At 43.3% G+C, this 139,890-nt stretch overlaps 1 protein-coding gene across 2 annotated transcripts; it reads right to left on the bottom strand.

Moving 5' to 3' along the window:
• Positions 1 to 26,766: 26,766 nt before the first annotated feature.
• On the bottom strand, positions 26,767 to 106,533 carry PTCHD4 (patched domain containing 4). 2 transcript variants are annotated; one of them, XM_042832704.1, is made up of 3 exons: positions 106,108 to 106,533; positions 82,727 to 83,207; positions 26,767 to 28,400 (listed from the first exon to the last, which is right to left on the bottom strand). In XM_042832704.1, exons 1-3 carry the CDS (start codon positions 106,531 to 106,533, stop codon positions 26,767 to 26,769), a joined length of 2,541 nt encoding a protein of 846 aa, XP_042688638.1. The 2 variants fall into 2 exon arrangements, with proteins under 2 accessions (XP_042688638.1, XP_042688637.1); XM_042832703.1 differs by having other exon boundaries at positions 105,934 to 106,482.
• Between the last annotated feature and the right edge of the window lie 33,357 nt (positions 106,534 to 139,890).

The following is a 139,890-nucleotide window of genomic DNA, read 5'->3' as shown; positions in this document are numbered from 1 at the left end:
CAAACCATAGCCCAGGGAGTGTTGCCATCACTGCTCAGTATCAGGAGTCATCGGAGCTGTGTGAAGGTTTTCTATACCAGTGAAAGAAAATAATAGGATTTTTTTTTTGTTTTTAAATTAGGAAAATCTTCCCCAAAATAGTCTGAATTGCTAATTGGGTTTGTTAAAGCTAAGGCATTTGGTCTGCTTATAAGCAGAGTCATGATAAGAGTATGCATAGTAATGAGTGATTTTAGGTAACAGGAGAGAAATCTACAGCACAAGACTAATGAGATCATCAATGAAATCAAGTCGTGGCAAATTTTGCACTCTGAGACAGGTTTTTTTCTTGGATGATTTATGCTCAGTGGAATCCATGCTCTCAGCAGTATTATGTGGACCACAGTGACCTTTGAAGAGAGGCTGAGAGATTTTGAGGATAGCAGGAACAGAGAGAGAGATTCTAAAAATAAGAACAAAAAAAGTCCTTTTTATGAGGTTTTGAATTTTGTTTTTCAGGCATCTAACTCATCTTTAAATATTACGACTCTTCTCTGGTTTTGGTGTTCTGTATTATTTTGTGTTTTATTTTATGCTACCTGCTTCTTGGCAGGATGCACAAACACAGTGAGCAGCCTGGCGCCGTGGGTGGACAGCTCTGAACCTGCTCCAATGTGTTTAGCCCCATCTGGCCTTTCTTTGCCTGCAGGTGAATGGAAAGGGGAATTCAGACCCTCAACAGGAATCAGACGTATTTTGTTGCCATTTCTTGCCCTTTATATGGAAATAAGGTTTCCAAATTTCTAAAAGAGTTTCTACTTCTAAAAGAATAATTGCAACTGAGATCTGATGCTACGTTTTATGACTGTGAGTAACAGCTTGCCTATAATGCATAGCATTGAAATGAGTTATTGACAACGTAAATAACAGTGGGGAATTCAAAGCTATTGCATTCATCATACAAAAAATATATTCTCATTTAATAGACAATGGATATTTATTGTTTCCATTTTGAAGTGGATATGTTGTTGCGTAAGCATTCTAAGGATCCAACGATAAGGCAAAAGTGGAGATGGTGCAGCTGACAAAGGCATTGTGAGGACAGGCTTTGCTCAGGCTGACAGACTCAGAAGGACATTAGATGAACTTACAAGAAGTTGTACTTAAGCCAAAGTTGGCAAAGAGTCAACTTTGATACATAACTCAGTTGCAGTCGGTGCTACGCCACACATTAATGACATTAAACAATAAAATCAGTGTGCTGAAGTCCAGAAAGGAAAGCCTGCTCAAAGTGCTACTGACCTGGAGAGAAAGGCAGGAGACGAGAGAGAAATACATCAGACTGTGAGCAGGCAGATGAGGACAAGAAAGTGGCATGTAGTTGCTCAGCTCAAGTCACAGCATGGCTGTGCTTGGAAGGGGCCTCTGGGTCCATCTGACCCCACACTGCACCACATCAGGGATGGTTCCTAGAGGAGAGACAGTTGTGGAAGATTCACTGATTTCTGGGTTCCGCACAGTTCTCCCCAGAGATGTCATGAACCCAGGGGAAAACTGCTGATGGACAGCAGCACATCAGGATTGCCTCTCTGAAACAAAAGGGACATTGCAAGGTGTTGGCTGAGCGGCCAAGTAGTAGCGTGCCATGGGGACAGATAAAAACAGATTAGCTGAGCTGGGAGCCCATCGGGCAGCATACAGAGATGGCATCTGGTTTTGAGTTCATGAGTAAGAGGACTGTGAGAATAGGGAGCATTTCTCCTCTAGAGCACTTCCAGAAACAGCGAGAGTGTACACAGGAAGGACTCACCACATAAAAAATCATTTTCTTATTTTCTTTCCATGAATATCTGCCCTGGGCCTTATTTTTGGGCAGGTTATGTGGTTAGATGCAACTTTGTTGTAGGTAGGTGCCGCAGTCTCAGGTTCTTCTGGTTTGGCAAGAACATACACAAGAAGGAAGTTGCTTTTTGCATGAGAAAAGACTCCTTTTGTGTCAATTGTTGAACTTATTGGCTTTTGTGGCATTAGAGCAGAGAAGGAAATGTGTGGGTTGAGGCCTGGTTTAATACAGCTCGCAGTACAGAGCTTTCCTTTAATACACAGACACACAAACAGTGCCTTGTCCAAAACCGTAGAGGATTTTTTCTATAGGATTTTTTAGCTAATTGTTTGCATCTTAGAAAGATACTGCACAGTGAGTGGCCTTACTTCCATTCAATAAAAGCAGATAATATTTTCTTACAGGTTCTGATCGATGCGATGGAAGAAATGCAATGTTTGTTACCTTACAGCAGCGATCTCCTAGAGCAGGAATGGCAAGACCATAACAAAAATTGTTTTTCATGTTCAAGTGGGTGGAAAATCTGAGCTTGGAATTTTTGAGAGTTGGGGGAGAAAAGAGAGACTGAGAGTTATAAATGTCATTAAACATTCTGGGCATGTCTCTTGTCTCAGCAAGTGAAAGATCTGCTATTTAATTCCATTAACATATGCAGCTAATGCTTCTCTTTGAAGTGGCCAAGAAAACATGGAAAAAGCCCACTGGCTGCTAATAAGTTAATGCAATAAACTTAAAAGAAATTACACTGCCGTTGATACTCCTTATCATCATACAGTCATATCATAGAATCCCAGCACGGCCTGGGTTGCAAAGGCCCACAGCGCTCCTCCAGCTCCAACCCCTGCTGTGTGCAGGTCGCCAACCAGCAGCCCAGGCTGCCCAGAGCCACATCCAGCCTGGCCTTGAATGCCTGCAGGGATGGGGCATCCACAGCCTCCTTGGGCAACCTGTGCCAGTGCCTCACCACCCTTGGGGGGAAAAACTTCCTCCTCAGATCCAGCCTAAACCTCCCCTGTCTCACTTTAAAACCATTCCCCTTGTCCCATCACCATCCACCCTCACAAACAGCCGTTCCCCTCCTGTTTATCCGCTCCCTTCAAGCACTGGAAGGCCACCATGAGGTCACCCCACAGCCTTCTCTTCTCCAGGTTAAACAAGCCCAGTTCCCTCAACCTTTCCTCACACAGAGCTGCTCCAGCCCTCTGCTCATCTCAGTGCCTCCTCTGGACCCACTCCCAGAGCTCCACATCCTTCCTGTGCTGGGGGCCCCAGGATGCAGCGCTGCAGATGGGGCCTCACAAGAGCTGAGCAGAGGAGATGATCATGTAGAGCAAACATTAAAGGACAGGAACTAAAGGATAGATCCCTTGTCTCTGTAGTCTGTCTGGGCACTCAGTGGAGAGAGAAGCATAGGATAAGCCATCCCATATCTAAACAACCAAAATAAATGCCCTGGGATAGCTGTGCTGCTTTCAGAATCTTGACACACGCATCTAAAAATGGTGAGGTTTCATTTGAAAATAATGCCAGGTTAAGCATTGAGGGAAAGAATGCAGTTTTGTGCTTTCTGTAAACGCACTGATTGCTGCTCTCAGTCCCTGCCGGTTTGGTTGGATCTGCAGAGAACAGTGAAATGCACTGACATGGGACACATCTTGACCATTTTGTCTCACAACAGTCCCCCAGAGACAGAAGATAAATGCACGCTTATTTTGGTTACTTGACAAACCTTTAATTAGAAAATCACTCTTTTATCCATTATAAAATATCACAAGCTTTTAAACCTCCATGGGTTATAGACAGAATATTTTTTTTCTGTGAACCTAATATGAAAGTTAAAATAAACAACAGCATTCATCGGAGTGTCTTTCTCCCGCTACTGTCTTAACTATTATTAAAAAAGCCTGCAGTCATCAACCTCTGTTTAAAAATCACAGATGTCTGTTGCAGCCTTTTACGAACTGAAGGGATGAAGGGGTTGCAGAGCTCCCTTTGCATGGGATGCTTTAACTGAAGGTGTGACACTGACTGGGTGTTCCCACAGAACTGCGCTGAGCAGCATGCACCTACATGCCAGCTGATTTGAGGAAAGCCCCAGGTTTGTTTGCCACCTTTACAAAGTAGTTGCTTCTCTGGAAAGAAGTGTCTAGGCAATGAAATGGAAAAAAAAAGAATATACAGTATCTATATTAGTTTATGTTCCTGGTTAAAGTTAGGAACAGTTTCTCTTTCTTACTGAGTTCATTGGATGGAGCCTAAAATCTGAGGCTTCGTTTTTGCATAGTGCATTTAACACCGGGTAGTTTTTGCTTGCATGATGAGTGCCTAGGAAAAGCAGTTAAATGAATACACAGTCATTACATAATATCACAGTTTATTTAAAGCATTTTGGAGCTGAGATATGAAAAGAGGCCTGGGTAAGTTACTTGTGAACTGCACATGATTTGTTACTGCACCAAGTAAGTATTGCACTGTCTGATATGAAAACTGTTTACCTGCAAGACATCAGCCTGTGTCTGGACACCTCTCTGTGGTTCTGCCCTCCCCCCAAGCTACCAGAGGCTTCACAGTGTTAGTTCTGGGTTTCAGTGGAAGTGCTGCTGACAGTGACCCATTGTTGCCACCCCAAGGTCAGGATCAGCCCTGGATGCTGCAGTGATGCAGTGGTTGCTTTAGGACACTTCACTGCTGATCCCTCTATGCATCCATATGTCTCCTGAGGTGCATTTGTGCTCAGGTTTCCCTCTGGGGAGGATTGTTCCGCAGCCACTGATGCTCATAAAGCTCTCTTCTCTTTGCTAAGCTTCAGGCAGGTCCCTCGTGTGCCTGTAGCTCTCTCATGCTCCCTCGGTGAAAGCTTTTCCAGAAATTTGGCTGTACCCACTGTTCTTGCTGTTGGCTGCTGTCCTCGGAGGAGATCTACTCCGCAGAAATCCCTGCAGAGTCCCAGGGGATGCACTCACCTCGCCTCACCTCTGCAGCACCGACATCTTGTGCCTGAGCCCCTCCCTTCCCCAGCAGCAGAAAGGTGCTTTGGGGACACGAGTCCTCTTCCCTGGTTTTTCCCTTTTTTCATTTCTTTCTTTTCACCTTCATTATGATAGAGTGGATTGTATCGCACTACTTCTCTCCCCTGTTGAGGGCAGCCTAGGAAGGCGTGTTGATGCACAATCCTCCCAGTTCTGAGCAGAGGAATGTGATGCCCTCACGTTGGAGTCTTGGTTTGTATTTCTGTTCTTGTGTTGGAAGTCTTAAAAGCAGTTGCCCGTTACATGTCATCTCAGATCAAGGTCAGAGAGCATCTAACTGCAGAAGCCAGAGGGGTGGTTCAGCTCAAATGTGCAGAAAAACCCAACTTTATCTCCTTCAGGAAGCAGCCACCTTGAAATTGCACGTGAGTTCCTAGCTGCGTGAATTACTGAAGGAGGAATTTGCCCGAACTAAGAAAGCTGAACTAAGATTCCATCAAGTAAATAGATTTATTTCTTTATTTATTGCTAATTTATCATAATCAAAAGAGCCCACTTTGTGCATGCAGGAGATCGGGCTAAACATACGGAGGCATTTCAGACTCTTCCATCTGTTTCAAAATGCTGAACATTTCATGACTGAAAGCACTGTAAACTCAAAAAGAGGAAAAAAAAGAAGGCAAAGCTTTCACATCGGAATATTTGATGTTAATGAGACTGAAGTTTGGGCTTGAAACATTAAATTGAAGAGTTTTGAGTTGAGAATGTAACAATGTGTAATAAATGCAACATAGACTCTCTTCATATTTTGAAAGTCAGAAGATCAAGGAAAGTTCACAATGAAATAGATCTGGAAGTGTTTTCCCATTTGTCCTGAAAACACCATTAATGACTGAAGGGGTGCTGGGAAAGCATAGACTATGTACCACAGAATCACAGAATGCCCGGGTTGGAAGGATCACGAAGCTCCAACCCCCCTGTGCCACGCAGGGCCACCAACCTCCCCATCTCACAGCAGCCCAGGCTGCCCAGGGCCCCATCCAACCTGGCCTTGAACACCTCCAGGGATGGACGGGGCATCACAGCCTCTCTGGGCAGCTGTTCCAGCACCTCACCACTCTCACAGCACACAACTTCCCCCTGACATCCAACCCAAATCTTGCCTCCTTCAACTTAAAACCATTTCCCCTTGTCCTGCTGTTATCTACTCTAGTAAAGAGTTGAAGTATCAATGAACATGAGACTGATGGAGGTTACATTCTCAGGAGGATGGTGTTAGCATTTGTTCCCAATGTATTCTGCTCCATCCATCTCCCTCCTTGCAGTGATACTGCAGCCCCTAACGCCAGCCATGCAGGAAGCAGAACTGCCCCATGGCCATGGCACAACTTGGGGCGGGAGTGCACTGAAGTTCAGGGATTGCGTGACCTCATGCTAAAACCAGTAGCGTGCACCAGAAAGGACTGAGGTCTGAAAAGGTGAGAGGGAACTGCTGCTCTTAATGCAGGCGATGTCTGTACGCTGTGGTGATGCCCGTGGCACTGGGCGTGCACCTCACCAACTGCGTTCAGCACACTCACGGCACACCGACCTCTTCCTAAAGCAGTGGGCACTTCAGTGCTCACTGGTAATTAATAAAAAATGCTGGAGCATGCAGAAAGCTGTGGGCTCCTCCTGTACAGCACGAATTGCATTTGATTTGGGTGGCACACAAGATGTCACACTTCGCAGTGCATGTGCTGAGAGAGCAGAGCCCTTTGCTGACTCACTCTGCCAGTGCCCATCCTCACGGAGCATGAGCTAAACTCCAGGTCAGGAGCTGGTAGGACCTATCATTTAATGCCAAACAGCTGTTTAAATATACATAGATATAAAACAAATGAATCATTTATTTACACTTTGCAATAAAACATGAAGCTGCTCATCCATTATTTATCCCTGCGGTGGAAAATCAAGAATTGGGATGCAGCATTTCACTGAGGCTTTTCTTGCTTGTGCTATGCATCACTATGCTGAAATAGAATCCCCAGTGCCCTTCCTCCCTTAAATCTTGATCCTGAGCAATCAGCAGAACTGCTGCACAGATGGGGAACACATGGTGCTTCCTGCCTGTGCTCTCAGCACTGCAGAAATGGGCTCCCACTCCCATACCTGTGCTCTCTCTTAGTGCTTTTTTCCCCCTTTCTTTCTTTCTGTTCTTGATATCCCGTTGAGGATAGTCTAATTGCACTTGTCAATAGAGAGAACGTTAGAAGGTGGGCTGAATAAACTTAATATGGGGGCTGAATTACTAATATTTGTTGTTTTCTCTTTGTTTTTGCCAATATAATTTCAAAGTAAATCTGTTAACGTATATTTTGTACAGTTATCACACAGAACGGTGTGGGAGATTTCACAGGCAGCTCTCATTATTTCCTTTGCCTCACTCCATGTGTCCTTACCCATCTGCTTTCCCTGGGCTGCAGCTGCCACAGTGCAATCTTTCATTGCTGACTGCATCGAGGCAGTGGAACCCAAAAGCTCTGCTGTGCTTCTGGTGGTAACAGTTCAGCACCAAACATTTTGTACTGTTTGGAAAAAGTTTTGCCAATATTTGCTTTTCTGACAGATCAACACGAAAAGTTTAATTTTACTGTTACTGTTCTAATTTATCATTAAGTAATTCTTACTAATGATTTTATTCTTAAATCCCGGAAAAGATGGATTTAGAAATCCTTGATTTTTCTGGTTTTCAGATGGGATGGAGTATTTCAATCTTAGAATCATAGAACCATAGAACAGCTCAGGTTGAAAAGACCTTAAAGATCACGGAGTCCAACCGCAGCCCAGCCATCCCAGCCCAACTCTACCAGCCCTCCGCTAAATCATGGCCCTGAGCACCACATCCAAACGGTTTGAAACACAGCCAGGGATGGGGACTCCACCACCTCCCTGTCAGCCCATGGCAGTGCTTAGCAGCCCTTTCTGTACAGAAGTGTTTCCTGACATCCAACCTCAACCTCCCCTGGCACCACTTGAGGCCATTTCCCCTTGTCCTGTCACCAGTGAGCAGAGACCAACCCCGCTCTGCTGTAAGCACTTTCAGGTATTGAAAGGTTCAATATTTTAATCTCAAAGTAGCTTTTCCAGTTTGTTGATGTTGTTTCAGGTTGTGCCCTGGGGATCAGACTGTTCTCCTGATGTAGCACAGTGCCTTTTGGACACTACAGTTTGAGCCACCTGGCTGGCTCAGGGCTGGGCTACATCCCCTAGGATGACAAAGTCACTTCCCTGGAATCCCACATTCCTGACCCCTTTATGAGGGGCCACTATGGACACACCTTATCAGCACCCAATGTGGTACCAAAGCTGCTGTACTGAGAACAGCCTTGTCTCAGGCGTAGGCTGTCAGTACTTTACTTACCACTATGCAGAAGTGTTCATGCAGAAACAACACTGAGCAGTGTGCAAACACAGAGATGTTCCCCATGAGACGCACACGAAAATCTTTCAGAGAGACATAATGTCCCAGAGGACAAAATCGTTCAGTGTACTTGCGTGGCACAGCTCCTTACAGCTCCTTGAAGAGCAGCTTGTGAAATGAGCACGCTGCAAATGTCCTCTTACACAGCTGCTATCTGCCCTCCTATTCTGTTGCTATCTGCTGTATTTCTCTCACCTCCTCAACACACTCCTCACTGTTATCTGGCGTTTCACACCTTATCTCTTTGGCTACATCAAAGCGTTGCGTTTCCAGGACTGTCAATCCACCATTTTTGCATCTGCTCAGTTCACATAAAAGAACTTACAAAGAAGTTTCTGATATGCTCAGACCCAAAGCCTCAGATCTGGCTCTTCAAACGCTCCAGAAATTTTTCCTTCTTATGTTTCAATTGATTTTGAAGAAATTGATGGTATGTGGACATCACAGCCTCCGGAGCAATACACCACCATGCGTTTCCTCTCTGCCATTCCTAACAACTCCGTGGATGCATTTATGGTGTGGGCAGATTTCTCACATCCCTGTGGACTGCCCCTCATTCTCCAACTGTGCCAGGTACAATGCTGATTGTGCTGGAGATGCTTCTAGAAATACATCCTTAGTAGTAGCTGTGGATTTGGTGCTCTCATCTGCCTGCTCAGTCTAATTAAAATGTAGGTTCCTGTTCTGCTTGTCACAGAATCATAGAACCACTGAGGTTGGAGGGGACCCACAGATCATCTAGTTCCAACCCCCTGCCATTTCTATCTCTGTTTAAACTGTGTTGACTTTGAAACTGCATGGGAAAACGTTATCTGTTGCCCTGTCTTCATTCAGCTAAAAGGCACACAAGGACTTGACAGTCTTTGCCTGCTCTTGCTGTTATGTACTTCTCAGATTTGCTCACTCAACATTCAGATCTAGGTGTTCCCAAAGTACAAGAAGTCACAAGCACAAGTTGTATGAGGGCACAGTCTGCCATCTAAACCTGAACTCCAGTGACTGAAATCAAATCCCTGCGTTCAGATTAACCCCACTGAGGAATTACCTAAATGACAGTCTGTTTGTGGCTTGTTTATCTGATAAGCAACTCTGTAATGTTAAAGTGAAAGCCAAAGATTGCACCTGCATGTTGAATGCAGTATCAGAGATCTCGGAAACCTGGGATGAGCTGGGGCAGCACGGGGCACCAGCAGAACCAAGGGAGAAGAGCACGTGAATATTGGAAGATGCTGGCGTGAAGGGATGTCCTGCTTTGGCTCACTCAGGAAGGGTTTTTGGAAAGATAGTTCCTTCTGGTCTGTGCACACCCTTTGCCCATAATCCACTCACTTGCATTCCCGAGCATTTCCCAAAGTTATTTCATTCTGAACACTTAAACAGTGTCAGGATTAAATTTTTATGTGGAGTTCTCTTCCAAAGTACAGACCAACAGGTTTGGGATGGCTGCTCACACAATGGGGTCAGCATGGGCAGGGCTGTCCAACAGGTGATGATTTTGGTGTGACTGCCCAGATCTGGGAAGCAGGATGGAGCCCATCCTGCTAAGTGAAGGAGCAGCTGATACGTGAAAGGAATTGTCAGAATTCAAAGAAGCCTTTTCTGGGTGCCTCACCCACACCTCACCTCATAAAAATGAATGCATTTTTAAGAGTCATGCATTTTTAACTGGCTTTGCATCCCCTTTCTTTCTTCAACATGCTCTTCAAAAGCGATGAAATGTACTTGTTCTATTTCAGTTGCATTTCTAGGCAAGCCCCCTTTTTTTGAGCTCTCCCATTAACGCTAGGATGGGCAGGATATTCACACACATCTAAGGATTGTGATGTCTTTGATTTGATCTCTCTTAGGGGTACAAAAACACGAGCTCTGAAAAACTGACCCCGAAGGATGGGGAACTCCAGTAATGAGGCGATCTCAAAGGTGTGCACAGCCAGGCTGGTCATGGACTGCAGGGAGATAAAAGTACTTGGTGTGAGACTCCTTACAGCTCCTAAGCAGCGAGCCTCAGTACAAGCAAGGCATCATCTTTAGTCATCTCTTCAAAAACTTGCTTTATTTCCTCAGTTCTGTAGGTGTTGGCCACCTTGGGTCATCAGTAGAGGCTGCTTTTACTTTTTTTTTCAGTGTTTCAGTGGGTTTTCTGTTACACTGGATCTTCTATTCTGGTTCAGCTCATTTCAGAAAATCAACACAGAGTCCCATTTCCAGGAAGAAGCTGCCAAGGGACGGTGCATTTAATTTCATGAGTGGGAGATCCTGCAGAATGCAGGGCCTTAGGAGGGCTGTTCCTCTGGAGATTCCTCATCAGAACTAGAAATAGCAACGGGACTAATTAAGAACATGAGTGTGAAGTTGTACTGAGCAGATGAGCTATTAATAGCAGAACAGCCAAGATGACATGGAAAAACTGTGCTGCTTACATGTTTTTGCTGTGAAATGTCCCAGTGTGGTTCTAAAAACAGGAGGGTCACTTCTGTTTGCCTATCAGAGTGTGAGTCAAAGGTCTGAAACATGAAAAAAGAATAACATACAGAAGCACACAGCAGCTGTACGCTGCCAAGCTGCCAGTTGCTACCAATTATATTCTATGAGGCTTTTCTGTTATGTCAGAAAAAGCGATGAAGTCATCCTCATTTGTATTCCATTCACACAGACACTGACTTGGGGAAGGGTTTTGATGTTACAGTGCATTATACACCGAAGTAGATACCTTTTCGTTTAGAAAGAGCTCTGTCATCTCTGTGGCTGAATGAGAACAGGAAATGCGTGCCATTGTAATGGCTCTTAATGATCACAGTTATAAATTCTGACTCACGGTGATAACCAAAGTGCCGCCGATAGAAAAGGGTTTTAATGAAAGACTAATTGCTTTGCCTGATGGCTTAAGCGTACTACATCCAAGAAGCCACTCTGATCTGAACTGCCTGTAAATATCAAATCTTGAATTCAGATTCATTCAGAACTCTCAGAGGCTTCTTTCCAATGACCTCAAAGCCAAGGACAACATTGTGGCTGAGCCTATCCATGACTAGCCATGCCATGCATGGTAGAGATGAACTGGTATTCCATCTTTCTTACTCTCAACTTCATTTTTTAAGTGATCCAATAGAATATGCCTTAGGGGAAAAGGAAAGAAAAAGAACGCTGAGTCACTAAGATGGAGAATGCATCTCACCTACTGAGCTGGGGAGCAGGAGCAACTCTTGTACCCATCCCAAGCCTGATATGCTATCAGAAGGAGAAATGTCTGCATGGGAAGGGGTGGCCTCACTGCTTTGGAGTGTTTGAAGATCACTTCCCTGTAGAACAGTGAAGAATAGATAGGTGGAAAATACTGGGAAAGAAGACATTTGAAAATAAGCAGGAGGATGGCTGGAATGGGAACACAGTGCCTGTGCAGAAATGCTGTGGTCTGAAACCAAGGAGAAGTAGGGGCTTCCTCCTCCTGCTTCCCACTGCTCAGCAGACAGTGCCTTTGCTCTCCTTGCGCACAGAGAGGAGAACACTGGAGAAATCCCTGATTATTTTTAATTTCTCCTGCCATCAGAAGTGATGACAACCTCTAAAATGTGGATAACTGCCAGGAAGAAGAAGAAAAAAGTTGAAGCTCTAAAAATAGATCTACTCCTCTCAATTTCTATTAGTCTTCTAATTGGCAGGTCACTGGCATTATGTGTGTAGAAAGGGAGTGAGATTTCCCCTTCTTTATGCACTGCAGTTACTAATGCTCTATGATCTGGAAACTCCTTCAATGGTATTCTCCTTAAGGACAAACCCTGGAAGATGGCTCGGACTGCTACCTGCAGCCATTTGGGGAAATATCTGTGGAGACAGCTTTGAAACAAAATGCTGCACAACTTCGAAAATCTATTCTGAAAATGCTGAAGCCTGGAGTGGTGTTTTAGGATGGGAGTCTTGTATCAGACCAGTAGCACATTACATAGAGCAGTGCTAAGAAAGCAGAAGCTTAGCAGCATTTTTCAGGGATTTGTCCAAATCTACTTCTCTTAACCTCTGCTGTGACCACTCCTTTTCACATACAAGTATTTTTTCCTCGAGTATTGTGGCTTCAGGCCAACATTGGATTGCTTCCCACAATGTGGTATCTTAGAAAAACTGAGCAAGCCAGGTAAAAATTGAGCTGGTGCGCACACACACACTCAGGGGATTCAATTTTGTCAGCCACTGAGAACAGCCTATACTGCACAGCAGAACAGAGGCAGACATACTAGCAATAACTCCCCAGTATGCAGATGGAAGGAATAACAGGCTGAGGTATGTGGTCGATCAGAAGCCATAAGCTTCAAATTTACAGCAGTACTTTCTCAATCATTACTTCTGACATGATTTCCTGGACAAGAAATCCCCCTAGATATGAATTATCAAGACCAACTGAAAATCAGCAGGACCAGGCTCCAGCACTGCATGAGCTGAAGAGAGGGCTCTTCAATAAATTCTGATTGCTCTATTTCCTCCCTTTTATCATCCGTACCCACAGATGTTTACTCTTTTAGCAAGAAGCCAGAAGAAACAGCAGGATGTTTATGATATGCTTTGGTATGTTTCATTTCTAGCTTTGTAGTTTTTTCCCTCAACCAAGAACAAAGCAAATCTCATTTGCAACTGGTCTTTATTACTGCCTTAGTGGGAATTAAGTATCCAGCTACTCGCAGTTCAATAAACTACTCAAATCCTGTGTGAACAAAATGAACAAAGCCCATAAGTGCATGGCACAGACACCAGTGAGATGTGAGCCTGTGCCTGAAAGATAGGAGCAAAACGGGGAATATTGATGCTTGTAAAACCATGCTGGGTTAAAGACACCGGTGTCAGCCAAAGAGGATCTGCACAAAGGTATTGGATCATGTATATAGAATGGTTACAGTGGCCGATTTTACTCCTGTGGTATCTCGGCCTAATTCCTGAGCAGAAGTAGTTAAGCTCCAGCACAGCTCCATGCTGACACAGCGTGGCATCATGCTCCCAAATCTGCCTTGCCTTCTCCTCACTGCAGCACTGCTCAGTGCAGAAATACTTATTCCCCATCAGACGATGAGTTTGCACAGATTTTGAATTCAGTAAGCATCTTCTCTGCACGCTCTAGTTCAAGTCTATCTAAGTTGTGCTTATGTGAGTAGTCACTGATGTTTCTTTTGCTTTATGCGCCCATTTGGCTACTTCCAGCTTTTACAAACCAGCTAAACTGACAAACAGCAAAGTGATATCTGAGCACCTTGGCATAAAGATCTCCCGATCTGGAGCTCTGAGAGCTCCTAGCAGCTCCAGAAAGTCACTGAGAGGGACTGCAGGAGTTATCACAGAGCACAGGGCACTGCTCCACAGCCACAGCTGTGAGCGGCTGCGGCTGCACTGCAGTGAGACTCAGCTCCTCCAATTGCTCTTCCTGCTAAAGGGGACAGAGGCATTCCACACTGCACTGTGGTGAAGTTCTTAAAATGCCATGGGATTAGAAATGGAAGAGCAATACTATGAAGAACATGCAGCCTCGCTTCATTCCTTCCAGCCCCTTGACACCCTGCTACCCAGTTATCCCAGAGAGCACAAAGTCTGGGGAATGAAAGTTAATGAGTTGTACCGTGCATCTTGAACTCGATATTTTTGACTTCCTGTGCCAGTAATCAGCTGGATTTCTGATCTCCTCAGCCAAAGAGTAGAAGATTGCTGTGGTTCTGAGTGCATTTATTTGCAGAAAGCATTGTAGAAGCCTGCTATTGACTCAACTGGAATAGTGGATAACAGCCAGCATGGAAATGACCTTCTTGTCTATCACTCAAAGCTAAAAAGTGTTACGGGACTCCAATTTAATGTGACAGAATATCATCACAAAGATGAAATTCTAAAGCCATCACTCAATGATTATAATTAGCCCACGGCAAGCTCCTCTGAATACCAAAGCGACTATAAAAGGTGAAAATTCTCTTAATTAGCAAAGATGCAGACAACGTACCAGTCTGACTCATGGCTGAAAGTCTCCAATTAACCTGGCCCAGATTGAGATGGTTAGGGCAGCTCTGATTGTGCAAAAGAAATAAAAACGGTGTGGCATTAAGTCTTGTATTTTTCCATCCCTGCTCGTGCTCTTCGGAGTTGCATGCTGGCACATCTCTTGTGAACACGTTTCCTGACCTGCTGCAGGAAATCAATCTCAAATCTAGCAAACCCTGATGACACCCTGGAAATGTTTTTAAATATTGGGAATGATTCGTACAACAAATTCCTAGCTGGGTATCATGCAGCCCTGTTCAAGCTGTCCAGTTCTATAGTTGGTAAAACTACTAACCTGACTAACGAGAGCAAGAAACTATCTCTTTTCATATGGTGGCAGTTTGTCAATGCATCTCACGCTGTTCCTCTGATTGTTGCATCATTGTAGTTGAAAAGTTGCTTCACATGGACTGATCATACATCTAAGATATGCAGTGAGCACATCTCATGTCTTGAAGAAGAGCACAGCAACCCCTTTGCATTCGGACTGCACTGCCCTGCCCTGTTGGCACTGCACAAAATCAAAGTGCTGCAATGTGTGGGAGTTGCAGATTAAACTGGTTTGAACAGCAATAACACAGATAAAAGGGATGACAGAGAGTTTGGGCACTTCCCCAGCTTTTCAGAGGTGTTTGGTTTGCACCCCTAGAAGTAATTCAGGTAGGTCTGCACAAGCTGCACTTGTGTCTCTGCAACACATCTTAGGGAAGAGCGCTATGTAGTTGGATTCATTTAAAGTCTAGATTGAGAAACAGCCTTAAACAGAACTGCAGCATTCCCAAACAAAATTACAGAATCACAGAAACGTATCTTGTGTTGGAGAAGACCTTAAAAATCATCCAGTCCCACCCTCTGCCATAGGCTTTGTCCCCAGCTCAGGCTGCCCAGAGCCCATCCACAGCCTCCACCACCTCCAGGGATGGGGCACCATAGCTCTGGTGAGACCAAGAATAATCTGCTACAAAACACTGGAACATAGACTAGGACACCTTCATTGCAGCAGAGCAGTGAAAGTACCAATGCAGGTTAAAACTGGAAAACCTGAATATCCTTCTGTGACTTCATCACAGAAGAGAAGGCTGCAAGGTGACCTGAGAGCAGTCTGGCAGTATCCAAAGGCGAGCTACAGGAAAGAAGGGGGCAGACTCTTTAGCAGGGTCTGTGGTGACAGAACAAGGGGAAATGTCTGCAAGTTCAAGGAGAATAGATTTGGGTTAGATATAAGGAAAATCCTTCTCAGTGAGGGTGGTAAGGCACTGGAACAGGATGCCCAGTGATGTGGTTGATCCCTGGAGACTGTCAAGGTGAGGCTGCATCTGGTTTCATGGAAAGCTGGAGCCCCTGGGCCAGCAGCTGCTCTGCTGCATTCTGATGGCTTTCGTGAACATGCAGCCCCAAGAGAGGCGGAGTAAATAGCCCTGGTAAAGGAAGATTATGTCTCTGTTTCACCTTCAAAGATGTGCAATAAAATAAGAAGAATGGAGGAATGGGGAACATTGTGTAGCTCAGATCAAAACACTTACATAAAAACTGAAAATGGAAAAAATGACTGATAATGGAGAAAAGTGCTACTGAATGAGTTGGTTAAACTGTGGTATAGCAGCCAGATGTCAGAGAGCAAAACTTGAGGACAAAATCATCAGTAGGCGAGCAAGCAAGCTTCATTTGCTGTTATACCATGCAGGAGGACTGACATCAGCTGAGATTCTTGGCTGTGCATTCAGGAACCTTTCTGGTAAGGTAGTCGATATGCAGAATGGGGAACTCTGCAATTGATTAACAGGAGAATGTTTGACCTGAGGCCCACACAGATATGTTGATGCTGCTGAGGGTCAATCATGTAGGCTAACCATGACCAGAAGATGCAGTTCCTGAATTTCTAGGCAGAATTATGGCAAATTGCTGCAGTCTGATTAGTGAGTTGCACCATGTGCTGTAGAATTTTGGCAACAAATAATATTTCATGACTTCTTGCAATTCGTCTGAAGAACTTCAATGTAGTATTTCTAGCATGCATTTCTTTCACTCAGTATTATCCAGGGTTCTACAGCGTTTGATGACCTCAGGACCCAAAAGTTAGCATTTCACCTCAGGAAATGAGAACTTCCTGCTTTTCTTTCAGCACGGCGAGTGACACCGCAGCAGCCAGCAGAGGTGGCTCTCCAGCAGTGTCACTCTTCAGTGCCTCCTGAGACCTCTGGGATGGAAGAGTTACCTGGGGAAATGGTGACTGAATGGGAAAGAAGTGCCCATGGCAGGACAGGTGGAAGTAGATATCTTTAAGATTCCTTCCAACCCAAGCCATTCTAGCCATTCTGTGTACCTGCAGATAGCAGCCTGACGAGGAGGGACAGGTCTGTGTGCTGGGTCACATGCCCTCTCCAAATATTATTGTGCATTACTATCAAAACAACAGAAGTGATAGCACAGAGGCAGATGGACAGCGTTGATCACCACAGGGTCAGGTTCCCTCGGCTTCCCAGGGCTGATCAGGGGAAAGCTGATCAACTCTGCCTTTAATGTTAAAGAGGCTGAATATTACCAGAGTTGTGGAAGGGAGAAGCAAGGCTCAGAGAAAACTTGGTGAGAAAGGAGACGTTGGCATGAGCAGTGGGGAAGGGAGGAACCGGGTCATGTCCTGTGGAGGCAATTACCTACTCAGCTCTGGGAAATATCCAGCATGGCTTCAGGGCAGCTGTAAATAGATAATCTGCCACGGTGTGTGAGGGCCCATATGCCAGCTCAGGGCTGCCAATCCCATCACCCACACTTCCCAGTCTCTAAGATGCCCAGCGCTCCTTGTGAGGTTTCAATTCCTGGTTCTGCCCACCCTGTGTGTTTACTTTTAGACTAAATGTGAGGAAAGATGTTTCTTGACAAATTGGTCCTGTGATATGCATTAATACTGAATATCTTCCCATTAAAGAAAGGGAAAATTCCAATATTAAAGAGGAATATACTTTATTGAAGAATTCAGTCTTTCAAAGACGTAAGTATTTGGTATAGAGTATCAAGCTCAGTAAAAGTCTGTTATACAAATATGCTCATGGTATAATCTTGAAAAATATTAACAGTTTCCAGCAACAAGGGAGCTTTATGAGGGAGGAAAAAACAATATTGACTCACGGTGTTTATTCGTAGCATAGTAAAGTTGCCCACACCTGAGAAATTTCAGTAATTAAACACCTAATGCCAAATTCATACAAGGAAAGGTTAAGCAAATTTCTACAACTTAAACGGGGATAGAAAAGCTGATCACCATGGGCTTAAAGAAAGAACAAACATGACATTTAATTAGAGTGTAAATGGACATAAATAACGTTTGGAAGAAATGCCCTTCATCTGCCCCTGCAGCTCTGGCCTAATCAGCCAGTTTGGCATCCCTCGCCCTGCACTACACCTGGCTGCTCACAACCACTGACTTGCCATGTTCTGTCCATCCAGCTCCCATCCCAGAGCCCCCACCACCTGGTAAAGAAGCCCTCCCCCAGGCACAGCCAACACTTGAACTGATTGTTGCCCATCGTCTCAGAAGGTTTGTCACCATCTTCACTGCACTTTCTGTGAACGCAGGGATGAACCTGGCACCACAGCAGGTGTGTATCCACCACCCACCCTGGGCTGCTCACCAGGAGCTGCTGCTGGATGTCCACATGGCCTCCTGCTAAAGTAGCCATGCAGTGCCCACTTCTGGCCCTAACAACCAGGCTGTCTGCTCTGAGTGTGCCTGATCTAGGATGGATGCATTCCACTATTTCCCTTTGCTGTGGTTGGACCCTTCCCTAACAGGTTGGCTGCAGACATCTCAGGGAAAGACTCGTTTCCTGAAGACATACCATTTATCATTGGACTCTTATACATTTATGGAGCCTATGCTGCTACTGAGCTTGATATTTTAGGGCACGGTTTTGAAAGCTTTTTCTTTCTTAAGAAACAGCATAGTTACACTGAACCATTTGAGGTGGAAGAAATACCCTTTTAAGATGAGAATATCTGCTTGTCTCTTATCAGCCCGTAAAAGGCTTATATGAATATCTTCGTAGATCCTGATGACTTTACTGAAGCCAGAGGGGTTATTCCCAGTGTTTGTGGCTTGGCAGTAGTATCTGCTTTTGCAGGAATGGGGACCTGGTCTCTCTTCCAGATGTACACAGGTGTCCCTTACCCTATGCAGCCCAAGGGTTTGTATGGTATTACTTTCCACTTCTGTTCCATTCATGTCACCATTCATTTAGTTGAATTAAAAAGCAACAGATGATGCCATGACAAGTTTTACACTGGGCACAAAGCCAGTTTTTCTTTTTACTGGCAAAGCTGGCTTCAACTTCATCAAGCAATTCCTCTCTGATCTGTAATAGAGGCTCATCCGGCACTTCTCCAGAATGTCACTTGAAAGAAATAATGAATGACATTAAATGAAAGTTTCATTTTTTTTCTTTTAAAAATGAGCTTTAACATCATAAAATACCGTATTCTCATTCCGAGTCAAATATCTTCTTGTTATTTTTCCAAGAAAAGTGCTCAGCAAGGCTTTGTTCTTGCCTGCCTTTTATGACTCTAACAAATCACTAAAATGTCCCTGAGATGTCTCACATCAGGGAAATTGGAACCCTGAAAAATATATGTTCTTGGCATAGTCTTCCTATATATTGTGAAACTGATACTGTAATTGTAGGATTTAGTATGTTATGGAAGAAAGGCCTTTTCTTTTAAGGCCTCTTTTTCTACTCAGCTCATATTTAAATGGAAGCAGAGATAAGAGCATCCTTATTTAGCTCGGTACTTAAACACATGCTTAACTCCAAAGATGACTCAGTCCACGAGACTTAAGAATTTGATTAAACGAAGCTATTTAGCTGAGTGCTATGCCAGATTAAGATCTTCATAAGTAAAACTCCAATACTGTATAGGCAGCATCCAGCTCTAAAGCTATAGCTTTGCTACTACACCAAGCATTGGCAGGGGGTGCTCTCAGACCTTGGTGGAGGCTGGCATGTCAGTGTGTGCCAGTGTCGATGCTGCTGGGCTGTCCTATGATCTGAAAAATAGGTAACTGCAAGCAGGCAGTCTGGTGGGAGAGGACTGTGGGACATGGCAGTGCCCAGAGCATCCCTGGAAACTGCCAGGGAAGAGTCAGCTTTCCAGGTCAGACTTCCCTGGAGATTGGATGGGCTTGAAGATGAATTCCTGTGTCATGCCATAGCCTGGAACCACCTCTCAAGGCAATTCCCCTAGCTAAGGGACTGAGCCTTAACTTCTGGGATTCTGTTCCTCCCTCACACCCAGGACTCAGAGGGTGGTGAGGCACTGGCACAGGTTGCCCAAGGAGGCTGTGGATGCCCCATCCCTGCAGGCATTCAAGGCCAGGCTGGATGTGGCTCTGGGCAGCCTGGGCTGCTGGTTGGCGACCTGCACACAGCAGGGGTTGGAGCTGGAGGAGTGCTGTGGGCCTCTGCAACTCAGGCCATTCTATGATTCCACGATGATTCGATGATTCTATGACTGAGGTCAGCAGAGAATTGCTTTATACAGGTGGCTTTCTGAGGAGTCAGAATAGATCCAGCTCTCAGGCAGACCCAGATGCAGTCACTGCTGGGTCCTGCACAGCTGGACAGTCCCTATCTGAAGCTATCCCAAAGGAGCAGGCATCTCTGCTTTTCTATCTCATGATGGAAAGCTGTCTGGTTGCAGAATAGATTTTGAAACATCACTGTTATTCTCTATAGAGATAAAACAAAATCACAAGTCCCACAAATCCCACAGGTTTGATATCTGTGCATACACATCTCTGAATACGAATGTGCCAACCTCTCTGCTGCCAGAAGCAGCAGCAGCTGCAGCACGGAGCTGAAACCAGTGGGGCGTCCCCCAGAGAAAGGCTGCTTCTGGCTGGCAGGACCTGGTGTAGATGTGGGTTTGTCTTCGGTACAATAAGTGTGCAAAGTCTAGTCCTTTCTGATGGAACGAAATAAGATCAAAGATGCATCATGCCAGAACTGCAATAGAAACATATAAAAGTATTACATATTTGGACCAAGATTCCTCAACTCATGGAGACTCTTCATACGCTGACATTCCTGTTCAAACTGTCACATGAAGAAATTGTATCTGTAACTGAGTATAAATGATTCCATGATTTGTTCTCAAGTGGCTTATTGACTCAAAAATGATGCTCTTGTTCCTTAGGAACCCAGTGCAAAATCCCACAGCGCCTGGGCTGCGAAGCAGGTCTGCAGCAAGGGGCTGCCACACTGCCTTCTCCTGGAATACATCCTTCTCCAGCAGAAGCTGTGCTATTGCCTTCAGGATTTTAGTACATAAACGGGGCGGAATCGGATGTGTGCCGAGGAGCATCGCGCTGCTGGCACAGCCAAGGTGCTGCTGCTGCAGGTCATGGTGACACCATTATCAATCTGCGTTAGAAGCACTGCCTGCAGTACCCAGCAGGCTGATGCACTGAGGCTGAAGTTAAGCAGTATACTGTTGAAGTACCATTAATTTTTTCTAGTGTGGCTGTATCAGCATTTCCACTGGAAGGACTTGCTTCCAGAGCCTTGTATAATTCAGCCTGGAAAATGTGCCCTGAACAGAAACTTGGCACAAAATGCTCCCAGCAGGGAGAGTATTTTCTTTTTCAGGGCATGAACAAATATCCATTTAGCTCTGTTTCTGAGACAGAACCAAAGAAAAGCTAGGCCTTTTAAGATAAAGGAGCGCTGAAAACAAAATTCCTTCAGTGAAAAGAAGACAAAGAGTAGAAGTTTATGAGATAAAAAGTGCAGAAAAATGAAAAATTAATCCTAATTATTTTCTGAGCTTTCTTACAGACAATATTCTGTTTGAAGAATGTTTTGAGCTATTTGGGTACTGTTATTAATTAACTAGGTCTGTACCAGACCCAGTGCTTTGATGCATCCGAGCATCCTCCAGTTATTTCAACAGGGTTGCACATTCAGTTTTTTCAAGAAAAAGTTAAAAAGAAAAATTTTGAAGAGGTTAAGAGTGTACATAGATGATTAAAGTACAAAATAAGTTGAGCTGCAAAGGGAAGATAGCCTGAGGGAGTGAGAAGGAAAAACTTTACTTTTTTTAATGAGGAAGCATGAAGAAAATGAGAATAGTGTGAACATGTTGGTATGGCTGATAGGAGACAGGGAAAGCAAGCAAAGATGGAGTTCAAAACTACTTCCTTTATTTCAGCAGGCTTTTGACTGCTGAACGGAGATCAGATCCCTCTGCTTAGTCTGAAAACCCACAGCCCACATCAAGCCATGGTTAAGCAGCAACGTTACACACTGACACAGATGAGCATCCAAATTTCACAACAGATCATTTGCTTTTTAGCAGTGAAGGAGATAGAAAGAAGAAAGCCCTGTGGATTAAGAGGAAAATCTTACCAAGATCTTGCTTCTACCTGACTAATAGGATCAGAAGTTGCATCTCTCCAGTGCCAGGCAGTTGGGATGATGTGTGGGGCTATGGCATGAGAAGTGGGGATCTCTCACAGAACGCCACCGAAGCTTTGAATTTCCTTCCCACAGCTGTGTGAAACCCAAGATGGGATTCCTTCCTTGCTCCGAGAAGAAAACAGGTTTTGGAGTGACTCATATTGAGGTGTGCTTGGTCTGTGGTGTTCTTTTATGCAAGTTTACAGTGCAATGAAGCATTCTGGTTGATAGATGAGCTGCTTTCCATATCCAGTTTCATTCCTCTTCAAATGCCTCCTTGCTTGGGTAAGATGTTGCAAACCATGAATCAAAATCCTGACTATTGCTTGATTACTTCATCCTCCACACCACTTGCTCCACTTAGTTTCCATTTCACTTTAATCTGGAACTTCCACTTTAATCTAGAACATTCTTTGAGACAGCCCTAACATCATTCTGTGTTTGGAGCCTTCGTGGAGGATACGCTGCCCCTTCACGAAGTATCCCTGCTCCATAACACCAACGCATCACTTGTTCCCTAATTGCTTAACTTTGCTTCCTCTTAGTGTTTCCCAGAACATCAAATGAGGGCTTGAAGTACTCAAAAACCTAGTGTTGCAAATAAAAAAGAACTGATTAAAATTTATAATTACCAAAATAAATAAATAAATAAATAAAAACCAAGGAGACTTAGCATGGTGCTTCCATAAAGACAATAAGCCAAGCTCTTGTCACAGTGAAATGTGGAATAACTCTATTGAAATAAATCTTAATTAAGCTAGAGTCATTACTCAGTGTGACTTAATTAAGAGCAGAACAGTGAGAGCCTTTTGGGAAAAAAGGGAATACTGATTATACAATTATTTTACTTCATATTTCTTCTTCCCCCCCAGACTTTCCATCTTGCTGCAGAAAAATTCAAACCTAAAGTTGCTTAAGTTAACTCAGCAAGATATTAGCATGGCAAGTTTCATCCATCCTGCTTAGGAATCTTCTGAAATAAAAAGCTGAGAATGACAGTTTAGAAGACAATCTCTTTAAATTATACATGCAAGGTGCCATGCATTTGTATCTATCCTGATCATAAAAATATGTCGCTTTGTTAGGCAATAAATTTATGAAACTTCGAGTACTGAACTACAGAGGTGAAGCCCTAATTCTTACAAAGAAGACAGAGGCGTAAATTAGTTACAGTTAGAACTACTTGCATGGAAAAGTGTAATGGAAAAAATTACACAGGACACCTCCACTTCAGCTTCCTGAACACAGCATGCAACAATGGCTGTATAGTATAGGCAGATACATACAACAAGCATATCAACAATGAAGACGTCCATTTGTTGTGGTTTCATTTCTTACTGGCTAAAAAGCATGCAGAGCCAAATATATTGTGGCAATAAATCTGTTGACTTCAACAGATTGGGGGAATGAAATCAAACCCAGTAGGAAAATGCACGCAGGGTCCTTACCAGCTTATGTAGACTATGTCTAGAAACAGACGTTAATGGAATATGTGCAATACCCCAGGGACCTACTGTAACTGGTAAGAAGGTTATAATGAAGATCCAATACCTAGTTTGGATCAGAGTGTCATCCTGCTTGGGTATGTGCACTACGTCCTGTCTTCACTGTTGCTTATGCAGCTCCAGTTCAGCTGAACAGGTGCTGTGTGGGTGCAGAAGAGGGTAGAAAATATTCAAAAGCATCGTAAGAAGAACAAAAAGAATGGGAAGACATTAATAAGTATGGTCTCTCCACCCCAAAATTGCTCTCATATGACTGAATTAAAGAAGAAAATGATATCTTTTCTCGCTTGAGAAGTTTTTCTGAGTCCATAGAGAGTGATACAGCTGCATAAGTAGCAGCAGCAATGTTCTTTCCTGCAAAAGGACTGATAGATAAAATAACAAAATGACATCAGTGAAGGGTCTGTTTGTTTTGTGCTCTACTCCTGCGTTACCTTCAAAATCAAAACCTCCTTTTTAAAGGGTGTAATCTGCATGTTTTGTGCCTGCTGTATACAAGTGCTGCTGCACACGCACGGTATTGCGACCACCACGTGTGAGCACGTCCTCAGCATTGACATCTTGGCTCACCAATCTCTGCCAGGGGAATTCCAGCAGCAAATTTATAAGCTCTGTTCTGCATGAGGTCCTCATATCCAATCGCAGACTTCGAGCTGAGTTACACCAGGGAATTATCCCTAAAATAGATGCTTGGGAGACAAGACTCTAAGGCCTTTTTCTGTTCTCTTTCACTTGGTATTTGAACACTTTAAGTGGGGTTAATCTCACCAAACTTGGATGAGCTGGCGTTGCTGATGTGCTTGAAGCAAGCACTCAGAGCTTCCTTTATCACCAGTGGGTAGAAACAGGCATTTTAGAGGTGTGATTCACGCACAGCTGTAAAATGGGTCAGAGCTGCCTGTCTCTCTTTTATGACCACAAAAGAAGCTCAGTTAATAATATCTTCAGCAGTCAACATCCAATGTTAGATGAGATGAATCCCTGCTTTGATGGCTTTGGAAAATGCTACTTCCTTCAATACAATACTCAGCAGAGATTCTCAGGATACATCTGTGTGGAACCAGAGAAGGCCATTGTGATGCACGGGGCAGGTGAGAAAAAGGACATCTCCAGAAGCGATACCCAGGGCTCACAGTTGTGCTATAATAGTCAGATTTTGTATAGACAGTGGAGGAAACCGTAGAAGAGCCACGGAAAACTTGGCATTCAGAACCTAAAAAGGATGGATATTGCACAATGTCTTTGAGATGCAGATCAAAGTCAGTAAGTACTTCCCAACAAGGGACGCCTATGAGCCACACCTCAACATTAAAACATCCCCCGCTCCTAAATCTTACTGAAATATCTAGATCTTAGTTTTGCAGCTGACTCTTTCAATATCTCGGGTCAAACCAATAACCTTGATCTAGATATACCTGAAGTTTAGATCTGGATTCAAACTTTGGAAGCTTTGCCTGTCTAGAAAATGTATCTTTCCCTAAAACTTGTTGCACACAAAAGGTCCCTTGAACAATCAAGAACTCTGACCACTCTTATAACACAGAGGTCATTTTTTTGGCAAATGGAAATGGCAAAATACAGAAAGGACAGAGAAGAGGAAAAACTGCATATCTTAAAAACAGAAACAGCTGACGAGCATTAGATCTGCAATGGCTTTTTGTGCTGCAGGTGAATTTCCTCTGGCTCTCCCCAACAATGAAACAGTAGGAAGAGGTGGGAGATGTCACAGAACAAAGGATCAATTTGCAGAGAGCTTTTTAGAGAAATGCATGTACAAACCCTCATCAGCAAACTCTGCAGACTCAGTTGACCATCCACGAACAAACACGTATACACATTGCGGAAGGCAAATAGCTTCCAGACATCTTTAAATGTACCCACAAGTAATACAAAGCAGACACAAACACTCCATACAGTGATATCTTTACATAGTGTCCTCACGGATACTATATATTCAGGAAGACATTGCTCATGTAGGTGATGCTATACCATACTCCAGAGAGTAGAAAGCAAGCCCTTTTAAAGTACTGGAAGAGAAGATGGAGATGGCAAGCTCCAGTGGAGGACTGGGCCAAGAGCAAACTGAAATGGCTAGATTAGTTTCCATCCCTTCTCTTGGGTTACTAAACTGTATAGTTTACAAAGCAGAGAAAGTCATTCACGGTTCTTTACAGTATAATTTCCATCATCATGTAGTAACTGTGGATTTACCACATTCTTTTGTGAGATTTCAACTGCCAGAACAAAGCTTTGTATTGCAGACAATCGGCACTCAAATATTTAGGAATAATAATAAAGACATTCCTCCCTCCCCTCCCCTTCCCTTGGGGGACTGATCTGTCTTTTTACAACTGGGAGTTTCTTCAGTCCTATGAAAACCCCAAGGATTTTCATAATCGTTGTTATTTAATCTAATATAGCAAATGTTTGACTGATGTTCTGCTTAAAGAAGGGGAAAATCCCACTTCCTGCAGCATATTGCAGGGATCACCAAACATACCCCTTTGTCTGTTGGACCAAATACATAATGATAGTACTGTGTGGGTGCTCCAGAGCTGACTCAGCTGTAACACAGTCACATTGTGTCTGCGATATGCAATCCATCATTACATTTAAAGCACCAACTTGATTAATATTCAGTATCTCATGTCAACACTGATAAATGAGGATTCAAAGTGTTACACGGCAGGAACTGCAAGCATTGCTGCAGTGGTAATGGCCTGGGTTGGTTTCGTGGCATCTGCTAGTTCAAGGGGAATTTTGCAATTCAGAAATACCCAAGTGCAGGTATGGAGGCAACTGCCAGTTGTGACCTCTTGGGATAAATGTCATCTGTCACTTTTAAAGAAACTAAACATTGCATTTCCAAAAGACCTACTGCAATTTCTTCTCCTATATGAACAGGATTTCTCTCCCTTGGCAGTTCAGCTTTGCCATTGAAATTCACATTAACTGTAACTGTGATGTTATAGATATACATGGTATACTGACATTGGGAAGTACTTTGGCTTAGGCTGATTTAAACACCTACTTCCCAAGTGCATAGGTTTTATCTCTACTTGCTCAAGAAAAGGAAAAATACCATGACATTTTTAGGTTTTGTTCCCTTTTCTCGCTTGAAATGCTTTTTGTTTTTCTTTGTTTTGTTCTGTTTTGTTTTGCTCTGGGCAATTTTATCAAAGTATTCTCTTTTTCCCCTACTGTTTACTTAATGGTAACTTTTTTTTTCCACCTTTGCTTCAGTCTTAAATATGACAGATCAAGTAGTTGCCGTTAGAGCTACAGTTTGATACTCAGAAACATTTAATGGCCAATAAACTCTTCCCTGGTGGAGAATGAGAATTCAAAGGAAATATCTGTGGTTGTTTTCACTTTCATTATTTTTGTTAAAAACAGTTTGCACCTTGATGTGTCATGAATACCCCTTCTTGATCTTCCTTTGCCTTGTCAGACCTGGCCAGCACAAGCAGCTGAGATCTTTGCTCTATTTTCCCTGCATCTCTGTGCAACACTTTTTTAAAAAGAGAAAATATTCTTATTTTTTCTGCGCCTTTCAGACCGCTGTCACGTGATCAGGATTCTCCTGAATCTCTATGCATTCGATCTCTTCTCGTTCCTTCCTTTTGGCTCGTTTCTTTTTTTTGTGGTGCTTTTTGGAAGGTGGGAAAAAGGTTAGAAAGACGGGCAAAATAACAAAACAGTGCAGAAGTGTGCAACTGCCGGCAAGCAGCAAGCATTTGAACAGTGTGAAGGTCAAGTTTGAAGGCACAAAGAGAAGGGGGACCAACCCAATAAGAAAAGAAGAAACGTTCTGCAAAATGGCTGTCCCATGCTCTTGGAGGGAGTTCTTTATACATTGAGTTCGGGTGTGCTCAGTAGCTAGTACAAATGTATAAAGCAGGGGTGCACAGTGATCTATGGCAAAATTCAAGGTGTAGATAAGGCACAGTATAGAAATGCAATCCATGTCTACATTCCATAAGGTCATCAAGCCAAGGACGCCCAGCTCTATTGAGGTGACGCTGAGAATTAACCAGAAATTTCCCAGAGGATGGATAACCAGGAAAAAGGTCAGTATTAACACCAGCAGGATGCCAAAACCAGAAATCAGGACAGGCATAGTTACTGATAAACCATAGTGGTCCATGAAAACAAAGGTAGGGTTGAACACTATGAACTTGATGCTCTGTATAAGAGAGAGTGGTCTCAGTTTCTCCAGTAATTCCACTGCCTCCCTCTGTGTGTTTTCACTAGTCCTGGCCACCAGGTACAGACGAGAAGCTATTATGTTATTCTCATCTCCAGCTTTAGAGAATATGATGTCATTTTTGAAGTGCTGGAATTCTGGCTTTTTTAAAAAGGAGCTCTGGAGGATACTGATAAAGTCACTTTTGTTAGTTGCACTGATGTTGCCCACTCGAAGGAACTGGTAATACTGCTCAATCCAGGACACTGTGTTGAACCCTTGGCTCAGTGTTTTTAGGTCTTCTTGCACAGTGCCATTCCAGTACTCCAGAGGTTCGTAAATATAGAATCCTATCACCGGGCTGTAGTTGCTGAAGTACTTTTGCTGAATGAGGGCATAGGAGACGCTTGGAGACTCACTGGCAAGAAGGTTAATAATGTTGGCTCCATCATTAATCTGTAAGCACCCCATAAAGGAGAAAGAGGCATAGATGAGATACAGTATCACCACAAAAGGCTTGACGTAGATGTTGGTAATCCACTCATTGTAATGCTCTCGGAGGAAATGCTGGATAAAGTGATGCTGGTATGGGTTGGTCTCATGATGAGAAGAATGTTGATGACCATCATTCATCATGGTCTGGAACCACACAGGCTTTCGGTCCAGGTATTCTGCTGAAGGGATTTTACAGCAGAAGATACTGTGATAACGGTTCTGCTCCAACTGGCCAGCAAAGACCAGACAGGAGCCAAAGAATGAGAAGATATAGAAGTAGTTCAACAGGATGGAGACACACATGTTCTGGCAGAAGACTTTTACAGCTTCAATGTTAGTGAAAGGGCTTGCGCCCATGCCAAAGGCTATGAAATACAAGGAGCTTGTCATTGTGTAGGACACCATGACATCTGAGTAGGCATCTGCTACTCTGTCCTTGAATGGAAGATTCTCTCTTGTTCGACGCCATCCTGAAAGAAGTTCAAATACTCCTTTGGTTCCATGACCTGAAATGAGAAAACAAAGCATATACATGTGCATAGATAAAAGAGGACCCACATTTTCATCCTCCAGAAGTAAAAAAACGTTGTCAGCTAAGTTATAGTCATAAGTTTAGTTACGATTTTGTCACCTGTTATACAAATTAGAAATTGTGATGTGTCTGTGTAAGGCTGGATACCAGAAATCATATGCAGATACTTAAACAAAGGCCCCATGCTTATCATCCCTGCAGTGAAATTATGAAATATAATTTGAAAGACACTCACTGATCTTCATGAACAGTTCTGAAATGAATAGCCTGTATAGGATTAAGGTAAACATTATGTTCAGAATCAGAATGGCTTGGGTGGGAAGGGACTGCAAGGATCTTCAGATTCCAGCCCCCCGCTGCAGGCAGGGTTGCCAAATTCTAGATCAAGCACCAGATCAGGTTTCCCAGGTCCCATTCATCCTGGCCATGAACGCCTCCAGGGATGGAGCATCCACAGTCTCTCTGGGCAACCGGTTCCAGCACATCACCACCCTCTCAGTAGAAAATTTCCCTCCAACATTTAATCTCGATCTTCCTTCCTTCAGTTTAAAACCTTTACTTCCTCTTGTCCTATCACTATCTATCTGTGTAAAAAGTTGTTTAAGTTGTTTTTCCTCTTGTTTTTAGGCTCTTTTAATATTGGAAGGCTACAATGAGGTCTTACTAGAGCCTACTCAACTCCAGACTGAACAAGCCCACCTCCCTCAGCCTGTCTTCATAGAAGAGGTGCTCCAGCCCACTGAGCATCTTTGTGGCCCTCATCTGGATGCTCTCCAAAAGCCCCACATCTTTCCTGTGTTTGGGGCTCCAGACCTGGACGCAGTGCTGCAGATGGGGCCTCACGAGAGCAGAGCAGAGAGGGACGATCACCTCCCTGTCCCTGCTGGCCACCCCTCTGCTGATGGAGCCCAGGATACCGTTGGTTTTCCAGGCTGCAAACATACACTGCTGGCTCATGTTAAGTTCTTCATCTACCATGACCCCTAAATCCTTCTCAGCAGGGCTGCCCTCAAGCAGCTCTTTTCCCAGTCTGTATATATTCTTGGAATTACCCTCATCCAAGTGCAAAACCTTGCTTTGTTGAACCTCATGATATTCACAAGAGCCCACCTTTTGAATTTATCAAGACGAACCCCTGGGGGTCACCACTCGTGACTGACCACCACCTGGACACAGAGCCATTGACCACAACCTTATGGCTGCAACTTTCCAACTAGTTCCTTATCCATTGATTAGTCCATCCTTCAAATCCGTATCTCTCCAATTTAGAGATAAGGATGTGGGGGACTGTGTCAAAGGCCTTGCAGAAATCTGAGTAGATTACATCAGGTGCCTTCCCTCTGTCCATCAACGTCATCACTTCATCACAGAAGGCCACCAGTTTGGTCAGACACGACCTATCCTTGGTGAGGCAGTGCTGGCTGCCTGTGATCACCCGCTCGTCCCTCATGTGCCTTAACACGTCTTTCAGGAGATCTGTTCTATGATCTTCCCAGGCACAGAGGTGAGGCTCACAAGCCTGTGGTTTCCTGGATCCTCCTTCCTCTCTTTCTTATGAATGGATTCTTCCTCAAAATTCTTTGAGACATCCCACTATATTTTTCAGTGTTTAAGAAATTCATTTTGAAACACTTACTAATGCAAATATCAACATTTAATTCTAGAAATGCTGTAACTTGTGAAAACAATTGTGAAAAAAATGGGTGTGACCAAGAAAGAGACACATTGATTACTAATGCTCTACAAGGGAAAATGTATTCTGCCATTAAGTACAAATAACCAGGATGATTTGTAGGATGGTTCTCCTCCTGCCTGAAATTGGCACTTCTCATGCAAGCAAGCATGCTGCAGAAAAGTTGACATGTTGGTAATGATATTGAGTAGAGGATTTACCAGATCCTTGGTTCACATTAATGGTCTGGAATTTGATCTGTAGAACTAAAGTTTGGGGTTTTCTTTTGACGATTATGTCTCCCCTTCTGTCCCCTCTCCTCTCTCATCAGCTCCTGGTAAGAAGGAATTCTCTTAGCTCACTTGAGTGGGCATTCAAGAAACAGCCTGAGCCAAACAGTGCTCCAAAGGTTCTTATTTTGTGTTGAGTTCTGAGAACTATTTTTAGAAGTACAGCTTTTTACTAGAAATGGAGGCTAAATATGCACTTACTGTCATCTGACTCATCATAGCCACAGTCCAGGAATTCTACAGCAATTAAATTTAAGGGCAGAATGGTAAATTAGAAAGTAAGCTTACAGGAAAATGTTTAACTTCTTAAAAATGTTCATTATGTACATATACAAATTCATATATGGCATATGTGGATACATAGAGATTATAAAATACACACACTATATACATATTCCTCTGTTATACGTGCATATAAAGCATATTATGCTTACATACAGTGTACATATATTATACCTATACTAAGCATTATATATATGTTTTTCTAGTTCCCAGAAGAAATTTTCAGTTTGTGGAGGAAAAAAATAACATCTGCAGCTAAAAGGGTTTGGCTTTCAAACAATTATTTTGTTCCAAAATTTAAAACAAGTATTTAAATTTGAGGTTCTCTGTGCTCTGGGTCAAGCCCTGACAAAATTCTGGACTAGATAAGGAAACACGTTATTGAGTAGGGAAAGAAGTAGAAGATCACAGGTGTTTCTGCCCCTGTTTTTGTCTCTCCACTCTCTGAAGTAGAACTGCATGCAACAAAGCAGGAGGTAATTTTCTTGTAATAAACCAGAAATTATGACAAGGATATTTGTAAATAATGAAGTGCATAATAGAGAACATAAAGTCTGTTGAGTTTGTCTTCTGATTTAAATGGTCTGGATTCATGCAGCTGCCCAAAACAGACTCCTGACTGCCATTCTAGACAAGGGAAATTACAGCATAAACTGCTAAGTTCTGAGAATGTTACCTGTTTTACTGCAGATCAGTGTCCCCAGTGAAAGATAAACATACAGCAGTACAGAAATGTTGCAGTTAGCAAAATGGCTATGCAGAAATACTGCTCTCTTGTGAACTGGCATCCTGGTTCAGGAGGGATTTTGGATTCCCTGGTGAGTTAGGCATGAGTCAGTTCAGAGCCTCAAAGCACAGCTGCCTTGCACACTGTCACATTTGGACTGTCAAGCAGAAAGAATGGCCTCCTTGGGCTGAGCGGAGCTGCAGAATTCAACAGCTCGGCTGTGATTTTATATTATGCTTAAAGCAAGAGTGGATATGCTGTGGGATGTGGACCAGGCTGACTGGGCGTCACGACCAGTGCCCACACCCTGACACGGATTAACTGAATGGTGTATTCTGTTTTGGGTACAGCAGAGCACAGGAGTCTTCCTCAGGTGCCCGCATTCACCCCATCTCTATCTCATGATCAGTTTTGAATGGTCCTTTTTCAAACATTTCTGATTAAAAGCCCTGAAATGTAGGACGTGATGTCATACAATGTGTTCAGATCCCAAGTGGCCGTAACCAGGTTCTTGTCTCTTCTCTTCCAGTTTTAGGGACCACACTTTTCTCTCTCTCTCTCTTTTCCTTCTCTCATGAGGGAAGCTGAGCACTAGATTTCCGCTTCTGCTGCTGCTATCATTCCTCCCACCTTCCTGTCTCACCCACTGGGGCAGAAGAATCACATTCAGCAGTGAAGTTTTTTTCTACCTCGGTTCCCCTTCCTGTCCTTACTCTTCCAGGCAGCCAGCAGGGATCTCAGACAAAGGGAAATCATGAAACTACAGAGCTCACACTGGGAACCCTCATGGAGTGTCTAAATTAGATATCGACAATGTCTTTCCTCTCTAAATTCTCTCTTCTTTCTTCAAAATGACAATAGCCACTCTGTGTCAAGCCGAGCATTGTTCTACCTCTAGATCTGACAAAAAGGACAGATATTTAAAGAAAAAGATGATGGAATAGGGAATGTGTAGAATAATCATTTCCCAATTCAGAGTCCTAAACATTGGTGTTCAGCCAAGAGGCCTGCCAAAACCACAGGCTGTATTTGCAACGTCATGTTTGGAGGCTCTGAAGGACTTTTATCCATTTTTCAAATCCAGTTTTAAATTCCATCATACTTCTGACCACCAAAATCTCCTGCTACGAGAAGCTTCATAACTTCATTACTTGCAGAATAAAAGATAGACTTGCTTTTCTTCGGTTCCAACACTCAGCCAGCAAAATTTCATGGCTGAAGTCAGCAAAATGTAAACCTGTTGTTTCCTGAGCAATGACTCATGACTGACCATCTGATGCATGCGTCCTCTGTTTCCGCTCATACGTGGATGTTCACTGCATCCATCCCACTTCTGACATCTCTCCTTGACCACGTGTACACAGATACCTTTGTGCTCGCTGGCTGGCTGTCCAAGATGCACGTGCTAATTTGCCAGCACAGTACCAAATAGCTGAGTTTTATCATCCACTCTGTGAGAGGAGAAACTGGGATTTTTTCTTCCTTCTAGAAATCAACTTGCTCAAACCTTCTAGGAGCACAATGGTCTGTGAGATTTTCATCCTTCTACCACAGGCCTCTCCGTGGGCCTGCTGCTTGAGGGTACTCAGAGATAACAACTGCAGGAGCCTTCTGCTGCCCATCAGAGCTAAAAGTGATCGGTGAAGTCAAAGAAAGAAAAAGACCCAAACCGTTGGGAATGCTAAAATGGATGTTGCAGATCGTTCTGAAACCTTTAACTGGAAATTTATCAGAAGCCCTTTGGCAGAAATAGTTGAAGTTATGGTGAACTGGCATTTTTCAGTGAAGCTGTAGATGAAGGAATGTTCCAACACCTCTTTCAAAAATTCATGATAAACTTTTCTTCCCATCTACAAGATTATGTCCACAGTTGCACCTTTGCCATATTTTTGCAGTGATTAACTTCTAAATATCAGTGTATCAGGTTAGGATCCTATTTGCCTTCTTGGCCACAGGGGCACATTGCTGATAAAAAGGTATGTGAAAAGAGGAAGCGAGAGTATACACCAGTGCATAAGTCATATTGCACTTAACATTTAGATATTCCAATTAAACTCCAGATATTTTTTTCCTAATAGAGCAAGTAGTATCATAAGGGAACAAAACACTGATATTTGTGACATCTTTGAGGGTGAAAGCTGGCACTAATTCTCTTATGATTATTATTACAGAAATCTAAAATTTAAGGAAAACTTCAACTTCAGCTGTCTCCTACAAACACAGGGCTGGAGAACTCAGTGCAGTAACTCCCCTCCCACCAGTACAAGAAATCTTTTCTGACTGGTTTTCCCACATCACTACTCTGACACCACATTTTACAAATGTCTCTGCTCATCTTCCCAGATAAACATCTTCTACTTCCAATATTTTCCTGACATTTCTGATGTTTTGGACACCACAGTCACTCTGTGAAATTGCATTCACTTCCATCACTGATGTCACTCACAAAACTGACAGTGGAGTTACATTCAGTGCCTGGTTCTAGGAAGGTTTAAAGGTCTTTGGCTTTGGGTCAAAACTGTCAAGTTTCTCTAGCACTAAGATGGCATGAATTGAATACAGCAATACTTTATTTGACAGAAGAGCATCAGCCTATGACTACCTAAAACGAGAGAAGACAAATGACAGTATAAGCCTATCGTTTGTGGAGTTAAGGGGGCAGGTAAGGGAATCTACAGCGAAGGTAGAACTACAGAAGGCTTTTGCTGTCTCAATTTTGAAAACAAAATTACGACATGATATATTAAATGAGTTTGAATGGATAAAACTCACAAAAGAGAAATAACATATTAATAATCATCGATTGCCAAGGTGATCATAGAATCCCAGCATGGCCTGGGTTGCACAGGCCCACAGCGCTCCTCCAGTCCCAACCCCTGCTGTGTGCAGGTTGCCAACCAGCAGCCCAGGCTGCCCAGAGCCACATCCAGCCTGGCCTTGAATGCCTGCAGGGATGGGGCATCCACAGCCTCCTTGGGCAACCTGTGCCAGTGCCTCACCACCCTCTGCATGAAAAACTTCCTCCTCAGATCCAACCCAAACCTCCCCTGTCTCACTTTAAAACCATTTCCCTTGTCCCATCACTACCCACCCTCACAAACAGCCGTTCCCCCTCCTGTTTATATGCCCCAGCAGGAGGGGGAATGGCTGTTATTAAAGATCATTTTAAAATATTAGATTTATTTAAGTTGGAGAAACATGGAGAAATCAATCATTTTCAAGCCAAGTCAAGGCAATCTGTGACCTATTAGCAGTCACCTTAAAGAATAAATTTAGACGAGATGGTCCAAGAATAACAGACAGGGCACATATAACAACCGTTTCTTCAAAAAGGAGAAAGAAAAAGATCTGCAGAACTTAATGTCCATCAGATGAATTACTATCTCAAATGATAAATTAATAAACAATTATTAGTACTGATACAGATTTATCAAAACCAAGTAAGTTCAAGTCAACAATTTCTTACTTTGAAAAGAAACTGGCCACATGAGAAGGAGACCTGATATCTATCTTTGTCAGTCTTTCAGTATCTTCCTCCTGGATTTAGTAAGTTTTTAATACTATTGCACTAAGTACTCTGACAGGAAAATGAAGAAAATATTGCCTAGAGGAAGATAATGGAAAATATCTTCAAATGGTTGAAACTGTACATGTAGAGAGTTGTCTCCAATGATCAGTTCTCAGGAGGATGTTTGAAGTGCGACCGCGTCAAAGATTCACCTTGGGGCCATTTCCTTTTGATGTGAACATCTTGCAGAATTTGCACGTGAGTCTGAATGGGGAGGATTTCAAATCCTCTGCAGAGCAAGATTGGAATTTAAACTTGGAGAAGCGGCCAGAAGTTTCAGGATGTCAGTGTACAAAATGTAATGTAGACAAATGAACAGTCATGAACTTTGTTAGGAAACCAAATGAAAGAAATTCATACCAAGGAATAAGAGGTAACTAAGAAGTAAGAGATAAATAAGTTTGTTTAGTGGCCAGGGGGATCTTCAAGGTGGATAGAGAACAAGTTAATAATATTTTTACATGTAAAAAATTTATTTTTTACTTTATTTAAAGAAATACCAAATAAGATTCATGAGATAATAATTTTGTTTAATGTGATGGAAGTTTTACTGATGTGGGGCATGACATTTAAAAAAATAACTTTGATAATGTGGGGTGAACACCTTGGCAATAAAATAAAATAAATTGAAAAGAAACATGTTTGTAAAACACAGATTGCACGAACAAAAGCTGAATAAATTGTCTTTTTTATTATTATTATTATTATTTTTCTTTTTTTCCCTGTTGAGTAAAAAGTGGATGGGGACTCAATACCACTTAGTGTGAAAAAATTATTAGGAAGAGAACAGAAATTAGTTATTTGTAATTTCCACTGGGATGAGAACAAGAAATCATTGGCTTCATTTGCAGAAAAAAAACATTAGAAAAACAAATCTTTCCTCCTTCAAGGTTCATTAAACACAAGAGCACACCGTCTTAGAAGGTCGTAAAGCCTTCACTGCAAGGCTGAAAAAAAGGTGGGGTTAAGAAATGTCAGAGCAGGTGTTATGTGTGTCCTGTCTAAGTGCTGCGAGGTTGTTCCTGAGGTCTCTTACATCCCTGTTTTGACTCAAGATACCAAAATGCTTTGACTTAAGATACTTCAGAGCACATTACTGTGAAGACGAGCCTAACTTCAGTGTTGTCTTCACCAAAGTATGCCTTTTCACTTTTGATTCTGCTAATGCCTTGGTTTAGGAATCTAATTCAGCACAAATTTGCCAGGACCTCAGAATGAAACCACCAGGCACTGCTGGAAGGAAGGGCTGGGAACCTCCAGTCTTTGTAAGCCCTCTTGGAAGTGGGTCAGCATCACTGCATCTACTCTTTTGTGTTGAGTCATCAGGAAGAGAATTTACATTTCTCAGTGATATCCAATATTGCAGAGAACCCTGCAATGAGTACTGTGATGGGGCTATTAATTGGTCATTGTTATTTGCAGAGTCCCATTTGACGCCGTGTTTTGGTGTCTGATGGACATGGTGGTGATAACACACCGATGTTGTTGCAGAGCAGAGTGCACTGAGCCAAGGAGGACTCAGGTCCTCATGCTGCGCTGCCCGCCAGGGGCTGGAGGTGTGCAGGAGCTGGGAGGGGCAAGGAGTCAGCACAGAGATATCCCAACCCACGTGGTGGTGTGCTCAGTAGTAAGAGATGGGGGGAAGGAGGAAGGGGAGGATGCTCACATGACAGCATTTGTCTTCCCAAGAGGTTGTTATGCATGATAAGCCCTGCTTTCCTGGGACTGGCTGAGCAGCTGCCTGCCAACGGGAAGGAGTGAATGAATTCCTGGCTCTGCTTTGGTTGAGTAAGAAGATTTTGCTGCCTAATAAATTCTCTTATCTCAGCCTACGAGTTGTCCCTCATTTACCTTTCTGGTTCTCTCTCCCATCCCAGCTGGGGAGGTGAGCGAGCAGCTGCAGGGTGCTGGTTTACCTGTGGGGTTAAACCACCACATCATCACAGGAAAAATATCATTGGATTCTTAATCATAGGAAAAGAACTTCAAGAGGAAAATGCCATAGCACAGCTTTGCTCAACGCTACTGCCTCTAAGGAGCTCAAGCATTATCTCCAATTGTTGTGAGCAGCCACACTGTAATCTTCTCATGTATACACAGGAGGCAAGGACTGGTTTCTCTGAAAACATAGATGTGAATAATAACTTGGGTAACTAAGAGGGTCTGATCTGTCAGGTGAGATTCTCAGCCACTCTCAGTGGTGAGGGGTTTCCTTCAGACCAGTACATCAGTGCAAAAGGTGAAGCAGGATCTCATCCTACTTTCAAGATGCCTGAATGATTTAGGTTTTGGAAATAGAGGATGTCACTGTGGTAACAATATGCAGCACTCACTGGGATTTTCCAAGGCAAGGAGATCCCTTGAGCCATAAGGATTGTCAGTGCTACCATCACATCAGTACCTTCTGAATGTACTGAGCTAAAAGCCACGAATACAAAGTCAAGAGCCACTGATGAGTGTCCTGTAGAAATTTCGTTTTATCTAATCATATGATTATCTCATCTGGGACCTGGTCCTTTCTGACATATCAAAAAGCATTTAACAGAGAAATTAAATCATTTCTAGGTACATTCTCCTTGGGATGAAATGGCACACACATTTTTTCTTCTATTTGAGTTAACCAAATTTATGCAGACATGCTGACAGAGGAGTTTACACCCCGCTGTGCCTTTTCATCTTGAAAACCATGAAGGGTAGAATTGTTCTTTTAAGTGACAGATTCCTACCAAAATAAATTGACTAATTTACAGAGTTGGGTTCTATATCAGGATTGTTGAACCAAGTACAATGAAACCTTACCAAGGTCTTCCGTGCATCCTCAGTAACAAGGGCCTCAGGGAAATTTGCAGTGCCTACAAGGCTGTTGCTGTTGCTCAATCTTAACACTTCCAACAGACACAGCAAATGCACTTTGAAGCTATCAGTAATATCATGAGTGAAGACAGTTATGCCCATGACGGTACTTCTCCCAGTGAATGGCACACACACAGTAGTGGCTCCCAGTTCCTACCTGGTGATGGATCCCTATCGTAGTGTGAAACCCATTAAAAATACAGTTGCAATACCGTGATGCACCTTGGGACATTTCTATTAAACGTAGGGACGATGGCTGATGCCTTGATGTGTGCTCCATGTGTCTACACCGCTTTCTTTTCACAGAAGCACTTCTAAAAGCCTTTTAAAAATTCTAGGAATTGCTGATGAGACCAAAATATAAAAGAGTCAGTGTCCCCATGGGTACTGCAGCAGAGTCTGACAGTTATCAACCATGTGAGTGTCTGAAAGCAAAAGGCAATGAGGAAAGAGGAAACCCTTGGTTCTGGCTGTGCTTGCTTTGTATTGGCCTTCCGGGACAATCTAGTGTCAGCCAATCACTGCTCCCATAAAATATTGCACACTTCTTAATCACAGACAGAACTGGGTAATCCCTGTGAAGTGACTATTGCAGGAGGTGGTCACTGCCTTGGTCTAAGATTATATATTGGCACAACTCTCCAAAATCAAATGTCTCTCTTTGTAACTGGTAAAACAGAGTGCTGAGACATCTAATTTAGAATAGGAGCCTGATTTTAGACAGCTAAAATTGTGTGATATTAATCATAATTTATGTCCCCAGCCTGGCTTCTTAAATCCTTCCATTGCAGAAGGAAGTCTCTATAGATACATATTCTGTAGAAGAAAATGGTGGAATGATGGAACAATGGAACAACCTTAGCAATTCCTTCCATTAATTTGCTTTCCACGATACTAATAAGTGGCAATCTGTAAATTATCTTTATACTAATCTTTTGGAAACACAGATGAAAAGAGGTGGTTCACTTTTGGTCTTCTTCTATGTGCCCCCTTCAGCTAACCATCTCTGCAGTCCATGCCAGCCCACTCACTAAACCCTTTCCATCCACAGCAAAATAAAGAGGCCCAGACTTAAACAACAGACAGTGCAACCTGAGCTAGAGCAGATGGTAATAATTTATTCAGATATCAAATCCCTTCTCTGCAACCTCTCCTGTTGGAGACTCCTCAAGGCAATCCCTGTTGGACTAGTTTGCACAGGGACCAGCATAACAGGACCTTGATGTTGATGTGAAGAGTGATTAAAACTAACATGAGTTTGGCAGCACTGATTTTAAATCTTATGCAGTTTTGGATCTTTCATGTTGAAAAGGCCTTTGACACGAGCAGCCCTGGGGAGAAGCCCAGTGTTGAGCACCGGAGACGAGCCAAAGACTTGCTAGTCTGAACTCAAACATGTTTCTAACTGAACCACAGTGACAGCGCTTTATATTCAGGATTTTGTTTTCCACAGTTCATCTTAAGGCAACATTTTACGATTTACAAGAAGCTGTTCTCCTTTTGGGGTGTGAGTGACGTATTTAATAGCAACACCTCCATGCCATGCATTGAAACAGAGCTGAGCACTGGGAAGGTTGCAGTAGATATGATTAGTCATCAGACTGCAAACCTCATTAACTGAGATTTATGTTTAAGCTTATACATACTGCTTACAAATTGTCTATAAGCTTGGAAGCCCACTTAGTTCTCTGCTGTGCTCAGTAATGAATTAAAATACTTCTATCTTTTTGTTGTCTCAGCCTTTTAATGAACACTGTAAACAAGCACTGCGCATATGGAAACAGCCAGTAATTGATGCAGTTATATATGGCATGTAGAAGACAAGGGACTGCATTTAGATCAAGCTACTAATGAATCTATTATATGCTAATTTATGCTAAAAGCATTGGATGGACCTGTGACACTGACCAATAGGAGCTTTGCTGTCAGCTGGATTTTTGACTAGCAACAGCCACCAGGAAATCAGATGAATAATGTACTAGTGAATTTCTAGAACAGAAAGTGCTCTGACCTGGTTTGGTTCTTGCATACAGCAGAAACTATAAACTTGAATAGACACAATGAGTTTGATATTTGCTGATTTCTAGTACCAGAGACTAATTGTACATTTTTCAAACCGTTTGGATGTGGTGCTCAGGGCCATGATTTAGCGGAGGGCTGGTAGAGTTGGGGTGCGATGGTTGGGCTGGGGTTGGACTCCATCATCTTTAGGGTCTTTTCCAACCTGAGCCATTCTACGATTCTGTGATTTGCTTGAACAGCTGGAAGCCATCCAAAGTTTTGTGGGGACAAAGTTTTGTGGGGATTTCTCTCCCTTTTAAAGAACTACAGACTGACCAATGGAGAATGTTTCTCATGCACCCCTGATGCCTGATAGGGCATGACAGCTTTGGGCTGGCTGAAGTCAGTTCCTGTGGTTATCTTGGTTCACGGTTATGCTAAAGAGCACAGGAATGCCCTGCTGGCTGAAATAGCTCATTTTCAGTTGCTACTCCAGGGTCAGATTCTAGGTAACAAAAGCAGGGTAAACTTTTATCTCAATATGTTATGCAGATCAAGTCCATTCCTTGCCTGATAATTTCTGGAAGTTGCTCTGTGCTGCAGCACACAGCATGCCTGCCCTTCATTCAGGCACTTCCATTTTCCATCCAAACTGCTCATCCTGATGTAAAATGCACCTCTTCTGCGATGTAGAGAGACTGAAGCGAATGAGCCCATCTGCTGCCAGAATCATATTTTAAAAACTTCTCTGAGTGCAGGATTTGCTGACATTTGTTTACCTGGGAGAAGGGGTGGGAGGGCAGAGTGGGAGGCACTGCTCACCTTTTGCTTCTGTTTGCTGGGTGTGAAGGGAATGCAGAGGCTGACTCAGCAATTTGAAAAAGAGGAATTAAATCTCCCTTTCTATTCCCTAACAGCCAAGCCCAGATTCTGCATTTCATGAGAATATGGAGGAGTTATTTTGGGGAGGAAGCCCTGCCTATATCCACAGCTTGCCTCGGGATTTACCCTGGACATCACATGCTGCAGATCAAGATCTGTATGTTACGTATATACCAGGAATTAAAGAATGGTGCCAGGGAATGCTGATACAGGAATTTGTTCAGGTGGAATGTAAGATGGTTATGATGGTCTCAGCAAAAGCCCAGCTGTGGATCTAAGGGCTGCTCAACAGAGTGAAAAGCAAAATGAAGCGAAGAAATGGCTCAACCAAATTACTGTGTTTAAACCCTACTCTTTGTGTCTTACCATGTAGTCCTACTGAAATATTAAAGCTGCAATATGTATGCTATGTTAGTTGTTCCATGACTACATAAAAATTAGACACATAAAAATTGTTTAAAACCTGGTGACACTGTGTAGTACCAGACATTCTGGAGGTTAAGTGGACTTGAAAACAGTTGTAGGAACACAGAATGGCTTGGGATGGAAGGGACCTCAAGGATCATGAAGCTGCAAACCCCCTTCTGCATGCAGGGCCACCAACCTCCACATTTAATACTAGACCAGGCTGCCCAGGGCCCCATCCAACCTGGCCTTGAACACCTCCAGGGAGAAAAACTGCACTGAGAGACACAACAGGTCTGGCTTTGCAAGCCAGTGAGCCAGGAAGCAACTGGAGTCTGGGGAGTGTTTGCTCTTGTCCTGCTGATACCCTAATTTTTAAGAACTTACCAACATCAGTGGTAGGATGCAGAGCAGAAAAAACCCTTTGGACTGAGCCACTCTGAATGACTTCATGTCCCTGCATGTGCTCTCGGGCTGACCACATTAAAATCCATATGCACATGAATTACAGCTGTGCAGCTCTTCCTGACCTTAAATCTGGTGCCTTATGTCCTCTCTGTTTTCACTTTCCTAATCTTAACCTTATATTAATAACCTGCTTTTGAGCTAATATAAGAAGTTATCACATTCACTGTATCCCATTCAGGCCTTATTTTCCACCAGATATTACAAATTGATTCAGATCCATGGGTCGATACAGTGATTCATACATAACTGTACATAACATACACGCACTGTGTGTATTTATGCATATTGTGACATCTGTGAGGTTGTTGTAGTTATCATCCCAATTTTGCGACAGGGCAATTGATGCAGAAGGAAAGCCAGATTTAACACAACAAAAGGATCAATCCATGTGCACTAAGAACCACACAGTCACAGAATATCCTGAGTTGGAAGGGCCCCATCAGGATCCCTGAGTCCAGCCCTGGCTCCACACTGCCCAAACCAACCATCATGGGTCCCACCAGCACAAAGGCCTCGGCTGCCCCTTGCATCCTTTGCCCTCCAAGCCCTTCCCCCTCTCTGCAGCCCACTTAGAGTCAAGCAGGCCCTGCTGTTCTCTATGACACACAATATCTATTGCAATTCATGTACTTAAATCCTGACATCAACCAGCGCATGCCATCGTGTAGGGATTCATATATCATCAGAGCCAAACACGGAAAAAGTAACAGGCTTCTGTTAAAATGGGTTGCTTTCTCAATATAGAAGATAGTAGATGATTGCTGCCTCTTCCAAAAGCCATCAATGCCTGCCTTTGGTGCTCTTCAGCTTTTCCAGAAGGAAACGTGGCACACTTCAGCCCCAAATCACCACCCAGAGATCTCACACAGAGCTGGAATTAAAACTGCCAGCTCTCACAGTTCATGGCCTCATCTTCAAGCTGCTTCCCATAAAACCTGGTGAAACAGTTGTAAACAAAGCACAAGATGAGCTTTCGTTTCATGGCAAAGCTCCCACCGACATCTGATCCGCCCAGTGTTGGCATTACAAACATGAGCGTGCTGGCTGTGCAGCACTTAAACAAGCCTTTCTCAGAGGCATTTAGCTGCTCATTAATGCAGCTGGAGCCTGACCTTTAGCAATCTGTCCCAGAGGGCTATAATTAAGCGTTTCACTTAAATATTATCTTGGCGACACTCACTGTAGCCTTAAAGCAATATGTGCTGCTTCTGTCTTGGGGGGCCCTTTCTGCTCAGGATCCCAGCTGCAGTGAGCCTGCTGGTTTTAACCGCCCACCTTTTCCACATGATTAATTTGAATATCCATAACTTCAGATGCCAAAATTCTGAACACTAAATTAATTGGAATATGTACTTTCCTGTAACATCAAGGAGGAACAGAGGGGAAGAAGGGCTGGTAAAGGAATTCGTTCTCTGATGAATTTTTTGTAGTGCATATACCCCTGCAGCAGTCATTGAAGATTCCTAATCTGTACCCATCCTAATAAATCAAACATTTCCAAGGTTAATTCTCTGTCACTGAGGCCAACTCATTCGGTTAAGCATCTCCGTGGTCTTATGCATCTTTAGCTTCCACAATAAGATAGTCACATCCAAATCCTGCTTCGCATCTGGGAATTATTTGGAAAAGTGCCATGGACAGGGCAAAGTCATGCCAGAGAGCTAACAATTTAATACAGAATAGATAATTGCTGCCCTGGTTCTCCTCAATTTTCTAGTAAAAGCTTTACTGAAAAGGTGATACAGTTCTGTCAGCTGTGCACACTGAATTCCCTGGCCATTTAAATATACCCAACTATCAAATCTATACCTACAACCATCAATGAGGTGTTGTGGACATGGGAAAAAGCATAGTATGCTAATGTATGTAGTTTACTATTATTTCATAGGGATGGTGGGAAGTACTTGAGAAGCTGAAAGCACTGGAGGGAGGTGGAGGGACTGCCTCACTTTGTAGAATAATGCACATAGAAGTACACCACCTGTGCTGGCTTTAGGAACAGACACTGCATCACCGGTCCTACCTCACTTGTTACTGTGTGTATTCATTAGCTTCTCTGACAAATAAGAAGCAGTTAATTGAGATCCTTCACTGAAATCCAGGCTGGAAAGGGCTTTGTACAACCTGATCGAGAGGGATGTGTCCCTGCCTATGGCAGGGGGGTTGGAGCTTGATGATCATTGAGGCCCTTCCAATCCAAACCATTCCATGATTCCTTGAGATGATAAATGTCTGGCAGATAGGCTATGGCCCCTTGTAAGGATCCCAGTGGTGTGAAGGGAGGATGACACTGCGAGGTCCAACTCCTCCTGCCCTCACTGCTTTCGACGTATCTAAAAGTGCTGCAGTGCCAGTCATTACAAGGGGCTTAAGACAGATAGCCTGAACCCAGACGACAGATTTAACTGAGTGATCACTGTAACTGAGGGGCTAAAATTCTGTAAAGTATCAGCTTCTTATTGTGTTAGCAAGAAGCTGCTTACTAAGCTCAGAAGAAAGAAGATAATCCATACAAGAAGCAGCGTGCTGAGTGCTCTCAGTGAATCACCCACCTTACGGCGTTCCCCTCACATTACCTCTATGTCAGCAAAGCTTTGTGAGCAGCACTGTGCAGTGTGCTCTCAGCACACTGAATTTGCTTAGGCGAATAACAATAAATATAAAATGAACAAACTATTTATATAAATCATCATAATTTAAATGTGGAATAGAATGCAAAATTGTGCTTTGTTTTAAAAAGACATTTCAAGATTGTTTGCCTCCCCCAGGAACCTATATATCAGTTGATTTTAGGTGATTGCTTCTGAGAACGCTGCCCATTCATTCCAACTATGACATCGCAAATTGCTGTTTCCCTTCGGTTTTAAAGAACTAAAAGTGATTTCTGATATTGCCACGACTTATCACTGCAGGACTGAGCCAGAAATGTGTACCGTTTTAGTCTATATCTGATAAATGATTGTTAGAATGATGCTTTCATTCACAAGGCTCCAGTTGCACTGTACGAGCTTAGAGGATTACTGAACAGAAAGCAGAGCACTTGGGCAAAAGCTAAAGAGGTAACAGTGTGGGGTATTAAAGTTCATTTTCGTCCAACACCATCAGCTGGGATCTGTAAAATGTGCCCTGTATCTTCCACAGTATATTTTCCAAGAGAAGCAGTAAGAAATTAAAACAAACATTTACCCTTCAAATATATACTACATAATCTGCATCCTCAACCTCTTTTTAGATATACAGAGGGTGGTGAGGCACTGGCACAGGTTGCCCAAGGAGGCTGTGGATGCCCCATCCCTGCAGGCATTCAAGGCCAGGCTGGATGTGGCTCTGGGCAGCCTGGGCTGCTGGTTGGCGACCTGCACACAGCAGGGGGTTGGAGCTGGAGGAGCATTTTCAACCCAGGCCATTCTGTGATTCTATGATATGGCATTATTCTTACGTATATAACGTTAATATTAAATAAATAGGTGTATATTTCAAACAGGAAGGTGAGGGCTTCCTGTGCCTGTGCTCTCACTGCTCTCAGAGAATGCTCTTTTTTTTCTGGCAGTTCAGCTGATTTGGGAGCACTCCTCGTGCTCCTGGAAGAACTCCAGTGAACCTGAATTATCACCTTTCTAATTACAGACTCCACTGTCTTAAAGTTTATCTATGAAATGTAAAAGGTCTCTGTCCTTTAATGTGCCTATTTTCTTCCTTGAATGTTGGTTAAGCAGTAAACCGCTTCACCTCAGCTATGATTTCCACCAGTAACAGCTCACAGGATCCACATAAAGAATTTATTAGTTTTACAGGAAATTAATCTCAACAGTAAGGACTCACATCAATATTCCTCTTTTTTTTTTTTTTCCAACTCTCTCAGTTCTTGTTTTCAAAATTACCTCCAGAAGAGATGCCAAGTTTCCATGGATCTTTCAAGGTCCAGAAGCCGAGCGGAGGCCATAGGTTCCCTCTGTGCCTCCTTGCAGAGCTGGCCAGACAAGTTTTCCTCTTATTGCCCTTATTCCACAAGGGCTGCATTCCAGCCATCAAGCCTACACTAACCTGAAAGTCACAAGTGCATCTCTGCATGAGCCACATGTGAAGTGACACCTCACACCATGGGAGGAGAGAGGGACCTGTGGGCTGAAGATGAGCTTTGGAACAGCACATTTGGGTGTTATTCTGTGGGTGAACAGTAGAATAAAATGCATATTCAACCATATTCACTGCTAATTTTTGTTCTGTAGCCATTCCTGTATTGCCAGTGGTGTGGGAAAACAGCTCCTGCTGGATCTGACCTTGCCTGGGAAGAGCTGCTATCAGCCCAAAGGGTGATGTTGGACCAGACTGCAGTGGGATAGGTCACCTCCCTGAGCATGGGCTGTCGGAGCTGGCTGGCTCTCCTCATGAAGATTCCTTACTTCTGCTCCCCTCTTTTCTCTGGGGATGAGAAGAGACTTCCAGGATGCATGGAGAGGGAACAAAATCATTGCATTTCTGGAGGAATGAATATATGAGAAATAAAAGCATGGCTGAAAATGATGGTATGGAGAAATATGAAAAAGATAAGGACAAGTGCTGGGGTAGTTCTAATATGAAGGCATTAGGAACCTGGGAAGACTTCGAAAGGAGAAGGTGGAATATAAAAAGTACTTGGAGAGGGTGGGATGTGGGAAGGGCTAGGAGTATGAATATCCATGAATATCCTTGAAACATTCCAAACCAGGCTGTGAGGAATCTGATCCAGCTGCAGATGTCCCTGTTTGTCATAAGGGCACTGGACCAGTGGCCTTCAAATTTGCAAAGTTCCTTCCAACAGAAAAGATTCTATGATGGTATGGTGAGAAGGTGTGGAGCTGACCTGGCAATATGGAGGTAGGCAGAAATGTGTTAGGGACATAAAGAGGGATGCAGTTCTATGCTAGTTAGACACGGGGGAGAGACAAGTGCAAATCTGTGGAGAAACAGACCTTACAAATGCTCATGGAAGTGTAGGATGCATCAGGGCAGGGTTCTGGTCCTCCTCTTATGTTCACTGTTCTGATTTGAGGCTGTCCCATGGTGCAGGAAGGGAGGTCAGAGGTGGCACCTTATGCAGACAGCTCCTGCTCACTGCTGCCTGGCTTGGTGGGCTGTCTTCTTCTTGTCTGCAAGGGGCTGCAGCCACAGTAATAAACATCTGATTTTTTACAGTCTTGCCTTCTTCACACTTCCAGGCTGTCTCCGTTGTTCAATCCATGCAATATGACCACATCTCTACCGTAAAGAGGTGAAGACAGGGACTGTGCCATGTTCTGGGGCCAACATCAGGCTCCAGTCACGGCTTCAATACTGTGTTCTTCTCAAAATGTTTTGCTAGCTCTGAAAGATTTCCAACTTTTGATCTACTGAGAATCAGTTAGGAAAATGTGACTGTGCTGGGCATCCTGTTATTGCACAGAGAAAGGGCCCCCTCTGTCACCTGGCACTAATATATGCTGCATTAGTATAGTATGCTGTACCAGTATGCTCATATGGACTATCATAGAGCCATAGAATCACAGAATCAGAATGTTTTGGGTTGGAAGGGACCATGAGGCTCACCAAACTCCAACCCATCAGCTGCAGACCAACAACCTGCACATTTACTACTAGACTGCACTAGTACAGATACAGCCTGAAGGTCATCTCAAGGGTATCCATTCCACTCAGACACTCAGCAGCTCACTCGCTCTGTTTTGATCTATCTTTCTTTCCTGGGTAAACGTAGGAGTTTACTGAGGTCTGTAGTCACCCTATGTTCCTACTGTAACCAGAGGGACAGAGAGCACAACAGCATGGCTCTCTGGAGAGCTGTAGAGGTCTGACTGCTTCCATTGGCTGATACGAAGCTCAGAAAGACAGATCTTCAACATGGATCACTCAGTTCTGTTAGGTGGAATGTGTCCAGGTCTGTGTAACTAAAGACTGAGACTGTTTGTAAGGAATTGGCTTCTCTGGTGAGGTATGAATTTGTACTACAGCCAAGGGGGGGGGCTTGCAAAGCTGGATTTCCACAAAATGGAAGACAGGCAGACCATCCCATCTTGGTGCTGTGCTGAGTTTGTTTCTGGGGAGTGTTCTGAGGCCTTACAAAATATGTGCTATACAAAATGAAAGCTGTTGTGGCCTTAAGTTACTACCGTATGGAGGGCTGCCATATCAGTACCAACAACAGCTAGAAGAGACACTCGTGTGCAGTAAAGACAGCAATATCTGGTTAGCAGGGAATAAAAGCACAGTGTCAGCACATCGTACAACTGTTACGGTTGCAAACTGCCAAGAAGCCTCTCCTCAATTAATTTTTCTGCAACAAATTCTGCAGAAATCTCCTCTTTGCCTTGGCACTAGCTGGATGATGATGGCAGATTTTATTACTTCTGGAAGAGCAAAACGGGCAGACTTGCCAGCAGCCCAGATGAAGGCAGGATGTGCACTTGTGCCTCCTCTCTGTCTGCTTCCTGGGCTTTCAGCAATGAGCTGAGCAGAACAGAAAAGAAAATGCACCACCATTCTCACCATTGGCCATTTTTTTTCTTTTTTCTTTCTTTCCTCACATGTAACTGGGGATGGGGCCCTGGGCAGCCTGGTTTAGCATTAAACATGGAGGTTGGTGACCCTGCATGTGGCAAGGGGGTTGGAGCTTCGTGATCCTTGAGGTCCCTTCCAACCCTGCCCATTCTGTGATTCTGTGATTCTGTGAACTTTTGCAATTGCATTTGACATACATTTTTTTCATCCAGGTCAAATTGTTTCTTCTCCAGAGTCTACTCACTGATAGAAGGGAACTCAGTGATGCCTGCCCATTACCTCTGCATCATGGCAGGACACCCAATTGCAGCCCTGCAGTGGATGACAGCGCTTCCTTGGTGACCCTTATTTTTGCTTACAATTGCAAAATGATTCTGTGCTGTTCAGTTGGCCCTGAAATTGTCTTAAAGAGATGATAAACTTCTGATGCAAGTTTTTGTCCAGAGGATGCAAAAGCTTTCAGTTCTTAGACTGATAGAATGACAGAATGGCTAGGTTGGATGGGACTTCACAGCCCAGTTCCCCCAGTCAGGCTGCTCAGGCCCATCCATGGCCTCGGGCTCCTCCAGGGATGGGAACCACAGCTCTGGGCAGTGCCAGAACCTCACTGCCCTCTGAGTGAAGGATTTCTGCTTTACAAACATATAAAAATGATTCCAGGAGGACCCTAAAGGGAGGAAGAAGACATGAACAACATGAACACCCCGTTCTCAGTGGAGTAGTCTCAATGTTTACAACCTACTGCAATGTCCCAGCCACCAACATGAGACTGAGATCACCGACCTCAGGACCCAGAGGAGCAGAAGGATGAGCTCAGCACCAGGAGAGGCATAGGAACAAAAAAGTGTGCGCACAATAATTTAAACTGCATTCTTATTGAATCACATTTAGTAATTGCACTTTAATTAGACAAGATTTCAGCTACAACAATTGTTCTTGGACTTACATGAGCAAGACTATATGTAATGGGTGCGACGTTCTTTCATCCCTTCACTTCGTATGCTATGAGGGAGACTAAGGAGATTCGTTCATTCAACAAATGCTGTCTAGAAGTTAAGAGCTCCCAGTTGCCTTCCTTTAAAGAAAGTGTCTACAAGTTGCTCAGCTGTCCCTTGGAGGTGCTTGCACTCTGCCCTTCCTTTGGCTGCAGTGGCAGGTTGGGTGCTAGTTCGGGTATGTGCCTGCTTTGCAAATCATAGAACCACAGAAACACAGAATTGTTCAGGTTGGAAAAGACCTTGAAGATCATCAAATCCAACCACAACCTGACCATCCTAACCTAACTCTAACTTCATCCTGACTCAACAGATGGCGTTAGGGCAGAGTAATGGGGCACAGACAGCCACTGCTTATGCCCTCCTGTTGTCTGATGATGGGCTGTGAAAGGAGGGAACACTGGTACTATCAGCGAATTAACCTGGATCTGGCAGATAAATGGCAGGTGCTCTCTCCATTTTTCCTCTTTTTCTTTTTTCCCCTCCCAAGGGTCTGAAGAAGTGCTTTGATTCTGACTTAACTGAACAGTAAGTGCCAAAGTAATTGTGGTTTTTTTCCATCAGTTTGTTAAGAAATGTATGGAGAGTAACATGTAAGACTTTCAGATTGATTCTCTCCACCTTAAACCTGAATTTTACAAATCCATTAAGAAATTGTTCTATAGAAATTCCTTCAAAGAATTTCAAGGACTGTAAAGAGAACCTTGACAATTCTTTATTACCTCAGTAAACACTAACTTGCACATGATATTTAGAGACATTAATACCTGTGTTTCTAGCCTAGCTTCTCCTATGCTGAGCCTGTTCATATTCATTCCTCAGCCCATAATTCATAAAAAACCATAACAACCAACCCAATATTACTCCATCTCACACCCCCAACCGTTTTCTCTGCAAGACTGCACATGGTACAGTAGTATTTCTCATTTGCTTCTCAAAGACACCAAGTTTTTAGGCACCCAGGATTCCTTTGGAGAGAAAATAAATGATTAATTGAATCTTAAACTAGATGGGATGGATTGTGCTCCGGGGACACCCGCCCCACATCACCAGCTATTCTGGGAGTCTAGAAATCTAATTTACAAACTTTTTCAAACCGATAACTTCAGGTGCAGTAACAAGGAGAATTTAGGCATTCATTACATTAAAAATGCAATTGAAAATGTAGAATTCTAAACTGACTGACATGTATGCCATTTTTCCATCTATGTCAAATGCATTTTTGAAAATCCCATTATGAGCATGTCACTATAAACCTCACAGTCTCACCACCCTCACAGTAAGGAATTTCTTCCTAATCTAAAGTCTAAATCTGCCCTCTAAATTCCTAGTCTAAATCTGCCCTCTTCCAGCTTAAAGACATTTCCCCTTGTCACCTGCCCTTATAAACAGTCCCTCCCCAGCTTTCCTGTAGGCCCCTGGAGTTTTCTCTTCTTGAGGCTGAAAAGCCCCCGATCTCTCAGCCTGTCCTCACAGGGAGGTGCTCTGCTGTAGTTTCCATGGAAATAAATAGCAAACATTACTTTTGGAGCAAACTATGGATCTAATGAGAAGGATGTGTGCATGAGCTCTGGGCCATTATTTAGTGCTTATATATCTTTCCAGATGCTGAAGTCATTACTGGAAACTTACTTGTAATTCAGTACATTTGTCATGTAAGAAAAACTATTATGATTAAAGATCGATGCTTAAAAGTTCATTGTGAGAGTTATGGGCATAAAATAATAAAAGTTGAACACTGTAGATAATTAGATTATAACATCTTAAGCAGAAAAGAATAAAGAGAGACGCCTTGGGCTTTCACAAATACTAGTCAATAATTTTCATATTAAATCTTAAGGACTTTGGACTTTCATAGATCATTTTGCCGAGGGCCCTTCTTTTTGCTATGAAAGGATTTTTGTGTTTATGTTGTTTCTGTAACTCAGAAAGCCTGATCCATATCTCTTATACACCAGTGTGATTTGATGATTGCTGCGTTTAAGTCAGTGGTGCTCTGAGTACCTGTGTAAGTGCTGGGGAAACCAGGCTGATAGCATCCGTGCAGAATGGGGTTAATGGAGAAATATCGATCATCATAGATGCAGAAGTAGAACTGCAGTTCAGTGGGGCATCCCTTGAGGATGTCATTACTTTCTGATGATGGCACTACTTCTGTCACAGATTCAGGACCATTTGCACCACACTGCCCTAGCCAAGGTAAGACAATTGCTGCAGACTGCCAACAAATGATGACGTTTTCTTAGAAAATGCACTGCACAACAAAGAGGAAGATGCCACGAATGGGACAAAGGAAAACATGAAGAGAGATAAATGATCTCATATCCATTATTTACAGGAAGATGAAAATAAATGCAATAATCACTAAAATAAATCACTTCATTTTCCTTTTTCACATTATGCTTTATATTCCTACCACCATTCTTGTGGAAACCATTCTTGTGTAGCGGCCTGAAACAAGGATTATTCCCAATTCATTTCTTACATAAACTCTTTTTCCCTGTGATACGTTCTAGTGGGAGCCTGACTGAACTGAAAGCCAGGCTTGCTCTCCCACCTAACTTGCCATCAACACATTGCATGTAGGCCCATGAGGAAAATCATTAATGAAGATACTGCTCTCAGAGTGATTCTCCTGGGGCTTCACCTCAGACATCCTCTTACCACTCTCACCTTCGTTTTCCAGCTGCTGTTTGTCCAACCCATCACATCCAATATTTAAACCTAGTCCACAACTCCCTAGTTTACCCATGTGAACATTATTTGGGAAAGTGTGGGGAACCTTGGAAAATCAATGCATATTGCCTGTACTGCTTTCTTTTTTTATTTACTCTGTCCAGGAAGGATATCAGATTGGTCAGACGTGCCCCATTCCTGACAAACAGGTTAGCTGTTTCTTATCACCTTATTATCCTGCCAGTGTTTGCAGGATGATTGCTCAGCTATCTTCTCCTCTATCTTTGTGACTGTCACTGTTAGATTGTCAGGACTGTAACTTTCTGGATTCTCTTTCTTTGCTGCTATTTAAAGATAAATATTATGTCTGCACTTCTCCCATCCTCTGGTGCCTCTCCTGGCCTCCACAAGTTCTAAGGGAATAATTGCTATATTTAACAAGATCATGTCAGCTGGTTCCTTGAAACTTTGGAGAATAAATCTCATCAGGTTCTGCTGACTTGGAGATAATTATTTTACTTGGCAATATACAGTTACCCAAAATCACTGGGGGCTCAATTCAGTTACATAAACATGGTTGTCCAAAGCTTGAATATATAAAAGCTTGAGATATAAAAGCACAACTGACAGGATTCTTAGAAAATGGAATAGAATCTTGAAAGTGGGGTTTATTTGCTGATTCAGACATCACAGGAAGAGAAGGGATTCAGATCCAGCTTCTAGTAATATTTAGGTATTGCTACAGGAGTGAACCAGTGAAGAAAATATTAATGAATTCCTCACGATCAGTGGAGACCTTTTTAATGATCAAGGCAATTTAGAAAAAAAAGCACTCAGCACATTTTGGAGCAGAAAACCTCATTAAATTAGCTGGAAACCTCTATTGGCCATGCTTTGCTTACGAGGGATGAGATCCATTTGCCAAACACAGAGGTCCAATGCCATTTCAGGTAGGGCAGAGGACTCCAGCCAGCGTGTGTCCTTTTGTTGTGACTGGAGGTCAGACAGAACATACCCTCAGCCATGTTAAATAGCACTGAATACCTGTATTTGTGCAGCTGAATCTCACCTCTGGTGGCTGCTGTTATAATGGGAACCAAGAAAGCTTTAGTTTTGTGCAAGTGCCCATGGGATAGGAATCTCATGCCATTAAGGATGCCCTAGGGGGATTTCTATCCACAATTCCTGAAAAGCGTGAGCTTCCCACAGACCTCTGAAGTAATGTCCCCTAGCGTGACTCAAGCAGAAGCAGATGTTGGTGTTTAGGGAACTGAATGAGTGTACATATCTTGTGCAACCAGGGATAGCAAACTACTTACCACTGCTAAGTAATGCTCTTTTCTCCTAGGACTTTTTATTACAAAGCACTGTATTTATAGCAATACCGTTCCTCTGTAGGTTATCGTTACAGTAGTCCTGCTGTGTCACTTCAACTCGTTCCCCTTTTATCAGCACAAGCTGTCATTCATTTTCATTTTATTATCACTCCTGTCATAGCTTCCATACATTTTATTGAAAGCAGAGGCAAGATAGCTGGGCAGGATTGCATGGAGCTATTTCATGCAGTTGTCTCTACCCAAGTGTGGTCCAAGTACTGAAACTCAAGTTCTTAAAACTGTGTTATAAATGTAAATGAGTACAGAATGAAGCAACGCCCTTTAATGGACACAGCAAATCCATTTGCTGCATTGCTGGTTGTCAGACCCGTGACCCACTGGGTTCTCACACTTTGGTGTGCAGCGTGTGCCAGGATCCATCCTCACCAGGTCATTTGGAGATGGTCACTGTGTTGGAAGGCTCAGAGAGCTAAAATACGTAGATGTTGTCACCCAGTGCCAGCTGGCCTCCAGGCCAAAGAACAGTGGCACAGGGCTGCTAACAGCGGTGGGCACAAACATTGCTTCCAGCAGTTATTAGGTGCATAAATGCTTACAGGAACAGCAGTCTAAGCTACAAATTATCATGTGATAGTCCATGACTGTGAGAGCACAGTTCATTTTAGTCTAGGAGGACTTCTAAGGCAGGACAGATGAATTATGACCCAACTGCGTATGTGGCTCCTCTGATTCCAAGGAGGACCTACAATAAGCAGCTAAGGTTATGAGAGATTAAGTTGAACTTTTATTTCTTTCTATCATTTCACTAAAGACATGAGCTTCACACCATTAATTATACCTGTTTTTACTTTTTTTTTTTTTTTCCATCCAGAAAGACTTAATTGGCACTAAACCAATTAAACCAATTGAACCAAGTTCAGGATCGGTTTTTTTTTTTTCAATCGTTCTTTTTTTCTTTTTCTTTTTTTTTTTCTATTTTTTTCTCCTCTGGCTCTCTGTGATAACAATCATTTTATCCTGTACAGTTCTTTTCAGTTCTTTTTTAGTCTCATTTTTTTTAAGGTCTTCATTGAGTTACACTATTTCTTTCCTGTTTGTCTACTTTACACTTTGCACAAGAATGTTCATCTTTGCACATCTTATTATTCTCTTATCTATTATTCTCTTATCTATTCTCCTTCAGGACTTGAACTTTTCACTGTCTTCATAACTCAGTGTTTGAGATTACGCTAAAAAAGTTCTAAAGCCTTTCCAAATTATTATTTTCTGTAGATGAAGACGATGACCAATAACATGCTAATAAACTCTCCCTGCTGTGGTAAATTCACTCACATATTGACAATCACTCCTGCTATTGACAATCACTCCTGGCCTTAAAGCTCTTTAATATTTCCCACTTATTAGTCAACAAAAACTCCCAAACTGCCTCAATTCAGTTGCTGGATCAGTAATTCTGTGCTGCTTTTTCTTCTCATAAGTTGTTGGTGGAGATGTCTTAAGACTTAGAAAGCCTCTCGTCTTCCCTAAATCCTCAAAGGTGCTCAGGAACTTAATCCTGACTGATACCAGTGGGATAAGATATCCAAATTCCTTGAAGTGGCTTTGGAGGAAGGAGGTGGCACTTCGTGTCCATCAGAAAGCACTGACTGAAACAGAAGTCTTCCTCCTGGAAGATTCCATTTGGAACATTAGCTTTCTTATCAGGGCTACCATGAGAGATCCAACAATGCTGAGGGACTTACACGGTCTCCATGAGTAAATTCAATAAATAGGAAGAGAGAAATATATGGCAATGACTGTTGGAAATGCCAAGTGCTGAAGTAGATAATGTAAGTTAACAATAATAACATGAATGGCAATTAAGTAGATAGTGCAGGCAATTGTGGTTGCTTTTTGTGTTGTCGTGCCCTGTTGTGTACCACATTAAACAACTGGAAAGGAAAAACTTTATCATTCATTTCCAGAAGTCTGAAATGGCTCATCGGTTTCTGAGGACTAGCTGATTGCCTTTGGAAGTCACTCTCGATAGCATTAGTAGGTACCAAATGTCATGAGTGATATTTCTTTGGCCCTTTTTTTCATAGGAAGTGTTCCCTACTGCTGCCTGATTTCTTCTACTGTTGCAGCTCTTCAGAACTAATAGGATAACACGGAAATCAATACACTGTCCTTTTTCTTAGCCAAGAAAATATTCTCCCTCCAGGTTTTTTTTTTTTTTTAATTGGATCTTCTTCTTTACCTTAATTTTCTTACTGCAGTACATTTTGAGGAAAATTAAAAAAAAAACAACAAAACAACACCACCACCACGAAATAACAGAATAAAGATAAGCTCTTAGTCAAGATCTCAATGCAATGTAACAATCTCCCAAGGTGATGATTTATTTTAAGGAACTGTATACCCTACAACAAAAACAGTGTCTATCCTAGCTGAAAGGTCTGAAAATCAGGCTTCCCAATCACTGTTCACCAAGAGTCTTCTGTGAGGTCAGATGTAGCCGGCAGGGGCTCGTACACAGCAGCAAGAACAAAAAGAATAAAAATAATTGGAAATGATTAATTTAGAAAACTCAGACTTTGATTTGTAACCATGGAAAGGAAGAGATGAAAGAAAGTTATTTTTTTCCCTCATTCATATAATTCCAAAGATGAGATAAGAGATATCAAAGAACTCAATTTTTACACAACTTTGGCAAGCATTTCCTTTAATCTAATCCTGTACCTCAGCTCAGAGACAAATTTACAACATCTCCTACTGTTTGTGTGCTTTAACATGAGTCAAAATCACAAAAGTCCACAACTTTACCAGGGGGGTGGAATCTGAGAGACGGAGAGGTGACAAAGGATGTGCTGCCCAGATGGAGGTGCAACCTGCTGGATGCAATGCATCACAAAGGCGGGCAAAACCAATGCTTTTGCAAAAGAAGGGACACAAAGTCCCAAAGAAATCCTCTTTCAGATATAATCTCTTCAAAACACGCTGCAAGATTTAATGTGCTTTCAAGATACTTCTTAGGTTTAAGCATCTTTTTATTTTACTTCAAGTTTCTCTTGCAAAATAGAGAAGCTGTAATATAAAAACTAAATCCAGATATCACTCATATCAGCTCATTCTTCTGTCTGATGAGGTCATGCAGCCGCAGTGAGGTGTCCTGCATTCAGAAGAAGCTCAAATTACCATGAGATAGCTTAACAATGGACCATTAACTTTGAAACGCCATTTGGCAATGGTGTATTTTAGTAAAATATCCTCCAGAGACATCCATCAGGACTAGAAAGGCAATAGCATAGGTCCTTGGTAGCCTGAAGAATACAATTTATGCTATTTGAAGATAGATGAAGAAATTGTCTCCCATGACTCTAATCTAAACAACAAATCTAGTTGCCAAAATAGCCATGAGTACTCAGCTGTGGTGTGGTGGTGATGGCAGCAGCAACACAGAAGTGTGAAGGGGCAGAGAGCAAGGAAACCTGAAGCACTGAGAAGCAGCAGCCCACTTTCTTTTCTTATGCAAGATATCCAAACAGATGGAGCGGAACACAGTAGATGTATTTCCACAAGATTAGCTACACACCCTCATCGGATCTCATTCAGAATAAATTTGCACAGTATTTCAAGTAACTGTGAATATAAAGAGCAGTTCAGAATACTAGTCAGTGAAAAAAGCAAGTCATTTGTTAACAGGAAGCTCATTTTATTGGTTAAATTTTTCAGTAGATATCTACATTTTTGTGCTGTCTCTAGTTTCAGATAACTGGAACTTGCAACCAGTTTCAAACAACTGGAAATCATTCAATGACTAGCAGACAAAATATGTTAAAAATATGCCTAAAGACAAGTGTTTGCTGAAATGCAGTCATCCTGGAAGTGGATGGGGAGAAGATTGTGCTTTTCACTAAGAAATTTGTTAGCTGAGAATGATTTTAACAAGCCTTTTTGCAATCAGCTATGTTTCAGAAAGAAGAAGTGAGGAAATATAAATGCAAATCCTCACAACTTGCTTACATAAATGCAATAATGAAGCATGACTTTATGCCCCTCTTTTTCACCTAAAGCTCTGTGCTCTGAGGGCATCTAAAAGCGTCAGGAAACGGAGATGGCTCTGCTGCAGTGCACAGCCCAGGTGGGGTGGCTGGGAGCATTGCCCCTAACTTCAGCTGCCCACATGAGCACCCCTGCTCCCTCTGTGGTCACTGGGTCACTGGAAACAGAAAGCAGAAGCTCTAGGGTCCTAGGATAGGTGCCTCAATGTCCCTGCTGAGTAACGCTACGTGATTTGATGATCATCACTGCGTCCTGTTAAAATAAATATACATTGCTGGACCATCTGTAAGTACAAAGACAATTTTTATCTCGAATCCCCCGTATTGACTGATCTTCTTCAGGAGATTAATCTGTCCAAGGAGTCCAAAACATTACGCTATGATAACCGAAGATGCCCACAAAAAATAAAAGTTGAAATTCCTTTTTGAGTAAAAAAAAGTTTTAAATGGCCTTAAGTGCAGAACCGCATTGCAGCTCCACACGATAAACACTAAGGTTGTTCTAAAACATCACTACCAGTTTAAGCTTCCCATTCTTATTGTTTGTGATGGGTGGCATTACCTAAATGCACTGCACATCATTAACTGTGAACACCATTGCAGACTTCAGGCTGTGGTTCAGGAAAACAGCACATTTAGGAAAATACTTAAGCATGTGCTTAAGTGATTGGATTAAACACATCTTTAAAGCTGAACACGGGCAGAGATGAAGTTACATCTGTGCTCAACTACTTGACTCATCTTAATTATGCTGTCTTAAACCCACACACAGCAGTACATCTGCTAACGTTTCTTAAATGAGTTTGGAATCAATCCTGTATAAACGAGCTCCATAGGTTTTACTGCATACCTGAGAATTTACACCAAGGGTGAGGCTGTCTTGGTTGAGCTCATGAGACCAGGGATTCCTTATTTATTCATTCATTTATTTGTTTTTGCTGAGAGCCTTCGAGGATATATAAATATACTGTCACCTTTAGTGATTCTCTATGGAATCCTTCAAGACTGCCGATGGAGGAAACCAAACATGAAACACTGATGAGAAACATCCTAGGGGAGACCAAATGTTTTTCAATCACACGTAAGACAACAGGGCTCTAAAAAGTAAAAGAAATCAGTAGATAGGTTGGCTATTAAGAAATTTTTTTTTTCTTTTTAACTGGATTTAGCTTGCTTATGAAATGTTCATTATGTTTCTTGTTCTTCCTTTGAGCCCACAGGGATTTTTCGAGCTCGTTAAAATGTGCCATCTGCTAGAGACTTCCATTATGAGATTACAATGGCTTCAATTTACGCGCCTGCTCTTTTCTTAGAGAAGCACTGGCACCTTGAAGTTTAAAGAAACTATTACACAGTTTATATGCACGTAAGAAAGCAGTTCCCATTGTGAGGAATACTTGGATTATGCGATTACTTCCAACTTTATTTCCCAATTTTTTTCTTGACTCCTCAAATCATCCAGTACGGCATAAAGGGAAAAAATAACAACAACCTAAACCAAACCAAAGCCAAAGCCAACAAAAAAATTAGACCGATGTTCTGGACTGCATGAAAGACCATTTTCACTACTGTTCTTTTTTGATTATTTGATAGAGGATGTCTTGTACCACTTTGCATCAAAGAAAACAATGTGCAGAAACACGTCGTTTACAGGATGACAGATGTAACAGGGTGCACTTTATCCCACTGCACTTACATGTTCTTTCAGGAGAGGGAAGTAGCACCATGATGTGTTAGGGAACTGCATCCTGCACTGACCTGGAAGTATTCCTGCTCTCATTGGTCAAAAAGCTTATCCATAGACTTATTCCTTTTGGCACAAACTGGCAACAAAGAAATAGATTAAAGTAATAAATCATGGAAGTTTCCCTAGTGGTGGCCAATGATGCTGGATGTAATTATCACAGAAGCCTATTGCTAAGCTTAAATGAGATTTTGTTCTCCTATTTGAGCCTCCCAGGCCTCAGCTTCATTGCTCATATTTGCACACGTGATTCAGTAATTCAAAAACAGGGGAAATGAAGTTTTGGTGAGACTGAAGAATGAGGTATCGAGTTCAGCTTACCAGAAGTGATGGTGGCTCTGTGTATTCTAGAGGAGATAACCCTTTTCAGCCTTTTTTCTCTTCAGCAGCCCTGACAGACTCTCAAAAATTACATCAGTGAAGCTCCACAGAATTATTCCCAGCTATGCTGTCTATTGTCTGTTTTTTTGTGCCTGGCCCCATGCAGTGGACTTGGGGAACAAGAATGCAGACTACACTGTCAGAAGTTTTCCCCCGCTTTGGGGTACCATCCCAACACAGCTCCATCTGTGATTTTCACAAGGCGCTTAAACTAAGGCTCACACCAAGTTCACTGGAGTTAAAATGAGTAACAGCAGAAGGAAGAAATGGGCTTTACTCCATTGGCTCAATAAACACAAGTTCTATTGCTGGTCCTAGGCGGTATGTGACACCAGACAATGACATTGTGTTCTGTCATTCCATCCTACAGAGAGTTTTGCTTGAAAAGTTCCAGTGTCAGCTGCTTTTCCTCATGCATAAGTGCCTCTTAGCACAGACACCAAAACAATGTGGCAATAAAACCTTCACAAAAACCTCAATCCTCAGCAACCTTAAAATCATAGAATCGTAGAATCACCAAGGTTGGAAATGGCCTCTAAGATCATCCAGTCCAACTGTCTACCTAAGACAAAGCTCTCCCATGTCTTTGAGTAGTGCGTGCATCATCATTGCGGCAGGTAATCAGGTACTTCAACATGACCTGCCCAGATTGTCACATTCTATTGCTTTTATCAGCTCAGAGGGTATGCTTCTACTTTACTGGATCTCAGATTCAGCTGCAGAAAATATAGAAACATAGAATCCTTAGAGTTGGAAGGGAGCTCTGAGGGCCATCCAGTCCAACTCTCTGCAATGCACAGGAACACCACAGCTACATCAGGTTGCCCAGGGCCAGATCCAGCCCTGCCTTGACAGTCTGCAGGGACAGGGCGTCAAAAAAGCAAGGCTCTCACAAACACCAAAAGGCATTTTAATTCTATCCTCAGAAATACAAACATATATTTATATATTTCTATTTCAAGATCATTTTCCTATCTTGTTGGAAAGAGTCTGTAAATACCATCAGAGAGTTTGAGTTTTTGACATCTATTTGCATTACATGAACTAACTTTATGGTAATCAGAGAGGAATTGCATTTTACTCCCAAGGAGAGTTTAGGACAAGGAAAATCTGAACTATTACTCCCAGAGGTGAATTTTGCAGTGGTTTCAAGATGCCAGAGAAAGATATTTGTACCAAAAAATAGACAGAGGAGAGGAGCGGAAGAGTTTATTGAATGAAAGGCTCTTAATTCACCAGTACATTTCTTATTAAATTCTGAAATGGGCATTTTTTTCTACTACCTGTGTTTTCTGCACAACTTTCCAGCACTGCAGTAGCAAATGAAACTCACCAATCTTAATTAGTAATGCTGCCCTGATTCCAATAAAGGACACGGGGCTGACATATATGCTGTGTGAAGCAATGGGGTCCATCAACACATCGACACCCAGGGCCAAAAGTGATGAGCAGTGAAAAACGCTTGGATAAAACAGCAGAGCTCAATTCCTTGTGAGCTTCATCAGGCTGAGAGCGATTTATTTGTATACTACTTTAAGATGGAAATTTCATCCTAATCAAACTGGTTATTTTAATAACATTCCTCAAGAGCATCAGAAATTAAAACAGGAAGTAGAATACAGAAGCTTGCTGCAGACTTCTTGCTGCAGGTTTCGAGCTTAGTATTATTTTTTCTAGGTTATGATAATTTTGATAAGGATAATACTGAAATCTGTTGGATTAGGTTTTGTCACGATCTATCCCTATTTCATTATTTTTCTGACAAAAAAGAGCAATTCAGATTGAAATCTTGAAAGTGCCCACAATTTTTGGCGTAAGGCATTTAGAAAAGAATGAAAGTTGGTGATTGACTTTGCAGTTGAGTTGACTCTTCTATCATCTTGTTTTCTTTGCTGTTATCAGATGACATTTGCCTTCCTTCACACTATGCCAGGGAAACCAAGGTGGTTGGCACAATGAAGCCTAGTACTTTTCAAGCCTGTATTTGGAAATGTCTTATGAATGATTAGTAACCTGGTCTACTTGGCATGGCATGAGAGGGTCATCTCATGAGCATGAGTGCTACATAGATCTCACATTACACTCAGAGAAGTGGAAGATAACTGCAGACTGGTAGGTACCTGGCTATTTAGCTCATGCTCTGCCAGTAGATGCCAAAGTAAAAACCCAGCAAAGAAGCACGGGTAAAAAATAGTGAGGAAGATCTCACTCAAATAAGAAAGTGTGATCAGATGGGTGTGACATATGGATATTATTCCAAGCACTGGAGCTGGTGCTCCTCTGCCCTCACGTCTGGGGGAGATTTCCAAGCTTAGGACAGTCTTGTGCTTTGTAACGAAGGGGTAGCAGGTGACCCATGTCCTCCCAGGAACACATGAGGGCCACTTGCTCCTCTTGGAGCTGCCTCTTTCTCCCCATGGACTGTAAGAGCAAGATGGGATGGGTAGTTCAGGCATGTCCTTAGAATGCTGTAAGACCTTTTCTGTTCTCTAGTGTAGTCGCAAAGGCCTCAAACCAGAACAGCAATTAAGAAAGAGTTGAGCACCTTCTTCAGGAGTGTTTTGTCCTGTTTAACATCAGTAATACTTTCATAAACAGACGTATTTCCCTAAGTAACTGCTATATTGACACAAATACTCACTAAAGTAAAAGGGTTTTCTACTGGCTTCTATCAGTATTGAAATATGGCTTTTATAAGCACTTTCAGATTGACATTGTTTTCTAATTGCATTTATTTTTCACGTCCAACGAACTAGAAATGTGAATGTCTTGGAAACTTATTTCCTCATAATTCCCCTTCAACATTAGCTCAAACAGATCATCCCTGGCTTTGAATGGAGTGCAGTAGAGTATCAGGAGGAAGAATATTCCCCTCAACTGGCATTGATGCTTTTAAATTTAAGAGCACACAGAAGTTAATCACTGCAAAGGTGGGATTCATCTCACTAACTTTAGCAATCTGAAAGTTATGATCATGTCTGAGCAAGCTGCCAAGCTCCATTTACAACCAACAGAGAAAGACGGGCGCTAGACCACACCATGAAGTAGAATGGACGGAATTTATCACTTTCTGGGATAGCTGCTTGTTTCCAGCAATTATCAAAAGAGTCTGGAAAACTAATTGAAGATATATGCCTAACTCCTGAATAGCTGTGATACACATATGAACTTTTTGTAGGCATCCAGCTCTCTCTGCTGGGCCCAAATTGTCTTTCTGTCCTGGCTAATATGGAGCTTGAATTGCTCTTTGAACTTCAGTGTCATGTTAGTGTTTTAAACTCATCTTAGATACAAAAATATATCATCTGAATAAATTTCAAGTGTATAAACAAAAAAGTATATTAAAATCACACAGAATCTCAGAACTGTAGCTTTGGAAGGGACCTCTAGAGATCACTGAGTCCAACCTCTGCTTAAGCAGGTTCCCTACAGAACGCAAATCAAGCATAATTGTGATGATTACATCAAAATCTAGTGTGATTTTATTTCTCTTATTCCCAGTGTTGGCTTCAGAAACAGAAATCTCAGACTTCATGATTTTGTTTTACAGCAGAAACCTTTTCCTCGGTGCTGTTGGTGACTCAGCACTCAAATTACCATATTTCGATATACGACCCAGCGTAATTAGGACAATATTTTTGTAGCCGGTTGTTACTTTCATGCTGTAGCTGAGTCTCCAGGACACGTAATTTATCTCTAGTGATGAGTCTGCCCTTTTTTCAATATTAAATATCTCTTCTGTTATAGCTGTTACTTGAAGCAGCAGACACTGGGAGACTATGGACTGCTCTTCAGAGAGCTCTTTCCTGCCTAATCCCCACATTTCTACAATGGCAGAAGTCTGTATTTTAAGACCCAGTTTGTATCATGAGTTTCTGTACTTAACAACACTACTTCTATGCTTGCACAGAGCTTGCAGGAGTTTTTTCAGAAAACCATAGGACGAAGTTAATGTCTTCTCAATTTAGCCACGTACAGCTTTGTGTATAATCTAAATTGGCTTCCTTGGCTCTCTCTCTTATCAGAACAGAGGGAGGAAACATCAGAGAGGGATTTCCAAAGCTATTTCCAACTCCCACCTGAGGGCAGAAGGAAGCACTCCCTGGGCTGAGAGGCTCAGCCTGGGGAAGTGCCTCAGCCTGGGTGCCTCACTTTTACACAGCTTGTGCTAGGAAAAATGCATTCCTGCACAGACCATATTGGTACAGTAAATCCGACCCTCTGCTGCACAGAACTTGGAAGTATTCATGTAAAATTGCATAGGTCTTTCTTTCCTAGAGAGGGTTATGTCTTAACTCTCTTGTAATAGAGACACGAGGTGCAGACATGAATCACAAGGGGATTAGTGGGCTGAGAAAAGGCACCCAGTGTGAGGGGCAGAGGGAAGAAGCACCATGGAGCACAGAAAATGCCATGCAAAAAGGAGGGAAATGCATCTACAGACAGGGTTATTACTGGCCAGGCTTTGACTGGCGATTCTGTGATCTGCATCCTGGCTCAGAGCAGTGCTGCAGTGGAGAAGGGAGGGAAAAAGGTGAGAGATGAGAAGCTACAGGCTGCAAAGTCTTTGCTGCCTCCACTGATGGCCATGGGATAATAATTTGAGGCCTCAAGTGCAGTACCAGAGCACAGCTCTGGTAAGGTCCAGAACACAGAGTCATAGAATCATTATGGTTGAAAAACACCTCCAAGATCCCCAATCCCACCCCACCTGCCACTGCCCACATCCCCCAGTGCCACATCTCTGCTGTCCTGGGACCCTCTGGGGACGGTGCCACCAGCACTGCCTGTGCAGCTGTGCCACTGCCCCACTGCTCCTTCTGAGGACAAATTACTCCTGATATCCAACAGAACCTCAAGTCCCTGCAGGACCTTGGCAGGGAGGGCTCAAGGAAATGCCTTCCTCAGCCCACAGGCTTGTTGATCTCTACCTTGATTTTCAAATTCTAAGTCCAGCAGAAGTAGAGCACTTGAACTTGTCATCTGCAGCCAGCCTAGGTGATTTCACTGCCTTATTAAAAATGGATTGATGCAAAACCTCTCACTACTCACACCAGCTTCTATATGGATGCAAAAAATCATGCAAATTAGGTAATTAACCAGGTTTTGCTTCATTAATAGATAAACCAATGCAATAAGAGTCTTCCTTAATACTTGCTATGCACTTCCCTAAAAATGGGACATCCAAAGCAATTATTTTCATTAGATCTTTTGAATGTGATCACAGAGCATAAAAAGGAATTAAGACTTCCATGTTTACTACTATTAAAGACTCCCCCTGGCCTCTTTATTTCATCCAGCTCAAAATAGAGAGCAGTGCTGCCATAGCAGTTCGTTAATTAGACTAACATTTGAATTCATACGCCAATTTGTTCTTACCTCTGGTTTGTTCCCATTAAATTGGAGTTAAGAGTATGTTGCAAGGACAGAAAATGAAGGATGAAATTATATTAAACATATATATATATATACTGATCTGTGTTTTTAACTGTTCTATTTCATAGAATCAATCATAGAATCACAGAATGGCCTGGGTTGCAAAGGAGCACAACGCTCATCAGTTCCAACCCCCTGCTGTGTGCAGGTCGCCAACCAGCAGCCCAGGCTGCCCAGAGCCACATCCAGCCTGGCCTTGAATGCCTGCAGGGATGGGGCATCCACAGCCTCCTTGGGCAAATGCATGAACTGCAATGAAAAGAGCACTGGGGGCAGAACGAGTCTATTCCTCAACAGCAGTTTTCAGTACCCAATTCCATCCAGCGAATTGCAGCTTTGGAGTGTGCAACTTCCACAGCCCTGACATGTCAATGGGAGGGAAAGCTGCGGCTGTCTTTAACTCTCCTTTATTCCATCCCTGCAAGGCCTGGCCCATGTAGCACGGAATCCCTTCAAACCAATAGCACATGTAGTTCTGTGCTGCGTTGTGTGATTACTGCTTGTAGAGGGTAACAGTATTTCAATTATGCTGCAATTGTCAAGTTGCTTCTGTATAATTACATTTCAGGCTAAAATGCTGTTTTACCACTTCTATGACACGAACTGCTTATTAGGTGCAAAAGTAATGGAGGAAAAAACAATAATTACGTCACGTTGATGAACTGTCAGTTATGCAGAAAATGGGCACGAAAAGTATCTCAAACTGAACAGCAGTGCAGCCGTGCTGCATTCTCATCACAGCTACAGTGGAATCATGGCAGCTATTTCTGAGAATATCTCACACCTTTTCTCCCTTTAAAGTAGAAATTAATCGTGTAGGAATATATTGAAAATATTTTAACTAACACGAAGAAGAAACTTCAGTCATTAAAACTTCATTGGAATACGTAACAGATTCAGAATGCTGATGTTTCTTTCATAGAATCACAGAACGGCCTAGGTTGCAAAGGCCCACAGCGCTCCTCCAGTCCCAACCCCTGCTGTGTGCAGGTCGCCAACCAGCAGCCCAGGCTGCCCAGAGCCACATCCAGCCTGGCCTTGAATGCCTGCAGGGATGGGGCATCCACAGCCTCCTTGGGCAACCTGTGCCAGTGCCTCACCACCCTCTGCATGAAAAACTTCCTCCTTCTCTGCAGGGCTGCTCTCAAGGAGATCTTCTCTCAGTCTGTATAAAGACCTGGGATTGTCCCAGCAATCTTCTTTCTGGGTGTTGTTTTGTTGTTTTTTTTTTTGTAATATTCTCCTCCCCTCAGCCTCATGAATTTCTCCTCCAGCAGAGCTTTCCTATCCACTGATGCCCTCTCACCTAAATTATTTATCCCCACACTTTCTGCATTTCATACAGATCTTCCATTGCTGTGTATAAAGATGTTCTTGATGGAAGGTACCTAAGCTTGTTCTATTCCAGACTTTGTTCTCAGATTAAAAAAACTCACATTTAGGAATTTTCTGAAGTTAACCTTCTTAGCTGCTCAGTCAAATACATTTAAAAGAGAAAATGTGGTTTTAATTAATCCATATTTAATAGTAAGTGCAGAGCTTTTGCTTACCTAAGTACACTGCAGTGCTGCAGGGCCACAGGAGATAACGCCTTATCAACAGCCCCACAGGCACGGCTGCTCAGTGCCTGTCCTGGACCGGCTGGCAGCCACTGAGACAAAGAATATGGGCTGCTTTGTGAAATAGCTGTGCCACCCAGAAGCAGCCATGCAAACCGCCTGCTGGGGTCTTTCGGTAGGCAGTGTCTGCCTTTCTGATATGAAAGCAAGGACACCTGAACTGCACGATAAGGGCGAGTATGTCAAATCAGTATGTCTGGGGTAACCATGGCAGCGTGCTGTTGAGCCTCATCTTGCCTATGGCTGTGGATGGACGTCCTTCTGAGATGCAAAAACCATTCTCTTACAGGCTGGGGCTTAGGCCTTACATCTCACTTCTAACAGATTCTATTCCTATAACACAACGCTCCTGGTAAGATTTTCCCACTCTCAGGTGTAACAGTGTGTATCCTTTCAGTGTGAATCTCCTCAGGACACTGCTGATCTCATACTCCAGTCAAGGTTAATTATGCTGTGACTTCAGCTAGATACTTGAACAGAAGAATGCTGATATCAGCTGGGGATTACTGCTATTATTTGCTGTTGCTGCTGCTATATCTCGTAAAGCTGGTGCCCACAGCAGTGCTGCTGGCACCCTGACTGACACACGGCTTTTTCATTGATCTTTTCATTGGGAAATAGAGATTTTCTCCTTGAAGATGAATTACCAGTAAGCCTCTGGTCTTCCCAACATCATGATGGTTCTTCTAAAGGGATATGGCAACTCCTTGCTGCCTGCACATCCTGCTGTCTGACGTGTTTGGGTGCAGATCAGCAGCTGAGCAAGCCCTTCCCTTCTCTACTCTCCTGCATCTTAAATACTAAGTACTTAAATACTGACTGGAGGTGCCAGAAGCAGAGGATAGACATAAATAGCATTACAGAGACTGCTCCAGCCCACTTGGCAGAGTCTTGGTGAGGGCTCATGGTCACGGCAAACAGCAATACCTGAGTGATACAATGCACCTTCACCTCTGCAGCAAGAACCTCTTTAACCAAGCAGCTGGCAGCCTGACCCCTACCCTCTTCAGGTGCTCCTATCAGAAATAAGTGCTCTCTAGTGAGCCAAAATATTTCACCCATAAGCCTCAGATAAGAAAACAGTCTGAGTGGTTTGTTGTCCTTTATTTCTCCGCGGTGATGGCAAGCCTTGGGCACCTAAACAAAGAGGCATCTGGCCTCTTCCCACTGTTGTTTTATAGCAGAAGAATGGCATGCTCCAAAAGTAGAATATGCAAGGAAGATACAGGAGGCCACACAACCTTCCAGAACCAGATCTGCTCTGTCACGCTGGTCAAATCTTTCTGCTTCAACTTCTCAGTCTCTGGAGTACATTTGTATTGCAGAGTCCAGGGTTTGGAATGGATCTCACACACTGGGGCTGTGCTATGAGCTCAGAAGTAATAAAAGCAGAAGCCAAAAGCACAGCTGTTGCAAGTTATCCCAGACAAATTAATTTGTGAGGCAATTCCAGCAACTTGATAAACTGGTATGATGAATTCATGGTAAGAAGGCTTGGACAGAAGAGCTTGATATACTTGCTGCTTGGGTCCCCTGCTGCTCTTTACAAAGATGAGGACTCAGCTGTTGTCAGAAGATTATTGTGTCTGACTATTGAAAGAACAGTTCTCAAACATGAAGAGGCAGCAAGGATTATATACAGATTATAGTTTGACAAAGTCACTTCTTCTGGGGATTATCAGCACATGCATCACTTCCATACAAGCATGGTGGCACAGAGGGGTTTGCAAGGATGCTACCTCTGAGGTAGTGGTGAAAGATGTTTATATTGGGTTTTTTAGGAACCAAAATAGAGATAGATATGCAAAGTTGTTAGATGTAGCTCATGTCACAAGTCATGCACTTAATGCAAACAGGAATCAAACAGACCAGAGCTGGATGCTGAACAGGCAAGGGCATGAAAGATCATCCAAAAGAAGAACGCTTGATGAACTACGTGGACCATGGGAAGCACAGAGGAGGAGGCAAAAAACAGCTTGGAAGAAAAGTGTATGATTAGATGAATCTGAGTAAGGGAAGAAATTATACGGTAAAACCTCAGCTGCGACTTAAACTGCATATTTTGTGCAAAGCAGAACTTTCTGATGCCCAGAAGGTGCTAGGCTCCAAACGATTCGGGTACAGATTTAGCCTGTAAAGTTGGAAATGAAGTATCCAGCAATGATTTGAGGAAGGCAAGCTACCAAGCTACCAAGAGAAATGCACAATTGAACTACTGTGAAAAGGGAAAGTTTCAAGTTCAAAGAGGATAGAATTGAGTTAGATATAATGAAAACATCTTTTACAGTGAGGGTGACAAGGCACTGGAACAGGTTGTCCAGATGTGATGTGGTAGAAGCCCCATGGCTGGAACCTCCAAGGCCAGGCTGGATCAGGCCCTGGGCAACCTGATGTAGCTGTGGTGTCCTTGTGCAGTGCAGGGAGTTGGGCTGATGGCCATCAGAGCTCCCTTCCAACTCTAAGGATTCTATGATTCTCTGAATTATGGTTGTGACCAGCTTCATGTAATTGCTGTCAGTTTTCATTGCAAAGACACAAAAAATGTTGACCAAAGACCAAGGGAGTGAAAAACTAATCATGATGTTCATCTGAAGAAACACAGTGCAGCAATTACCACTGAAACTAGCCCTCACGTCTAGACAAGAAGAAAGATAAGTATTAAGCAAGAATATCGTTAACGAGATACCAGATAAAGGTACTAGGTGAAATCAGTCTCTGTGCTGAGAGGCAACACATGATTTAATGGATTTATGAACACTTCATGGGCTCTTTGCTGGGACTTCACCCAAAGCACAAGGTAGTAACCACTGGATGGGTTCGTGAAAGAGAAACAGTGGGACCAGTGTGCAGCTGGAAGTAACTGGGAAATAGGTGATAATGAAAGAGGTTGTTAAGACTTGATTTGAAAGAGTCCCTGTGAGGTGCCACCTCATGCACTCCTGCCTTTGTATGAACTCAAGCAAAGTGTGAGCCGTGTGAATACTAATATGCTTCCCATACTTCTGGGGGTGCTGGACAGAAGTGAGTACAAATACATGTAGGCTTAGAAGAACTCTCCAGATCAGAGTCACAGCTGTGCTGAAAAGATTAGAAACTGAAGAAATGCCACACCAGGACAACAATAAAATAAAGAGCTTAGAAACCTCTGTCCATATCCAGTTGGAGCTTGGGCTAACCAATATGGCTGCATTAAGAAGAAATGTTTTATGAGTGATTTTGGAGTTTTGTTAAGTAGGTTGTAAGGGAGAGTCTTTAAAAATACTGCTAAATAACAGAATGTTTTCCTTATAAAAGCCTTGCAAAATAAAAAGTGCCTAACACAGCAATACAAACATAAGGACACTGCAGGAATACTTGCAGCAGTCTGGTGAGTCAAGACAATTATCCAAAGTTCCCCAAAGGACGCCATAAAGTAGGAACATTTAAGAAGATGGAAATTTAGGATGAATGTAGGCAAGGCGGTGATTCATTACACACATGGGAGACAAAATTGCTGCCCCTCTATAACTGAAACTTCATAGGTTCTAAGACTAGATAAAAGTATTACAGCAAAGATCTGCAGCCTATCGTTTTTGTATCAAGATCAGTGGTTGAGACATTGCTTGCTCCTAAAAGAATGCTGTAGGATACGAAAACAGCCTTGTTATAACAACAGAAACCTTGAAAAGCGGCTGTGTAGGACACGGAGTGGAGGAGCACTGCCACAGGGCAATAGGATGTGGGGCACTGCAGATGTTGGACTGCAAAGATCTCCCAGCTGCAAGTAAAAGGAATGCAGACCTGGGGCCAGAGGGAACTGTGCTTGGGGTAACCACAAGAAGGCAGAAATAGTGTCTTAGACATGGAAGGGCAACATATCAGGTAAAGTGGGGTGCAATGGGAACTGCAGATCACTGGAGAAAGCACAGAGTTGTACAAGTGTGTTAGCAAACACATAAAAACAAGACCAGTGGGATCACAGAAGTAGGAGGAAGACATAAGAATCACCTCAGCCAGTGACAAACCCCAGCGTCCCTGTCTGGTTTTGGTACGTAATCGAGGAAGTGATAAACAGTGCCATATGGATTTCACATTCTCACCACCTGCTTGCAGGAGATTGTGGAGATCAGCTCAGCAACAGATACTGCACACAACACAAATCTACGTGTGATCAAGTGAGTCAAAACCAGAATGCCAATTAGCATCTTGCTAACACTGCTCACTGAACCGCTGCCCCTTTCCTCTGCCTCCTCCAACAGGTTTGCAATGTCACCCTCCGTGCAGCACTCTGGGAGTTCCCTCTCAGGGCACTCTGCCACGATGCCTTTGGTTTTGCTTTCGGGGATGCAATTCCTCATCTCTCAAATGTGAATGCCATCTCTGTTTCTCCGTGCGGCACCCAGCACTCAGCTGTGATGGAGCACATGTCAGCACAAAGAGACGTGCCTGATGATGCTCCGGCGGTGTGTTCGCGTTATTTGTCTCTGCCAAAACTCGCCTTATCGGGGAATGCTGCTGCTATTGATTTCCTTTGCACTGCAGATCGTGGGGAAGGTATTGAATAGCATAAAAGAAATGCCTTTTGGCCTGATTAATAATGTCCTCACAGGAGCTAGAGTGCACAATTATAAATTAATATTTCACGATTACATTTAATAGAAGCTAAGATGATTGAATGTCATACAAACACACAAATGTACCAAAAAGCTGTGCAGAATGAATCAAATTGCCATTAATTGAAAATACCACAGTAGTGCTGCACAGTTTCTTTTCATATGTAGAGTTTTAGATCCGTTTTTGAGAAACATAAGGTTTATCTGATAAGGCCTGTTGTCAGTAATATCACAGGGGTGATATCTGCACCATTTACAAACCCATTTCATGTCATAACAATTACTGATTTTTCCAGATGTATCTTAGATCAAAGGGTTAAAACTTACCATTCCTGTTGTTTTATTTAATATTAAGATTTTAGGACACAAAATTGTTGGATTCTTTTAAATTAAATCCTTCATATATTAAATGTGTCACCTTCTTTCCTGTAATTTTGCAGTTTAGAAAGCGAAAACAACTCTTGGAAGAGTTTAATTCTTCATTTCCTCATACACTGTTGATATTGTCTTCCACTTTGTCATTATTTCCTTTTTCTCCCAGTTTAGGAGAAAGAAAATTTTAAAAAAATCTTGGCACTGTGGCTTTGAGCAGATTCACCTTTCTCTAAGCAGTTAAGTCTTCAAGAGAGTACTTCTTCTTTATGAACTTCATATTCCTAAAAATCTTTGGGTTTGACTTCTCAAGGAGTTTGCAGAGAACATGGATTCTATTTTCATTAAAAGTTCAAACCCACATGCAGTGTTCTCACATGGCACATTTAAGCTGAGTGTACTTCACCACTCGTATGGGGGAGAGGGTTATAAAATTGTGACTTCTGTGGGGAAGATCCCTATGGAAGAACTGTTTCCTACATCCTCCAGTGCAAGAACTCAGCTCATCAGTGACAATAACCATTGAAATGACAAGCTCAAAGACACAATGCTTTACAGAGCTAAGTTGAACTTGTGGATGTTACAAGTTTATGTGGCAAAAAAAAGCGGCAAAATCCTAGGATGAAAATCTGCTGGGAGCTGTCAGCAGCAGAGTTATTATCTGTGGCTCCTTGAAGCAGAGGAGCACTATAGGAACTGTGTGCTTGCCCTGTCTTGCTGTTTTGTTCAGAGTTACTAGCCATCTCCAGAAGTAAGATGTTCAGCTAGGGGAGTCTGTGGCCTGGCCTGACAGTCATTCTTAGATTCTATGTATGTCCTTACTACAGGAGAAATTACCCTTGAGTTTAGAGCAGATACCCAAATTTTAGAATGGGACGATAATAATTCTCTGAGCATTAGATCTAAGAAGACGTTGTAAGATGAAGATTTTCCAATCACAAGAAGCTGGATTCAGTGAGCTAGAGCTGCCTTTGAATTTCACTCATTATGCCATCTATCAAATTCAGTAGACAAAAATTTATCAGCTTGAGACGTGTCTTATTTGTTTTGTCATGTAAGGTTAAAACAAGTGATCTCCATGGGAGAATCATGAGATCATCCCTAACAAATTCAGAGTAACTTTGTTGATTGATAAGAAACTTCCAATTTATTTAAGTAGTCAATGCACTACTGAGCCAGATACCATGAAGACAAATCCATGGAAGAATGTGACATGTAAGTGAAAAATCTCTCTGTTTTTCAACTGTTTTTGAGATGTATTCATTTTCTGTGTTAATGCCAGGCCAAGCAATGATATCTAAGAATGAAAAAAACTTGCAGTGTGTTATTGTAAAAATGCAATAAAGGCCTTAGTTGTGTTAGTGACTAATGAAACTAAAGATACTCCTTTATTTCCAAATAAACTTTGAATAAGGTCAAAGAAATGTTGATTAGTAGCTAAAATAAAAAGTATTGTAGAAAATGTATTTTTTGTTGTGTGTTTAGTGACAACATCAGGTCCCAGGGAGGTGGAATGCAAACATGACAGAATTGGTGAAAGAGGCCACAAAAGCCAAGCTAAGGTCTCCCAAAACATCAAAAATACTCTCAAAGCTGACAAAACTTGTAAGCAAAAGTCTCAGGTGGATGAAGTTTTACTGGTTTTAATGTGAAAGCTGAATCATGACTGTTTGTGGAATATACGATTACATTTTGGTGGTGGCGGTACTTTGATACCGCAAGTCTGGAAAGGGGATGAATATTTTTGCCTTTTTCTTTTTGTCTGATGTTTTCTGTGAGTGTATGGATGGTGTCTGGATGAGGTGCTGCGAGGAATGGCTTAGTAGCTTAGTGGGTAGTAATGGTGATTTGGAGGATGGTTGGACTGGAGGATCTTGTAGGTCCTCCCCACTCTGTGATTCTATGATTCGATGATTTTGTGCATCTGAGTTCAGTTGTCTCAGTTGTCTCTCCATGACCATCCATTACTTTTGTACCTCCCAACAATTTCAAAAATTGTGACAGAGGATAAGATATTAATCATAATAAGTTTCTACTTTTTTAAGTAGTCTGAAAAGAGATCCTATTACTTTCCCCTCAGGGAAGGAATAAGTAGATTAGAGGCCAAAACCCAATCAGGAGAGATCTTTTGAGACTTCCTCCATTGGTCACGTTGTTCAGAGTTTGAATTCAAATAACCTAAGGAAGAGGTAGCACATGCAGCTACGATTAGGAAAGCCTTCTCTCCCTCAGTATCCCACCATGGTTATTCATTTAAAAGCTGGCTAATGGCTCTGGTGGGAGAGACCCTGAAAGCTCAGAGAAGGGACGGCAGAAGGCACAGAGAAAAGGACTAGGTCAGCCCAGCAGTTCTTGATCCTCAAAGCTGTACCTCGAGGCTGCCTGGCAGCACCAGGAGCAATCAGTTTTTGTCTGATATAATCTCACTAGTGCCAGCACCACGCTTTCTGGCTGTGCTTTCATCTAGCAGCTCTCCTCTGGGATCTTCTTTCAGCTGCTCCCACAAGAAGGCTGTGCGCTGGAATGGTTTTGGTTTTGCTCTTTCTGTAGTTGCATTTTTCACTGTGGTATCTACTCTAAGCACACAAAGCCTTTTTGCCCCCAGGGCTCTGAGACCACTTTAAGAAAGTTTAAACTGCCTCAGCTGAAAACTCCATGCCAGCTTGTTTTAAATGTTACTGTGGCAGGACGGAAAGTTTCAGTGGTTTGCACTCAGTATGCACAACACCCCTCTGCATTCTTCTCCTTTAACACCGCATCCTCCCTCCAGGATAATAGTTTCTCCAAAGTAATAATAAATCTATCAACAAGACATGTAAAGAAACAGAGAAAAATTCACCTGTCGGGGTTTGGCAGGGCGTGCAGCAATCTGCTCCTTGGTGCTCCTCAAGCAATGCAAGTGCTCCCTCTAGTAGGTTATGCCTACGGTTCCCAAATTTATGTGAAGTTCATCAAATGATACAGTGCTAATTGTGCCATGCCAGCAAAATCATTTTCTCCATACACAGCAACTGAGTTCAAATGCAAGATGAGATGCAGCACTTAAAATCTCAGTGTTTAAATGTGAGTTGGGAAGTGTAGGTTGGGTTTGTCCAAATGCATATCAGGCTGTAAGGTAAAGCTTCTGTGCACTGGGCTTTAGGAGCAGAGTATAAGCAAAAGATTCCCAGCTGCTGAAATACTGCAGCTGACTGCAGGACAGCGCGATGTCCACGTGCCAGGATGCAGTTACCTGCTCTCAGGGAAGACTGATTTAGGTACTGCCAAGCCATAAAATATTCTCATTGCATTCTCCAGTGAAATACAGCCATGTCTGAATGAATGTGGCAGCCGCTGGCAGTGCTGCACGGAGCACCACCTGCATGGTGTCGTGAGCCTGGTGGTGTTCACCACTACTGGACCCAGCCTCACAGCAGGGGGAATCTAAATGCAATTATTCACCCTGAAATTTGGCCAAGACACTGATGACAGTATGCCCATTCTAGTAGAACAACAATTAAAGGGCATTTCTAGTGATCCAAAACTGCAAAACCTGAGGTTTTTGTCTCATCCACTTGGTACTACAAGCATTCCCGTGCTGACAGCCATCTCTGGTACCACACTCAGGATCATGTTGAGCATCTGAAGCACATCCCTCCTCTGAGCATTTAGCCATGTGTATGGAGCACTGCCTGCTTCAGCACATCTAGCAAGGTGAGCAATGTGGAGCATCCCATCTTCTCCATATGCCTCTGTCTGAAGGCCAGTGACACCGAATCATGCCAGTGTTACAGCAGGTAGCTGCTGTACATCGTCTGCTCTGTTATTTGCTTAGGGTCACAGAAGAATGAACCTGGAGTAGCCTGGCTTCATCCTGCTCTGTGTCCTGTACCTGACTCTTCAGGGGAAGACGATCAGGCAGAAGAGAGCAACTATGGGAAAATTTTGCACAAGTGATGTTTCCCTGTGACTGGTTTTGAACTGTGCTTCTCAACTTGGTTGTTAATTCGTATTGTTCTTCCTTAGCAGCGACTTTGAGTGCTGCATTACTATTCGAAATAACAAAGATGCTGCAGCCAGCTGTGTAATATTCCAATCCTTTCTGAGTTAGGCTGAATTTGGGCCACAGCCGTGCCTTGCAGCAGTGAGTTCCAGGGGCTGATTGTGCACAAAAGATATTTCTGGAGAAGGTCAGTGCTCTTGCTGCCCTTCGTTTTCACTTAAAAACTGGAGGCACAACTTCATGCTTCCCTGTGTGCCTATGGAGAGCAGACAGTGTGCTTGATAGAGCACAGGATCGTTGTTTGCTCCTTCGGGCAGCATAGCCCATCCTTCCTGCCCAGCAGGGAAGAAAGGACAATGTAAGGTTTCATCTTTCCTCTACACACCAAAGAGCACAGGATATATCCTTCTGAAGCTCATCCTGTCCCACTTCTGCTCTTTTCTGCAGACCCACTATGCTCCAGCAGAGATCAGAAACCATCACAGAGTTCACAAGAAAACAGGAGCTACTGTAAGATACCCAGGAAATAAAAATCTGGTATGAAATTATATCCATGCTGAAGTAAGAATGGCCCCGCATATAAAATACCCTCTATGAAAAATTACACTGCATGGTTTGGCTGGACAGACTCTGAAATTATAGGCATAAACTACAGCAAGGAAAATATTAAGAAATACCTTTACAAATGTATAGCTATTTAAGCACTGGAACAAGCTGTCGAGGCCAGTTATGGAATTGCTACCAGTGATGCTATTCAAGGCTGTATCTGACACTGCCCTATTAGGGATGATACACGTAGAGCTAAATCATTTCTGCCATGATGCAGCTCCTTTCCAGCCCAAATGAACCAAATGTAAATGCGTTGTGCATCGATACATGCTAAGTACAAGGAATGAAACTCCTGCTAAATGAGATCAACGGGCAGAAAAGGTCCATCCAATAGAGAACCTTAAAGAACCCATTTGCAGGAATGAGCATTGCCACGAAAAGGTAGAAAAATGAAAGCAAGAGGTGTTCAGACAAATGTGGGAGGCATCTGAAAAGGAAGCATCCCTTACAATCTGAACAGAGTTTGTATATTAAGATTACTAAACATACATTTTCAACTGTAATAGAAAAACATTCCCTTCAGCCTTTGACACTGTAACTCAAAACATGCGCTCTTCCTTTACCAAACTACTTTTTCAAAGAACTTGCAGAAATGCTTGCCACAAATTGGAAGCAATTCCATTTTGGTAGATTGTTACCAGGCTGTCAGCTGTGGACAGAGAGCTGTGGATGTTGTTTTGATGTAAGATATTTCTTTTTTAAAGAGAAAGACAACAGCGTTTGGAGTCTGCATCTTAGACAAGTCGGGTTAGTGCAGTTCACACTGGCATCAATAGGAAGAAGAGTTTAGCTGTCTGTTCTCAAGGAAAAAACCCATACAGAGGATCCAGTAGCAATGCACTGTGGTTGGGCCATGTCCAAGGTCAAATGTTTTAACTTGAGCTGAGCCTCAGAGGATCTGACCAGCAGACCTGCTGGACTGGGGCGATTCTCCTAAGGGGTGATGAGTTTTTGAATTGATAAGAGGAAAAGAGACTCTTCCCTAAGTTTCTATAGAAAAAAAAAAAAGAGAGTCTGCCATCTGTAATGAACTGAAGTCCATTGATACATGCATGCTATGTGTCTGTACGTGATAATATACACACAGCTTGTATCTTATACAATCACAGAATCATAAAATGATGGAATGGCTCAGGTTGGAGGGGTTCTGACAACCCCCATCACCCTCCCCCTGCCATGGGCTGGGTGCCCCCAGCCAGTCAGGCTGCCCAAGGGCCCATCCATGGCCCCAGGGATGGACACCACAGCTCTGGGCATTGCCAGCGCCTCACTGCCCTCTGAGTGAAGGATTTCCTCTGAATATCTGACATAAATCTCACCTTTTGGTGTAAAACCATTCTCCCTTGTCCAATAATTATCTTCCCATGTAAGTAACATGAGGGGTTGAAGTATAAGCATTCAATCTGGCTTTTATAAATGGACCACTCAAAAAAATAACTCAGCTCACCCCAAATATCTCCTAAAGGATAAACCAAATAACTTTCGAATCACCAATTTCTCTCCACTGACTAGGAAAGAAATTGAGAATGTGTCACTTCAGTTAAGGGAGGAATGTATGGGACATCCAAAAAGGTGATTTAAAACTTTGTTTTATCCTCCTCTTTTTTTTATTTCTGCTTTCCCATGCTGTTGTTCTTCCTCTCATTTCCAACTTTAGGAATCAAGAATGGACATTTTCTAATTAAGGATAAGGTAATTGAAATCCTTGATTGATTTGCTAAGTGGGTGGGGACATGCACTTCTGTAAGACAAAATTTGCTGGTTTATAAGACGTGGAGTGGTGAGATTAAACTATAGTGCTCTCTGCTCTAAGGAGTCATTATCCTGCTCCTTACACAGGCAGGAGATGATCAGACGATGACATGAAATTCACATGCAGTTTGTTTTACTGCTGAATCAAAAGACAAAACCAGATTCACTCCTGAAATATTATTTCTAAGTTGCAGCTGTAATCAGAAAATCCAATGATTAAAGCAAGGGTTAGAAATGCTGTGGTCCTTCCATAGAGATAACATGTACTTTGGCCCTCACACTTGTCCCATCACATCTCAAAAAGCACTTTCCTCATTTGTGCTACACCCACTTTTGCTGTCATTCCCCATGAATTACCCCTGAGGGTTATACCATCACATCTCACATTTACTCAAAGGTGATCATCAGCCCTGACTGTAACAACTGCTATAGTCATTCTCTGAAAGAGGCTAGATGACTCCTGCCTGAAATATTGGTGACTGCCTGGAGCCCTGCCTTCTGCTGCCTTGTTCCCTCCTTCCATGTGAGTTTCTCAGTCAGGGGAGGGAATCCCTGGGAATTATAGCAGAGAATATTTGCTCAGGGCCACGATTTAGCAGAGGGTGGTGAGAGTTAGGGTAGGATGGTTGGGTTGTGTTGGGACTTGATGATCTTTCAGGTCTTTTCCTACCTGAGCTATTCTATCATTCTATGAAGTCTGCATCATAGCTACAATCTATGTTTGTCATTTTGAGTTCTCACATTGGGAATAATGTTATGGCTGGAGACAGGTAATCTACTGCTTTCTGTAGAGTTTGTTCCTCTTTACTACCCTGCCAGTGTATTAGCAGTACAGTCAATTGCTATTAGTTGTAGAAACAGTGTTACAAGGCGTTGTAAGGTTGTTCAGCTTAATGCCTTCTACAGATTCAATGAAAAACTCTTCCTGTGAAGATCTTAAAGCCTTCACAGTCTGGATTACAAAGGGCAGGAGATATTTCTTATATTCAATCACCATGAATTCAGCCAAGAAATGTATTAACTTTTTAAAGAAAAAAATGTATTTACACTCTATTGCATCATAGCTACATTTTTTTTAGGTAAGATTTCCACTAAGATATATGGTGAGGCACTTAACTGAGTGGCCAAACATAATTATGTGTAAAATGAAATAACTGATATACCTGCATTTAAAAACATACAGTGAGATCCTCAGCTGAGTTTAATCATTATCTCCATGATGGTATCAGTGTGGGTTTCTGTGCATTTAAAAGAAAATCATGGGTGCAATAATATCTCAATTATGTAGTTAACCTTCTGGTTATATTAATTAGTGATGATTAGACAAGGGGAACCATAATTATTTCATGCACATAACAACCCTGTGAAATTGTATTGTGCATCTGAACACAAAAGGCAACGTGAGCGCCTCACCTGGTGCATTTCTCAGGTCTCTCCAAAGAGCCGTGACTCAACCAGCAGTGTAGGCACTGTGCTGGAGAGGCTGGTTTTCCTGAGGCATCTGAGGAAATGGTATCAGGAAGGAGGACTCAGAGCCAGTAGAGCTCCCTAACACTGTCCTCTTGTCTTATTTAAGGCTTAAGTTTCTCACCAGGAAGAACAAAGTAAAGCCAATCTCAGCTTCTATCCCAGTATCTCTGAGATAAGTCTGAGATACCTCACAAGTAAAACCTCAATGGGTAGTTAATGGCATGAGGAAAGAGTCCCCAGTTCCACAGTGGGAGGTTTAGATTGGGTGTTAAGAATTTCTTTGTAAAGTGAATGGTCAAGAATAAGAAAGAGCTTCCTGGGGATCTATTGGAGTTACCATCCCTGGAGGCAGTTAGGAGATGTGTGGAAGTGGCATTAAGGGATGCCATTTAATGATGGGACTTGTAGGTCAGGTTAATGGTTGCATTTGTTGGTATTGAAGGTCTTTCCAACCCACATGATCCTATGGTTCTATTCCTGCCATCCAGATGGCAGCATCTTGCTCTGCTTTAGAAGAACAAGTGTAGATGAACAACACAGAATTTCCATTATAATTTGTCCCTTAAGGGTGAATGTCAAAAACATTTTAAAGGAAAAAAATAAAAACTTCAATTGAACATTTTACAAATGTCAGATTGAGTCTTTCTAAAGCTGCCAGCACTCAGGTATGTGTGTATTCTGGTTTGCACTGCCAGCTGCTTAGTGGCTGTATTCCAGGTTGTTATTATTATCATTATCAGTATCATAAGTAGCTTGGCTTTGAAAGCCTGACTTGTAAATCCAACATTCGTAAGTCTGGGAAAGTTTACAAACTTTTTCATCTAAATTCACAGATTAATTATTTGATGTATTCTTTTAATTCTATGGTTCTATCAGCATTGGACTCTGGTACAACATGGACTATAGTTATGTATTGTTCTGTAGAATTTATAGCTCTGGAGTCTTCAATGGATCTACTCTAAGCTATCAGATCACTTCACAGTAAAGCAGGTTAGTAGAAAACTCTGTCTCATAGGGAACCAATTTCTGTGAGGCCTTGGGCACGCCATGGCCTGTGCAAGATGTCACTACCTGGCATTGATTCACAGGACCACAGGCACATGTATCTTTGCAGGATGTAATGCTGTAGGACTTTGATAAGCCGTACATCCCATTTTTTAGTTGATCAAACTCTTCCCTAATATTTTCTAACAGCAGTTGGTAAGCAGCTCCTTCCTAATACATCTCCAATTCAGTCTGGCTTTCAGAATGAAATTTCTGTAGAAAGTTTCTTAAGTGTATTCTTTTTCAACTTGAAGTTTGTTCAATATAATGCTACAGAAGCAATTCTTGCAAATAATTCATTTCAAGAGACTTGTTTTTCTTTTGCTCCTGGCAGTGGTTTTGACAAGAGTGACAGCACAAAACACAACAGAAAGTTGTAAACATTTTTTTTCTTTAGACAGAGAGCTCCTAAATTTCCACCTAAATGGGGAACCTAGCCACTCTGCTTTCATAAGCTCTGGTCCTTGCCTAATCCCAGGGTTGCAGCGCATGCACGAATTAAGCATAATGCTGCTGCTATTCCAGCCAGTGCACTTGGGTGTAGGGATGCTGATGCTTTTCAGGTATGTCAGTAGGATGGGGCTGGGTTGTTTCCTGTTGTGCTGGGCATGTGATCCTAGACAGTGTGCTCCAGGTGACCCAGCTTGAAGCACAGGACTTGGACTGGATGATCCCAAATGATGCCTTCCAACCTTAACCATTCCATGGTTCTGGCATCCTGTGAGGTCAAGAGCTTTGCCTGCAGGCTCTGCTTGGTGCTACACAGGAGTGACAACCTGGGGGCCTGTCAAGCAAAGATCCCCAGATTATGCGTCCTGATCACCACAGCCATCTGAAGAGCCACCAGCAGAAGAATAAATACCTGAAGGAAGGTGCTTTTCATTACCTCACAATTCTTTTTTGGCCTTCAGTTCTATTTACAGCACGAGCAAGGCATCGCCAACTGACACACAACTCCTGACACCAACAAAAAGCTTGCCATGTTCTGATAATGAGCACGAGTCTTCCCTTTGCCACCGTCCACCTTTTCCCTTTCCTGGCACATTAATCTCTTTTTTCTAACTTCACTCAGGTCAGAAACTGGGAACAGACAGAGCAGAATCAGGCCCCTTCTCCAGTCTTGAAGACAGTAAACATGATCCAGATCAATTCATACTCCATAAACTCCATTTTCCCCAAAACCCCAAGTTGCATTCAAGTCACACCATCTCAGCAAACCACCAAAATTTGCTTTTTTCTTCCCTTTTGCAGCTGGGCTACTGGTCATCCACTGCCTTCTGCTCCCTCCTGCCTTAGCCGGCTGCATCTACGTTGGGTGCAGCACAGTGCAGCACAGAAGGCAGCAGCCTGTGCTGCTGGTGGGGACAGGGATGCGTTAAATAACAAAGGAAGTGGCAGAAGGTGAGGGATGCACATACCTGCAGGGCTTTTCTTTAGAGAAAGAGCAAGAGTAGGTTTTTTTAGCTAGTGAGCATTTTAAGAAAAATATAGGACACTCCAAACCTTGACTCCATCTTTGCATGCTTAGTTACCTCTCAGTGCAGCAGAGGGCTGTTCTTGGGTGCTACAGGTATGAACTGACTTTCAAAATGAACTGAAAAGAAGCAGAGTTAATTCCCACAGATAAGATTCTCTAACACCCAAAAGCCAGCAGGAAGCTCAGAGTTATTGCTGTCTCTGCTGGGACTCAGCACAGAGCCATAAGGCAGCTTCAGCCTCGCGGTGTGAAGCACCCCTTGCACACATGGCTGTGATTGCACTGAGCTCTGCTGCCTCAGTGAGCCATCTGCTACACGCTGCTCTGCTTGCCAGCGTCCCTTCCTTGCAAACTCATTAACCACACAGATGCGCTCAATGTGCTGGAACAGAAATGAGAATGGGAGTAATGAGAACAATTCTCCTGCTAAAAGAACTGCTTTCTACATCTGTTCTTTGACTGCACCTTCCCCTGCCCGGGTGCAGCACAGAGGAAATCTCTGCAACTGATCTCCAACTTCACAAATGGAGGGATTATGCACTACAGATACTGACAGCTTTGCTCACAGTCTGGCAAACACCACAGCTTTCATCTTCTCTCCGCAATAAAGTCCATCAATCTTATTCACACACCAGCCCATTCCCCTCTGCCCCTCAGACAGAGCTGGAAGAGAAACCTTCCTTGGGAAGGATGCTGAAATCTTTCCTCCTCCTTGTCCTCCCATTTTAACCGACCCTTTTGGCCAGCCTCCCATCAAAGCCAGGTCAACACGCATCCGCTTGCTGTGCTGAGCTGACCAGTTTTCAATAACAATTTCTCCTTTGTTTTGTAACTGAGATCAATAAAACTGCCCCTCTCTCATATTGGCCAAGATTCCAGCAACGTCATTCGCTCCTTATTGTTGCTACTGCTTCATTCTATTTCCCTCCCCCCCCCTTTTTTTTTTTTTGGCAAGGCACAGATCAATTTAACAAGATGAAAACAACTTAGAGTTTCACTCAAGGTAAAATCTGCACTTTATAACCCAGGATGTAATTTACAATCCTGTCATTAAGCTCGGTTAATCCTATTATTATGAAGATAAATAATTACCCATAGCGAAGAAAGGGATTCCCAACAGAGTAGAATTATATTTTCCATCAGTAATGAAAAATATCCCTGCCGCAGTGACACTGGAAATACAGATAGTGAGTACTCCCAAGAGTCCCAGGAAAGGTTTGCTACGCAGGCAGTCCTTCATGGAGCTCGAGAGGGTAGCAGTCAGGAGGATCAGCATCAGGCTCACCAAAATCTTGCCCCTGGCCAAGAGACTGGTCTGGTGGAAGTCCTTCCAGAGGCTGAAGGACGCCAGCGAGTAGAGCTGCAGATCTTGGTGATCCAGCTGCATCTTGTGCATCAGTTTACAGAATTCACTCTCCCACTTCTCCCCAATGAGGTCCTGGGTGACAGAGCCATACGTTTGGAGGTAGTAAGTGATTTGGATGGCTCTGGCTGATTTGACTCTCTGGTCCTTGCTGTTGGGCACTTCCATGACCCCTCCAAGCTGGTGGCCAATAAAACTGCTCCTTCCATCCTGGGAGGGAAAGTAAAAAGATGAGCATGTGGTTATCCTGAGCAAGAGGTATCACAGCGATACTTGATTGGCTCTGCCTTTCTGTCACAGATAGGCTGAGAGCTTGACACAAAGGCCACTGCATTCAATAGGAGCCATGCCTTTCACTTCAGTGGGCTTTTGGTCACGTCCCTGCGCCTGCCACATCTCTCTCTTTGTTTCTCACTCATTACATTCTCACTTGCAATTCTGTGCTGCAGTTCAGGGACTGCCCAGATATTCACTGCAGTCCCAGACGCTCGGGGACCAAAATGTTGCATGCAAGCTCCTCACCCCAAGGGAGAAAATCATTTTTCCACATTTTAACTGTGACAGAAAACAACAGAAGTTTGCTGTAAGGATCAGTTTCTGGAAGACTCGCTATTTCCTGACACTCAGAAAACTGTCTCAGCAAGTTGGAAATGTACAGAAAATGAGGCCGTAGGTCTTCAGTACAGATGAAAATGTAGGTGGATCTGCAAAGTTTGATGGTTACTCTGTCTCTAAAACAACATCATTAAAATCAGACTTTGAACTGCTTGTTTGAGATTTCACGGATTTCTACTGGAGATACAGAAGTAGAAAGGACCTTAATCCTTGATTTAGCTATAATTATATACATACATCTTTCAAGAATATAAAACATAGCTGGTCTTACTTATTTCATTGCATGCTAGGACATAAAGACTCCATGACAATCAATGAAGGACATGTGTGGTGTACACAGAATCAGCCCCCATCTATTTGCCAGATCAGACCATTCTTTTGTTGACTTGTCTGATCCCATTTAATTTTTTTTTCTGTCTCTTTGTTTGCTTTTTTTTTTGTTTTTTGTTTTGGTAAGGTTTTTTTTTTTTTTTTTTTTTTTTTTTTTTTTTGGTTTGGCTTTGAAACAATAAGATTTGTTAGCCACTGGTTATTCTAGTTCCGTAGAATAACTGTGATCTGCCCCTTTCAATCAGGGGAAACTCATGTGGATTTAAACTATCAAACCTCATTGCAAACTGAGGAAGAGAACCCAGTAGATTGGATAAAAATGTCCTAACACAAGTAGTCTTTTTGAGCAAAATAACCCAAAAGCCAGGGATTAAATGCCTGCTGCTCACCAAATAACAACATTTCATGGTTTTTCCCCCTCCTAATTGGATTAAAAGTTCTCAGTTTACTTTTGTGCTTAATGCAAATATGTCTAAAATTCTCAAAATATGCCAAACATTATGCAGCAGTGAGGTCATGTGAGACAATACTCTGCAAAAAATGGCAATGAGCTTCAGCTTGGGAAATGCTCCACCCTACACACACATGGAAGGAACCACCTGCAACCCCAGAAGCGCCTGGGGAAGGTGTCAAACATCGACCAAGCCCTACATTAACCATTTCTAGAGACAGCTTCCTCTCAATGCTGCGTTTTCCATCCCAAGGAAGAAGCAAAGAAGCACGGTACCAGGTTTCATGAAACACAGTTGTGGTACATCTGCTCACAGAGCCCATAAATATCAGAAACTGAGAGACACTGCTCAAAATGCACAACAAACCCACCTCGTCTTGTCTCTGGTACACAAGGAGGCAGTTCTCCCCCTGAATTTCCTGACTACGCCTGCTTGAAGGCAGGAGCTTATGCTGCTTCCAGCATGTGCCCAGGGGACACGACAAAGTGCTTTTCAGAAGTCCATTTTTTTCCTATTCCCAGTTGTTATTTCCTATTGAAATAATGGCTTCTGGCGAGGTATTCTGGCACCAGCCAACAGACAAGGTGATTTGCAGTCTGATGCCAGCTTCTCAAATCACCTGAAGCCTCATTAAAATCATCATCTAGGCAGAAGCTGCTGGTTGGAGGGGCAGCTGGTGCTCTTCAGGATCAAAAAATCCTCCTCTCTGCCTTTATCGTACTAGAAACCTATTTTAATTCATTATTCCTACTTCTTTCTTTTTTCCTAAGGAGAGTCACACCAACACTCTCACTCACAAAGGGTTTCTTTCCGAGCTGGCAGTTCAGGCTTGAGCAATGCAGTCCCTGCTACCATCGCATGCAGCTCCACAGCTGAAAATCCCCTTTGGCACAGCTTAGAAATTTTAGGAAGAAATGCCATATTTCCTCAGCATATATGCAGTGTCGACATTCAGGTGATTTCAGCCACTGCAGGATACCTCAGCAGCACAGTTCCCACCTCAGACAACGGGCTGCAAGTCAGATCTCATTGATTGGCTATGCAGCATGCACCACAAGGTTATGGGAAACTTAGTGCTGACCATCTGCCTTCCTCTGTGCAAAAAGCACTCAATGACGGCAGTGCTTCGAAAGAGGCATCAGAGCAGGCACCAATAAATCACATTCTGCTGTATCTCCCACGAGGCAGAAGCTAACGGCTATTTGTTACACTGATGTGCAGTAGGGCACCTGGCTCCTGTGGCAGCAAAATAGAGAGTTTCAGAGGGAGCTGAGGAAATCACAGATGCTGAGTTGCTTTGAGGTCATTTTGCCCATCTCCTTCCCTCCGAAGGTGTCCTACGTGAGTGTTTTGCCTTTGATACTTTTATAGCGTGTAGACACGTGCCTGCCACCGTGGCACTTGGAGAACAGACCCTTTTCTAACACAACTCACATGCTGGCTTTCTCTAAAGCTCCTAGAGAAATAAAGGCTTGGACAGCTCTGACACATCAATGGTGACAAGCCCAGCAAGAAATAAAGGTGTGAAAATATACTGTCACTCGTTCTATTTTGCAGATGGGGACTGAAGTACAGGAAAATGATGACCCAGGATGGGCACCGTAACCTTTCCAGGAGCCCCAAGGGCAGACACACAGGAAAGCAGACACCACAAATAGAGCAATAATGATGCTTATTGGCTGTAGAACATTTTACATCCTTGTACTTCCAGATCAGCTGCAAAACAGCATAACTGTCTTCAGCAAGGTCATAGCACAACTGGAGCCTGAATTTCAGGTTCCCCGTGTGTCTTCATTTTCTTTCATTTTATTTATTTACATATTTTTATGTCTAATGTCTCTCTTCTTCCAGAAGGTAAAAAAGACCATGGTGATGGCAGACAATTCTTTTCAGGTCTGAGCGTGTTTAAAAATGGTATAAAATTTAAATGACTTGCTAAGACATGCAATATTTGGCCCTTCAACAGGGCCAAGCAGTGGTCTTTGCTTCAGTGGAGGCTAATGGCTTTGCTCACTCCCTTCTATCTTTCTGGATAGCCTGAAGCTATTTGATAGGATTTTACAAGTTGAAAACAGCTGCTACTACTGAGCGAGGTATCTTTTATGAGTGTTAACACAGGCACAGACCTCTTGTAAATTCAGCCCAGAGGGCACCAGCTTTGGTCCCTTCCTACTAAATTGCAATGCGACCCTTTTCCCAGACTCCCATACCTGATCCTACATGATCTCTGCCCACTGTTGTGCCCATCCTGCGCAAAACATCTGCCTGAAGGACACTGACCTCCACCAGCTTCTCTCTTCCAGGGAAAAATGGGAGATATCAGGTATTTTTAAATGGTGAAAACAGTGTTATTTCCTCTCACCACCCTGCTTAGTGGAGCCAGGCCTGGAAAAAGATTCAACATTTGTTCCAGATTCCCAGTGAGGAGAGCATTCCTCGCGCCCTGCTGCTGGGTCACTCCCATTCTCAGCACCTTCACAGTGCCTTGGGCAGCCAGGGCCTCACTGTACTTATTTTTTTCTGCTTTAACTGGTACCTCTAATCAGATGGAGTGATAGATAATTACCAAGCTGCTTTATAGCAGACATGATTCTTAAGGACACAATTTGTTGGTGGACTTGAGAGTGTTATGCTGACTCCAACGTAAATAAATCTGTGACTGTGATTCAGAGTAATGCTAGAATAGACCATGCAAGTTAAACTCTGTTTGACCTTGAAATCTAAAAAATACTCTACAGAAGGCAGCCAGAGTCATCTGTTGAAGCATACTGTGTGATAAACTTCCTAATGAGATCAGTGCAGCAGTTGCTTGCCATGATAGGGACATTCCTACTCCACCATAAGAAGTATTATGCCAGAACCCACGCAGGTAAGGATGACGTTGGTTACTGTAGTTCAACTAAGGTTTTCCAAGTAGAACAAAAACAAACAATAGAACACCAACAACATAAAGAAAAACACATAATCTGTCCTTTGAAATACGATTTAAGATATTGGGTTGCTTCTCTAAACTTACTGTAAAGCCTTGGAGGCAGTATTTTTGCCTTCACCGAATGGATATCTCTGTCTCTGCCCCTATTATGGTCATCTGTGCAGACCTTGTATGAGCTGATCTCAGTTGTAAAGCCACCGATTGCCACCAATTCCTGGAGCATTCCAGTGTAGCCATTTTCCTGCTGTGAGCTGTGTCAGTGCTGTTGCACAACAACGTGACTGCTGCTGTGCTTGTCTCTGAGTGCTGCTCTTCCAAACAACTGCAGACACAGTGTTCAGAACCAGCCATCCCCAAAGGCAGCAGATGGGAGGAACATCCACACCCCAGCTGAGTGGGGGCAGGAGTGCAGCGATGGCCAGGTTGGCTCAGGAAAAACAAAATGTAGCGGCATGATGATGAGAAGATATCCAGGAAACAATCCTGCAGGTCTCTATGACAGTATTTACAATCATTCAGAAACCGTGACATTCAGCTCATTAGTTAGTCAACCAGATTAATTCTGTAAGCATGGGGACGAGGCCGGCACATACAGAGGAGTACCCGCGCCATTCCAAGGTTTGAGTTGAAAACAAACTTTCCCTCTGCAGGTCTCTCTCCATTTCCTGTAGAGCCACAAGCTAAGAAGCCAGCAGTGGACAAAGCACCTTAACTGATCCATACTGTCATCCCTGGTGTGGTTTTAGGAGCATGACATGTATCCAAATGACCACCAGGAATCCTGCACCTCTCTCTGATGGGTCTGGGCTCGTTCTTTTACTGCTTTGGGTTTTCTAGCTTTCAGTCATCATTTGGAAAGAGACAAGAACAGGAGAAAAGTATTTCAAGAGATTGATGTATCCTAGGATTAATAACAGAGAATGAGAATCCTAACCCAGATCCTTTCAAGTAAATCAGATTATGGATGAATTCATACGGGTGTAATGGCAAAACGTGATTGCTATTAGAGATATCATCTTTTATTTGCAGGAGATTCAATACTCCTTTACTCTCAAGGTTAAACTCCTACTTGTTCCACGTCAGATCCCACTCAGTTCCTCTTGGAACTAGTGCCCAGCTCAGGTCTGGTTTAGCTTTGTCCCTGGTTGATTTAACCTGTGCTAAGCACACAACGGGGTCCTTGCAACAGTATCCATGCTGGCTGTGACTACATGCCGCCCCACACTGGGAAGGGTACTGCTGGAATTACTGGCAGAGCAAAGAGGACTGCAGACACTGGGAAATAGTTTTGGGGCATGGCTGACCTATCTGCCTTTCAGTTCTCCCCTCCACCAGGCACAGGCAGCAGGAGGAGATGCCGCACCCCAGCGCTGTGGGATGGATGAAGGGTTGTGAGTTGGATGCTGGCTTTGGGTGTGCAGAGGTTTGCTCCTTAGGAAAAGACTGGTGGGGGCTGGGTCAGAACAACTTGCTGTCGGTGACATGAGTTTGCCTTCCCCAGGGGCTTTGTGTTAGAAAGACCTCTCAGATCATGCCTGGGCATGGATGTGTAAAGTGAGCAGGTCAAACTTAAAGTGCTGCTATCCTCTTGTCTCCAGCAGGTGTGGAGCCACAGATCCCTCCACACTGGTCTGTTGTCCTTCGAGTTTGTGCTCTGTCCTCTTCACTTCAGCAAGCACTGAAAGCAGTCAGCCCAGGCTCAGCACTCTGCATTTAACAGCCTCTACCTATCAGTGCAGCTTCTCTGCTAAAAAAGCAAAATGTCGGGCTGCACTCCAGCACCCTGGCTGCTTAATCCCCCGTGATGACTGAAAAAAGAACCACCTCAGACCATCAGTTTCCTCAGCCCATCCACAAATGGATTTGTGTCCAAGGGATGGCTTTGTGTGTGGAGCTGTGTGGGGAGGTTTCAGCCTAGGAGCCTTTCCAGTTCTAGGGGTCCCCCTTTTGGCCTGGAGAAGATACAGGAATTTCCTTCAAAACTTCTATCCAAGGATCACCTTGGAAGGTGAAGAAGGTGGCTTCTTCATGCCACCAAACAGAACAGTAGTCATATTTTTCATCTATTCAAACTTTGCTATATGATAGTGTTCTGCAATGAGGTGCCACGTAGCTTTAGGATTTCTGCATTTTATGGCACAGTTGCAGCCCTCCAGTTGTACAAACTGGGACCATTTCTAAGCCTCTGTCAGGTGCTCAGCCATGAAGAATTTGGCTAGCCAGATCTCACTTTAAGAACTGAGCCTTCTCCCCTTTTCTTGCACATAGCTACTGCTCATTCCTAAGGATTTTCTTTATGTCAAGAGAAATGTAGGAATGAATCATGAGGGAGGGAGCACTGGCCTGAGGGAAATGTGCAAAACAAGTGTTTGGATATGTACCACTAACTAATCACACATATGCAGGCATGTCTAGGAAGAACACATTTTCCATCTTCCACATTTGGCAAACTCCAGGAATCTAGAGCATGAATATTTTATATAAAAGAACACTTCATATAAATTCTGATTTCATCTGCAGCTTAAAGTCAATACCAAAAATATTCTAACAAAAGCAAGAAAATGGCAAATTGTGTAAGAAGGTAAGAAATGCTTTTTTTTTTGGTGCAGGCCACAGAATCACACAGAATCACAGAATCACCCGGGTTGGAAGGGACCTCAAGGATCATGTAGTTCCAACCCCCCTGCCTAGCAGGGCCACCAAACACACACATTCGGATCAGGTTGCCCAGGACCCCGTCCAACCTGGCCTTGAACACATCCAAGGACGGGGCATCCACAACCTCCCTGGGCAGCCCGTTCCAGGGCCTAACCACTCTCCTTGTATAGAACTTCCCCCTAACATCCAACCTCAATCTTCCCTCCTTCAACTTGGAGGCCAGTGGTCCATCTAGTCCAATGGTCATGATTAAGGCATGATACACCAAGATTGAGTCTTCTATAATATGGCTGGAAGATGTCCTTGAGGGCCCAATGGATATTGTGGATCTCCTCCTGCACTTTAATAGAAGTGTGAAGCGAAATATAGGAAGGGGAGAAAGAGCAGAGCTGTTAACAAAGAGGTCTTTCTCCCAAATGCAGGGATTTGAATGCAATTGGCAACTAAGTGTAATTAAGATTAATGAATTAAAGCCGTCCTGTCCCCAGTGACAGCCAAGAGAATTTTGTGATTTCAAAATCCACCTGGATGTAAACAGGACAATATTCCACCAGAACGCTTTCTGCTTCTGATGTTGGCTAGATCTCAAAGCTTTCCTGAAGTCCATGGATTTGGAGTCCAAACAAGAAACCAATTCCCAAAGTAAAAAAGCAAAAAGACAGCAGAAAACACTGAAAATCAATAATACCTCCTTTCCTCCCTTCCTTATCTATCAACAAAAGCAGAAAGGAACAAAACTGTACAACTTTGCCATACACTCTTACAACCAAGCAGAACTATTACTTGGGGCAATAATTGTCCCAAAAGGAAACCCAGAAAGAGGTCATGGGTTGTGCTGGAAGGTTTGTGGGTCCCCTGGCTTTGTGAGCATCCCGCTGTGCACCTCCCCTAGGTGTTCTCCCCACATTGATTTGCCCAACACAGACAAGAAACAGGGAGAAAAGCTGACAAGGGGCAAAAGGATTTGGGTTGCCTAGTTTTATTTCTTCATTGGATGGAAATACGAAAAAATAAACAGTGGAGAAAAAGAAGTGGGGAGTAAAGTAGATCTTCAGGATTCTCTTAAGCTCTTACAATCTGAAGATTCAATAATGACTCAGGAAAGAGTTCTTTTTTTCTTTTTAAATTATGTTTTATGTTGGCAAACATCTCTTTAATTTTCTCTGGTCTCTGCTCTACCCCGTTCCTCTGGGGGCCGGCAGCCAAAGTACTGAAAGTCTGTGATAATGTTTTATCAAAGGCGAGGCAGAAAGAAGAGCTGGAAATCACAGAGCTAAGTGTGGTGCAGCAAGATCTGGAGGCCAGCACGATTCCGAGGTCAGCTGCCATCTGTAGCGTGCCCTCAGCTCAGCCCAGCTCTGAGGCAGGGCACAGTTTGCTCCCATCCAAAGCCTGTCCAGCAGCTGCCACACTTGCAGCACTGCACAGAGAAGCTGTGCTCGGGAACATCATGCTCTCCTGAAAATTCCTCCCTTTTTTGTGGCATATCATCAGTTTCACCTCTTTCTTTTTTTTTATTATATTGTCTCAAATTTGACATTGTGAGCCATTTCTCTACTTGAAGCACTCCTCCTTCCCTCCAGCACAGTCTTTTAACGAGTTTGGCCATTTGGAAGCTGGACTGACCCAAAAAATACCTCATTTCAGATGGCTTTGGGTCTTTCTTTTCCTGAGGTTGCACCCGAATCTGGAAAGGGATAGTGGGCAGAAGGCGTTCCGGGCAGGTATTCATGCATTAAAATATAACTTCTGCTGTGATTTTGGGTCTGCATAGGAGATTGCTGACTCCCACCTAATGTATTTTGGAATTCACTTCAAGGTTCTTCACTCCCACATATGAGTATCAGCTGCTAGCTCCTATATTTGAAAATCTTCCTCAAGATCGCCTGGTAAAGAATGCCCTTCTTGATAAAATCTTTTGTTCACAGCAGTTCATAACACAAGTTATGAAAGTAGTGTCTGATGATTCTCTAATATGTTTTCCTTAATTCTTATTCCTATACAAAAAAGAAAATAAGCTCATGGCACGATCTGCCATTTGGGTTTCTCCTCGCCTCCCATCAATGCAGATATCCCTCATGGGATGTTAGCTGACATTACAACAAGGCTTCAACAAGGCTGGAGAAGGGCTTGGAGAATATGGCCTATGGGGAGAGACTGAAGGAACTGGGGCTGTTTGGGCTGGGGAAGAGGAGGCTGAGGGGAGACCTGATTGCTCTCTGCCAGTACCTGAAAGTGAGTGCAGCAGAGCGGGGTTGGTCTCTGCTCACTGGTGACAGGACGAGGGGAAATGGCCTCAAGTGGTGCCAGGGGAGGTTGAGGTTGGATGTCAGGAAACACTTCTGTACAGAAAGGGCTGCTAAGCACTGCCATGGGCTGACAGGGAGGTGGTGGAGTCCCCATCCCTGGCTGTGTTTCAGACCGTTTGGATGTGGTGCTCAGGGCCATGATTTAGCGGAGGGCTGGTAGAGTTGGGCTGGGATGGCTGGGCTGCGGTTGGACTCCATCATCTTTAAGGGCTTTTCAACCTGAGCTGCTCTGTGGTTCTGATTCTACGATTACAGGGCCAGCAGCTCTTTACCTTTTTCAGCCATGCTCTGTGGATGAGGTGCCACTCACACTGCCTCAGATGGCACGGAGAATATTTGCACTGAGAAGTGAGCATTAGGAAGCTGAACAATTTGCATCATTTTGCTGCAGCATATGCACTGCTGAGGCCTGAGAGGATGCACACAAGGTCTCAGTGCAGACCACAGTTTCTGGTGACCTTAAGGTTCTGGCATGGCTGAAGACCCTGCTGTGCAGGGCGCTAGGCCGATGCACATCTGGAGAAGCTGCCTGTCTTTTTGGCTGATGCTGGAGTTTCCTTAGCTGCTGTATTTTGTGGTATGAATGGGTGGTGAAGGGTCCCATCCCCCTCCTTCCTGAGCCTTTCCATGTGTAGGAGCAGCAGATTTCTGTGGCATTTTGTGAACTGAACTAGAAAACTGATCTGTGTTTATATAAACTAAATGTGAACTAAAATAAAACACAAAGAAAATAATTTCAAAAAGCTTTAACTCCCTCCTGGCTGCCGGCTGGTTTGGGATTTCTGTAATTCTTGTGCTCAAAGCCCACAGTTTTGTGGCAGTGTCAGCTCTGCAACACCTGAATGGTTCTCAAGGTGGCTGCACTTCACGGCAGGGTGTTTGTCCTTCCATGTGCGCTCACAGCTGCTATTCATTCCAAGCAAGGTTACTGATTTGGATGTGCCTTTTCGACCAGAACAAGACTCAACACATGGAAAGTCAAAGTTTAGTGTTGAAGCCCCAAAGAAACCTGCCAAATCAGAAACATTAGGGCCCCTGGGCTGCCTGCTGAGCTGGGGCAGAAACATGGGCCTTTCGGTATCCAAAGGGAGGAAAGGAGGGGACAGAACCTTCAGCAGGGTGTGGGGATAGAACAAGGGAAATAGCTTCAAATTAAAGAGGGTCGATTTAAGTTAGACATAAGGGAAAAACTGTCTTCAGTGAGGGTGGTGAGGCACTGGAACAGGTTGCCCAGTGATGTGGTGGAAGCCCCATTCCTGGAGACTGCCAAAGCCAGGCTGGATCAGGCCCTGGGCAACCTGATGTAGCTGTGGTGTCCCTGTGCAGCGCAGGGAGTTGGGCTGATGGCCATCAGAGCTCCCTTCCAACTCTAAGGATTTTCCAATTCTAAGGTAACAAATCATTTTCCCCACATAGACCTCAAAGGCATTTTAAAGTTAAGTTAATACAATACATGTTAAAAAAAAATCCCTGGAGTGTAAAGTGATTTTACAATTTATAGTAATACAATCTGTTCGAAAAGATTTGTGTTCTGGCAAGAAAAGTAAGATTTGGCCTTGTAATTTAAAAGAAAAATGTTGTAGATGATGGGACTTTAGATGTGGACACCATTTTGTGGTAATCTTGACACCGTTGGATTGTAATGAAATAAATATTTAGGGGAAAATCCAATAAAGTAAGCCAAAGTATAATCAGAGGGAAAAGTACTTCCAGAGAACAGAATCTCAGCTTTTATCTTCAGAGTGCTCTACAAAATCATAGTCTCACTTATGCAATAAACCACCATTATCTGGCAACATATGGTGCAGGAGGCTGGCAATTAATTCGAGTCCTTCTGGTGGAAGACAATTCCTTACTCAGATTTTAGATCTTTTGCAGCCGTCTGATAATAAATTCCATAGAAATCTTCCTAAGCCTTGTCAGAGATTTGGCATGAGACAAAGCTGCAGTGGGAACGAGAAGAGACCTTGGATTTCCCCATGAAATGATGCTGGGCACTTTTCTCTCAAGTCAGTGCAGATGTGGATTACTCCCTCGACCATCCAGAAGCACTTCACCTGACATGCATCTTTGCTGAAATGTTCTCCAGATTTAGTAAATTCACATACTTATGGAAATTTGATGTGACTTTTTTATTTCAAATGATTGTATAGTGGAATTCAGCTATCTAATTTTCACCAGCTGAAAGGTAAAAGCATAATTGAAACATTCTCCCTCATCCATGATGTCTCCTGAGAGCAAGTTCATTTCTTCCTGCTGTAGTGGTTAAAAAAAGTGAAATGCATTGCTTCTGGAGATTCATCATTTCCTTCTCTCACTACACGCTGGGCCAGTTTAATTTAGATGATGGAAAGGTCTCAAAGCAGGAGAAACAACTCCTGTCTTTGGTATTTAGGATGAGTTTCCCTACCATGGGTCTTCGTATGTGCTACAACCCAGCACTCACATCATGCACTCTTAGTGGCCCAAACTGTCTGTGTAGACTTGACCATCCCCTGTAGCCATGAAGTTGTGAACACTGGTGAAGGAGGAATGCTCTGACTCCATAACCTATTTCACTATGTGACTCGTGGCACTTCTGATGCTGCAGTCATGCTCAATTTGGTCAAAAAGCAGCACAAGGGATCCAGTTAGATATTTTTGAACTATCCTGTTCAGATGAGTTTTAAGACTGTCTGCTACAAGAACTTTTCTCAGCGCAACCAGAATCTCATTAATGAATAACAAAGTTCGACAGGAACAACACAGAGTCAGTTTGTAACATCAGGCTTATGAAGATTTTAAGTGCTGAGGAAAAATGCTTAACACGGCACAACAGCTAGAAGGCTGGCCCACCAAAAACCCACAGTCAGCAGAAAAATCCAGAAGAAAACTGGTTTCATTTAAAAAATTCAAAGTATGGAGTGAAATTTGTCCTGCAGAACTTGGTCTCCAAGATGAATGATGAACGACAACACTGAGCAGTGAAATTTCCATACTTGCCAAGAAGTCTCAGAATCAGAAGTAAAACCATGTGCCCTTTCCATACGGAATGCAAAATCTTTAACATCAATTCTGTCCTTGACCTTGGTCACATCACTTGAGCACTGTATCTTCAATGCAACGTTTGTGAAACTCAGCTAATAGGAATCTGTTTCAAGGGACACAGGTTGCCCTGTGGGGACAGAACGTAACTAAAACTCTTCAGAATCTTGTTTTATTTTCTGATCAGGTCCATAACTGCTCCAGTTCTGTCTGTGTAAATTCAGCTGCTACAGACAACTCTTTGTTTAATATTATCTGTGAATTCCATTTCCATGCAATTCAATTCTACTTCTCAGTAATTAATAGAGATGTTAGATGAGACCAGATCTAACAAGAATTCTCAAGATACCCTAGCAAGATGCCTTCTATAAACCTGTTCTGTTTTCATTTATCATGATTCTTCATTTGCAGCCTTCCAGCCAGTTTCCAGCTCACATGACTGATTTCCCATCTAAGCCAATCTGAAGTAATTTTTCTATTAGCATTTCCTCATACTAACCAGGAAATAGGCCTGTCTGACCTTATAAATCTTGTACACCTTTGGCCTTCCAATGTTACACAGAAGGGTGAAATTGCCCACATAGCTCCAACACCTCTGACTAAATTTTTCTAGCTGCACTCTGTGCAATGGGGAAATCATGGCAAGTGTGAGGAGGACCTGAGCTGCAGCATAACAGAAATTCTTGAATATGTGATCCTGCACCACGGTCACCATTCCACTCTTCAAAAGGACCCCTTACAAAACAGTGGCTGTCTCTCTTTAAAACCATTCCCCTTGTCCCATCACCACCCACCCTCACACACAGCCGTTCCCCTCCTGTTTATCCGCTCCCTTCAAGCACTGGAAGGCCACCATGAGGTCACCCCACAGCCTTCTCTTCTCCATCAAGCCCAGTTCCTTCAACCTTTCCTCATAGGAGAGGTGCCCCAGCCCTCTGATCAATAGAGTTCTATTCTGTGCTATTCTTTATACTTGTTGTCTTTTACTTTGCTGCTTTAAAGGAAGTGGAAAAAAAAAAAAGCCTTCATCTCCCCCTCCGTCTTTATTTTTTTCTGGTCATTTTTTGCTACTCCAAAGATTATTTGGAGAAAGAAAAAAAAAAGGAAAAAGAAAAAAGAAAAAAAGAAAAAAAAACCATCAGAGCCATTCCTAATTGAGCTTTGTTAAGATCTGCTAAGCAGTGACAAATGACCCCATTTTTAACTTTCCATTTGAGATGAATATTCTGATGAAAAGATCACTGAACATATGCTATTAGAGTATTTGCATTTATGTAACCCATTTTCCCTTCAAGAATGCATTCCTCTTACACTACAGCTATGGAAATGGTAAAGTTTGCAATGATAAAAGTTTATTACTATTTGATGGAAAAATAAGCAAAAACAACAACAAAAAAGGGAGAGCCCAACATTTTCTCGAAAACTAAATTAAATTAAAAATGAATCTAAAAACAACAAAAAATAATTAAAAAAAACCCACAACAAAACACAGTAACAAATTTCAAGAGAGCAGGAAGATCTTTAGTTTTTCAAGCTTTTAAACTTATTTTGGGGTAGCTACCAAAAGCCTAATGCTTGTGCTAATCTTGAATCTTGGGTTGGAGAAATATATCCAGAAATGTTCGTGTTTCTTTACTGCTGTATCAGCTTCCTTTGCAATTTGCAATGATAATTGTGTGTGCATCAGCTGTGATCTGCAGGTTTTATGTGCAGACAGAAAATAAGTCATCCACAGGATAATTAATGTTTGCTAATGAAGAAACACCACCGGTAGAGCAGGCTCTGAGGAGACCTCATGGTGGCCTTCCAGTGCTTGAAGGGAGCGGATAAACAGGAGGGGAACGGCTGTGTGTGAGGGTGGGTGGTGATGGGACAAGGGGAATGGTTTTAAAGTGAGACAGGGGAGGTTTGGGTTGGATCTGAGGAGGAAGTTTTTCATGCAGAGGGTGGTGAGGCACTGGCACAGGTTGCCCAAGGAGGCTGTGGATGCCCCATCCCTGCAGGCATTCAAGGCCAGGCTGGATGTGGCTCTGGGCAGCCTGGGCTGCTGGTTGGCGACCTGCACACAGCAGGGGTTGGAGCTGGAGGAGCGCTGTGGGCCTTTGCAACCCAGGCTGTTCTATGACTCTATGATTCTATGATCAAATGTCACACTTTCCAACTGCTTCTGAGGAGAAGTGAATTTGTCAGTTGGATCCAAAGGGTGTGTGGTACCGTCTCTTAGGGGAAGCTTTGCACTGATCTATGAATAAAGCCTCACTTGGTAGAACAAGAGTCAGCATCAAGAAAAGCAAAGGTGGATTTTAAGGAGAAAAAGTGTACATTTTAGGCAGAAAAAATGAAAATCCTGTTGCATCTGCTCATCATTGAAGTTGTTCACATACTAAGTTAATGAATCAAGATCTGCTCTAAGAAACCATTTAAGAAAATGGCTAGACATGGGGGATTTGTAGCTAAGTCTCAGGCCCTGTCATTGTGTGATGAAGTACTGCTAACAGCATCTTTTTTCTTAACAAACTGCAAATTACTTCACAAACTAAACCCACTTGGAAAGCTGGGAGTGAAGATCACTTGGTCCATCCAGTGTATTGCCTTGGTCTCCAATGAAATCCACAGTGTCCTGCTGGGGACACATCTTTGTCCACAGAGAGTTGGTTGTGTCCTTGGCTGTGCAGCAAATCTACTGGGGTCTTCTCTTTCCTTCCTCCAATACAGAAGCTAAGGACAAGGTAGGCATTGCTTCACAAAAGTTGCTATTTTCATAACTGCTGTAACTCTCATACAAAAAGATTCAGTTGAAATGTTAGGGGCTCGTCCTACAAGCAGCACAGATAACAAATAATTTAGCACAGAATTAGCAAAGCAATCTGTGACAATTTCTGATTCGGAGTGCATTTATATAGCTGTTTACACACGTGCACATTCACACCACGTATAAGGAAAGAATGACACTTCCCAGTCAGAATGACAACACTTGTGTAACACTGCTGGGAGCAGTTACACAAGGTGCAAGAGAAGTGGGATCCTGTCTTACACATGGAGCTTTTCTGTCTTGCTTAGACTGCTGACTTGGGTGCAAGTTTTAGTCTGAAGTGGTTCTAAAGATGACCTTTATGTTGCCTGTATGTTGTGAGAGGATAAGGGTTAGGTGCTCTGTATGGAATGGGTCAACAGTTGGATAAGATGACCTTGGAGGTCGTTTTCAACATTAATGATCCTGCGGTTCTATGATTCTGTGATAAGCCTCTGGGTGCCACATTGCTTTCCGAGGGACAGACATGCAGGACACTCCAAGAGCAGAAAAGCTTTCTGGCTTTAGGGCTGGTGCAACAGGAATTTGTAAAGAAGATATATTTGGACAGATGCCCTAAAATCTGCCATCTTATGAATTTAGGAAAGTATACACCAATGGCACTGAATGACTTTTTACATCTTAGTTGTAGGCTATTACCACAGCAAAACCATTCTGCACCGAAAGCCAGAGGATTTTCTGCTGTCTGCTCTGCTGTGGGACCAGTTTGCCAGCAGAGTGCAGTGGAGGAGGCTTCTTCTGGGGACAGAAAAAATGATCTGGCCATCTTAGAGCCGTGAGAAGTCTAAGATCTCCTAGAGCTGCTCCAGGAGCTTCTTGCAGGAGCTACCCATCAGTGAGTGAGTGGCTTCAAAGAGAACAAAATCTGCAGTGAGATCTCCGTGCCATACTGGAGTTGCCCACCGACAAACTACTCCCTTCGTCCTTGAATTTCTTACACAGAAGTTCCTTACAGCTGGAAATCTTCCTGCTGCCACCAGATCACACTTGCTAGTGCACGTGAAGGCCTCACAGCACGCCACCTAAAGCCCCCACTCCTTAATGGCCCAACCACTGCAGAAGTGGGACTGATGCACACCCGAGCTGGGGTCAGGGCACTGATGCGCACCACGCACGTGGTGATCTCTGCAGTGCCCAGGAGTGCTTTCACTTCTGTCTCCCTTTGCTTGCCTACAACAACCAAGCAATTCCTTTGCTATCTGTTCTCTACATGAAACTCTTCTTCCTTGGTAGGTATGAAAATACAGAGCACGACTAAAGCGGTGAGCAACTGAGTTGTAAAGACTTTATAGCTTGCCCTTTTTGCCTCCTACCTTCTCCTTCCCTTCTCACAGAACACCTTCTTTGTGAAGCAGTCGAAAGCTTTGTTTCATTTGTATCGAGAGCTTTCCAGCTGCAGCCCCAACACACACAGCACGCGTGGCTGTTTGCACCACCAGTGTGCAATGGATGTGGGGTCTGCATCAATTAAAGGCATTCTGTACAAATGCATGATAGTGGTTTTGAAAACTCATATCGCCCACCTCAGAAAACCAGTCAGCATGCTTTCTTCACCATTGCTTTTCATAGAGTCATGGAATCACAGAATAGCCCAGGTCGGAAAAGACCTTAAAGATCATCAAGTTGAACCACAACCCGACCATCCTGCCCTAACTAACAGCCCTCTGCTAAATCGTGGTTCTGAGCACCATTACACTCTTGTGATAACTGTAAAGAGCTTTTTTTCCCCTTCTCTTTATTTCTGATAAAGTTTAACACCGTTTTTATTGCCAAATGAATACTTTCAAAATATACAGCACAGCTCACCTGCATCTTTTTTTTTTGCTTACTAAGAAAGATACGTATGCAACATGCATGGGCCCATAGACATAAAGAGTGTAAATAATACAGTAACTTTCTGGAAATACTCTCCTTACAGTGTGCCTCCCAATTTACAGCAGAACATACATTTATCTATCTATTTATTAGTTAATTTTTAAGATTTCCTTTCCTCACCAAGGCATTTTGAAAAAATGGGCACAGGGATGGTGGAGATTAGAAGCTTTTCTGTCAGTGTCGAAGCAGTGGTGGAGGATTCCTTGAGCAAATGAGGGATTTAAAGTGTCCTGCACATGATAAAACCAAACGATAAGTTTAACTCGGAATGTTTAATAAATATTAAAATAAACATATAGTACATATAATATATAATATTTTTATTATGTATATATAAATGTAATATAAAATAGTGTTCTGTCCACAGAGGAACAGCTTTTGTAGAGAGATAAGCAAACATAGCTGCTGAACTTTCTGCCTGTGGCAATTGGCTGTCACCCTCCACAGTCCCAAAGGTGAGCAGTTGCTACAACCAAATGAACTTCAATGTATGTCTCCTTTTTCTCTCCAGCCAAACTTCCAAATGCTTCTTTGTAATTGATCCTATCATGGCAAGGCCTCCAAAGAGCCTGGCATTGCATAATAGGCCATCCCTCTCCTCAAGTGCTGACAATATTAAGGAGTGTAATAGCTTGGGATGAAAGGCGTGAAGAGGCTGACCAGGGTCATCTTGAGATGAAGGGCAAAGCCCAAATTAAAATCAGCATCTGCCACGATAGAGGGAACCATGTCCTCTGCCTGCTACCCTGCCTGTGCCACAGCGTGTCTCACAGCGCCTGATGTTGTGTCTTTGCCTCTCTGCAGACCTGCATGGCATGCAGATTGTCCACAGCCCTGATGGGATCACAGAATCACAGAACTGTGGGGGTTAGAAGGGACCTCTAGAGATCATCGAGACCAGAGGCTGATGAAGAAAGTTCAGTTTGTGAGTTGTTGCCCTGGAGAACAGCAGAGCAAAAAAGCACATTAAGCCCCATCACTGATTTATACATTTCTTCTCTGTTTTTGCTGCTTGTTTACCATGGGACAGCTTGTCCTGGTACAAGTTAATTCAGTTTCACGTCCCTGGCCCTGCCAGGATGGTCTGCTCTCCCTTTTTGGTAAATCAACTTCAAAACCAGTCTTGCAGAAATAGGGAAGAGACCTTTCTGAATGTATTAAGTGCAGAAAGTAATCGAGAATGTTCCTAAATATGCAAGAAATGCTTCGTTTCTTGTCCACAGTGGGTAAGCAAGCAGTCTGACCATGTCCTTTGAAGCTGAAAGCTGCAGGGACATCCTGCAGCAAGGACACAGACACAGCTCCAGGATCAGGCACCAGGTGAGAAGCTCTGCCTCATCCTGCCTGAGAGTGTGCAAGCACAGGTGTGAGCACAAGAGGGTCCTTGTTCTGTTTTGATTCATTTTCAAGGAAGTTCTCCCAGCCTCTGAGCCAGGAGAAGTTTCTTGCCTTCACACATTTTTCTGCCTTGCTTTCATGCTACTGAGCAGCTGCTTCGAGCTCAGCCAATCCTGCCTTGATCCGAGAGGCTCAAATGAGAACTATCCGCTGCCTCTAGCCTTCCCCTTCTGATCCTCTCCCTGCTCATATTTTATTAGTTTGATTTGACTTCGCTGCCATTGCCAACCACAGAGCACTTAGCAGGATGCTGAGCCACAGGCTTGGCTTGGGGCAGGCGGGATCAGGATGGTGCAGAGCTGCACTGCCTCCAAGGAAGCCCCTGGAGAACACTTGGCTGGTAGCAAATCTGCAATTACAGGTTTTAAGATGCAAAGTGAATGCACGCAACTTTTCTGCTTAAGCAATAGAAGATCCCATATCCAACAGATATGCTTATCGTAGTTGTGGAAATAGAGACGTCTCTTTTATTGGCTGCTGTTTAGTGCAGCGCTCATAAACGACTGATAATTAATTGAAGGCAGTGTTACGGAAAACAGTCTGCCCTCAAAGACTCCTTTTAACCAGCAGTTGTCATGTTTGTTGTGATCTCAAAGAAATAAGTTTGAAGTTATTGACTTTTCTCAGACAAACTAGCAAATAAACATGAAAACAAACAGTAAAAATGAAATACTTGGAACAAAGTGCTTTTGTGCATGTACTGTTTTCCAGGTTAGAACCGTATTTAGAAATAATTCTTAGCAGCGTTCTCTTCTTTTTAACCCGGTAAAGACAGGACTTCTGAGGGGCTTACTGACAGTGAGGGGTCAGAAGACCGTAATCTCCTTTCCAGTATCTGATACTGCACAAGAAATATCCCCAAGTAATCAATAGGTCTGTCCAGATTAATAAATAATATGAACCTCAGCCTGTGCTGTAGCCACAGGGCAGAGGCACAACGTATCCAAGCAGATACACACTGCTGTCCCCAGAAGGGAGGCAGTACATGTACTGAGAATGGACTCTGACTCGTGCTATCCCTGAAGCCATGCTCCGGCACTGTTTGGGAAGATGAACAGATAAAAATCACCCCTGAGAGCACACCTGTGAGTTAACAGCTTTGTGCAAGCCTGTGCTCCTTGTAACCTTGCCTGCTCTACATAGCAGGAGCTCAATCCAGACCCCCTGCACAGGAACATTGCTCTGTGCCTGCGGTAGGGTGAGCGCGAGCAGTCTTGCTCCATGACTTATCCCAAAAGTCTCCATCCGGACTCCATTCATCCAGCTCTGATTTCCTGCTCTGCCACGCTCTGTCTGCATGACCTTGGGCAAGTCACTTTCTGGCTGGGCTGCAGACTGCAGCGTGGTGGAGCAGTCGCTGTAACTGCACTGACCACGGTCCCGACAGCGATGGCAGTAGGAATAAAGCTGGTTTCACCTAGCAACTCAGAAAAACAAACTACAGTGATCCCTACATTGCCAGAGTGGATTTTGAATGCATTTTAAGCATTTAGAACAATGCTGCAATCTGCACAGTGCAAGTAAGCGCCATCTCTCTGCTCCTCCTCTGTCAAATGGGGAGACCAAGACTTCCCTCCTTAGGGAAGGGCAGTGAAAATAGATGTACTCAAGGCTCTAATCTCTTCCAGCTCTGAATAATGAGTAATGGTTACCTTACACAGACAGATTTTCTTAGAAAAGGACAGGCAGTTTTGCTAGACTCTATGGCCCCATCCAGCCCATTTGAAATCAGAGCGGTTTGCTGAAATTTGGCACACGGAATGCTCCTGTGAAAGACATGGCAAGAGCTCACCCACAGCCAACCTCCAGCCCATCTTACCCAACTGGGAGACAAGAAGAAAGACAAAGTGAGAGCTGCTCGTGAGATTTGAGGGGAGGGAAAACTACAAGAGGTCTTTACAGGTCCCAGGTTGAGCAGGAGAGCGGATTGGAGCTGCTAAGATTGTCACTGTGGTTCCCAAAAAAGTACAGGTGTTGCCCTTTGTCAGCTGCAGACTAACACAGCTGGGGCACCTTCACGGCTTGTAAACCCAAAGTGTTGTTCTCAGAAGAATTTTCTTCAAGCTATGGTCATTCTTATAGGAAGATGAGAAACTGTACTGGTATTAACCAAGCACCAAGTCATTGGAGAAAGAGAGGCAACCTTAGAAGACCCTGATGGGTCCCTCTTGGCTACAGGGAACTTTAGCTGAGAAAGCTCCCAAGGACAGGGACCAGCCATGTGGTGAGACCGGTCCACACCACGTATGGCTGGCAGCCTTGGCTGACTGGTTTGCCCCCCTATTAGGTCCTGCCACAACTGCTCTCTCATGTCGCGACTCAAGCGAAAAGAAATAGAAACCTCATAGCTATGATCACAGGAGTGGTTCCCTTTGGTGAACATCCAGACACTGATTTGCTCTTGTGGTGTCCCATCCAAGACATTCACAGCTAAATACATCTGGACAACCCAGGAGCACGTGGCACAAACCTGAGCTTCCTCAGCTTTTGTTGAGAGGTTGGACAGGGAAGCCAATCAATAAACCCAGGAGCCCCTACTAAACTGTGCTTTTGGCCATTCCTTGTGCTACCAGAAAAAGAAAACCCCTCTTTCCTAGCAGTAACAGAGACTCTTTTCCTTACCACAGGTGCAGGCTGCCATTTTTAGCCTTTCTCTGAAGAACAGCCACAGCTTTTGGTGGCCCCCAAATGTATCCCCATGCTGAGAAGTGGCTGGAAGGCACCCAGCTTTGTCCCATGGTAAAACCGGACACGTAAAGGCACCTGGGTGATGATACACATCAACTAATGGGGGATTGGAGGTGCTGGGCTAATATTTGGCAACACTTAGAACCACATTTTGAGAAAAACTTTGTGTGTATGATTTTTCTCCCAGCCACTGTTAGTCTCCAATCCCAGTCAACTTTTTCTCACTTTATTTAAAAAAAAAAAAAGTAGAAATGGTCAAAAACCACATTGCAAATGACCCCATCCTGACTGCGACAGGCTCAGCAGAGGTAGTTAGACATGTGGAAATTAATCTGGACCGAGGGAGTAGAATCACCATCTCTGTATGAGAATGGGTGATAGCGATGTTAATCTAGATTATTGGTGTCTCCACTGAATTAATTTAATTTCAATTTTAAAAATAAGCAAAACAGAAAGAAAATGCTTTTATTTTGTGTGATAGCAGGATTGTCTCCATAATGAATTAAACAGCAACAATTATTCAGGAGTATTTAATCCAGAGTCACTCGTAGTGTTCCCAAGCACTGCTTGCACTCAGGGCTTTCCAACAGCATGAAGGACACCTTTCCATCTCCACCAGCTCAAAGAGCCACAACTCTGCACGAGACAAATGCTGTCACATCTACAGCAATGGGACCAAATCCCACGCATCCCACTTGGCCCTTTTGCTGAAGGAAAAAGACCAGTAAAATCAATCAGTATTTCTGTTCTAGTTTTTTGGGCAGCGACTGGCTTTTCTTTTTTTCCCTGGTAAATCAAGAGTAACAAAAGATAACTTCAGGACCTGGCCGGTAATTGCAACAGCACTCATCTCTGAGGGGCAGCAAGAAATACTCCTTTCCCTATGACCTGAGTTCTGAGGGACCAGCAACCTAGGGATTCTGTTCAACTCTGTTAAGTAATCCCTGCCTCTGGTGCAATGCCTGGGGAGCATGCAGATATGTCACAATTTGCAGAAACTTCTACCATCCACCTTTAAACTTTCTGCCTTATTTGCTCACAGCAGGTTAGTGAGGCAGACTGCTCCTTACGAGAGGGAAAAGGGTGCGTGTGTGCCAGGGGAATATTCCTGAGACACTTGTGCCAAAATGCTTATTTTTTTTAATCAGGAGGGCTGAAGCTTCTGTCCCCTTTTACCTTGTTTCGCCTTCACTGGAAGCCTCTAGCTGATGGGATCTGTCCCAAAACTCCAGCCCATCCATCAGCACCAGAACTAATTATTTTCATACTGAGAGGAAAAAAAAATAATCCACCCCCCGTCCCCTTCTATGCATGCAGGTGAAGAAAGAGCAGGCAGAACACCTGAAATCACTCCTCACCCAAACCTCCTGCTTCTCCTATGGCACTCGCAGGGTCAGGGAGATACAGCAGCTCATCGTGCCTTAGAGGAAAGCCTTTTTCTGGCCATACCAAAGATCAGTTACCCTACCACGTCACTGGGGCTGGAATAAGTGACAGCAAAACCCCAGTGAGACCCCAGCGAGACCCCAGCTCTCCTCCCCACACCCGGTTCCGACCTCCTGTCCCCTCTCCCGATGCATTAACCCCTCGAGGCACAGCAAGGTCGCCCGGTCTCCAGGCTGCTCTCTGCTCCCTGCTCCTCCTGGCTCAGTACCGTGCGTCCCCCCCTCCCTCCTCGCACAGAACAATAGCAAGGCATCAGCTTCGGCTGCTTCCCGAGGAAAGCCCAGATCAAACACATTTAGACAGAAAGAGAGAGATATGATTATATTCCTCTTGCTGTTTAGGACAAGAAATGAAGTGCTGCCTCTTTAATTGGCAAAAGCATGCAGTAAGAGCATACCTTTAATTTAGTGTTGGGATAGCTCACTTGCACCCTGGCTGTTGTCTTATTGGAGAGGGCAGCCTGCCTCAGATCCTCTAGTACTGAAATAATATCATCCAGCACGCATTTCTTATCCTGATTTCTCAACACACACAGATGGGAAAAAGTATAATTATAGCCTTTGTAGTTCACCTTCATTTCCAGCACGGCTCGGTGGATCTGCAGGATCACATCAGCCTGATGCAAAATATTGCCTCCGGGTTTGGAGAGGAGAATCACCCTGCCATACCTCCCCGGGGTGTGCAAGTCCGAATACAGCTGGCTTTTGGATTGATCGAGGGAGAACAGGCTGCTGGCTAAGCTCCTCTCGATCTTGGCCAGGCTGTGGCTGGGGGCTACCAGGCTCTCCAGGTCAGTGTCAGGCTGGAAGCGGTTGAGCAGGCTGAAGCCGAAGATGATGGTCAGGACTGCGGGCACAGTGAGGAAAAACACCGGATGCCTGCTCACGAATAAGCCCAGCTTGTAGAAAAACGACTGGAGCCCTCTGTGTATCACCTGCCGCAGCATCCTCCACCAGATCCAGCCTGCAGATGCTCCTGGCCGTCTTAGAAAGCACATGTGACATGTGTAGCTCCTTACCCCTTCCTGTCAGTTTCCTTTTCTCTCTCCCTCTCTCTCTCTACTACTCCTTTAAAAGACTGCAGCAAGTTGCAGCAAGACAGCCAAATATTGATCAATGGGGTGTGTGTGTGCGAGCGTGCGGTGTGTGTGTGGAAGGGACCGGGCAGAGCAGGGAGGAGGGGGGTCCTTGCTTTTCTCCTTTTTTTCCCTCGCTCTTTTTCCCCTCCTCCCTCCCCGTAGCCAACGAGCAGCTCCCCCCTCCCGCCGGGGGCCCCCCTCTCGCCGCCGCTGCTCGGGCATTGCAATGGGAGCGCTGCCGGCTCCGCAGTGCCCGCTCCGAGCCGAGCCCCGCCCCCCCGGGGGGGCTGGGGGCGGGGTCCCCCCCCCCCCCCCCCCCGCTGGAAAGCGCCGCTGCCCTCCTCCCTCCTTCCCTTCCCTCCTTCCCTCCCTCCGCACACACACGCGTGGGGAATTGGCTGGGGCGGGAGGATGATGCTGCATTTTAACATCCCCCGATCCCTCCCTCGTCCCCCCCTCCGGTCCATCCCTACCGACTGCCCCGGGCACCCCCCGCTCCCCTTCCCCTGGGGAGGGCTTTGAGCGGGGATTTTGCGGAGCAGCAGCCAACCCCAGCCCCGGTCCCACGGCTGCTGCATTCCCCCGCGGCATTGCCCCGAGATGCACAGCCCCGCATCGCCACCTCTCCCGTTTCATCCCTCGTTTGCAGCCCGAAGTCGCCCGCGTGGAGCCGCCCCATGGTGCTGTGAGGGGGACGAGGACTCCGGGAGAGGTACGGGGTAAAGGGCACGAGGTGCCCAGCTGCTCCCTTCTGCAGCCCGACTGCCTGGCACCTCTGCCCTGGCCAGCAGCCCTGCGAGCAGTGACCTAGCAGCTCCAGGACAGGGTTCCTGATCCCCCTCCAGCTGGAAAAGACGTTTTTCAAGCAAAGCCACCAGCAGCCCATTACATAAGAGCAGAGAAATTCTGCAGCTCCCAGGACCGAGGGAGAGCAGCAGAGAAATGTATGCGTTTGCAGTAGGAGGGCTGCCCACCAACTCTCCAGGCAGGAAGCTCTGCTTCTCCAGGAGCTACGGCCAAAGCTGCCTGGGACAGCAGATCCAGCCCTGGCAATCCTGACAGCCCAGCAGGAAAGGCAGGAGAAAAGGCAGATTTATTTTTAGTATTTAAAGCATAATACTAAATTGTAGGAATATAATCCAAAACAACGCTCTTCAGTATGGAATCTCTGCTTGGTGCATCCCTCCCATCCAATTCCTGCTGTATTTTAGGTAGTATTGTCAATCAGGAATTGATTTCTTTAGGGGATTGAACCAAAGATGTGCAAAGCCTCAGAGAACAAGGTTTTGCCATTATAAACCCCAATTGAAACAAGGACAGTGAAAACAGGGGAACTAGAGAACTAGAGCTTGTCACAGCACACTCTGCCCAAGAAAAGCAGCAGGCTGAGCTCAGCTTTCAAGTAATTATCAGTGTTTTGGAGAAAAAAACAGCTTATTTAGCAAACCCTTTCACCCTGACACCTCCCACACTTCTGTGCAAATGGACAGGACATACACAGAACAGCCCACCTTTGAGGGCTGCAGGGCTTGCATTCAGTCAGAGCCGACAATCCAGTAATACTGGGAACCTGAGGTCCTACAGAAGGCTGGAGAGATGACATTCTTCCACGTGGATGCAATTGTGAAGTCGGGAGCAATGGTTTGGAAGCTCTCCTTACTCAAGTTGGCGATTCACAATTGCCTTGGTAAAACTGGTTTAATTTTTTAAAGATTTGAATGGTTTCTGCTAGCACATCGTGCCTTTCCAATTCAGGCTGCTTTTATTTAGTGGCCTAGATACTGCTGATCTGGAGGCTCTTGCTGGCGTTCTTACAGAGTGCAGGAAGGAGAAGCCGAAGGAGGGAAAATCCATACAAAAGTTCCTCTCAGCCTCCTGCTTCCTCAGCTTGAGGCACTGCCCGTGATGGAAATCTGCCCCAGGAAATGCTAAGCTCCATTGGTACAAATTACAGCTCTCCGTCTATTTTATGATGCACTTATGCCAATGGTTGAGTGCTCCCAGTGAATAAAGTCTGAATGTAAAGGCTTTATTGAGCCTTTGTACTTACACACATGAGCGAGACCTTGAGTGGGAACTTGGAACCTGATTATGAGAGCCTTGGACAGAGTACGGCATCGTGTCACAGCACATCCCGGGCTGGAAGGGACCCCCAAAGATCACGGAATCCAGCCCCGGCCCCACACGGCACCCCCGGCCCCGCTCCCAGCGACGTCCCAGCGCACCTCCGGCCGCTCGGGGCCGTGCCCGCCGCCCAGGGTTGCTGTGCCGCCCTCCGCCCTCTGGGCGCAGCCTCGCCCTCGGCCCCGGCCCTCCCCTGCCGCAGCTCGGCGCCGTCCCTCAGCCCCTCGCTGTCGTAGAGCGGTGCTCAGCTCTGCCCCTCACACCCCTTGTCCTCCAGGCCCTTCCCCATCTGTGCAGCCCTCCTTTGGATGCTCTCTGATAATTTCTGCCCTGGTAAAACTGTGGTGCCCAAATCTGCGTGCAGTGCAGCCCGGAGCAGAATGGGATAACGCCTCTCTTTAACCAGCTTGAAGCACTAAAATGTTTCTAAAAAATGTATCCACAAATATCTTTGTGTGGGTGCCGTTGGCAGGGAGGTGCTCCTGATGGGGGCTTCGGCAGAGGCTGCGCTCAGAGCTCTGTGCCTGTGGCCTATGTGGTGGTGACAAGTGGCTCAGCTGCAGTCACAGCTGATTGCCACGGCCTCGCCTGGTAATCTCTCCCCAGGACTCATTATTTCTCGGGATGTGGGCCAGATCTTCCTGTTAATCACAGGGGGAGCCCAACACAATCACAGGAGCCCAACACAATCACAGGAGCCCAACACAAGCAATCTGGATCACCCTGGGAGGAGAAGGGCCGCCTGGTGTCTAAATCAGACATCACAAAGTGATGGTTTCTCTCAGGGTGCTTGTCAGGACACTGCCCTGCAGGAGCACCCCGATGGGGCAGCACTGAATCGCTGATCACACAAAGGGAGGGCAGAGGAAGACGTGTGGTGAGAGGTGTGACTGAGTGCATGCTGGTTCCTTCCTGAGCAGGAAAGCACAGTGCTATTGACAAACACTGACTATTGGTCTTGCCCGTCCTTTGGACAGCAACAAAGTGTGATCTGGCATCTGTACCCCACAGGTAATACGGATGATGAAGTGGCCATTGCATTGTGCTGGCCATCTTAAATGGCAAAATCCATAGAGGATCTAAAAAGTCAGTTTGAAGTATGTCTAAGAAAGAAGTAGGGCATCAACACCTATTCTGAGAGCAGCATTGGGACATGCTGATATTTATACCTACCCGCGTGTCATCCTATGAATCCTCTGTGAATGAGGAATACCTGACACGTCAGGATGCTAGCTGGGGAGCTGAGCGCTGGGCAGAGTCAGGAACCCAGAGAATCACAGAATCATACCCAAGGTTGGAAAAGACCTCCAAGGTCATCCAGTCCAGCCGTCTGCCTACCACCAATATTTCCTAACCAAACCGTGTCCCATAGTACCACATCTACACGCTTCTGGAACACCTCCAGGGATGATGATGACTCCACCACCTCCCGGGGCAGCCCATTCCAGCACCTGACCGCTCTCTGGGAGAAGAAATTTTTCCTAATGTCCCACCTGAATACTCTCAGAAATATTTGAAACAAGGCTAGCTCGGAAAACTGTAGTTCTTGCTAGGGAAAATAATTGGAGATGCCTACTCATAGAATGGATGCAACTGTAGGAACAGATCATTCTGTACATATAATAACAGTAATAATAAAAAGATGTTGCAGTACAGGGACAGAGAGACATGAGTTGGAAGAAACATTATGTAGCAGAAAGGCAACACAATACAAATTTACTTGCAAACGTACTCTATAGCATAGCTGTGCTGATAGATACAGAGGAAGGGTCAGAAACCCAAGAGCCAGATGGCAGTATGCATGTGGATTCACAAGCAAGGAAATACACAAACAGCCCTATTGACAGTGATTTTAAGTTGTGGTTTAATAGCAGGGTGAATACAGGAACAGTTAAAGGTACTATAAGACATTAAATAATGTCGTTAATTACAATAACCACAAAGGCTGTCTATATATGCGAAAGTAAAAGAAGCTTGAGACAGACTACTAGTTTTGTGTTCATACACTTACATCATTTTCTTTTTCAACTTTATTACAAAAGTTTCATTCCTCCAGTCAAGTATAATTTCCTTAGGTGGGTGGCTACAAGGCAGCTGGAGAAACTGCTGAAACAACGACAGCATCCTCATATAAGGAATGATGCCAGCCCAGGGATTTCAAGTGTTAATATTGGTTGAATAAAGTTAGACAGCACTTTCACATATGAAAATCATTTTGAAAAATATTGTGCTTAAAACTGCTTCATTCTATATATAGATTGGATTGTTTTGTCTCTCCTAGAATATAGCAGTAGTTTTGAAAAGCAAAAGCTGTGACAAGGGGAGGTTTGGGTTGGATATGAGGAGGAAGTTTTTCCCCCGAGGGTGGTGAGGCACTGGCACAGGTTGCCCAAGGAGGCTGTGGATGCCCCATCCCTGCAGGCATTCAAGGCCAGGCTGGATGTGGCTCTGGGCAGCCTGGGCTGCTGGTTGGCGACCTGCACACAGCAGGGGTTGGGACTGGAGGAACGCTGTGGGCCTTTGAACCCAGGCCATGCTGGGATTCTGTGATTCTACAAAAACAGTCAATTCAAAAATCAAGCTATTGAGAACTGAGTTTAAATACTTTTTTTTTGGATGAATTTTGATGACATTTAAGTTAAGACAGTTAAGTAATGTCTTGATGTGGGTGGGGATATTCAGCTGTGATTTGCTGTGGTTTTGTTTTCTTTTGTGAGAGAGAAAACATTGATTCAGCTGGAGAAAACAGAAATGAGTGAGGAAGCAACCTCGGATGAGTGAAAAATCAAACGACATTCCCACACACGCTTCTCCTTATCACTACTGCAAAAATTAAAACTCGTATTTTCAGCTCTTGTTACTGTGCTTCCTACAGCCATAAAAGCTAACAATGAATATTCATTTCTTCAGGCACCATATGTCTTTATTTTCATGCTCCTGCCTATTTGGAAAAGTACTTTGAAAACAAAAGTGTCTCTCACAATCCATCTCTAGATGGAGATCTGTGGAAGGGTAAATTAAACCTGCTATCAGTGTCCTCCTTGAGGGCTTTATGAAGAGATGATATCTATCCTGTGGGTTTTCAAACTGACCCACTGAGGCTCCTGCAATCTTTTTTTAATGCAGGATCTGAAGGAAGCACGAAAATACACTCCTAAGTACAGTAAGAAAAAAGATGGCATTAATCCTTGTTTTAACAATGTTTTGGTTACTTACCTTGCATTATTTCACTTTCTCCTTGTCGTTTAGCCCTAGATCAGAGGGTGGTGCCAGATGCCAGTGTTGTTTTCTGTTTCCAAAGGTGCATTTAAAAGGAAAGGCAGTACTGTAAATACTACTGGTATTGTAGAAGAGATCATCTTCATAAAATCTCCTATGAGACTTCAGTGGTCTCTGCTTTATTACAGGGTACCTCTGCTAATTTTGCCAGCATAACTCTCTCTTGCCTGCAGTGGCCTTTGTCGTGGGTGCTGTGAAGACAGGACTGAAATGCAGGTAGAGAAACTGATGCAGAAAACAGTGGGAAGGAGCAAAGGTACCAATTGAGTGCAGCTAGCTTCAGGAATCTATTTATTTAGTCTGACATGAAATCAGCATATATGCATTAAGTCTCATCTAGTGCTGTTGTTTGCTGTTTAGTGGTATAAAGGGTACCTTCAACAAAGGCTGAAAAGGAGCATGAAGACTAAAGAATGTATTACCTGGAAGAAGATTTTCAAGATGAAGCACTTTACTGTTACCAAAAGCTATACTGCCTTAAGTTATTTATAATCATGGCCCATAAAGAGTGAGCCTACATGGTCACGAGTCCAGGCAAAATGTCCAAGTCTAGCCTTTTTATTTCTGTTTAATTTTTTAAAAGAGTAATGTAGAATGAAAAACCAAACAAAAAGGTACTGAAGGTGGCTGGGGAAATGTGCAGCAATTGAATAGTGCTTGGAGGAGATCTGGTCCTGTTCCTGCTGCACACTTCCAATGGAATGCTACCCAAGTGGCTTAGTTCCAGCAAGGCTGTAAGTACCAGCTTGGGATCACTGGGTCTATTTAGGCTGAACGCTCCCACTTGCAGCTATGATGGGTGTTGAGTGGAAAATACAACTGTCCTAGTCACCAGAGCAGTGCCAGGGCTCATTTTCCACCTCTGGGCCACTTGGCACAGCAATGCCATGTCTGTAACACTTGATTATCTCAGCATCTGGAACAGGCTGAGCTGCGTCCAAACCGATGGCTCAGAATGGTGCTGAACCTCAAACCATGGGGAAGTGCTGGTTGTCCTGGGCCAAAATCATTCCTGGGACCATTCTACAAACTGAAGAATTTAGATGACTGCATTCCAGTGAGTGAGAATGTTCTCTGGCTCTGTCTGACTAACAGAGGCAACTGTAGGATGGGATTTTGTTGCATTGCCTTACTACAGGATTTGCTTAATCAAATATGAATATCCACACATGAGACAGTTTTCTGGACCTACTTTGTCACCAGAAGAAGCACTTGAGAGTAATTTCTCTCACTATGTGAAATCTACTCATTGTTGTAAGTGTCCAATAATGGCCATGCACTGCACTACAGACACTGCATTAGGTAACAGTGACTGCAAGAGGAGTCCAGAAATGCTGGGTCACCACCTTTTGAGCTATGTAGATCACCCAGGGTAAATATATTCCAAATCCAGGTCTTGCAATCATCAGTATAAACAAAACTGGGCAAAAGTCTGTGGCAGAACAAAATATTTGGTCTTAAACTAATAAACAACCCCAGGATCATCCTTTCTTATACTTCATTAAATTTCTGTCTTCCTGCCCTTCCTCAGCATTTATCTTCTGGCTGCTTTCTCACGGTGTGGCTGAGTCTGTGCATCCCTGAATGCAGCTGGGCCTGATTCTGTCTTGTGTCCCTTGGCAGCAGTGTAACAGCCATCGTAACCATTTGCATTTATACACTTCCTTCCAGCTGATAGCCTCTGAGTGCTTTACAAATACTGATTGATTGTGTTTCACATTACTCCTGCAGGATAGCTATAAAATAGAAAAATAGAAGAGTGGATTATGAATTACTGGAACTGAGATAGACAAAGAGGAAAGAAAAGCACATTGTTAAGAAAAGGACGGATCATTGCTTCTCCATAAAACCAGTAAGTTGGTGATCTTGTCTACTTTTACATAAGTTGGAAATTCAGTTTTAATGGCCCAAATTTCTAGCAAAGCAAGAATTTGATTTGGGGTTCATTAATGGAAACTGAGTTCTCATAGCTTCTGCCACAGTATATGCACTAGATGCACCAGTAAAGACAACTTTCTTCTGGGATCATGGAATCATGGAATCACAGAACGGCCTGGGTTCAAAGGCCCACAGCGCTCCTCCAGTCCCAACCCCCTGCTGTGTGCAGGTCGCCAACCAGCAGCCCAGGCTGCCCAGAGCCACATCCAGCCTGGCCCTGAATGCCTGCAGGGATGGGGCATCCACAGCCTCCTTGGGCAACCTGTGCCAGTGCCTCACCACCCTCGGGGGGAAGAAATACAAGGTTTTTGTTGCACTGGGCTAATTTAATGGGCTTAATGCTGAGAAAAGCTGCTTAGTCAATACCTGTGAATGAACACTGCAGATTCCCCTATCAACAGAGACAATACATCTTTATATAACTCAATAGGAGCCATTAGGAGACAAAAAAAAAGAAAGAAAAAAAAAAAAAAAAAAAGAAGCAGGTATTTCTTCATGAGTCAAACCAGGCAAACTAGATCTCTTCTAAGGAAAAGTGTAATTAGAAAAATCACATGCAAGCAAATAGGTGGCAGCGAGAGGAGAAAAGTGTGTCCTTCAGCCACGAGTCACCTCCTGCCCTGTTTCCTGGACTGCTTCCTACCAAGGTTGCAGTCCCTTTCCTGACCCACCACTGCTCATGTGGAACAGCTCACATGCTAAGCTGAGAAGCTTTCTCCCCACTCCTGCTCGCCCTTAGCTACATAACCTTGTCTGGGATCAGCTCGCAGAGTGATGTGTGTTGCTGTGCACTGTTGCTCCGTTCCCTGCATTATTTAGCATGCTGACAGTCTTCCTGTTATCTGCAAATGTTACCAGCGGTGATTGCAAATTGCCATCCAGAAATATGGGATAGCAACAGTCCTAGCAACTGTCTGTATAGAGCCCCACTAACAGCATCCTTGGGCCATGGTGACTGCCCACTGATACACCCTTTTTTGGGTTTGCAAATTAGTCATTAGACACATGATTTATTGATGCGAGGTGGTGCTAATTTTTTAATCAAAATGTTGTGCAGCAAAAAGTCAAACACCGCATGGAAGTCTAAATATATGACATCTTTGTTGTTACCTTAATTAGCCAGCCTTGGAAAATCATCAAATATTTAAATTGCATTTGTTTTATGAGACATGCCTTCTGTAAAAAATTTGGAGACAAGTATTAATTAATTATATTCCCTATTAATTATTTACACATTATTAATTCTGTTTTAATTGTGGCTTCTTTTTTTCCTCTTTTGGTTCAGTGATTGATGTCACATTGGCTTTGACGGGAGGACTCATTCATCATTTGTTATTATTGATGTACATCAGCAGATTTCCCATGTCTGGAAGATCCCCTACCTTCTATCTTTTGAAAAATGCTGTTCTAGAAATTCTTGGACATTAAAGAGGTCTCAGCCTCTGAGTTCTGCCTTGTTTCCTCACACAGCCTCTCTAGTTTCTCATGACTCTGTTGAGTAACTGTATCAGCACCAGAGGTGTCACTTCAGTGAACTCCTATGGGGGATGAGGAATTGACACAAAGGAAGGAAGAGGGTTCCAATGTCAGTAAAGTAGCCCAATCCAAAATAAGTAGCTTTGGAATATGGGAATTAAAACAGAGAGCTGGAACGGGGAGAATATCAACGAGCAGTTATGTCCTGCTGTGACTGCACCTCTCCACACTGAAAATTTAATACTGCACATCAGTCACAACCTACCCAGCTACACAAACACTGTGTCCCTCCATTTCGTCCTCTCTCTTTTGCGTATGCACGCACTGCTCTCCTAAAGCCACCTGCTTTAACAGTTTATTCTGTCTTTGTGGGAATACAGCTGCTGTCCTTTCCGGATCCCAGCTTTCACTGAAGACTTCAAGTTTCTGCAAGTGGTTGCATACAAAACAGAGTCCTTCCTCTCAGCCCTCATTCTCTCTATTGCGAGAGTCCACTACTATTTCTGTGCTCAGAGAAGGAAATCTCTGCTGATTTAGATCATCCCTTGAGGGAATGGACACTGCTGTGCACCAAACTCATTAACATTTTCTTAGCTTGGGTCTTCTTGATCCTTAAGCAAGATGGGCATTTTAAGAAGAAGCTTTTCTTCCTTACTTGCTAGAAGCCTTAAGAAGGTTTAAATAATTGATACCACTTCAGCAAGGAGGTCAACTGCAATCCCATCAGATGGCTAAAACATGAATATCAGAAATAAAGGGCTGAAAGTCAAAGCGGACCAAAAATAGAAGAGATTGTAGAGAACTCTGAGATGCATTCAAATTGTGTTCTTAGATATTCAGTACCTAAAGGAAGCCTATAAACAGGAGGGGAATCAACTCTTTGAAAGGGGAGATAACAGCAGGACCAGGGGAAATGGTTTGGAGTTGAGGGAGGGCAGATTGGGGTTAGATGTCAGGGGAAGCTGTGTGCTGTGAGAGTGGTGAGGTGCTGGAACAGCTGCCAGAGAGGCTGTGATGCCCCGTCCATCCCTGGAGGTGTTCAAGGCCAGGTTGGATGGGGCCCTGGGCAGCCTGGGCTGCTGTGAAATGGGGAGGTTGGTGGCCCTGCATGGCACAGGGGGGTTGGAGCTTCGTGATCCTTGAGGTCCCTTCCAACCCAACCATTCTGTGATTTTATGATATTTTATGAAAAAATATCTGTGTGACTGTCAGACATCCATGAAGTCAGATGAGGTACCATAAGATAGAAAGCCAAATGTGGTGAATGTTCTTAAAAGTCAAAAGAGGAAGAAAAAGCCAGAGAATATCACCAGCCAGCTGAACTTCCGTTGGAAAAAAAATAGAAAAAAAAGAAGAAAAAAAAAAAAAAAGGCAAAATTGAGCAACAACAGCTACATGAAAAGACACAGGGAGAAATGAATTGTAATGTGGGTTTTGTTTTGTTCTGTTTTTTGCAAGAAAAAATTGCCAAATGAATTTATTTTCCTTTTATAGCAGACTTTAAAATAGGGAAGTTGAGGTAGTAAGATATGTCATTTATTTTAGGAGGTCTCCTGTCAATGTTCAATATTATTTCCTTACAAAAGGACTGCAGAGACATGGCTGGGGAAAAACCAAAAGAAGGTGAGTGAAAAACTGGTTGCAAATTGACAGCCTGAGAGTAACCACAATTGCTTCATTTTCCAAATGCATGTGCTGTGAAAGGTTTCTCAGGACTCTTTCTTGGGTCAGCTTGTAGTGACAATCTGGAGTTACTCAAATGGAACGAAACGGAGTGGGAGCTGAAAGAATGGAGAGGGGATAGAAATCGAAATGGGGTGGAAGAAATGCATTCAGTTAAGCTGAATGCACGTTTGTACACTCAAACAACGTTCAGGATAGGATAGAGAATATCTGAATTAATGGGTATTTTTGAATAAAAGGTTGTTTGCTGTGTTTTTGACTGCATCATAACCTGGTCATATTTCAACAGAACTGAACATTTGCAGAGAAATATATCACATGCAATTAGTCCCCATGACATGTCACTTGTGCTGATGTTTTAAGGCTTGATATGGCTTAGCCCTGATGTTGTTGGAAGTCACAAAGAGGTGAAACATAAGTACATTTCCCTCGACCAGTGTGCAGGTCAGTCCAGGATTGGACTTTAGTTCAAAGCAAGGACCAATCCCCACTTGAAAAATTCTATCTTAGTGCAGTTTGTGAAATCCTGTCTGCTCTGAGCTGTGATTCCTACCTACTGACCACAAAAGGCCATCTCTCATTCATGTGGTGAGTCGTCTTTTCTGTTGTTTATACATACGAAACCATAAGAAGAGAAACGAAGCTGGGCCTTTAAACTATGTGACTGTCTCCCTTCTCCCATTCTGAAGAGGACAAACAGCATTGCAGTGTCCTTATTTACCTCAAGCTGCTGAAATCCCCAGCTCTGCCGTACTGGCCTCCTCCTCTCTCCCTTGCAAGTTCATGTCTACGATAGGAAGCTTCAGGAACCAGCGCCCACTTCTATCATACTTTTTACTCAAGAAACAGTCACAGTACACATCAGACTGACTTCTTTGCAAACAGGTTTCACTGCAATGCATGAGATGTTTTACCTCCTGAAAAAAACATGAATTGATGCTTCAGTCAATATTTTTCCTCTGATGTTCTCTGCTGAATTTAATTATTGGGTTTGACTTCAAGATTCTGTCATCATCAGCATGAAAGCGATCGCCTGAGTAACTACCACAGCAGAAACCTCATCCGTTGATATCAATGGCTTTTAATTAAATTGCAATAAAAGATAAACAAAACTTTTCAAAAGCAAATTCATTTCTGTTTAAACATTTCTCCTTCTATCTCTTACGAAGTCAAGTTGCCCAGCTGGAACATCTGTAATTATGAATGGCATTGGATGCTTCTCCAACTTTTGCTCTGCTGATTCCAGTTACACCGTGGGTGCTGAGGCAAGGGACTCTGACACAGAGCTTCAGCAAACAATCAGCACAGAACTCTCCTACGAGATAATCTAGTTGCCTTCTTATGTGAATGTCTCCACCTTCCAAAAGGAGAATTTAGGTTGCCTTATAGGAACTGGGGGAGATTCTTAACAGAGAGGTGAGGTGCTGGAACAGCTGCCAGAGAGGCTGTGATGCCCCGTCCATCCCTGGAGGTGTTCAAGGCCAGGTTGGATGGGGCCCTGGGCAGCCTGGGCTGCTGTGAAATGGGGAGGTTGGTGGCCCTGCATGGCACAGGGGGGTTGGAGCTTCGTGATCCTTGAGGTCCCTTCCAACCCAAGCCATTCTGTGATTCTGTGACTATGATTCTAGGAATGCCATGACGAGATCGTGGAGTGCTTTCCATATTAGGACCAACACATCAAATATGACATGGTACTGAAAAATATCACACCCCTTACTCTTCCAAAGACTTAATGATTTTCTTCCTAAATCTTCTTCTCTCTGCAAAATTCACAGTTCTTCATGCTTTACTTCTTTACTTTCACCATGAGCCAGTGCTGCAAGCTCTAAAAAAATATTCCTTGCAGTTTGCATTTGCTAAGGTAAAGAACAATGGAGCCCAGATAATATTTTTTTTTCCCCTCAAATCTGTGGGAATTAGATATTAAAAACAAAAGAAAGAATTAATGTTTTATGTCCTGGGTGAACAGAATAAAATCTAATAAACTTCAGCAAGAAGGCTGTTAGATATCGCACCACAATCTTCTAAGAAGAGCCTCTATCACAGGGAACAGATGAGCACAGCACTGAGTGCACAGAGAAGGGCTGCTTTCTCCAGCACTGGAAGACTTCATGAGTTTGCTGTGAGTTTCCAGGTGGTGCCTGTCTTGAAGTTCCTTGTAGTGGAAGAGTGCTTCTCATGGAATTCATCGTCTATGAAGCAGAATGCATTTCTTCTGCCTCTCTCTCCTCAAGAATATGCAAATTGTACCATTAAAAAAGAAAACCTGCATTGTATTTTTTTTTTCCTTTAGCAAAATAAGAAAATGAAAAAAAAAATTGTAATATGAATGCTCTTATGCATACATTCAGAGTTGGCAGAATCTGGGGCAGTCTTTTGCAAATGTTGTCTCTATATATGCATTTACTTAAGCAAATACACAGAATAACTCAGAATAGCCTACATTTATGTTACTTACTTTTTCATTTCTATTTTATTACGAAAGTGTGAACGACAAATTGCTTATTTACTAAAGAGTTAATTAACTTCCCTTTCCCCCCACAGTAAGTGCCAAATAGCTTTTGCGTGGATTCTGGTATTTAATTAAAACACAGAAACCAAGCATTTTAAAAATCATTTTTATTAGTTAAATAAGATTATCTTGAATGTCCTAGATGAACAAACAAGGCAAGAGAGATTTTAAAGATGTTTTGCATCTGGGCTGAATTTGAATTATAATCTGCACAAATAATTTGCACTGATTGCTTCAGAACTCCTTATCTAACCTTCTGCCATAGCAGAATTCACCCTTCCAGACTGCAATAAGGAATATTCCACTTCTTTGGATCCCAATCGGTTTCCTTAATTTGAATGAATTGGCATCTAAACAAGTTGATTGTATCACTGGAATAAATACTTTGCACTGCAACAGGGTGTAGTGCCACTGGCATCTATTCAGGTCTTAAATTCTCCTTCCTGCTACTTGCTCCATGCTTTTCATGGGTTTCATGCTTTTATAACTTTAGAAAGAACTCTGAAATGCTTAAAGTTGTTTTAGTTTACATGATTTATATAAATAGCATTAACTATACATCTCATTTCCAAGCTGTTCTAAGTAGATTAACAGATGTGTCATAATTTCATATTAAATATTAAGAATATTTATTGCTGAAGCAAAAACATAGCAGAAAAATCCATAATCTTATATTGTATAATTGATTTTTAGCATTTTATTCGCTATTAGTTTTACCTATTTTTTCAATGTACACAGTGTATGTTGTATTGCAATGCTGAATTATTATGCAATCAGCAGTCATGAAACTCATTTATGGGATGGGATGCGACTTATCTGTGCAGTGTGCCCAGTCACGTCTCGTTAGGCGGTTCATCTTAGACTTGTATTAGATCTTCTTAGCATGGGAGGAGATTGCCTTTAGAAGTGATTGTCTCTTGTGACTGTTGATGTCTCCTGGATGGTAAGTTCAGGGTTCAGACCTTATGCCTAACCTTCACGTGGCTGGGAGGTAAAATGGACTTACCTTCAGAGACTGTAGGGGTCTCAGTGTTGTCAGCTACCATCATTCATCCAGATGGCCTCCTGAATAAATCACTTGTTGCAATGGGGATTTAGTACTCCATCAGGAAGAGCACAAAAGTTTCCCTTTGGGTAGAAATCGAGGAATATTTCAGTTAGCCTGTCTCTCTTCTGTATTGTCCACACGGATCTATGGACAGATTACAAATACAAAGGATTGCACATATTTATCATGAGATCCCAAAATGGCCTCATCATGACAGGCTGGCACTTATTCCTGGTGACTGCATCAATCTTCTCCCTGGAAGTAAATTTTTTCACACACTGGCCATCAGATATTCAGGCATTCCTGCATGAGCTGGAGCCCAGGCTGCTGTCCAAAGAAGAGTAGGGCTCATCTCCAGATGAGCACTCCTCTGTGGAGGGTTATCCTGGGTGGTTTTCTTTCAGTAATAAGGAGAGTGTAATAAAAAATAATAATAATGCAATGCCATTCTCCTGAGGGAGAAGGAGAAGCAGCCTCAGGAAAACCAGCAAAGGCAGAGCAATAGACCAGCAGGAAGTCTGAAGGTTAATGCCATGCCCTTGGTGTTCTCTGCATAGGAAATCTGCCAAGAGTTTCCTTTGTCAAGCTGCTTATTCTGGAGGCCTTTTCACTTCACTTAATAGGTGAATGGAAAGTTGCACATGAAATAGATGAGGTTTGTCAGTCCAAGTATCACCACAGCTTTCTTCTTATATACTGGTCTCTCCTCAGTGTATTTTGCTTTGGAAATACACTTTTGCCACATTTCATATGCTCCTACTTGCTTTCCGTTGGATGCATTCTCAAAATCTGTGCTGGCACATCCTGCTTATGGTATCTTCCCTCTGCAGCAGCTCCATTTGTAATGTGTAATGTGTAACGGCAAATAAAAACAGACAGTTCATTCTTCCCTTCCCTTTTGTTCCTGTTGAGATGATGTTGGATTTACTAAAACCATCTCTACCAGCAGTACAGATATGAACGAAAATGACTGGTATCCAAACTCCTGGCCATTGAACCTGTGCAAATCCATATGTCGGACTGGCCATGGCCCTTATATAACACCTCCAAACTTCTATTTAATGCTCACCTCTTCTAAGCTCATGGACATTGTGATGAGAATCGTTGGTCCTGGTTGCTCCATGTGTGTTCCTCTTCTCTGAAATGCCGAAGGTTTAACTGCACTGAGTTTTTGTTGGCAGTTAAACACCTCGTGGAAGAGACAAAAGAATTTCTGTTCATCTGAAGCTCTTGTCTGCAATTCAGAGCAATGCAGCTCCCCAGCAGAGATGTGTGTTGACATGGGGTAATGCCTTGCTGCAGCTGTCAGGCTGAACTGGCCTGTGATTGGCCTGCAGGATGTTTCATTCCTTTCTGTCCCTTATTCATTTAGCATAATGGAAACAAAGAAATTGAAACGGGAGGGTCTGACAGAATAATAGGCTTGTGATGCTCTGAAAATAAACATCTACCTCTGTCTTGACATTTATTATCTATAAACGACTTGGCTTCTTTTTGGCAGCTTTATTGTGTCAGGAGACTATTATCCTGTCACAACACTGCATAGCACTGACATTATCTCTTAAGCAAATTTTGGTGTTGAATTTACAGTTCTGTGTTTATTTCCAGCCCTTCCGTGCCAAAGGCAGAAAGCAAGGCAGGGCGAGTCCCTGAACACATAGGTGATGGAACAGCACCGAGGTACATGGGATACACCAGTTCAGGTGCCTGGTGATGAGGGATGGGTGCCAGTGGGAAAGCTCCTGGGAACTGGATAGACAGGAAAACTATTTCCTTCCTTGCACAGCAGAAAGGCCTGCTATACTGCATCTCTGTGCATGAGCAGCTTGGGACAAGCTTTCACTGTAGAATCAAACATCTCAGTGAATGCTAATAATACTTATACTGTGCTTGGTAACACAGGAGGGGAGCACTCAGCTAATATCATTCATCTTAGGGGGCATTCTTATTCTAAGCATATGTCCAATAATTAAATTTTAAACAGGATGTAATCAAAACTTGGAGTTAATTTGCATCCATTACTTCTGTGTGAAGATAAAGGATTCTCAGATTGGCCGACACAGTCACTGGCCAAACTAGCCAAATGTAATTTGAAAATTATTTTCACCCTGCCATAGGCTTTTGTAGTGTTTCCAGTGCCAAGCAAACAAAATCCTTTGCATGCACACATTAAGATATGAATCCTGTGAAAAGCCAGTGTTTACAGTTTGCTAATGCCTGCAGAAATATCTGCTTCCTGAAAGAAACTGCAGAGACAGATTCTCAATATCCCGAAGATGCTTTGTTTTAGGGGAATTGGTGCTCCTCCATCCCATAAGATCTACCCTTCTTATATTAGCCTAACCAATGATTTCTCACGCTGTAATAAAACAAAATCCGCGAAAACCACTCCCCACAGACTTTTTCAACTAATAAAGTTCAGAGACTTAGCACACTGACTAGAGAACTAAGGAAATTTTTCCCATGCTAAAGGTCTACAGGGGCATATCGACCATCTAGTTCAATTCCATTTGTGAGATGCATTGTAACTCCTAGACAATGGCTCCTACCTCCTTTGTACTTCTACATCAAGCTTTGGAAAGCTGTTCCTACTTGAGTTTTGACATTTTTATTTATGCTTTACCTGCAACCCAAGTTTCCTGCTTCCATCACCCTTCATAATCCGTGCATAGAGGCCAGCTATGAGCCTTCAGCCGGGGAGTATAAATTCCACCAGTAGGATATTGATGTTTGTTAGAAGTAGAGGCAATATTTTTTCGTTTCATTAAGAAGGCTTCTTTTCCTGCTGAGGAACAGAATTTTAAATGTGTGACACGCAACCACAGTAAAGAGGCTATGGGTGTTAGTTTGACAGATTTACTATCTGCTCTTTTTAGAGTTTCATGCTCTTTCCTACTTGCTAAGATGGCAATGTTGCCTTGCTTGCGTCCATCATTCTGTAGTTCTCAATGCCCTGTTTACGCCCCTCAAAACTGCCTGTCTGCAGCTTCAGAAATTGACAGTTTGCCACCGAGTCCTTTGTGGTACCATCTGACTGTGACAAATGTGCACAGTTCTCAGCACAACCCCAACGCGTAGCTCTCATAACAGATGTAAAAGTCATCCTGTCTTCCAGTAGCAAGATAAGAATTTTCTAATTTCCATTGCTTGTACCTTCAGTTGATAGAATATAACATTTCTACACAGAATAAGTGTCATTCACTAAGTTTGGCATTGTAAGAGTTTGTGAATGTTAGATTCATGGAAACACCTTTCCACGCACAGCCAATAATCATAAAAGTGTTCCTTCTTTCCAGAGTCAGTGCCCTATTTTTAGTAGCTTTCCTATTCTTTTTTTGAGACAGCATTTCTTCTATTTTCAGCCATCTTCGCTTCTCAAGAACACTAAGGAGTCACTCTCAGTTGGATGTCAGATGTTCAAATGAAGTCCTGTGCCAAGGGAGAAAAATGCTCGAAAATGAAATTGTAGCAAAGACCATGTTTCTATGGAGAAGGTACAACGCTGCCAGACCGTGTGCTCAAGGCTGCTACTCACATTCACATATATTCAACCCCAAAATCTCAAGCATTTTATTAATCTCAGTGTTTCAGTGCCAGTGATGTCTTTTATAGCAGCTTGAAAGTTTGACTTGGGCAATCGCCCCAGCAGCACCCTCAGTCTGCCAAGGAGCTACTGGAGTAAAATGACATGTTGGTGGTAATTAGGGATTCGTGTCACTGACTGTGACAAATTTTTGCAAGTGCCTTCCTGACTCAAGGTATTTTTATTTTGCACAAGAAACCAGAGTTCTATCAGCCTTCTGGGCTGCCTTGTGGTCAGTCCATACAAAAATGGTCCCTGAGGGTTCATGGTCTGCCTTGTTTCAAGGGAACCATTTCCCCCCAGGGGTACCACCTTCCTCCCACTGATGGAATGTCACTGTGGCATTTAGTGCAGCATGAGCTGAACTGCTTTGCGGGTTGCTTGGCAGTATTGGCTGGATTCCCACTGAGCATAAAGGTAATCGAGACACCTTCATGGATTCACCGTTACACGGATGTCACCACGGAAATGTCTGAAGCTGGAGCTGACTCCAGGGACGTATGGTAAGTTCAAAGAAGAGGCTGAGTTTTGAAAGAGCAAAGGTTGGGTGAGGCTGATCACATTCTGCACGGCTTACCCTGCATGACTTGGATTTGAACTTTTTCAGGCAAAGCTGTTTTGTTTTCTTTTGTTTGTTTGTTTTCCAGTGGGCTGCAGAACATTATGCAATCCCTCAACACTTAATTGATTGCTCTTTGTCCAAATTAACATCTGCAATTGCTACCATCAGCCAAAATCCTCCAGGATCAGAGAGCTTACAAAAAAAAAAAAAAAAAAAAGCCTTTTCCTCATTGAAGCAAGTTGAGATGATTTTGCCAGGGATTTCAATGGAGTCAGGCCCTTCCTTCTGAAAGTTATGGCACTTTTCAATATGCTGAGGCAATCTGATTATTTATTTATTTATCTGTTGGTAAGCTTTTATCTTCAAGCAGACGTTCTGAAATCTTTACTCTTACCTGCCAAAAAATTTGGCAGCCGTGCAGTGTTGAAACACGTTCCCTTTTCTTCCTCTTAAACTTTCCAGTGACATTAAATATTATGTGCATTAAAATAAAAAGCCTAATACGTAATTTAAAGCATAGCTGGTGGAGCAGGGTGGGGAGAAGGCAATTTAGCTGTAGGCCACCAATCTCTGCTTTCTGCTAAATCTTTGTGGTATGACAGTCTGACAGGCTGCCTTGCCAAACTATAATTGTCATGCCATACTATAACACCAAGTCTGACAGATCAACAGATGTCAAAAATCATCTAATGCAAAAATATGTGGGCATTTCAACCAAAAAATGCAAAGCGTGGCACACTGCAGTATGCTAATGGTGAGCAGAGCTGTAACAAATCACATCTGTCCTGTAGTGCTCCTCACTACAGCAGACAGGTGCACAAGAGAAACAAAACTGAGGGAAGAGAACATCAGTGACTGAAAGAAGTTGGAGACAGGCACAGAGAGGCTGAAAGGCTGTTTTCTTTCCTTTGTGCTTTTAAAAATTGGCTTAATAATCTACTATTAAAATAAAAAGCTATTTAAGTGAGAGGTAATTTTTATTTTATTTTTTCCAAATCATTTTATGTTATTTCCTTTATGTGCTCTGTGCTTTGATATTTTTGTAGGACATGGGTACTTTTCTAAAATTTAGTTTGTTCAAGTGGTAGGAAGAATGCACAGTATAGCCTGAAAGGCAGCCAGAAGCTACAAGAAAGTAGATTTCTCTGCCTACAAGAAAGTAGATTTCTCTGCCTACTGCCAATGCTGGATAACATTTTTTTTTTCCACTGGCAATATTTTTTCCTCTGAAATGCAATCTTTTGCTAAAATCAACATATAATCAAATGCAATCAGTGCCAATAAGACTGTCACAGGAATCTGTTTCAGTAAGGAAACCAATTCCTTACGGAAAATTGTGCTCTCTTGAAAAACTTACATGGCTCCAAAGTTTCTGTGGAAAATTGCACTTTCTCTACAGGTGGAATCTTTATGCGAAGACAGTGATCTCTACAGATTCATTCCTAAAAAATGAATCCCCTGACAAGGAAGAAAACCATAGAGCTCACAGACAGCAGCAGTGGAATATAATAGCTCTGCTGATGAAGAGGACCAAGCATAAAACTCTGGATGTCTCAGAATAAATCTTGACGGTCTATGAGTTTCTCACTTGCAGTAGTTCTGTAGTTTCAATCTTCATTGAAAGTTCTGTCTAAAACACCAGAAGAACTCAATTTTCTCTACTTTAAACTTCACGATTAGGATGAAACCACGCCAAACACTCGTGCCAAGGTTAGGCTTTAATGATAGAAATTAACCTCATTACTGGCTCACAGAATGGGGTAAGCTCATGGTAGATACCTTCAACAGACACGTGGGCTGAGACCATGGAATGTAGACAACAGGCCCTTGTAGGAGCAAGGAGGAAGAAGTGGTAGGGCACTGGAGATCCGGTGCAAGTATTTACGAAGCCTGGGACAAAACCCCTAGCCAAGTGAGAACATTTTCCCTTGAAGGAGAAATGCTGGATGGAGGACATTGTCTTTGCAGTCATTTAAACATAGCATTTGAGTCTGCAACTCAAATGAAATCTTAAGGTTTCGTCTGGAGGGAAATAGTGAAATTTCCACATCTATAAAATGTTTTCCAGAAGGTTTTTATCTTAAAGTAGGATGAAAATTGAAAGCAAAATGTCATGTAACTCATTACATTTTCAAATTGGGAATCGTTACTTCATTGAGAAATGTCAAACCTAAATTGCTTTCTCCTTTTTTTCTTTTTAAACTTTCATGAACTGTAAATTTTGTTTCTGTTTCCACAGAACCACGAGCGACCAGAACTCAGTCTTTGATCGATTTTTTGTTCTTTTAATGTTATTAACAGTACCTTGTGCTGCCAAAGATGAAGGAAACTTGAGTCCTATACAAGCGTATTATACATGTAAATGTCATCAAGCAGGGGCTCAGTCACCATTTGTAGCTATCTTAATGTGTTGTCATGATAAAATATTAAGGAATAATGGTAATATATATATGCTAATGCGTTCAAATAAAGTTCATATTAAATCTTGTTGTAATGAAGGATAATGAAGGGCAAACTGTCTAAGCATCCCAAGTCCACCTAATGTGTTGATCTTGCATGTGCTGTGCCTTCATAAATAACTTCAGCAATCACAATTTTTGCCTCCTGTTGGGCCAAAGATCAGATCACTTGTGCTCTGGGACTGACATAAGGCTGTCATAAAATCATAGAATCATAAAATCCTCAGGGTTGGAAGGGACCTCTGAGGGCCATCCAGTCCAACTCCCCTGCAATGAACAGGGACACCACAGCTAGATCAGGTTGCCCAGGGGCTGATCCAGCCTGGCCTTGAAAGACTTCAGGGACGGGGCATCAACCACAACACTAGGGAACCTGTTCCACTGCCTCACCAGCCTGACCATAAGAGATTTGTCCTTATATTAAAGCTAAACGTACCCTCCATAAGCTTGAAAACATTTCCCCTTATTCTACTAAGCTCAAAGCTATTTCAAGATCAAAGAGGGTAGATTCAAAGTCTGAGAGGGTAGATTCAAGCTCAAAAGTCATTGATGAAGATAATAAAGAGTATCAGTCCCAGCACCGACCCCTGTGGGACACCACTCCTCGCCGATCTCCATCCAGACATGGAGCCATTGACCACCACTCTCTGGACTCCATCCTGCAGCCAATTCTTTGTCCACTGAACAGCGGTACCGTGTCAAAGGCGTTACTGAACTGCAAACGGATGACAACAGTGGCTCTTCGTTTGTGCATTAGTGATGTCCTTCTAGAGCCTTTCAAAGGATGATGTCTGCATGATTGAGGTTGATATCGCTGCACTCCTTCCATTCCTGAGTCAGTGATGATGGAGAACAACAAGCTCCAGCATCTTCTGCATGAACATGTGAGCTGACTCTGTGCTTCAAGCTGACAAGAAGCTGCATAGACACCATCAGTGGGACGCCACTTCTAACGCTGTACTGCAAAATGTGATGTTGTATTTCAAAGTCAGTGTCATGCTGCTGTTATTAATAACTTCTAGCTTTTGAATGTTTGAGTTGAATGAATTCATACCAGCTTGCAAAAGGCCATGAAATCTGCTACAAAACAGACAGATTAAAAGCATATTAATTGGGTGTATCTCCAATCCAATCTATTTAAAGTAAGGCTCCTAGCAACTGCAGTGATATTTGGATGAATCCCTAAAGAGTGTATTACTTTTCTGATGGTGGTTACTGAGCGTATTTCAGATGAAAATCTTGGAATCTAATATTTGGAGTATGATGGACTACTTAAGGTAGATGGACCCTGACATATTAAGATGTGAATTCCAGTCTGATTCAGAAAGTCTCAATAATCTCAACAAATCCAGGCATCAACTTTTAATCATGCTTTCCCCTGGAGCACAAACCCCCTTGAAGCTGTTGATTTGAGCACAGCATCTTCTACTTCTGAAATGAGCCTGAAAACCAAGCCTTGCACTCAAGAGTAAGAGCCGTCAGGAATGTTTGGCTGTGGCCACTGGATGAAATGAAGAGTCGACTAGTAATGTTGCTCAACATTTTTTGGTTGCATTTTTTCCAGAACTCTTTCAGGTGAATGCTGGATCAAACAAGCTTTGTAGCAGAAACTGTCTTGGAGAAATATTCTTGAACAGAAAATAGAAAGTACTTGCAAAAGCAAATTCATAAACCTGTAACCGTGCAAATTCACTTGAAAAATTATCTAAAATACCATGCAGTGGATCCATCTCTCCATTATGTTGGCATAACTTCTGTCCAAGACAGAAAGTATAGGGCATCATTCAATTTTTTAAAGCCAAGATTTTACAATAAATAGATAGATAGATAGATAGATAGATAGATAGATAGATAGATAGATAGATAGATGGATACCTCACATTTCCATATGAGCAGGTAATAGTTGCATAACATATCAAAGAAAAACTGTTACTCTATTATTCATTTTCTTGACCAGGCACTAAAAATGGGATAAAACCAAGTAATAAACAATGTAACACTGCAGAAAATCATGAGAAACCAATAAACAGGCAAACCAAGCTGTGAAAAAAGTGTGAGGTTTGTGAATATCAAAATTCAAAGCAAATCCACGATGAGGCAAAAGAGTTGAATTTTTTGATCCACAAAAAAACAAAGGCTGTGTGCTGGAGCTCCCAGGAGAAGCGAGATTGCCAAACTTGGATTTATTGGGAGATCTTTCAGAGTAAGTAGAAATAAAAGACCTTGTTCTACCAGCGGCCTCCAAAGCCCTCTGAGTGGTCACATCCCCTGTTTCTTCCATCTCCTTTTTTTTTTTTGGTCCTGAAACTGGCTGATTTTGTCAGTGATACAAGGAACGAAACTGTCTTACTCTGTCACGAGTCCTCACTGGAGTCTGCTGGAGGGCTGAGAAGGACTGGAAAGGGAGTGAGTGCTTGCCATGACTTTAATGAGGGGAAGTCAATTTGGGAATAATGTGGGAGATATACAAACAAAAAAACATGAGTCTGCTTACAGGGAATTAATTATTGCATAATGTAAAAGAATATCTGTGCAAATGAATTCTGCAATAAAATTGATTACATAATGGAGTAGTGACTGCAGCAAGAAAACCCAACAGTCTGCAAATATGAAGAGTCTAGGAAAACAGTGGGAGCCTCCAAACCTTCAAATACTTCTGGAGCCTTTCTGAAAAATGTCATCTGGTTCTATGGTGCCAAAGAATGACATCAGGAGCCAGCAGTGTGCCAGAGGTGATGGGCAGAAGAACAGGAAAACAACAAACAACCAGCACACAACTGCACGGGGTGGGTGGCTGCCACAGCCCAGAAGCATGCTATAAAAGATCCAGCCTGAAAATCTCCACTAGTCAATCAAATGCCCTGCCACATCACTCTACAGGCAGCTGAAAGAAAGCCCTCTTCACTGTGGAAATAAGGAAAAGAAAGTCAGATCAGCACTGGAGGAGACTTCCCTGCTCCCAGTGCAATCCATCATCCTTGCATCAAACACCTCTCAACGGCGCTCAGATTCAGTCCAAGATTCAGTCATGTCAGGTCCAGCTGCCTTCAAATCCTGCTGATCCCTGCCATCCAGAGGCCTTTCCTACCAAATAACCTGCTCACCACACAAAGGTGCCTACTGCTTCAAAGTGATGAACAGAATTCTGTTCTGCAGCACCTATGCAATGCCTAATGATATCAGTGGAGTAGAAATAGAGGCAATTGGAAACAGAATGCAGCCAATTATCTTTGCAATTTCAATTAATAATGTGAACAGTGGGGAAAAAACCACCACCCCTGAGTTTGTCTCCACTGCATGGTACTTTCACAAAACTTCTTTGGGATTTGTTTTACTGACTTAAGAAAAAATGCATAGTGGAAAAACGTATCTTCAGAAACCTGCAGAGGAACTGTAACTGCATCCCTGAAAGGAAAGGTCACTAGTGAGGGAATCGGCGACACTCAACCTTCTGCCTGATACACTGCTCTAATTGGGAAGTGACTTTGGAGCTTTTGAATGTGACCTTGTGTGCTGATTAGGCGACTTCCCCAGCAGCTGAATCTCATAACTTGTGCTCGCCATTTCTCCAAGAACTCTGCATTATGTGGAACATCCAGGCGCTTACAGGAATGCTGCTGCTTGAAGGATCAGTGAGAAAAAGACAGTGACTGAGATACTGCTTCATGCGCTAGCAAAAGTCAGAGTACCTCAGAGAGGTGGTTTCCTGTGTTACCTAGAGGGACAAATCCTAACTAAAATTCATTCCCTATGGAAAAGAAAAGCTGCACATAGCAATGCGTGCTATAGACCCCGTGCAAACCAGGCCCCAACACAAAGGGCTGCCCTACAGCAACAGTGCACATGGGAAGTCCACAGGTAAGTCAGCAGAAAAGCTGGTGACGATGCTCTTTGCATTTATCTGGAGGCATAGCAAGATCTGATTTAGCACTCAGGCAGGCGATATGGGGTACAAGCTGTGCAGTACCAAGGAGCTTTGGCACCACCAGACCTGCCACCTTGACTGCTGATGCTACATGGATTTCCTTCACGTCACTGGGGAGGAGCTTCAGCAGGCTTAATATGCAGCACAGAGGCCATGGTAAGCACTGGGGAGTGTTACTCCTGATTTAAACTCAGGGGTGTGATGAACTGTGCAATCAAACATCAGTTCTGCATGTTGAATGCGATCTCAGCTAAAGAAAGCAATGCAGAACAGAATGTTTTGCATGCAGGGAAAATTAGAGAGAGCATGCTGATGGATCAGACCTCTTCAGCATCCTCTCTTCTCTCCAAGAATAGTGACAAGTTTAGTTCCTTCCTCACACACATCTCCTGTGTGATCTGAAACTGGAAACCTAATTGTTCACATGCTAAATATTGTGATCATTCTGTTCATTGCTAAGAAGCAACACTGTGAAGTCTGTTGATTCGAGGGAAGCATCGACTGAAATCTGAACGAGTCATTACAGTCCTTCTGGAGAAGAGGAGCTGTGTTCAAGGGGATGAGATCCCAGTGGGAGCTGGGAGGAGCTGGGGATCTGGAGTGCCACCAGCTTCCAGCCAGAGTGCACAGTGGGTGCAGGTGTAAGAAACTGCCCTCGTGCATCACAAGACGCTGCTTGCATAAGGATGTATTAAAGCAGCTTGTTTTATTAACTGCCTGAGATAATGACAGAAATAACTTGAGATGGAATAAACCTGGGAAATGCTCCAACATGATATTCATTGTGCTTTGCCTAAAGTTCCACAACTGTCCTCCCAGTGTTTGGCAACTCACAGTTTAATTAGCAGAAAGTCTTGGAAAATTATTAAGTACAATCCCTTCACCACCATGATTCTCACCTCAAATCAATGCCACTAATAAAGCCAATTTAAGCCTGAGAAATAAAGTTGAATGCAGATGAAGTTGTGTTGTGTTCTACAGGGTGCTGGGAAAAAGATGATGAGAAAGGTAAAAGAAAAGAGAACCTTTTTCTATCTGAAGATGGGATCGTGCACCACTCTTGTGGCTTGCAGCCTGTGGCTATGGATCCATCATAACCTGACACTTCCTAACTCTAGCTAGGTACTTTAGGTGGAGATGCAGGCGTTTTATAGAATCGTAGAACCATAGAATGGCCTGGGTTGAAAAGGAGCACAATGATCATCTAGTTTCAACCCCCTGCTATGTGCAGGGTCACCAACCAGCAGACCAGGCTGCCCAAAGCCACCTCCAGCCTCTCAACTCTGCTGAGAGTTCCTGTGTAGAGGCAGCAGGTCGTTCAGTCTGGCACTGGCCATCATGTCATGGATATTTGCATCTCCTCCATCTCGTTTTTTAGCCACACTCGGTCCTGTTGAGGGACAAGAATAAGAGGCACTTCAGTGCCTGTTAAACCACAGCTTCTGGTCAACTGGACACAAAAGTCATCAGGACATGGACATACATCATTCAATTTTAGTCCCTGTGTCTTAGGAGGCACTGATGCGTTTTCAGGGAATGCCTTTCTTCCTGTCTGCCAGTCACTGTATGGCAACATCTCACCTAAATACAGATGTCTTCACATTACAGATGTATATACATGACCCTGGGTCTCAACTCAGCAGTTAACACATCAGGCTTTAACTCCTCTACAGATGTGCAGCACGCAAAGCATCCACAGAGCAGTGCAGATGTGACAGAGGTCCTATGGACACCAATGCATCCTTGCACCTCTGTTCTGGGAGAGCTCCAGAGGGATTGCCCATCCAGCTGGGCATGCACAATGATACAACTGTTCACATTGGCACAGGTTGCCCAAGGAGGCTGTGGATGCCCCATCCCTGCAGGCATTCAAGGCCAGGCTGGATGTGGCTCTGGGCAGCCTGGGCTGCTGGTTGGCGACCTGCACACAGCAGGGGGTTGGAGCTGGAGGAGCTGTGGGCCTTTGCAACCCAGGCCATGCTGGGATTCTAAGATGATTTGGAGGAGCAGTGAGGCTGCAGATGTATTTTTCCACCACAACTCTATTACTGACAATCGAATTACAGCTAATACAGCTTGCCACTAGCTGCAGCTGAAGCTAACGCCAAAAAAACCCTGACATTTGCTAGAGCAACCTGTGAAAATTCTCATTGCTGGTATGCTATGTCCTTTTAAACCACGAAGTCGCAATTCAGCACGTAATGATAAATACTGCACAGACAGACAACATTAGGTTACTTATTCATTCATGTAAAATTCATGCAAACATGTCCAAGCAGCAGAGCATTCTGTGCCAGCCGTTATTAGGAGACATTAGTGTCATTTTGTAGAGTAACCAAGCTGGATTAAAGCAAATGATCAGTTCAGTAAAGATGAGAGGTAAACACCGATTCCATTTAAAATGTGCGCCCTGGAGTCTTGCAGAGAAAGATGACTCCAAGTGTTCTCAGATTTTGCTTTATTTGAAGGTCATTATCTTCAATAAAGATGGGAACTGCTTGCACAGGATTGCTGTGATATTTGGCTGGAATTGAGCTAGATGTTTAAAAGCATTTCTTAAAAAGGTGTTCACTTCCAGAAACAGTTCAAGTAATTGGATTTAAATATACTATTATTTTTTTAAATCTTGCTGTAGTTCCTGCAGCTACAACATTAAGGAAAAAGCAATTCCTTTCCAAGAATCCTGAGATAGGTAATTTCTAATAGAGAAGTGAATAAGACACTCATAAAAAACCTGATATTATAAACAGAGGTTTGCAGAACACAACTGATCTGAATGCCACCAAGTTTTACAGATATCAGAGTAAAAAAAGAGAGTCAAGAAATAATAGGAGCAAGGCAGAAAACATGACCTTGCAAACCACTGGCAGACATTCCTACTTGGGTATTTTAGTTTAGATTCTATGCTTACCAGCAAATAATCTCTGTAGCATTATGTTGTAATCACAGCCATATTAAGGGATCAGCTTAACCTTCCCAAAGCTTGTTACCATGCTCAGCCAGATGAACATTACTGAGCAATGCTTCTTGTCGCATAGCAGACCTACAGTTTGAATGCCCACTACCCTCATGCATTTTACTTTTGCTCTTAACGTGAATGGATGGCGATTGGGTCACACTACTGAATTCAGTGCCATGAAGAAGATAAAAAAATATTTCCATCCAAGAACATCTGTTAAACGGGTCTTTGTTTTCAGTCACTGCAGCGTGTGCCAGCTCGTTCATCTCTGCTGCTGATGTGCCACAGCCTTCCCACTAGTGGTCAGTAAACTCACTGACTTGCATCAAATTGGTTTTCTGGGTGTTTATGCATATCCGGATCCATGTTAAACTGAAGGTTGTTTACGGGGACCTTTCTCCAACCATTTGGGTTTAATCAAGGGGAGAATATAATGCTATAAGTAGACGTTGTTTGAAGCAGAGGAAGGAAAATAGATCTTTTGTTGTTTGGTGAGAGGGAATGAGTTAGGACAAAGGGAGCTAAGCAACACCATGAGGGAGAAGAGAACTTTCTTATATTTGGTGCAAGATCAAAGACACAGCGTATTCAAAGAAGTAGAAATAAGCTGTGTGCTCAGAACAATGTTAGGAAAATTACATTTTCACCCAAATTCCGGAGAAACATTAAGAAAATAATGCTACCGAGTCTTGAGACATCAGATGCTCAGAGCCTGGATGCAATTCATCTGGCTGGCTGGACGAGCAAAAGTACTTCTTTTTCAGGAAATGTCTGCGAAATTTAGAAAGAGCCCAATGTGATGGAAAGAAAAGCCTGAGAGAATATAATGAACAAATGATATGCTTGATTTACAAGGATGATGGTGCTGCTGTTTTTCAGAATGACTGGGAAAGAGGGAATACAAATACAGGGAAGGGGTGGTGATGACAAAAGTTGTTTTAGCAACGTTGAGTTTGAACAGACACATGTCAGACTAGAGGTAGACTCACACCTTAATTGGATGTGGGAGATAGATTATGACTCTTTTATGGAACAGTTTGTTTCATTTTTCTTTGCTTTGCATGAAGAGAATTGTTTCTCTGTTGGCCCAAGGAGGCTGTGGATGCCCCATCCCTGCAGGCATTCAAGGCCAGGCTGGATGTGGCTCTGGGCAGCCTGGGCTGCTGGTTGGCGACCTGCACACAGCAGGGGGTTGGGACTGGAGGAGCGCTGTGGGCCTTTGCAACCCAGGCTGTGCTGGGATTCTATGATTCTATGATACTGAAAGTCACCTAAGGTCTTACATTTCCAAAAAAGTCTCTGTTTTTCAGGATCACCAAAATATGTTTCATGACCAAAAGAAGATAGAGGACTTGGTTGTCGAGTGTCAAGAATGGTTCTAGGGGAGCTGTTACATTTTTGTGTACTAAACTGCTTTGAAAATTGGCCTCACCAAAATGACCAGACTCCTCTGGATATGTAGGCCATGTCATCCTTCCATTGGGTTGGTGTCTGATAGAGCTCATAACAGATACCAGGAACATTTCACTCCATTCTTCCTGTGGTGCTTTTCTACAGCAGTTTTCATGTGAAAGATCTTCAAATTCTTCTTGGATGTAGGAAACCAACATGTTCATTAAATGATAAACCTCTGAGAAAAAATTCTTCACTTTTGTTTTTTGGCTTTATATTTATTCCACTACAGAAATTCTCCATTTCCATACAGGTAAATAAAGCAGCAAAGGAAACACTCCTCTAACACTGATGACTTTGTAGGATTTTTAGGGTCAACACTCGTCATTTGTTGTAGCTCTTTTACTTAAATGACCCATTTCAAAGAGTGCAAGAAAAATGTCCCCCTTCCAGCCATCTCAGAAAGCAGCCATTCACTGCAACATTTGGATTCACTGTCATGAGTTTCACCATTTGCTAAATATGATGATTAGAAGTACGAAAGATGTGCTTTTCACCAAGTCTGTTATGTAAAATGAAAGAAAGAATATGGAGCAATCTCAACATTCAGCAAAGGGAGGAAAAAGGTAAACACACTGACTTGGAACACTTTATTCATTTACCCCTATCAGCTGTTGTAAATTCTGACAAAATACAGCACACATCTTTCCTCTCTATCTAATCACAGAAGAGACAGACTCTATTTTTCATGTAATGCAATAGAGCACACTGCAACTACTAGACAACAACTGAAGATACCATAATGTTTAAGCTGTTAAGAGCACACATTTTTGTTGTTGTCAGACACTGGTCGTGTGGGAATAAATTGAATATAGCTGAAGACAATACATAATACTGAAGCATCACCAGCAAGCAGCATAAAGGGACACCAGCTTCAGGAAATATTAGAGAATCATAACTCTATTAGCCCTATATGTCCGCCTCCCTCAGATCCAATGCAATGTTTCAGTCAGGATTCTTCCTTGAATTCATCACAGGAAATTTTTCCTGGTCTCTCCTGTAGGTGACATTTAGCAGTGGAATACCTTTAGCATTTCCAAATCATTTGATACTAGCATTACTGTTTGCATAAGTAATTTCACATGGCACACATGAAATACAGCCAACATCTCATGTAAAATTATGGGTTTAGGGGTAAAAAACATAGGAACACGGCCTAGATGAATTTTAAGAATAAGAATTAGAAAGACCCAGGTCTATAAATACCTGAGGGAAAGGTGCAGAGAGCATGATGCCTGGCTCTGTGCAGCGGTGTCCAGTGTCAGGAGAAAGGTAATAGACACAAACTGGAACAGATGAGCTTCCCTCTGAACATCTGGAAGCACTTCCGTGTTCTGCAGGTCATGGAGCACTGGCACAGACACCCAGAGAGGTTGTGGGATCTCCTCCTTGGAGACCACCAAAAGCTGAGTGGATGTGGTGCTGAGCACTGCTCTGGGTGCCACTGCCACAACAGGGTGGGACCAGTTGGAGCCAGAGGTCCCTGCTGGCCTCACCACCATGGGACTCAAATAGCTGTCATTCATAGGGACAAAAGAACTGTGAGCACCCCTGTGGAGAAGCACTTGTGAATACTTTCAGCAGGAGCCAGTAGTGTGTGCTTGCATCCCAGAAAGTCAGTCATATCCTGGGCCACAACAAAAGAAGCATGGCAAGCAGGTCAAGTGAGGTGATCTCTCCTCTCCTCTCCTCTCCTCTCCTCTCCTCTCCTCTCCTGTTCAATCTAGAAGATGACATTTAGGCATCTAGTGGATTAGGAAATCAACTCATTTCCCAGCACATGTGCCAGGTAGTACACTAAGATATTAGCACAGGGCTGAGAGATGTCTCATTGGATGTGCAAGAAAAGCGCACTCATCTTGGTCAGCAGTGATATGCTAGGCAGGGCATCTTAGGCCATACCAGACAGCATCAGACTCTCATGTCAGGCAACTGAATTAGATTCCTGTTGGAGTGATGCTCTGTTTTGCCCAGTCTGTGTCTCGTGCCATATGGTAGCCCCAAACAACTTTGCCCTAGGCAGCCTGTGTCTTACTAAGCATTCACCCTTTAGTGCTTTTAATTTGTTCCACTCAGAAGATTTTCTAAGCTGTGTTGGATGGCTCTTTCCTGGTATGTGAAATACCAACTTGCAGACAGCCCATCAAACAGGAAAGGGGGGACGGATCCTGCACTTAATTGTTCATCCTTCCAGATAGCCTGGTCAGCACTTTGTAGAAGCAAGACTTCAATTTTCACTTAAAATATGGATCCAGTAGTGCTTCCAACTTACATTTATCTCTGTCAATGAGCTTGATGACCGTGGCAGCTGAGGACACGATTCAACAGCTACTCCTCCTTACTGGCACTAGAGCCACAGATCCCTGCATTTTAACACAGTGCTCTTGTTCATGCTGGTAAATAGTAACAAGACAGTGGTAACAAGGTTTGAGGAGAGACATTTAACTGAATGCAGCAGTACTACCTATTTCCTCCTAAGTGGAAGGCTTAACCCAACAGTTAAGTATTTGTACCTGGTCAGAGAGATTTATGGCTTATAGCACTGCAGAAAGTCTTGGTGAGGCTTTAAATAGGATACTGTCCTCACCATGTGATAAAATCCTTTAGGGCCAAAAAGAAAAAAGAAAAAAAGCAACACAAAGTTAGGGAGTAAGAAATGCTATTTAACCTAAGTGCCCAAATAGTCAACAAAAATCATTTTCGTAGAATCCCAGCATGGCCTGGGTTGCAAAGGCCCACAGCGCTCCTCCAGCTCCAACCCCTGCTGTGTGCAGGTCGCCAACCAGCAGCCCAGGCTGCCCAGAGCCACATCCAGCCTGGCCTTGAATGCCTGCAGGGATGGGGCATCCACAGCCTCCTTGGGCAACCTGTGCCAGTGCCTCACCACCCTCGGGGGGAAAAACCTCCTCCTAAACCTCCCCTGTCTCACTTTAAAACCATTCCCCTTGTCCCGTCACCATCCACCCTTGTGATTTTAACGTGGTCTCCAAACAAGTTAAGCATCAGAGACACAAGGAGCAGTGTCTTTTTTTGGACACTGCTTTGCTGTGGTGATGTGGGTGCATGACAGCTGAGGTTGCACTCCCTGAAGGCGGGCAGAAGTCATGACTCTGCCACATCTCTCATGGAGCAGCCTGTATGTGTCAAGGCTACCCTGCACACAAAGCTTTCGAGGTCATATGCAGACTGAGTGCTACTTCCACAGCACAGAGGCCATGGCCAGCAATGCACAGTATGTGCTGTGTGACCTGACATAAACCACGTATCCTTACCTAGGAAGAACAAGAGGCACACATCAGGTAAGGGAAAGATGGGATAGAAAGAAGAGGTGGGATGCATCCGCCTCCCAGTGCATTGCTGTCTTCCTTATACTCAGAGAGGAGACACAGGCATTTCAAGTACGACCAGTTTTAAACACCAGTATTAGGATATGAAGCTGTAAACCAGACACTGTGTCAGCAGTATCTTCTGTGGGAAGTGATGAAGGAAATTAGATTAATTAGATGCAACATGTTTCTTTATGGAATAGGGAGTACGAGTCTGCAAGATTTTACTTTGCTAATGCTAGGCTTATGTCTTCAGATGAGAAAGTCTGGCTGAGATTTGGTAGCGGTGATATGTATCTAATGAAGCCAGCAGATTGGAGAACAGTTCTGGAAGTTACGAGTAGCCACTCAATTCTGATTTCACTGAAAAATAGTTAGTTTTTTATATAAATATGAGCTCATTTCAAGGTTGGTGGGTGCAAGTAATTGTACTTTATGGAGATAACAGATTAAACTTTCAACGCCCATATCCAGTCAGCTGCAGTGTAAGAGCTAATAATAACTGTCCTTGGGAAGATTCAAAGTAGCATCCAGAGAACTCAGAAAAGGCCAGCACTGACATTCCTGAAATAGTCAAGAAGAAATAATTGCAATGGATAAACAAACAGAAAGAAAGAATATCTTTGTACTCCAGAAAGAGACAAAGTGTAAGTCCAATTAGAATTAAAAAAAAAAAAGAAAAAAAAAGAATCTTTTGTAAGTCACCTTTGAAAGAAACAACCCATAGTAATCTGAAAAATAAAAATTGCAGTAAGGAGGAAAAAAGTTTGAAAGGAAAACAGCACAAAGTACTTGAGCTTTACCTGAACTTCTGGGTTCAACATACAGAAGAGGGAAGGTAACGATGGCAAAAATTGATAAGGGAACACGGATCTCTTGCATATGTTTGAGGTTGAAAATGCAAAACAAATGAGAATTTTCTGATGTACAATTTAGATAAAGAAATAAAG

The sequence above is a fragment of the Centrocercus urophasianus genome, unplaced genomic scaffold, assembly GCF_019232065.1.
Source record: "Centrocercus urophasianus isolate 14NV4802_14NV808 unplaced genomic scaffold, USGS_Curo_1.0 seq_39, whole genome shotgun sequence".
In the NCBI taxonomy this organism is placed as follows: domain Eukaryota; kingdom Metazoa; phylum Chordata; class Aves; order Galliformes; family Phasianidae; genus Centrocercus; species Centrocercus urophasianus.
This window is presented reverse-complemented; position numbering and strand designations above follow the sequence as displayed.

What these genes read in the sequence shown, in the direction of transcription:
- PTCHD4 (XM_042832703.1), bottom strand. Translation starts at nt 106,482, where the DNA reads ATGCTGCGGCAGGTGATACACAGAGGGCTCCAGTCGTTTTTCTACAAG. An exon ending in ATCCCAACACTAAATTAAAG is followed by an intron (nt 83,208 to 105,933) that starts GTATGCTCTTAC and finishes TTTCCCTCCCAG; the next exon opens with GATGGAAGGAGCAGTTTTAT. An exon ending in AATCCCTTTCTTCGCTATGG is followed by an intron (nt 28,401 to 82,726) that starts GTAATTATTTAT and finishes TTCTCATTTCAG; the next exon opens with GTCATGGAACCAAAGGAGTA.